Raw genomic sequence first — 121,896 nt, forward strand, 5'->3', positions numbered from 1 at the left:
ATGCCTGTAATCCCAGCACTTTGGGAGGTGGAGGTGAGACCATCGCTTGAGCTCAGGGGTTCAAGACTAGCCTGTGTAACATGGTGAAACCCCCGTCTCTACCATTTAAAAAAAAATTAGCTAGGTGTGGTGGTGTGCACCTGTACTTATAGCTACTCGGGAGGAAAAGGTGGGAGAATCGCTTGAGCCCAGGAGGTGGAGGTTGCAGTGAGCCAAGATCACACCACTGCACTCCAGCCTGGGTGATAGAGCAAGGCCCTGCCTCCAAAACAAAGTACTGATGCCCGGTTCTCATCCCCAGACATCTGATTAGTTGACATGAGTGCAACCTGTGCATTGTGTTGTTTAAAACACCGCACCCACCTGCCCCCAGGTGATTCTAATATGCAGTGAAGTTTGAAAACCACCAGATTAGAAACCAATACATACAGAATGATCGTGTGTGTGTGTGTGTGTGTGTGTGTGTGTGTAAATATGGAAAAAAGACTTGGGGAGAAAATCTCATATATATTGAATATACACACATACATATGTATATGTATATACATATACACATACTATATTTAATTTGTTTACTTGAAGGGGTTGAAAGTAGGAAAACAAGGGAATGAAATGGAAAAATAAGGCATAACATTAGGTAAAAAGGCAGAATATAAGTTAAAGCTCTAATAATTACTACAACTTTATCAAAGTTGCATATGCTTACGGGTAAGAACTGATTTGAAAACACTTTTCTGATTAAATGATAGGATTATGGACAAATTGGGTCTTGCATCTATAATGTTTTAATATTGTTTTGGTAGTGAAGAAAAATACAAAGATGTTTAAGTAGTGGGGGTCTGTGTGGTAGGTTTAAGTTGTGGGGTTTGTCTTCATGTGTTGGGTGATCAGGATACATAGTTTTGTTTCTTCAGCTCTGACTTTTAGAAATCTATTCATTGCATAGTAATACACCTGAATTTCAGTTTTTATTTTCCTGTTTTAAAAGTAAGTAACAAAGGCTAAAAAGGAATTTTATCTTTCACAAACTTGCACCCCAGATAATATTTAATATATTCTATAAACACATTAATCTTCCTTTTAAAAAACTTACGCTGGCTGGGCACGGTGGCTCACGCCTGTAATCCCAGCACTTTGGGAGGCAGAGGTGGGTGGATCACCTGAGGTCAGGAGTTCGAGACCAGCCTGGCCAACATAGTGAAACCCCATCTCTACTAAAAAAAGTAGCCAGGTGTGGTGGCGGGCCCCTGTAATCCCAGCTACTCAGGAGGCTGAGGCAGGAGAATCACTTCAACCTGGGAGGTGAAGGTTGCAGTGAGCCGAGATCTCGCCACTGCATTCCAGCCTGGCAACATGAGTGAGACTCCATCTCAAAAACAAAAACAAAAACAAACGAAAAAAAAACTTAAGCTACTTGTAAAGATAATGGTATTGTTGTCTAGTATATTTTTAAAATATGGAAGAATATGTACCAAAATATTGAGTGATTGTCATCTCTGGATGAAAATATTTGGGGGGATTTGTACTTTATTTTTTTATAGATGGCCTAATTTATTTTACAATGACTATGCATTACTTTTAAAATCAGAAAAGAGTGGTGGGGGAGCAAATGCTGGAAAGATTTTCATGTGAAATGGTATGTTTAGATAAACAGAAGATGATTTGAGGTAACATTAGTAATAAAATGCATTCAAATGTAGGAGGATTCTGGTGGTGGCTCTGGAGAGAACAGAATATTTCACCTTGTCTTGTAATAATAAAACCCTGAAAACAATATTTTTCCGTTTGACTTCTTACTGTTATCTGACTCATATACTGTGAGCCATGCTAACTGCATAGTCATTCCAATTTGGAATTTAAGGATATATCCAATGCCCAGTGATCATTTTTCTTAATCAGAAATTTTTCTTTATCTAAAAAGAGGCCAAAAAGAACTTTAACTTACTTGTCATCTCACGTGGCAGAAATAAAATTACTAAGAGAAGAAACCTTCCCATTTGCACGATGACACTGCGCTTCCATGCCATCTTCAATGAGTTAACGTCGGATCTACTCAGGGAAAAAGAGCACAGTTGGTTGTGTACTTTGGTCTACAATGAGTTTGTGAACCTTCCTTCTGTCTATTGCGCATTTAAAGTGAAGTCCCAGATGAATCATCACAACTATAACGGTACTACTTCTAGCTTTTAATTAAACAACCCTGTCTAAGTTCAAAGTACATTTAGTAGTAAGAAATTTTTTTTAAAAGCAACATGAAGAATACCCATAAGGAAATAGGCTGTGACAGATAGACCAGCGTTAGGGTGCCCCGGGGAAGACAAAACCAGTCTTCCCTAGAGAAACAAACAGAATGAAACTGTGTCATTCTCAGACAGTCCCTACTGAACAAAATAATTCATGTTCTGAAAGCTTCTCTTGGGTTGTTTTTGTAAAGTTTTTCTCTGATAATAGAGAGTTTTTGAGAATATTCCAAATCCCATAGATTCAAATGGTGTGTACTTAGAAAAGACTCAACTGAAACGTGGCTTCTAGTTTTAAACCATGTTAATCTTGGCTTTCTCCCACTATTCTCTCTCTCTCTCTCTCTCTCCCTCTTGACCCGTATGGACTAAAAATAATAAATAAAAAAGGGATCCTTTCTCCCTTCTCGCTTTTGCTTCAACTCTTCCTAAGATATTCTCCACTTCCATCTGGGAAAAAAACATATATTGATTACTTCCTTTCAAGAGTACTACTATAAATATAGTGGAACCACATATGGAAAAGTTTTTGTGCAACAGGGACTGTGCTAAGCACTTTACATACATTATTTCAGTCACAAGCCTCCAACAACCCTCTTGAAATAGTTTCTATAGATTTAAAAAGATTGTGTAATTTGCTCAAGATCCCATATATAGTAAATGTCAAGGTCAGAATTTGAACCCAGCGCTCCCAAGACCACCATGCTCTTAACTACACTACCACCACCCTACTCTTTTTTTTTTGGAGATGGAGCTTTGCTGTTGTTGTCCAGGCTGGAGTGCAATGGTTCAATGACCACTCTCCGAAACTTCCACCTCCCGGGTTCAAGCGATTCTCCTTCCTCAGCCTCTCAAGTAGCTGGGTTGATTACAGGCATGCAGCAGACGCCCGGCTAATTTTGTATTTTTAGTGGAGACAGGGTTTCTCCATGATGGTCAGGCTGGTCTCGAATTCCCGACCTCAGGTGATCTGCCCACCTCAAGCCTCCCAAAGTGCTGGGATTACAGGCATGAGCCACCACACCTGGCTTACTATACCCTACTCTTAACAACCCTCCTACCCAATCTACTGCCTAGATTAATATTCTTTTCCTTTAAGAAGTTGCTGTTAGGCTGGGCACGGTGGCTCATGCCTGTAATCCCAGTGTGATCTGGGAGGCTGAGGCAGGTGGATTACCTGAGGTCAGGCGTTTGAGACTATCCTGACCAACATGGTGAAACCCCATCTCTACTAGAAATACAAAATACAAAAATACATTCCTACTAAAAATACAAAAAAAAAAAAAAAAAAAAAAATTAGCCAGGCATAGTGGCGGATGCCTGTAATCCCAGCTACTCGGGGACTGAGGCAGGAGAATCACTTGAACCCAGGAGGCGGAGGTTGCGGTAAGCTGAGATCATGCCACTGCACTCCAGCCTGGGTGACAGAGCAAGACTCGGTCTCAATAAGGAAAAAAAAAAAGAAGAAGCTGCTGTTAATCCCTTCCACTCCCTGGCCACTTGGAGTTCTCTCCCCTTAACTTTCAAGAGCTGAAACACACCTATGACTTCTCTCGACCTGCTCTACTCCTCCGCTGTCCCAGGCATGTCCCGACAGGAATAAGTTTCATTCATCCCAGGCCCACCCTTTCTGGCAGACAAGCCTGCATCAATCTTTTTGTAAGATGCAATTACTACTAATATTGATTCTTTTGTAATTTTAAATATTTGCCAAGAAGATTTCTATCTATCACAGTGTTGTAACAGTGATGATTTCAGAATGTAGTCACTAGTAGTTTTCTCAAGCACGCTCCACTACAGGTACTCAATAAAAACTGCAAGTGCAGGCTTCTTGGCAGACCTCACCCCGCCCTATTAAGGGGGCGAATCTGTGTCTTCTCTTTCCCTCCACTCCACTGAGCCAGTGACTTTTTCAAAATGTATTTCCCTCATTTGGCTTGTTTTTAATCTGTATGACTGTCTACTTTCTATATAAGACAGTCTTACCACTTACCTCTTGAGCTCCGAGACGCTGACTTCCTTGGCCAACTGTTTCTCCACCTGAAAACCCTAAATGCTTTCCCTGTTACAATCCTTTATAATGCTTGAATTTGAACACTTTATGACAGTAGGGTCAAATAAATAAGATAACTTGGGTTCAAAGTCTGTTTCTCTTTATGGAGTCCTGAAGAAGACAGTAATTGGGAAAGACACCTTCTTAAGATCTGACTTTCTATATGTACCTAGGTTACTAGGTGGGGCCGGATATTACTAACAGGGATGTTTTATTCTAAGAAAGCCTGAACTTGCACAAAAATCTGAATATTGTCATATTCAAGTAAGATGACTGCGTTTTGATCATCTACTAGTCTGGGGATTGTGATGGGACAAATCCAAGGAGAAGTTTGACTTTCACAGCAGTGAAAACATTGGAAGATTCTACACAACTTAAATAATGCTGGAAAAGTCTTAGTTACCACTAGTAACTCAAACCCTACACATAAGCTATACCAAGCCAGGCATGGCAGGCAACAATTTTTTGTTTTTTGAGGCAGGGTTTCACCCTGTCACCCAGGCTGGAGTGCAATGGCACGATTGAGGCTGACTGCAACCTCTGCCTCCCAGCCTCCCAAGGAGCTAGGACTACTGGTGTGTGTCACCATGCCCAGCTAAACTTTGTTTATGTGTATATTTTTGGTAGAGATGAAATTTCACCATGTTTCCTAGGCTGGTTTTGAACTGGCCATAAGCAATCTACCCACCTTGACCTAGGGAACAGTTTCATCCCCTTGAGGCTCTCACCTAACTGGGGGATCCTTACACTACACGATGTTTGTGGTATTGTTAACAACGCAAATTTTATCTGCCAAGTACTATTGTTCCCATTTACACAAAAATATAACAGAAGAATACTTATAGTTATCCACAGATTTTTTTTTTTTTTGAGATGGAGTTTCGCTCTCGTTGCCCAGGCTGGAGTGCAATGGCGCAATCTTGGCTCACTGCAACCTCTGCTTCCTGAGTTCAAGCGATTCTCCTGCCTCAGCCTCCCAAGTAGCTGGGATTACAGGCATGCACCACCATGCCCAGCTAGTTATCCACACATTTTAACACACGGCTGAAGCACACCAGCGATCTGCCTCTTACTAGTTGTGTTACTTCGAAAAGTTATTTTACCTCCATGAGCCTCAGGGTCTTCATCAATACAATGAGAATAGTAATAGTAACCTCTCTACAGAGTCACTGTGAGGATTAAATGAAATGAAGCATGTGAAGCTGCCACACAGTAAGCTCTTAGTAAACAGTAGCTCTTATCACTATTATTATTAATATAGGCTGGGCAGGGCATCCTAAATCAACATAACCTCACTATAGCATTCCTCAAGCAAAAATCAGAGCTAAGAGCAGCTCCTGTTGGCTGGGATGCAAGTACCACCTAAGTAAGCTCTGAGTTTGCTTTTTTTTTTTGAGACGGAGTTTCGCTGCTTTTACCCAGGCTGGAGAGTGCAATGGCACAATCTCGGCTCACCACAACCTCCACCTCCTGGGTTCAAGCGATTCTCTTGCTTCAGCCTCCCTTGAAGCTGGGATAACAGGCATGCACCACCAGGCCCAGCTAATTTTGTATTTTTAGTAGAGAAGGGGTTTTACCATGTTGGTCAGGCTGGTCTTGAACTCCTGACCTCAGGTGATCCACCTGCCCCGGCCTCCCAAAGTGCTGGGATTACAGGCGTGAGCCACAGCGTCTAGCCCTTGAATTTGCTTCTCTAGGGATCCAATACTGTCATTTTAAAATTAATTTAGCAATAGAGTGGTGTCTTGGCTCTCGGTCCCTCCAAAGCAGACCCTGAGACAGAGCTTTGAGTGCAAGTAGTTTATATAAAGGTGATCTCGGCCAGGCAGTGGCTCACGCCTGTAATCTCATCACTTTGAGAGGCCAAGGTGGGGTGGGTAGATCATCTGAGACTAGGAGTTCGAGACCAGCCTGGCCAACATGGTGAAACCCTGTCTCTACTAAAAATACAAAATTTAGCCACACAGTAGTGGCGTGCACCTGTAATCCTAGCTACTCGGGAGGCTGAGGTGGGAGAATCCCTTGAGCCTGGGGGGCAGAGGTTGTGATGAGCCGAGATTGGGCCACTGCATTCCAGCCTTGGCGAGAGTGAGATCCTGTCTCAAAAAAAGAAAAAGAAAAAGGTGATCTCAGGAAGCATAGTAAGGAAGTAAGATAGGAAAGGGAGGAAACTAGTAAATAATGTGTTAATGAACAGGTTACTGCTGTGAGCAACTGTCCCCCTGGAGCCTTGGACAAAGTCTGTGGAACACACCTCAGAATCAACTCCTGATGGGGAAGGAAGCATCAGTATTTATCACCAACTTCTCTCTATCTCCTGCTGAGGGACACTCTCAAGGTGTTGACTCTCTGGCACTTTCAGCGTGCCCTGTGAGGGCAGAGTATACTCTCTCAAGCTGGCCAAGACGTCCATGCAAATGCTCAAGGAGTCACTGGCTATACAGGAACTCGTTGCAGGTAACTTCTAGGTAGGCCCAGGGGATGTGGGTAGAGCACTACCAGCAACTTCGACAACTGGATATTAGGAAATAATGGTTAATTTTTAGTAGTTGTGATAATGGTATTGCAGTTCTATATAGACTGTTCTAATTCTCAAGGGATGCCTGCTGAAATATTTATGGGTCAAGTATCGTGATCATTGCAACTACCTTTCAAATGATTCGGCAAGAAGAGCAAACGCACACACACAAAGCAAATATAGCAAATGATAACATTTATTCAATCTAAATAGGGGTCTATAGATCTTCACTGTACTATTGTTTTAACTTTTCTGTATGACATTTTTGTGACCAGAATGTTGGGGAAATGTATTTAGCAGATATTTGTTGAGTATCTACCATGTGCTAAGTATTCTAAGTATTGGGGATGCCAACTGCAGCCAAGCCAATATGGTGGCTTTGTCATGAATTAGGGAAAAGACGGCTTCTCTAGTCACTCTACTGCCGTCTGTGAAAAATTGTTATAATAACTCTACAAAGCTATGATGTCTGTAAGATGAATGGTGCTTCCAGCTCTCCAAAACATTAAATGGTGATACATAGATGAGTAAAACAAGCTCTGGGCTTTTGAAGGTCTTACATTGTAGAGTCGGACATTAATGAGGATCAGGAGCCATGCAGAGTGGCCTCAGGTGCTGAGAAGGTATTTCAGATAAGAAAAATAGTATCATAGTGCCCCTGCTGGAGAGTCAAAGAAGTCATGTGACCTGTGCAAGGTCATATAAATCCCTGGAACATTCCTCTTATTTCTAGGGAACATTCCTCTTTTCTAGGGAGAAATCATTTTTCTGTGAGTAGTTAAGCCCAGTAGTTAACCATTAAGCCTAAGTAGTTTGGCCGCTTGGAGTATTTACAGAGTCCAATACTCCAGCTTTCACAAGTGGCTTAGACCAAGAGAGAGACAGGAAAAGCAGCCTTGAGTCTGAACATTCCTGGGAATAAAGACCAATCTGGCAGGGTGCAGTGGCTCATGCCTGTAAACTCAATATTTTGAAAGCTGAGGTGGGTGGATTGCTCGAGTCCAGGAGTTTGAGATCAGCCTGGGCAACGTGATGAAACCTCATCTCTACAAAAAATGCAAAAAAAAACTACAAAAATTAGCCAGGCATAGTGCCGTGTAGTCCCAGCTACTTGGGAGGCTGAGGTGGGAAGATGGATTGAGTCCAGGAGGTTAAGGCTGCAGTGAGAGTGATCACACCACTGCGCTCCAGCCTGGGTGAAAGAGAGAGACCCTGTCTCAAAACAAACAAACAAAACACAATCTGCTTCCCATTCCCAAGGCCCAGGTACTTCTGGAAAGGTAACAGACAAGGGACTTCAGGAGCTGACACCATGACTTTCTGATTAAGGCAAGTATTAAAATCACCAGGGGAAGGCTTCAGGACCTTTCCTTCTTCAGTCCTGCTGAGTCTTAGGAATCTCATCTTTAACAAGCCTTCCACGGGACTCTGCACAGTGGTTTGTGAATCTCCTTTTGAGAACCATGGACTGTGGAACAAGTCATTGACCAGAGTGAAGAAGGCGAAAGGTCCTCTGCTAAGGAAAATTATCCAGCACGGTGCCAGTGCACAGTGGGCCCTCAGGAAGGAGGCAAGGCAGGGAGAGGTGGGCAGCATGCCCATTCTGAGTCAAATTCAAGGTGCAAGTTGAGTGCTCTGCCCTGGAAGAGGATGAGTGACAGGGCTGCCTTGTGGGGGGCTGGCTGCGTGAGTGCACTGGCCTCACAGTACTTTCTCTTGTATGGGAATGAAGAATAGAAGGGAGAAACAACCAGAATGTGGGAAAGGCCTGCAGGGCAGTGCACTGACCACTGAGCATGGCCATCCCACAGCTGGAGCTATGACCAACTTGGTGTGACAGAGACAGCAACTCAGGAAATGGCTAGAGGGTCCCAGGCCAGCAGGGTCATCTGGCCACGTCACTGGGAATGCCACTCTTTAAAGTGACAGAAAAACTAGGAATCTGGCCAGCACAGCCTAGCAATGATAGAGTGGTTCTTTAGCAACATGGGGACCCAGTGTGTTGCCTTTTCCATCCAGAACCCAACACAGCATTCACTAAACTGCTTAAAATGGGTCGTAGCTTCTTTTTCTTCTTCTTCTTCTTCTTCTTCTTTTTTTTTTTTTTTTTTTTTTTTTTGAGATAGAGTCTCACTCCATCACCCACGCTGGAGTGCAGTGATGCGATCTCGGCCCACTGCAACCTCTGCCTCCCACGTTTAAGTGATTCTCCTGCCTCAGTCTCCTGAGTAACTGGGATTACAAGCATGCACCACCATGCCCAGCTAATTTTTGTATTTTTGAGATGGGGTTTCTCTAGCCCAGGCTGGTCTTGAACTCTTGATCTCAAATGATCCTCCTGCCTCAGCCTCCCAAAGTGCTGGGATCACAAGCATGAGCCACCGCACCTCGTCTGGTCATAGCTTAAACAACAATCAGTGATTCTCCAACCTCTCATTCCCTTAGGATTCCTCCATCACCAGAAATCTTTGACCTTAAAGCAATACCTGAAAGGCTGAATAGGGTTGCCAGATTTAGCACATAAAAATACAGGGCACTCAGTTAAATTTGAATTTCAAGTAAATAACTAACAAATATCTTTTTAGTATAAGAATGTCCTACCTAGGTAACTACTATGTGCTAATTCAACACAAGCCCAATATTTTAATACTTGTATGTTAAAACATCATTGTTTCTCTGGAATTAAAATTTAACGAGGCATCACGTTTTTTATCTGGCAATCCTCCATCTGTCTTCTCCCTTTTTTAATACATGAGGAAATGAAGTTTAGGGAAGTAAAGAGACTTGTCCAAAGTAACACAGCTATTTAGTGGCAGAGCAGGGACTGGAATTCTTTCAAGACTCTTGGCTGCCACATGGCATCCTTTTCCAAGTGTCTAACTTAAGAGTTTTAAAATCTGGCTTCTTGAACCACTATGGATGAGCTTTATAGTGTCAGTGAAACCGCTGAAATTGTAGGCAAAACTCTGTGTGTGTGTGTGTGTGTGTGTGTGTGTGTGTGTGCGCGCGCGCGCGTATGTGTATTTTTCTGGGGAGATGGTCTCCCATCTTAGCCTGAGAGGACTAAGACATCATCCTATGCTCTGTAACCTACCTATATCAAAAACGAAAAAATCCTCTGAGCTATCCTATATTCTCCTTCCTTCTTTGCCCTCCATGAATTTTTCATTTGAAGGGAGAAGTAGGAGAACTAACTTTATTTTTTTTTTAATGTTTTAATTTTTTTGAGATGGAGTCTCACTCTGTCACCCAGGCTGGAGTGCAGTGGCGCAATCTCGGCTCACTGCAAACTCTGCCTCCTGAGTTCAAGCGATTCTCCTGCCTCAGCCTCCCGAGTAGCTAGAATTACAGGCACGCGCCACCACACCCAGCTAATTTTTGTATTTTTAGTAGAGACGGGATTTCCACCATGTTGGCCAGACTGGTCTCCAACTCCTGACTTCAGGTGATCCGCCAGCCTCGGCCTCCCAAAGTGCTGGGATTACAGGCGTGAGCCACTGTGCCCAGCCAGGAGAACTAACTTTAACCAGATACCTGTTATACACTTAGCCCTTTACATATGTTCTACCGTTCAATCCTCACATCCACCTATAAAGTGCCTATGATGATCACCATTTTACAAGTAAGGAGACGAAGGTGTAGCCGGCTCTCAGGGTTAAGATGACAAAACTAATAAAAGAGTAACCCAAGTGAGAATGCTCCCCAAACCGGTGCCCTTTCCTAAGCTTCCTGCCTCCAGATTGATAGCAAGCAGGAAACTGTTGGTGTTTAATTCCTCCGCTTCCTCCACCTATTGGGACTGACCCAGAGTTGACAGCCGAACACCAGTAGGATAATAGGTAGGAGGAGTTAGCAGTGATGTGACCTTTGCAATTGACCACTAGAGGTCCCTCTTCATACATAGTGATTTTGAAGTTAGACTGCTAGGGGTTAGAGAAAATACTTCCTTGGAGGAGGGCTCTGTCTGTTACAGACTTAACCGGTCTATTTCATACCAGGAAGTCCAGGAGTGGCTGCGTGACACAGCAGAAGCAATACAGAATAAAATAGCTACCACAGAAGGTGGGTAATGTCCTCCAGGATCAGTCTTGAAGACAGGGCTTTCAAGTGGGAACACAGCAGGGTTCTAAAGCTTCCTCCTTATCCAAAAGGAAAAACACACAGGACATTCCACCACCCATCGTCCTCAGGCAAACATCCAATTTCCTTTGGAGTATAGTCTGGCTCCAGGGACATATTTACTGGAAGCTGATGAAGCTTCCCCTTCACAGACCCTCATTTGGATAGGCCTCTTCTAAAGGCCCTGACCCTAGTCACTTTATATTTGTAATTTTGTATTTTTTTCCTTAAAGGAACTCCCTACCACCACCACCACCATCAAGTATAAAAACACCAGGCCCCGCAGGTCTTGGATCCAGCCCTATCTGGCTCTAGATTACAGGATTTCAGAGAAGAGGAAAGAGAATGGGGAGAGTTTTAAAGGGAAGCCCCCCTCGAAACTAATAAGAGAGGATTTCCTGTGGGATGAGGAAGAGTTCCATACATGGGCCAAAGAACCAGGTAGTCATTTGACCTCTAAAAAGGTATTGTTGGGGCACCAGACATGAAGGAGCCCCCTCTTCTTGCCTGCTTTCCTGAGCCAGCAGGAGTTTGCCAAATAGAAGCAGGGTGGTTCACTGACAGCTCTGTAGCATCCTGTTCACTGCTTTCTGAATAAACAAATGATCTTGCCAACAATTGTGTAGATTTCAAGGGGGGAAAACCACACTATAGTTCCAGAATTTTTTTTTTTTTTTTTTTTTGAGACAGTCTGCTCTGAAATGCAGTGGTACGATCTTGGCTTACTGCAGCCTCCACCTCCCAGGTTCAAGCGATTCTTGTGCCTCAGCCTCCCAAGTAGCTGGGATTACAGGCACATGTCACCATGCCCAGCTAATTTTTGTATTTTTAGTAAAGATGAGGTTTCACCATATTGCCCAGGCTGCTCTTGAACTCCTGGCGTCGCGTGATCCACCTGCCTTGACCTCTCAAAGTGCCAGGGTTACAGGTGTGAGCCACTGCACTCGGCCTAGTTTCAGATTTTCTATGAGTTGTGATGAGCTATGAACTTTACAAAGGAGTAAATAATCAAGTGAAAATAACAATTCTGTTTGAGAGATATGAATGGATTCTGGAATAAAAGCAAAAGCAATATCCACAACTTTAGAAGCAGATGCGTGGAAGGACTGGAAGGTTTTCCGCTTCTGAAAGAGGGCAGTGCTGGAAACCTGCAACCAGAAATCTTCTGGAACTGGCTGGCATCAACTGGTGAGAGCTGACTCTGTGTCTCTTCCCAGCTCTGCACTCAGTGACTTCAACTTGATAGCTTGAAATCAGCCACAATGGGAGTATTTACACCATTGAAATTGGCAACTGCTAAAAATCGGAGCTCTCCTTACTACTGGTGGTTGTTAGCCCTTTACCAGCACAGCATTGCCTGAACCTCACCCCCCGCCTCCCTCCCCACACACAGCACAGAACCTGCAAGCACTCCTCCTGCATATTTATGTGTGTGCATAAACACAAAAAGAATCACATATGTACACTTACCCTTTATAGCCAGCTTGGATCTCAGCAGAACTTCCTGCTCTGTCATGCTGACAGCCTCAGTGTTTTCCTGCTATTTACATCCTGATCTCAGACAGTGATCTCTCTCTTTTTTTCAATTCATAATTGTTCTTTCCCTTGTATCATGAGAACATCAGTGTTTCAGAGATTAAGTACCTGATTGTGAAACCTTTTGAGGCAATAATCGAGTCAGGCCAGCAGATTGCCTATATATCCCCAAGTGAGCAGAAAAGACGATAATATAAAAATTACACAGTCTCACCGGGCGCTGTGGCTCACGCCTGTAATCCCAGCACTTTGGGAGGCCGAGGCGGGTGGATCACGAGGTCAAGAGATCAAGACCATCCTGGTTAACATGGTGAAACCCCGTCTCTACTAAAAACACAAAAAATTAGCTGGGCATGGTGGCGCGTGCCTGTAATCCCAGCTACTCAGGAGGCTGAGGCAGGAGAATTGCCTGAACCCAGGAGGCGGAGGTTGCGGTGAGCCGAGATCGCGTCATTGCACTCCAGCCTGGGTAACAAGAATGAAACTCCGTCTCAAAAAAAAAAAAAAAAAAATTACACAGTCTCATCCAAATGGAAACCATGTTAAGATGCGGTCAGTGTTCTCTCAAGAAGCTCAAAGGCTTCCCTGAGTTGTTACCAACCTACACCTGTTCCTCTGCATATGGAGAAACTTGAGATGAGCATCTTTGTATCAGATGGACAGAAACAGATCCAAAAAATCATGTGACTTGCTAAGACCAGACCCAACACTAGATATCAATTCTCAGCCTGAAATCCTTGAGCTGCAAAATATGACATGAGAAACATCAGGGAGGGACTGACGTTTGGGTGCCTACTTCGGACTTTGGTCTTTTTTTTTTTTTTTTTTTTTAGATGGGGTCTCTCTGTCACCTAGGCTGGAGCGCAATGGCACAATCTCGGTTCACTGCAATCTCCACTTCCAGATTCAAGCAATTCTGATACAAGCCTCCTGAGTAGCTGGGATTACAGGTGCATATCAACACGCCCTGCCAAATTTTTTTTTTTCGAGATGGAGTCTTGCTCTGTCACCAGGCTGGAGTGCAGTGGTGCAATCTTGGCTCACTGCAACCTGCACCTCCTGGTTTTAAGCAATTCTCTTGCCTCAGCCTCCCTGACTACAGGCGTGCACCACCACACCCAGCTTATTTTTGTATTTTTGGTAGAGATGGGGTTTCACCAAGTTGGCCAGGCTGGTCTCAAACTCCGGACCTCAAGTGATCCTCCTGCCTCGGCCTCCCAAAGTGATGGGATTACAGGTGTGAGCCACTGTGCCCAGCCTATAAATGGTCTTTGAGGGAGACATTATTATCCCCAATTTCCAGGTGAAATAACTAAGGCCCAGGGAATTTCCATAATCTATTTAAGGATATACAGCTAGTAGGTAGTAGAACATCTTGTTAATAATTTAAATCAAATTTTTAAAAAATCAAATAGCATCACAGGGCTTGTTGGGAAAAACGATCCTTTGTCCTGTTTCTCTCTCCCTCTTCCTTCCCCTAAGTTTGCTCTCCAAAGCAATTATTGTAAGACTTTTAACTAGTTCTTCTGTTAGTCACCTTAACAGTGTTATCTTTCACCAATCAGCTTATTACTAGAATAAGGAATGCAGCAACTTTGTTTTGTTTATTTTATGGCTATATCATCAATGCCTAGAACAGTGTTTGGCACATCATAAATATTTGTTTTTGTTTTTTTTTTGAGACAGGGTTTCACCATGTTGGCCAGGATGGTCTCGATCTCTTGACCTTGTGATCCGCCCGCCTCGGCCTACCAAAGTGCTGGGATTACAGGCGTGAGCCATTGCGCCCAGCCCCATAAATATTTGTTTTTAAAGAAAACCCATCGGCCGGGCGCGGTGGCTCAAGCCTGTAATCCCAGCACTTTGGGAGGCCGAGGCGGGTGGATCACGAGGTCAAGAGATCGAGACCATCCTGGTCAACATGGTGAAACCCCGTCTCTACTAATACAAAAAACTAGCTGGGCATGGTGGCGCGTGCCTGTAATCCCAGCTACTCAGGAGGCTGAGGCAGGAGAATTGCCTGAACCCAGGAGGCGGAGGTTGCAGTGAGCCGAGATCGCGCCATTGCACTCCAGCATGGGTAACGAGCGAAACTCCGTCTCAAAAAAAAAAAAAAAAAAAAAAAAAAGAAAACCCATCATTTCTTTTTTTCTTTTCTTTTTTTTTTTTTTGAGACAGAGTCTTGCTCTGTTACCCAGGCTGGAATACAGTGGCACAATTTTGGCTTACTGCAACCTCCACCTTCTGGGTTAAGCTATTCTTATGCCTCAGCCTCCCAAGTAGCTTTTTGTATTTTTAGTAGAGATGTGGTTTTGCCATGTTGGCCATGTTGGCCAGGCTGGTGTCAAACCCCTGGCTCCAAGTGATCTGCCCACCTCAGCCTCCGAAAGTACTGGGTGAGGCTGGCTCGCACATTATAGGTGTGAGCTACCGTGTCTGGCCTGTATACCATCGCTTCTTGATTTATTAATTGACCTCCTGCTATGAAAGATGAGGATTTAGTACTGTAACATTTTCCTTTTACCTCCCCAACTGCTTTCCATTAAGGTTTTATCAGTATTTTAAATTCCTCAGCTACACCTTTGTAACTATAAGTAATGCATGTACATATTTATTTTCTGTTCCACAACTACAGATAATATCTTTGGACTTCAGTGTGGGAGTCTTGACTTCATTGCAGGGCTGTCTGTGTAACTTAAGTGTCCACGTCCTTCCACTCCATACTGAGCCTCTCACACTGACCATTTCTGGGCCAGTGAGTGCCCTTCTGCCTAATTTTGGGAAATACGGATTTTGAACTAGAAGCATTCTTGGGCCTGCATCTCCTAAAGGAGATTAGACTGAAGTTAGTGGAGTGAGTCCTAGCTAGTGTGTCAAATGAAAGTTAAAGTCAGTTCAGAAGCATTTGAAAAAATGTCCACAGTCCAGATTTTTTGCTAACAATTTCTTGTTCTCTAAGGTGAATTCCTGCCCTTTCCACAAGGCAGGGAATGTATTTTATAATAGGAATACTTTGGGTCTAAGAAATTGGTGGATACCCTCGGTACTTCACTGCTATAATTGGCTCAGAATACCTTAGAAATGCCCCTGTGGGTACCCTGAGGCAAGTGATTTTCTTGGCACGCTATGAAAAGGAGAGTGGGAGCTGGACACAGCCCTGGCGTAAGCCTGGGTATGGGTTTCACTAGATAAAGTCACTGACACCGCAGAGCAGAGGCAGTGAAAGGAAACAGTCACGGTCTTTGTTTTCCCAGGGCCTCTGGCTGGCATTGCACACACAACGCAAACACTGTCCACGTTGGTGCTTTACACAGATTTTTTTTTAAGGCTAGTCAAGTGAATCAATGGGGAGTAGAGAAGGAACAAAGAAATCTGTAACTGGTCGTGATCGATTTGTTGTAAACACCGCTGCACTTGCACCAGCCTATATAGATTTTTTCTGTTTGCGTCCATTCCCTGCCTACTTTCAGAATTCGTTTGTCTTTTATCTGCACTTCCTTATCCCTGGCCACTCCTACTCCTTGTTTTTAAAGTTACCTGCTGGTTCTGTGGATCTCAGTTAGACAGGGGCTTGATGTACAGGTCTTGTATCTGTCAGGCCTTTGGACTTAGGCAGCACCCGGGACAGATGACAGGAGAACTTAGAGCCAGGCCCCACAGCCTCTTGCTCATCCTGTTATCTGAAGAGGAACCAGAGGACTAGCCCCTGCCCCACTCCAGGGCCATCCCTATGGTTCAGTGGGAGCATACAGCGGTCTGCAAATTGCAACATACTCTGGACACAGTCTGTCAACACATCCTCGTTCTTACCCATTAACAGTGGAAACCTGGCAATGTTTGCCATAACTTTTGTCCTACACTTAGAGACAGTATGCCTCTACTAGAAGCATCATCTAGGAGGAACAAGTGGGGCAGCTCAGGCCACAACCAGACTAGATACTTGAACAAAGCCACATCATTAGTTAGGATTACATTCAGTTAGGCATAACAGAAAAATGGAGAAATGGCTTAAAGAAAGATGAAAATATATTTTCTCTCTTATACTTAAAAAGTCCAGAGATAGCCCAGGACTGGTGCGGCAACATTTGTCCCTACCATGGAAGGAAGAACACACTTACAGCCATGCCAGCTGAAGGGGGCCGGGGGGAACGCACCAGCTCTGTTGTAGATGTGTACCTGAGGACACCAGACTTTTAAGTCACAATCCAGCTTACTTAGGCTTTGTACCTATCTCTTTTATTTATTTATTTATTTATTTGTTTATTTTTTGAGAAGGAGTCTTGCTTGGTCGCCCAGGCTGGAGTGCAGTGGCATGATCTTGGCTTAGTGCAACCTCTGCCTCCTGGGTTCAAGCGAGTCTTCTGCCTCAGCCTCCCAAGTAGCTGGGACCAGGTGCATGCCACCAGGCTCGGCTAATTTTTGTTTGATTGTTTGTTTGTTTGTTTGTTTGTTTTTTAGTAGCGATGGGGTTTCACCATATTAGCCAGGCTGGTCTCGAACTCCTGATCTCATGATCTGCCCGCCTCAGCCTCCTACAGTGCTGAGATTACAGGTGTGAGCCACTAAGCTCAGTCTATTTTTAAAAAATTTTTAGTTTTTAAGAGACAGGATCTCACTCTGTCACCCAGGATGGAGTGCAGTGTGTGATCATAGCTAATTGCAGCCTTCAATTCCTGGGCTTAAGTGATCCTCCTGCCTCAGCCTCTCAAAGTGCTGGGATTACAGGCATGAGCCACCATGCCCAGTCCTTGTACTCATCACTTTACACCTAACATGGCTGGTCAAGTTCTGCCTACCAGATCACAGAACACTGAGGATGCAGGCTGTGCCAGATGGAGGGGTCTTTGAGAGCTCCAGTGACTAAGAGCTGTTGAATCGTGTGGCACCTGGTTCACAGAAGTATATGGATACTATGTGAGGCAGACTCTGAGAGAGCCCCAATGACCCTCACTTACTGATATTCATGCCCTAGAGGTAAACTCCTCCCCTTATGTGCTGGCTGGACCTAGTGACCCATTTCTGACAAATAGAATGGGGCAGAAGTGATGGGCTATCAGTTCTGAGATTAGGTTACAAAAAGACCGTGGTTTCTCTTGCTCTCTGGCTCTCTTGTTCTGGGAGAAGTCAACTGCCATGTTGTGAGGCCCACCTGGCAAGGAACTGACTTCTCCAGATATCAGTGAGGAATGACAGCAGATGAGCAGATGGAAAATGAGTAAGCTGGGAAATGGATCCTCCTCCCGTCAAGACTTGAAGTATTCATCAGCTTCAGCTGATGCCATGATCACAACCTCATGAGAGAGCCTGAGCCAGTCACCCAACTAATAACCTGCACCCAGATTCCAAACCCACAAAAACCATGAGATGATAAATGTTTGCTTTAAGCTGCTAAGTTTTGGGATAATCTGCTATGCAGCAATAATAACTAATACAGGTTTGTATCTTCTTAGAAAATTCTGCTGGTTTATTCTCATTCTCAACTTTTAAAATTTATTGCTCAATCAGTCCTGAAGCAATAGGTTTGGGTCATGCAGGAATGTGAATACAGAGCTGAGATAACTCACTTGAAAATAGAGAAACATCATAAAGGCAGGGCACGGTGGCTCACGCATGTAATCCCAGCACGTTGAGAGGCCGAGATGGGTGGATCATGAGGTCACGAGTTCAAGACCAGCCTGGCCAAGATGGTGAAACCCCGTCTCTACTAAAAACACAAAAATTAGCCAGGCGAGGTGGTAGGCACCTGTAATCCCAGCTACTTGGGAGGCTGAGGCAGGAGAATCTCTTGAACCGAGAGTTGGAGATAGCAGTAAGCCGAGATCGTGCCACTGCACTCCAGCCTGGGGACAGAGTGAGACTTTGTCTCAAAAAAAAAGAAAGAAAATAGAGAAACAACTTTACAAACATTTTGAGTGTCAACAAAGAAATACCATAAGTCACTTCCTTTATTGAAAAATCTGTGAGAGTGTCCTAATAACATGACTCCAAGGGGAAAAGCAGAATTTTGCACCCACTGCCTGTTTCCTCTCATGACATGCTGAAAAGTCATTTAGTGGTTGTGAACTGATCAGATTTGCAAACTTCAACTCTGGTTCAAGGTCAGGGCGCTTGTTGTCTGCTAATTGCTCTCAGTGAGTGAAGCAGTGTGTGATTAGCATCCAGGTGCAACCTTTTATTCTGAACTAGGAATGTCAGGGTTACTAACACCCTTCTTTGCTAAACATATGCCCAGGGTTCCATCAGTACAGACTCCAACATACATTTTACTCACACAATAATTGTTATAGATGAAAAATCTCTTCTCCCATAACATGAGTCTATAATGATAAATAGAATGAAGTGTTACTGCGTACCTTTCTCTCATATATGTGACGCACATATGTCAAAGGCTGATTTATGCTTAGCACATCAGCTGTTTCCTTCCTATGTGAAGGGAAGTATCTATTAGGATGAACACACGATAGTAATTGCTCCTTGTGATATTATGAACTATATGGTTGTCTCCTTTCCTGGCATACATCTCCTACAATCCTTGACTCTCCAAAGTGATGTATCTTCTTGTATGTTAATGAGATAACTGGTGGCTGGCAGCTCCTTGGTAGTTTCAGATTGGGAGCTGATCACCAGAAAGACCAAGGCAGGATTAGAGGTTTGGGACTTTTCAGTCCCACCTCGCAGCCTGCAGGGAGGAGATGGGGTTGAAAGTTAAGTTGATTACCAATGGCCAATGATCTAATCGAGCCTACCTAAGGAAGCTTCCCTAAAAACCCCAAAGGACAGGGTTTGGAGGGCTTCTGGATAGCCAAACACATGCAGGTTCCTAGAGGATGGTGCCCAGAAAGGGCATGGAAGCTTTGTACCCACTCCCCCAAACCTTCCCTATGCATCTCTTCATCTGGTGTTCATTGGTATCCTTGGTGATATCCTCTTTATAAATCAGTAAACTCAAGTGTGTCCCTGAATTCTGTGAACCACTCTAACACATTATTCTAACCCCAGGAGAAGACTGTGGAAATCCTGATTTATAGGCAGTTTGTCAGAAGCACAGATAAAACAATGTGGGGCTTACAGTTGGCATCTGAAATGGGGGGCTGGCTTAGGGACTGAGCCCTCAATCTATGGGATCTGATGCTGTCCCTCCAGATTTTCATAGAATTAGAGGACACCCAGCTGGTGTCTGCTGCAGAATTGATTGCCTGCTAATTAGCGGGGAAACCCTTCCCACATTTGGTCACAGAAGTCTTCTGTGTTGACTACTGAGTAAGAGTACAGCAAAACGGAGTTTGGTTTTATCCTGTATGTTCTCAGACTCTTTCACATTGTAGGTTGTTGAATTTTTGCAACAGCCTAGACTGTCACCAGATAAAGGACTTCTGTTTGCTTTCTCTTCAAGCATAAAATGTGTCATTAGCTTTGTAAATAGATTCATACTTTTTTAGTATTAGAGTGATTTGCAGCCTTGCTTTGCTAAAGAAATATAGATATCAATGATGTGGCTATAATTTTGGTCTTGTCTTTGCCTTTAGATATAAAATTTTCAATTTGAAAAATATTATTTAGTTCTTATTCTAGAAAAAAAAACATTGTTTTTCAGAGAGGTCCCTGTGTTTTGTTTGAAAATGACACTAAAAAAGCATGGGTGGCTTATGAACAAGTTCATAATAAACAGTACACTGAGCAGCAAGAGCGGTGGCTCGCACCTGTAATCCCAGCACTTTTGGAGGCGAGGCAGGCAGATCACTTGAGGCCTGGGGTTTGAGACCAGCCTGCCTAACATGGTGAAACCCCACCTCTATTACAAATGCAAAAATTAGCCACGTGTGATGGCACACACCTGTGATCCCAGCCACTCAGGAGGCTGAGGAAGGAGAATCATTTCCACCTGAGAGGTGGAGGTTGCAGTGAGCTGAAACCCCGCCACTACACTTCAGCCTAGGTGATAGAGTGAATGAGACTCCATCTCAAACAAACAAACAATATACTGAGGAGTAAAGATGAATAAATTGCTAGCCCAGTGTATCAGTCAGGGTTCCAGAGAAACAGGGCCAATAGGATCTCTCTCTCTCTCTCTCTATCTCTATACTATGAATGAAGAGACTTACAGGAATTGGTTCACATGATGAGGGAGGCCACGAAGTTCCAAGATCTGTCATTTGGAGATCCAAATTGGAGAACCAAGAAACTGGTAGTGTAATTCAGCCGGAATCCGAAGTCCTGAAAACCAGGGAGTTGATGGTGTAAGTCCTGGTCCAAGTCCAAAGACCTGAGAACCAGGAGTGCTGATGTCCAAGAAGAGGTGAGATGTATGTCCCAGCTCAAACACAGAATTTGTCCTCCCTCCACCTTTTTGTTCTATTCCGGCTCTCACTAGGTTAGATGATACCCACTGAATTGGTGAGGACAGGTCTTTACTCAGTCTACTGATTCAAATGCTAACCTCTTTCAGAAACACCTCACAGACACACCCAGAAATCCTGTTTTACCAGCTATCTGGGCATCTGTTAACCCAGTCAAGTTGATATGTAAAATTAACCATCACACACAGTAAAATTCAATTTTTGGACACTCATCATCCCTTTTACTACTATACTGTTATTTTTGGACTACTTATGTAAAATAACCATATTTTCAGAGGCTTATCCTAACACACACAGGGTCACACTATATTTTAACTAGAGTCCTTTTCACTATTTGCCTTTTTTTTTTTTGAGACACATTCTCACTCTGTATGTAGCCCAGACTGGAGTGCAATGGCATGATCTTGGCTCCCTGCAACTTCCGCCTTCCAGGTTCAAGCAATTCTCATGACTCAGCTCCTGAGTTGCTGGTATTACAGCACCATCACAGCTGGCTAATTTATGTATTTTTAGTAGAGGTAGAGTTTCACTATGTTGGTTAGGCTGATCTTGAACTTCTGGCCTCAAGTGATCTGGCCACTTAGGCCTCCCAAAGTGCTGAGATTATAGGTGTGAGCCACTGTGCCTGGCCAACTTTTGCCTTTTTGAGACAGAGTCTCACTCCATTGCCCAGACTAGAGTGCAGTGGCTTGATCATAGCTCAGTGCAGCCTGGAACTCTTGGGCTCAAGGGATTCTCCTACCTCAGCCTCCTGAGGAGGTAGAACAAGAGGCATGCACCACCATGTCCAGCTATTTTTTTTTTAAGAGATGGAGTCTTGCTGTGTTGCCCAGGCTAGTCTCAGACTCCTGGCCTCAAGGGATCCTCCTGCCTTGGCCTCCCAAAGTTTGGGATTACAGGTGTTAGCTACTGCACCTGGCCACTATTTAACTTGATAATGCTATTATGATTTGTGGTATTTATATTTCTATGTTCATGATTTTTTAAAAAACTTTAACGGATTTAACATAAAATGTACCCTTTTAAAGAGTACAATTCTGTGGTTTCTAGTATATTCACAGAATTGTGCAGACATCCTGACTAGTGTTAGAACATTTTCATCCCCACGAAAAGAAACTCCACATCCCTAAGCATTCTCTCCCTGTTCCCCAATCTGCCTTACAGTCCCTGGCAATTACTAACCTACTTTCTGTTTCTACGGATTTGCTTCTTCTGAACATTTTGTTTAAATGTAATCACACAATATGTGGTCTTTTCTATCTGACCTCTTTAACTTCACATGGTGATTTCAAAATTCATCCATATTGCAATATGTTTCTTCCTTCCTTTTCATGGCCTAACATTGTTCAGTGTATGGATATAACACAGTTTTGTTAATTTGTTTATCATGAATATTTGTATTGCTTCCAGTTTTGGCCATTTGGAATAATGCTGCTATGAACATTCCTGTACAAGTTTTTTTGTGGACATGTGTTTTCATTTCTCTTGGGTATGTATCTATGAGTGCAATTGCTGGGTCATGTAGTAACTCTATTTAACATTTTGAAGAACACCTAACTTGTTTTCCATAGTGACTGCACCATTAACAATTCCATCAGCAACGTACAAGGGTTACAGTTTTTCTGCATTTTCAACACTTGTTATTGTCTCTTTTCTATTTTAGCCATCCTTGTAAGTGTAAAGTGTCGTCTCATTGAGAGATTTTTTTTTTTTGGTACAGTTTTACTGAGATATAATTTACCTACATATTGAGATCTAATTCACCCATTTAAAGTATACAATGCAATGGTTTTTACTACATTCACAGTTGTGCAACATCACCACAATCAATTTTAGAACATGTTCGTCATCCACGAGAGAACCCTCATACCCTTTAGCAATCTCGTTAGGGTTTTCATTTGCATTTTCCTAATATGTCATAACATTGAATATCTTTTCATGTGCTTATTGGCCATTTATATATCTTCTTTGGAAAAACGTCCATTCAAATCTTTTGTCCATTTTTAGTTTTTTTTATTGTTGAGTAGTAAGGCTCTTTATGTATTTTAAATACAAGTCCCTTATCAGATATATGACTTGCAAATGTTTTCTCTCATTTTATGGGTGGTCTTTTCTTTTCACTTGCTTGATAGTGTCCTTTGAAACAGGCCTTGCTCTATCACCCAGGCTAGAGTGTAGTGGTGTGATTACGACTCACTGCAGCCTTGACCTCCTGGGTTCAAATGACCCTCCCACCTCTGATAGCCTACCCACCCCCCAACCCCGCAGCTGAGATCACAGATATGTGCCACCATGATCAACTAATTTTTAAATTTTTTTGGTTGAGATGGGGGTCCCCATTCAGTGGTCTTGGCACCCTTGCTGAAAATCAATTGACAAAAAAATAGTAGGGTTTATTTCTGAATACTCAATTCCATTTCATTGATCTATATGTCTAATTTTTTTTTTCTTTTCTTTTCTTTTCTTTTTTGTTTTGAGACGGAGTTTCATTCTTGTTACCCAGGCTGGAGTGCAATGGCGCGATCTCGGCTCACCGCAACCTCCGCCTCCTGGGTTCAGGCAATTCTCCTGCCTCAGCCTCCTGAGTAGCTGGGATTACAGGCACGCGCCACCATGCCCAGCTAATTTTTTGTATTTTTAGTAGAGACGGGGTTTCACCATGTTGACCAGGATGGTCTCGATCTCTTGACCTCGTGATCCATCCACCTCGGCCTCCCAAAGTGCTGGGATTACAGGCGTGAGCCACCACGCCTGGCCCTATATGTCTATTTTTATGCTATTAGCACACTCTCTTGATTACTGTAACTTTATACTAGGTTTTGAAATCAGGAAACATGACTCCTCCAACTTTGTTCTTCTTTTTCAAGATTGTTTTGGCTTTTCTGAGTCTCTTGCATTTCCACATGAGTATTAAGATTAGCATATCAATTTCTGCAAAAAAGATGCTGGTTTTTTTTTTTTTTTTTTGAGATGGAGTCTTGCTCTGTGGTGAGATCAGCCTAGGCAACATGTCAAGACCCCATCTCTAAAAAAAATACAAAAATTAGCTGAGTGTGGTGGCACATGCCTGTAGCTCCAGCTACACAGGAGGCTAAGGTCTGAATTATGCTTGGTGTGGAAAGATGCTACAGTCACCAGCCTCTACAGAATTTCCATTAGTTTGTCCAAAGCCACTGATATGGTTTTGCTGTGCCCCCACCCAAATCTCAACTTGAATTGTATCTCCCAAAATTCCCATGTGTTGTGGGAGGGACCCAGAGGGAGGTAATTGAATCATTGGGGCCAGTCTTTCCTGTGCTATTCTCATGATAGTGAATAAGTCTCACAGATCTGATGGGTTTATCAAGGTTTCCACTTCTGCATTCTCCTCATTTTCTCTTGCCACCACCATGTAAGAAGTACCTTTCAACTCCCACTGTAATTCTGAGGCTTCTCCAGCTATGTGGAACTGTAAGTCCAATTAAACCTCTTTTTCTTCCCAGTCTTGGGCATGTCTTTACCAGCAACTTGAAAAACAAATTAATACAGCCACCCTAAATAAATACACAATTTAAGGAAAAGCAGTGTGTGTTAACTCTTAAACACAGCTTCAGCACAAGACCTCCTTCCAACTACACTGCTGCATACTTGAACTGCCCTAGGCTTATTCCAAAGGTAGGCTCTTAATGATGGATCTCTATATCTTCTCATCACTGAGATCAACAGGTAAGAAAGACAAGGGTGAAAGTACATCTGCACTCTTATTCCTCCAACTCCAAATTGAGAGTAAGTGACACAAAGAATCAGGAATTGGTTATGGTGCCTAGTGGTGGCAGTGGTGGCAGAAATATCGTTTCTAGGGGCAACTTGAGTTTCTGCAATGGGGCAGTATTCAGTGATGTGGGGCCCCCATTCCAAGCTGTGGCATTTAGTGGTGCATCAGTAATGGTCTTCCTGGATGGGTTTATAAGGACTAGTAGCTCAAAAGTAGCTCATTAAAATATTAATGTAACCCATAGTTAATATAATACTTAAGGCCGGGCGCGGTGGCTCACGCCTGTAATCCCAGCACTTTGGGAGGCCGAGACAGGTGGATCACGAGGTCAAGAGATTGAGACCGTCCTGGTCAACATGGTGAAACCCCGTCTCTACTAATACAAAAAATTAGCTGGGCATGGTGGCGCCTGCCTGTAATCCCAGCTACTCAGGAGGCTGAGGCAGGAGAATTGCCTGAACCCAGGAGGCGGAGGTTGCGGTGAGCCGAGATCACGCCATTGCACTCCAGCCTGGGTAACGAGCGAAACTCCGCCTCAAAAAAAAAAAAAAAAAATATATATATATATATATATATATATAAAATACTTAATGGCAAAAGATTGAAATCTCCCTTAAAATCAGGAACAAGCCAAGAATGTTCACTTTCTATTCAACATCGTGCTGGATATTCCAGGCAAGTCAATTAGATAAGAAAAAAAGAAATGAAGTTATCCAAATAGGAAAGAAAGAAATAGGACTATCTCTTTTGTAGATGCCATGATTTACTCTTATATATAGAAAATCTTAAGGAATCCATTATAAACCAGTTAAAACTAATAAACAAGTTCAGCAAGGTTGCCAGATACAATAGCAACATGCAAAAATTTATTGTATTTGTATACAATAGCAAAGAACAATCCAAAAATGAAATTAAGAAAATAATTTCATTTATAATGGCTTTAAAAAGAATAAAATACTTAGGAATCAATTTAGCTAAAGAAGTGCAAGATTTGTACACTTAAAACTACAAAACAAAGACTATACTTTCAGGGATCATTTCTATAGTTTGTTACTAGAGAAGTTTCTCTGAATGTGTAGAGCACTGATGGATTAAAGACTTAAAACATAAAACCTAACACCATAAAAACCCTAGAAGAAAACCTAGGCAAAACCATTCAGGACATAGGCATAGGCAAGGACTTCATGACTAAAACACCAAAAGCATTGGCAACAAAAGCCAAAATAGACAAATGGGATCTAATTAAACTCCAGAGCTTCTGTACAGCAAAAGAAATAATCATTAGAGTGAACCAGCAACCAAGAGAATGGGAAAAAATTTTTGCAATCTACCCATCAGACAAAGGGCTAATATCCAGAATCTATAAAGAACTAAAACAGATTTACAAGAAAAACAAACAAACAAACCCATTCAAAAGTGGGCAAAGGACATGAACAGATATTAAAAGTAGTATTTGATGTGCATGTCTACAGATACTAGAAGTATCACATTAATCACATGACATTGATTCCTTTCAACAATCTTGCTTTGCTAATGCATAAATAATTTTGGACGGATCATTAAGAAACTTTCTCGTCTATGGCCATACCACCCTGAACGCGCCCGATCTCGTCTGATCTCGGAAGCTAAGCAGGGTCAGGCCTGGTTAGTACTTGGATGGAAGAAACTTTCTCATGCTGATTTATTAAAGCATTTTAATGATACTTAAAGAACATGAAGTGTGAGGCTGGGTGTGGTGGTTCACGCCTGTAATCCCAGCGCTTTGAGAGGTGAAGGTAAGAGGATCACTTGAGCCAAGGAGTTTGAGGTTGCAGTGGGCTATAATCACAGCACTACATTCCAGCCTGGGTGACAGGACAATACCTTGTCTCTCTTGTCTCTCTCTCAATTAAAAAAAAAAAAAAAGGAAGTGGATAGACTGCATGTAAACGCCGAGAACTAGATCACCTCAGTTTGCAACCCCCATTCAACTCTTTCCTCACCACTGCTAAGAAGGCACATGAAGCTTAGTCACCGTGCAGACTCCAAAAACTTTCTGGAACTTCATGCAAAGGTTAAGCCTTGGAACCAACTCTGAATTTCCTTGTGGTTTCACACTTGTCACATTTTCTTCTCACCTTGCCACCACCCACACAGACTCAGCCTCCTATATGCATCGCGCTTGGGTTGCTTCACTTCCTGGCTCCTGGGAAGCCACAGTTGCAGGAGCTATTGCTGGTGAAGCTGGTGACCCATTAAAAGCACACAAATAAGAACATAGGTGCAGGGGAGCCACAAGTGTACTCTCTGAATGTGTCAGGGTGAGAACATTATGTTTCTCGGCTCTCAATCATCCTCTGGTGAAGAGGCCTCTCTGGTCTTCAGTCTTCCAACAACTGTCTATAGAATATTTTTGCATGCTATTCATCTGTGCCTGAATGCAAGCATGCTTTTAGGACAGAGGAAATGTTATATGGGTCGGAATAATGTTTCGATGGGCTCAGGGTTTTTATCCCCAGTCGTCCTATCAACCTACTTTGTACTATCCACTGGTAGTGGTTCCAAATTCTGGTCTCCAAACTGGTGATGATATGGAAAGAATTTTTTTTATTATTTTTAATCTGTCATGAAATTTTAAAAATGAGAATAGTGTGGGAGAACAGATCTAAATTTCATTTGGTAAAAAAAGAAACCTTTTTTTTTTTAGGGGGGACAGGGTCTCACTCTGTTGCCCAGGCTAGAGTGCAGTGGCACAGTCATGGCTCACTGCACCCTCTACTTCCTGGGCTCAGGTGATCCTTCCACCTCAACCTCCCAGGAGGCTGGGACTGAAGTCATAGGCCACCATGCTGATGGGTTTTTGCCATGTTGCCCAGGCTGGTCTCGAGCTCCTGGGTTCAAGCAATGTGCCTGCTTCCCTTGGCCTTCTGAAGCACTGCGATTACAGGTGTGAGCCACCATGCCCAGCCAGAAGAACTCTTCTTTATCCTGAGACTATGTCCTTATATTATTAGTTTCAAAAATATCTCCCCTTTTGGGGCCAGATGCAGTGGTTTACACCTATAATCCTAGCACTTTGGGAGGCTGAGGCAGGTGGATCACTTGAGTCAGGAGTTCAAGACCAGCCTGGCTGACATGGTGAAACCCCATCTCTACTGAAAATACAAAAATTAGCTGGGCATGGTGGCATACACTACCCAGGAGGCTGAGGCACCAGAATTGCTTGAGCCTGGGGTGTGGAGGTTGCAGTGATCCAAGACTGCACCACTGCACTCCAGCCTGGGCGACAGGCTGGGATTACAGGTGCCACCGCGCCCGGCTGTCCTTGCCTTTTCAAAGGTAGAGTAAACATTTATAGCTGGGTCATCCCTGAAGGCATCAGCAAAGCAGGAACACCAGGGTGAGAGTGAGAGTGAGAGAAACACTCATCTTTAATTATGAAATCTGAATTTTGTAATTCCCAAATCTAGGAAGAGGCTATTTTAATGTTAGCATACAGGCAAGGTTTATATCATTTTGAAAAATCAAATTTAATTTTGAGTTTTCTTTTGGGACAGGGAGACCCTCACCTTTTTAGTACTTAAGACCTCTAAGGCTCTCCTTTTTTTTTTTTTTTTTTTTTTTTTTGACAGAGTCTTGCTCTGTCACCCAGGCTGGAGTGCAGTGGTGAGATTTCGGCTCATTGCACCTCCACCTCCCAGGCTTAAGTGATTGTCCTGCCTCAGCGTCCTAAGTAGCTGGGATTACAAGTGCCCACCACCACGCCTGACCAAGTTTTGTATTTTTAGTAGAGATGGAGTTTCTCCATGTTGGCCAGGCTGATCTTGCACTCTTGGCCTCAAGTGATCCACCTGCCTCAGCCTCCCAAAGTGCTGGGATTACAGGCATGAGCCACAGTGCCCAGCAAGGCTCTTCTTAATTTGGACTTAATTGTGTTTTCTTCACTTCTGTGTGCCAGCAGCCCTGTACGGGCATAAAGATCATGCTTAATCAAGGTCTGTAGAATGAACCCATAAATGGACAGAAGACCTTGCAGAGCAGAACCAAGTGCTGGGAAAGGGACAAAGACGGAATGGGGAGCAAGGTGTGTTGGAAAGCACCATTAGAGAACTTACCTGGATCACCTGCTTCAGATTTGCTGTAATTTCTACCAGTTCTGTCTTATCTTTGGTTACATCAGTTCATCCTCTTTTATGTGGCTTCATTGTTCTTTCCTTTCCTTGAGTGTTTCCCTTGAGCTAGTAATTTTTTCTTATGAAGGCCCTTTTGCAGACCCACTCTCCTGTCTGTGTCCCTCGTGCTTAGGGTTTCCTAGGGAGCTTTGGCTCTTCTTTTTTTGAGATGGAGTTTTGCTCTTTTGCCCAGGCTGGAGACTCCATCTCAAAACAAAAAACAAAACAATAAAAACAAAGGGTTAGCCAGGGCTGAGAACCATTAGCAACATGCAGTAGCGATCTCAGCTCACTGCAACCTCCGCCTTCAGGTTTCAAGCGATTCTCCTGCCTCAGCCTCCCAAGTAGCTGGGATTACAGAAACGCGCCACCACGCCCAGCTGATTTTTGTATTTATTTATTTAGTAGAGACAGGGTTTCACAATGTTGGCCAGAATGGTCACGAACTCCTGACCTTGTGATCCACTCACCTTGGCCTCCCAAAGTGCTGGGATTACAGGCGTGAGCCACCGTACCCGGCCCCCGGAGCTTTGGCTCTTATGTGGGCTTGCAGTATTTGGTAGCTGCTTTCTCCATCGCTGTAATTTTCCTTGTACCACTTTTTCACCCAGACCTATAACAGAGAGATAGCTGCAGATTGTTCCCGTGAATAGCATCCATCTCATCACCTTCTGGAGCTTCAGCTTGTACTCTTAAGATGGAATCCAGCTGACTGGGTGTAAATGTGCTTTGTTTGTGCCAGTTCAGTCTCAGCAAGTGTTTTCATCAAAATTAGAGGCTGAAATTGCTGGCTGCCAGGACATTCCTGGTAACTGAACATTTTTCTGGTTGGGGATGGGAGTCGTGCCCTAGGCCCTTTATGCAAGAGCGCACCACCCCAATTTTGTGCTGTTTTTACTGGAGTATGTCTTCAGATCTGCCACACCATACTACATCTGGGCAAGAGAGTATTTGGTCCTATTCAAATCTGTTGCTGGGATCTAGGGCCAGCCTTGGTCTAACCTGTAAAATATGTATAAGGTAGAACCCTGGTGAAACTAAGCTATATTGCCTTGTCTCAGCCCAGATTCACATCCAAAAGAAATCAAAGTCCAACTCCTACAAAAGCCTTGAAAAGTAAAGTATGTCAATCTTCACCATTCATTATTTACCTGAAGTGATCTTAAAAACATCTAGGAGAAAGTTGCTAGCTCATTATAGAGTACATCATCACTCTACTAAGGTTGCACACTTCTCAAGAGCTGCTTCCACCCTCATATAAGCTCATTATTACCCTCTTCCCTTTCAGGAGATGCTAATATTTTTTAAATTGAGGTGAAATTCACATAACATAAAATTAATCATTTTAAAGTGCACAATTGGCCAGGCACAGTGGCTCACGCCTATATAATCCCAGCACTTTGGGAGGCTGAGGTGGGCAGATCTCTTGAGCCCAGAAGTTCAAGAACAGCCATGGGCAACACAGCGAAAACCTATCTCTACAAAAAATACAAAAATTAGCCAAGCATGGTGGCACGTACCTGTAGTCCTAGCTACTTGGAAGGCTGAGGTGGGAGGACTGCTTGAGTTGGGGAGGTCAAGGATGCAGTGGCATTTAGTACATTCACAAGGTTGTACAATTATTGGCCCTATCTAGTTCCCTAATATTGTCATTAACCAAAAGGAAACCCTGTACCCATTAAGCAGCCATTCCCCCATTTCCTCCTGCACCCGTATATTTTATGTTATTTTAAACATATATTAAAAAAAAAAAACCAGAGACAGTCTCAGTATGTTGCCTGGGCCAGTCTGGAGCTCCTGAGCTCAAACAATCCTTTCACCTCAGCCTTCCAAAGTGCTGGGATCACAGGCGTGGGCCACCTCCCTTGGCCCCCTTCCAGTATTTTAAAGGCCCCCTGAGCTTCTCAAAAGAGTAGCCAAGGCCAGGTGCGACAGCTCATGCCTGTAATCGCAGCACTTTGGGAGGCTGAGGTGGGCAGATCACCTAAGGTCAGGGGTTCAAGACTAGCCTGGCCAACATGGTGAAACCCCATCTCTACTAAAAATACAAAAATTAGCTGGGTGTGCGGGTGCACTCCTGTAGTCCCAGCTACTTGGGAGGCTGAGGCAGGAGAATCGCTTGAACCTGGGAGGTGGAGGTTTCAGTGAGCCGAGATCGCGCCACTGCACTCCAGCCTGCATGATGGAGCGAGACTCCATCTCAAAACAAAAAACAAAACAAGAAAAACAAAAGGGTAGCCAGGGCTGAGAACCATTAGCATCATGCAATCTCATTTCCCCTGTGCCTCTCCTGACTTAGAATGCCACTGTTTATCCAAGTGACCAGGCAGCTAAATCAAAGATTCTCTTTAGAAATGTGGGGGCAAGTTCTGTTTTTTTTGCCCCAGTCATACAGGTACCATTGGCTTTGGCAACCCAATTCCTCCTCTTTCAGTATTTTTCTCTCTCATCTGCATTTCTCATGGGCCTTTGCTCTCCAAGAAGCCTGTTAAAGAAATCCTCTCTAAGGTAAGCATTCCCACTTTTTCTACCCATTCCTTAAGGGTCAGCTGATCTCAAGATTCCTTGATGTTTGCCTTTTAATTGAGGGAAAAGCCTTTCAGACTCAGAGAACCCCTCTCTAATGGTGCACTTAGACACTAAACAGATGGGGAGAGGAAGGAAATGTTTTAGGAATGAAGGAAACTTTTCCAGTTGCTCTTCACCTAAGAATGAGACATGTACAGAATAAAGGATGGGGTTTGAAGTTGGAAAATAGTGTGGTCCTGGGCACCAGTAATGTTATGTCTCAGAGCCTGTATTCTTACCTATAAAATTACAATAATACTGACCTGAAAGGATTGTATTTCCATAAGTTGCAGCCACAGGAACTGAGTCTGGTTGAATTTATTAAAAGGATATTTGTTGGTTCACAGAATTGCTAGGCGAGTTGGGAAATCAGGGGTTTTAAACAGATAGGAAGAATGCCACAAAGCAAGCAGCAGAACCTCAGAGACCGCTCTACTCTCACCAAGTACAGCTGCTGCAGCTCATCCTGCCAACACCACTGGCACTGGGGGTTGGGTGTTCTCTTTGCTCTGTTGCCCCAGAAGCTCTATATTGCTGCCATCTCCCCCACCACAGCTAGAAAGAATTATCCACAGCCTCTGCTTCTTTGTGTCACTAGCTCCCAATTCAAAGCCTGCCACAGATTTGTCTGCTTGGTTAAAACTAGACTATGTGTCTCATGTCCTATGAGAGCAAGCACCCAGCATTTTCAGCCTGCAGAGTAGAAGCGGGCCCTGCCTTCCACCATGACTCCTAAGCTGGAGGGTTCCCCAAATGAAGGGAGGGAGTTCAGACACTGGACATCCAAAAATAAGGACGAATTTTCCTTTTCCAATTGGGATCAGTGAGGCAAACTGTATGAAAAGCATAAACTCTACAGTGCCATGTCGGCAGTGGTTATCAACACTTTGTTCACACTGTCACGTATCGCACTGCACTTCCTCTTTCTCCTCCCTCTCTTCTGCAGTTATGTGCCCCGCAGCCCAGGACAGGGCATGCTCATAAATGCTGAGTGAATACAATATTCTGCTGCCTTTGCTTGTTTGATGAAGCAGGTTGGTGTTTATTGGTTTGTCCCCCTTGCCAAAGGCCCTGATTGCCATGTGGGGATCCATGTAGTTCATGGGAATCAGATTCCATTCCCAGTACCAGCAATAGGGTTCATATCCTAAACTAAGTTGATCAGCATATTCCATCTCCCTAGCCATAGCAACTGGTTCAGGAGAAGGCAGGTGACCTGTGCAGTTCCGATCTGAGTTACGCTTGGCAATTTTGCAAGGACAAGAGTGTCCTCTGTTTTCTTGCTGAACTATGAATGAGAACACATGTAGCACTGGGAGCTTCTGGCAGCCCTCTTGGAATCACCAGGGGAGTCAGACTTAGAATAAAGTGAATATTGTAGAAGGCAGGGCCACGGGACAAAAAGAAACCAGGTGTTTTGTGCCCGTTTAGCCACAGGATAAAGCTATGCCCAAATCCAGACTTCTCCTTTGGACTTCTCAGTTGTATGAGCCAATAAATTCCATTTATTATTTAAGCTAGAATGAGTCAGGTTTTCTGATTCGTACAACAGAAAGTATCTGATACCTGCTTTTCTCCTTCCCTGCCTCATGATAATAGAATTACTGTTTATTCAGTGCTGGCCATAGTGAGTCTTTTGGAAATACAGATCAAAATTACTATCATGCTCTGACAATTGGGAAACAGCATAATCTGTGCCCTAGAAACAGGCTTAACTAAAATTTAAGATAGAATAGGCCTACCTAACCTCAGCCAAATTTTAAAAGAAATTTCAGTAAACAACTTTTATTATTCTTTGGCTTAGAAAGATGAAGACATCAAGAAAGTAAGAGAAAACTCTGTTAAACAAACAAAATTAAACAAAACCAAAAACTCTACACCAGGCCAAGCACAGTGGCACATGCCTGTAATCCCATCACTTTGGGAGGCTGAGACAGGATTATGCGAGCCCTGGAGTTTGAGACTTTGGGAAACAAAGTGAGACCCCGTCTCTACAAAAAGTAAAAATAAATAGCCAGGCATGGTGATGCGTGCCTGTGGTCCCATCTACAAGGAAGGCAGAGGCAGGAGGATTGCTTGAGCTCAGGAGGTCGAAGTTACAGTGAGTTCTGTTCATGCCACTGTACTCCAGCCTGGGTGATAAGAGTGAGACTCTGGTAAAAATAAATACATAAATAAATAAAAAATAAAAAATTTTCGGCTGGGTGTGGTGGCTCACATCTGTAATCCCAGCACTTTGGGAGGCCAAGGTGGGCAGATCACAAGGTCGGGAGATTGAGACCATCCGGGCTAACAGGGTGAAAACCCATCCCTACTGAAAATACCAAAAATTAGCCAGGCAGGGTGGTACGTGCCTGTAGTCCCAGCTACTCAGGAGGCTGAGGCAGGAGAATCGCTTGAACCCAGGAGGCAGAGGTTGCAGTGACCTGAGATACCACCACTGTACTCCAGCCTGGGGGTCAGAGCGAGACACTGTCTCAAAAAAAAGAAAAAAAATTCTCCCTCTTCCTAAATAACAGCCTCCAACATTTAAACCAAAATAAACAACAAAACATAATGCAAGGAAAGCAAAATGTATTGTATCTATCCCCATAGAGGAAAATACTATGGAGTGACATCCTACCTGGCTGTCTTAAGGCATGTTCCTAAAAGCATAGCCTGAGACAAAGATGCTTACATAAGTGATTTATTGAAGGAGTGCCCTTGGGAGAAACCTGTAAGTAAGGGAAGCAGATCAGAAGAAGATGCTAAGCAAGAATGAAAAAAGAACTCTTACCTCAGCCTGATTCTGCAGAAAGCTCTATCTGGAGCACACATCGCTCCAAAGTTTGTCTCATACAGAGGCAAGGGGGCCTATATAGGAGTAGGATGACCCTGGAAAGAGGTGTGGTGCAGGCAGTGTGTGTAATTTCTTAGGCATTTCTGGACAAAGTAGCTCCTGCCAGCCAAGGGAAATCTTCCCAAGAAGATGCAGATATAAGTAAGCATCAGCTAGGAGATGGGTGCACGAGCCTGGTAGAGAGAATCCGGGCAGAAAACCAACAGCACCTGTAAGAATTAACGTGGCCAAAGGTTCTCTTGAAAATTCCCTTAATTTGCCCATTTTCAGACTTTATTTAAAAAATTCCCATTCAGAAAATCATTATTTTATTCTTATTATTATTTTGTTGCTTGTAACACATTAGCAAATTTATGAAAATTCTAATTGGATGCCATTTCATGTTTCCATCATTCTTGCCTTCCATGGACAGCTTCTTGTCAGTTCCTCTAATTCTCCTTTAAGTCTCTGGTTGTGTGGTGGCCCCGGCACGCAGATCACTCAAGTCCAGGAGTTCTAGACCAGCCTGGCCAATGTGGAGAAACCACGTCTCTACCAAAAAAATACAAAAATTAGCTGGGTGTGGTGGCATGTGCTTGTATTCCCAGCTGTTTGGGAAGCTAAGGTTGGAGAATTGCTTGAATCCGGGAGGCAGAGGTTGCAGTGAGCCGAGATCACACCACTGTACTTCAGCCTCAGTGACAGAGCAAGACTATGTCTCAAAAAAAAAAAGTTAGTGTGTCTCCATGGCCCTAATTGAAGAAACTAATTCTTCAATTTCTTCCTCTGCAGGTACTAACCACAGTACTGGTCACCAGCATATTGCATTTTATTTTGGTTAACGGTCAGTAAACTTTTAAAATCACTCACACATTCTTTCCGCAGTTTTTAACCAACATGTACATCTTTTTTTTTTTTTTTGAGACGGAGTTTTGCTCTTGTCGCCCAGGCTGGAATGAAATGGCATGATCTGGACTCACTGCAACCTCTGCCTCCTGGGTTCAAGTGATTCTCCTGCCTCAGCCTCCCAAGTAGCTGGGATTACAGGTGCCCACCACCACACCAGCTATTTTTTTTTTGTATTTTTAGTAGAGATGGGGCTTCACCATGTTGGCCAGGCTGGTGTTGAACACCTGACCTCAGGTGATCCACCTGCCTTGGCATCCCAAAGTGCTGGAATTACAGGCGTGAGCCACAGTGCCCGGCCCTACATCTGTTTTAAGTTTGGCTGCTACTTTCATTCTCTCACCGTTTCTCATTGTTAGTTAGATGTGTACACAATGTACATATAACCAGAGTGAGTTAAGTGCACTGAATCCCAGAGTGTGGTGGCAGGAACTTCGGACAGGTTTTGCATCTTTTCCTCAAGGAAAAGGTGTGGCTTTACAAGTGGAAGAACTTGGAAAAGGCCTGAAGGTAAAAAGGCTCCCTGTTCACAGAAGCAGAGTGGCAATGATGTGATTTAAAAAAATTTTTTTTAATTTGATACATGATCATTGTACATATTTATGGGATACATGTGATATTTTGATACATGCATATAATATATGATCAAACCAGGGCATTCCGGATAGCCATCACCTCAAACATTTAGCTAGAGGAGATTTGAAATGTTTCCAGCACCAGGAAATGACAAATAGTTGACCTGGATTTTTTAAAACAGGGCAGAAGTTTTTAGTAATGAACTATAGAAATGATCCCTGAAAGTATAGTCTTAGGGCAGAAGTTTTTAGATGACCAACCTGATTCAAGAACCATTTTCTTTACAAGATTCATAGGTAATTAAAGCACAGCATAGATTAGGAACTTGTAAATGAGGCAGGTGCTATTATCATTCCCATTTCAAAGATAAAGAGAGGAGTCATGAGGTCACAGCTGGCAAGCCACAGATCCAAGACTCAAACCTGGGGAGTGTGACTTCAGTGTGTGTGTGCTTAACTTCTGTAATAAAACTGTTTCTATATAGTGAGCTTAAAAAACAAAAAACAAAATCCTGCTTTTGGAACACACACATAAAAGCCATTATAATGAAGAGTCACGTCCCTCAGTGGCTCAAGCCTGTAATCCCAGCAAAAAAGGAAAGGAACACCTGTCACAAGGTTCAAGACTTCTCAGACACAATTGGAGGTATTCAGCTGCAGGTAAACACAAAGCCTGCCCTCCGCCCTCTTTTGCCCTTCTGGTGAGCAGTGACTGAGGTCCAGAGCTTTGGGTTTCACTTCTAACCACAGGCAACAGTGTACCTGCTAAGGAAGGAGGCTGCAGACCTGAAAGAGGCCTCAAAGGCACCATGGAAGACCTGAGGATTTCTGGGAGGGCACTGGCTCAAGTTACATTCTCATATTATTTCACTTCCCTCATGCTTGTTTTACATTTCAGCCTGCCTCACTAGAGGAGGCTGCAGGAATAAAGGGGCTGGAAGAGGTTTCAAAGGAAGGTGAACATGGTAGAAAAGGAAATATTTGATTAGAGGTTAACCTGTCCTCTGGGGCTTATTTGACTTGGATTACTGGAAAAGTGCAGAGTGTAATAGTTGAGCACTCCCGGGGGGTGGGAGGTGTCTCTGTACAGAGTTGTGGCTTTGTTTCTGATGAGTTGCAGCTGCTGTGCATAATGCAGTCTAGATCAAACGGGGCATGGAGGAGAGGAGCCGTTCACGGGACCAGAGTGATGGTGCTCGCTCCCATGGCAGAATACTAAATTCAACATCTTCACCTAAACCTGTGCTTTCTCCTGGCCCGTACCTCAGTAAATACCTGCAAGTTGCTCAGGCTGTAATTGAAATCAGCCTACAAACCTCTCTGTCTCCAGATCCTGTCCACTTTCCTTTCCAAAGGTCTTTCAGATCCATTTCCTTCTTTCCACCTCCACTGGCACTGCCCTCATTCAGAGTCTCATCATGTCTTTCTGGATTGCAGCTTCCTTCCAGGTCTCTCAGCCTTAAGTCTTAGGCCTCCCATTCAATTTTCCCTGTTACTGTCAGAGGGATTTTTCTAAACTAGCTGAAAACCCATCTGTGGTTCTCCATGGCCTTCCAGATCAAATAGCTCCCTGGAGACCGGCCTGTGAGGCTTTTCTGTCACTTCCGCACCTGTGAGCCCCTTCACACCAGTAATCCTGATCCTGCATGCAATTCCCAGAACACAAGGCATTTGCTCTCAAACCCTGCAAACCTTCTTTGCTTCCTCTCCTGCCTGGGATCCTTCCCTTCCTCCATGGTTTCTCTCCTTCTCCTTTCCTCCTCAAGTTCGGAGATTTCCCTTACCTGAACACCTCTGTTGTGGCATTCATCACAAACTGCACTGAATCTCTTGACTGGGCAGAAGAATGAATTGTTTCCCAGCACCTAGCTTTTACATAAAAGTTGCTCAATAAATACTTGATGAATGAATGAACTCTGTTGGTCAAATTAGGGTTCAGTCATAGTTCAGGGAAGGGGCCCTGAAATAGCTGGCTCTGAAAGAAGGAAATACCACATTATTGCGATTATGTTGTTAGATGGGTAGAATTTCGCACCCGATAAAGGGATAAAGTTCTGTGTTTCTTCAAGCTAAAGAAACTGAAGCCTACCAAGGCTGATTTAAAAGATCTCTTCTGTAGACTTGATGAAACGCTCTAATTGCCATCTTTGGCTGAACACTGAGGAGTTCAGGAATGCCAAGCAAGTGTTCCCAGAAATGTCAAACCTGCTGTTTTAAAATATGTCATTCCAAGGCCATAGTTAAATATACAACTTGCTCCGAGAGGTGTGAGAAGTGGGCCGGTGAGCTGTGAAATTAAATCTGCCTAATGAAGGCCGAGGCCAGCACAAACACGGACTTATTTGCAGTAAAACAACGTGGGGTGACGCCTAGAAATAGACAACATTAACACAAAGGGAGCCTACTGCGTAGCACATTTCCGCCAGACATAAAAGAGACACCTTCTTTCCAAGCAGCAACTCTAAAAAGGAACGCGCCGCCCGGTGAGGTGCGAGCCTTCCTCCCCGCGAGGCGTCCGGTGCAACCGCGCGGACAGCGGGGCTCCAGCCGAGGCGGGGCGGTTGCGGAGAGAAGGCGCCCAGGAGACTGGACTAAGGCTCTCACTGTCCGAACGCGGATTCTTTCGAACCTATTGATTTTTTTGAGCTCTTTGATTCTTTCGAACCTTTTGTTTCTCGGTTCTAAGCGTTAAAGCGCAGCTGAGAAAGGCAGCAACAAAGGTGAGAAGGGAACTAGCAGGAGTTCTGAGAGAAAAATGGGTGATAATTTAAGGGAGAAGCCACAAAGAAAAGACTGAGCGAGAAGAGTAGCGGAGCACACGTAGAAGAGGAAACAAGGAGGCAGAGAAGAGAAGAAAAACCTTGGCGAAGGAAGACGCTGACCAAACTCGTCCGGAACGGGAGGAGGGCAGGCCGGCCCAGAGGGAATCGGCTGCTTTAAGGGAAGCCCCGCCCCCTGGTGGTGACGCACCAGCAGGCCCGTCTGCGATTGGCTGCGGCCGGAGGGCGGGATAGGGTTGCTAGGCGCGGAGGGGATCCGGCGGGCCCCGGCCGCCCGGAGCGCGGAGCCGTGGGAGCGGAGCCGGGGTTAGCGGAGCTGCTGGAACATGGCGAGCGGCCGGGACGCGCGGCCAACCTGGCTGCTGGGGTGGCTCCCATTGCTCCTGTGCCTGCTGCTGCTGAAGAGCTCGGCCCGGGCGGCTCACATCAAGAAGGCGGAGGCGACCACAACGACGAACGCGGGCGCCGAGGCGGCCGAGGGCCAGTTCGACCGCTACTACCACGAAGAGGAGTTGGGCTCGGCGCTGAGGGAGGCGGCGGCCGCGGGCCCCCCCGGCCTGGCCCGCCTCTTCAGCATCGGCCGCTCGGTGGAGGGCCGGCAGCTGTGGGTGCTGCGCCTCACGGCCGGCCTGGGGTCGCTGATCCCTGAGGGCGACGCGGGGCCCGACGCTGCCGGGCCCGACGCTGCGGGGCCGCTCGTGCCCGGCCGGCCGCAGGTGAAGCTGGTGGGCAACATGCACGGCGACGAGACCGTGTCGCGCCAGGTGCTGATCTACCTGGCCCGCGAGCTGGCGGCCGGCTACCGCCGCGGGGACCCGCGCCTGGTCCGCCTGCTCAACACCACCGACGTGTACCTGCTGCCCAGCCTCAACCCGGATGGCTTCGAGCGCGCCCGCGAGGGCGACTGTGGCCTCGATGACGGCGGCCCGCCAGGGGCCAGCGGCCGCGACAACAGCCGCGGCCGCGACCTCAACCGCAGCTTTCCCGACCAGTTCAGCACCGGCGAGCCCCCTGCCCTGGATGACGTGCCCGAGGTGCGCGCCCTCATCGAGTGGATCCGCAGGAACAAGTGAGTGTTGCCCGCCCCTTTCCCCGTCCGTGTGAGCCCCCAAGGGCCGAGGCTGGCTCCGGCACTCAGTAGGCACTCAAACAATGCTGGCAGAAGGGGTGGCGGTGGCGAAGGTGAAGGGAGACACCCTGTGACGGGGACACAGCCAAGGCCGCCTAGCCTTCCGTCCCGCTAATCATCAAAGAATTGCCTCCTAGAGGCTATTTGTTTAAGGGATGCTGGAGGGGACACTTCTTTCTGACATTATGGTCCCTATTCTTACAGGGCCATAGGACAGGAGCGAGAAGAGATCTTAAGGATAACCTAGGTCAGCTCACACATTTTATAGATAAGCTGTCAATGTTGTTGTCTTCTATTAAAAGTGGCTAATGTTATAGGCACTGTGCTAAGTCTTTCTGTGACTGCAGTATCTTGGCCACAACCTGATGTCATAGACACCCTCAGTTTTGCATATCGGGAAATCGAGGGTCAGATTGGTTAACTGATTTACATAGGAGTGTGGCTGGGACTTAGAATTAGGCAATCGAGGGAGACTGGAGCCCAAAAATGGCAGATGATATTCCAGGATCTTCCTCTGGCCTATTTGACAGAAACTGGTTTTTCTCCAATTTTTACCTGTGACTCAGCTTAAGGAGATATGGACTTAGCTGGAGAACTTGCACAGATCTGTGAGCCGCTTCATTTTAGATTCTGAAGGGTTTCCGATGCCATTTATGCACCTTATTAGCCTGGGCAGAATGGCTTATTGTCATACTTTTAATATACACTTTGAGTGTCACTAAGCATTGCATGAGATTTGAAACCTTAAAAAGTAGAAGATGAGGACCTCAAGAATTTCGTGTAAAACAAGAGACTGTTATAAATACTTATATGTTTGTGTACCCAGTTAAACTTTACAGGAATTATTCCCACTGGCAAGATGTGTATGGGCTGCAGTAACATGGACCATCTCTGTGGAAGAGGTAGAGCTTGAGCTGTCTCCAGAGATGGGTAGGATTTTCAGCAAAAAGGAGGAGAGGCATAAAAGGGGAGGGAACTCACTCCAGAAGGCATAGTGTCTGAAGTGAGCAAGCATTGCTTCCCCTTTTCAAGCATCAGCTTTGCCACTATTTCCTCATTTTTGTGTCTTCATAAGGCTTTTGAAGCAATGGCTGATCATTCCATCTTGATTAAAAGAAGATTTCTGAGGGACAGCTAAGATAAAGAAGTTTCTCTGCAGGACTTGGAATCATTTCTTCTACAAGATTTCAGTCATATATAGAAGATCTAGAAAATTCGTGGGTGTTAGGACAGTTCTTGAGTCTTTTCATCTTCTTTTACTTTACTCCTCTTGATAAGGTCCTCTTGATAGACTTTCTGGAAGGATTTTGTTTTTCCTTGTAGATACGGTCATGTCATGACCTCTGAACATCTGCATAAAAAATATGACTTTGACACACACTTATTGACAGAAGCTGTGATGGCCAGGGCTTTTTGAGATGATATATCGAATGCACTGTTTGCATTGCTTAAATGTTTAAAATGCTCTGTCCTTGCACCTTCAAAATGCTTTGATCTTTGCAGGGATGTAAATTCTGTGCCTGGATTTTTCTTTTCAGTGTTAGTTCTGCTGTTACCAAATATGAAAATAAGCTTTCTCTTGGTGTAAGTCACCTTGAGTCTATACAGTCATTTTGGTCTGTGGCTGTGGACTACCCTAATCATAGCTGTTCTTCAAACATGTAACTCTAATTAATAAAAAGGGAAAGTAGGTGACTATATATGGTGAAGAGTATATCTGTCCTAACTCAGTCTTCAAGAATTCACTCAATGCATATTCTTTGCTATTAACCAATAGCACTGATGTGAATAAAATTAAAAACACAAGCACGCACAATTGGATATTGATGCCTAAATATGGCATCAGCTTTATGGATAGGATGATTTTAAAAACTCAAACATTAGTCTTATGGGAAAACTACCTTTTTCAGTGTATTTTGTGAGATAAACCATTTGAGTAATTTCTTGATATCCTATTCACCCAGCTATATTCGGATTAGATTTTTGTTGTTATTTGAATATGTAAAATTTTAAGACTTTATTTCCTGCTGCTTAGGAAAATTAAGTTTATTTTCCTTGTTTCACTTTATACTTCATCCAATGGATGTTGAGACAAATACTTAAGAAAATATCAAAAAAATTAACTCTATCATTCAAATAAAGATTTTATAGTTGACCCCTATATTTTTGGCCCACTATACTTCTTTAAGTGAATATACCTGCCTAGATTTTCATAGGAGATTAGCATATAAATGATTTTTGGATGTGTTTGTGAGAAGCATTATCATAGTGTTGAGAGTGGGTGCAGATTTTTTTGGGGGGGGGCTTAAGTATACATATCTATAATTTTTCTGAATCTTTGAAATTTAATTTGTCAAATATCAAGTTCTCTTAATTTTTTTAAAGTTATCTATCTACAGGGTTATCTGGATAGCATAATAGAGTCAATTTAGAGATCAACTGTTTAATATTTATAAACTCATTTGTAATATCTATGATATATTTACCAGCTTCTTTAAATCTTATGCAAGGAATGATATATGATTCTGAAGTCAAGTATGAGAAACAATTGAGCGAATTGATTTGAATGGACACCATAAAATACCTTCAATTAAGATTGGAGTTGGTTTGCAAACTTGATTTGACAGACTCAAAGCATAATCTTACAGCCATTGTAGTAGGTGTTACTCTCTCTTGAAATCTTCATTGTAAGAATGGCATTGGTACTTTCAACACTGTGTAATTAGAATAAGGAAAATTTAAGTGAATTTTATTACTCATGTAGATTACAAATGTTTCATTGTTCAAAAGTATTTGGTTAGGCCATTTTGACAATATTTCTGAGAAGTGTTGCAAGAAATGTTGAACAAAATGAAAAAGCATTTTGTAGAGAATCTTGGATTTTCAAGTTTTAATTAAAATATGTAATTAAAGTAGCATGCTTTACTTATTTAGAATATTCAGTTATCCATTTTATTTTACTAGAATATGAATACCCCAACAGCATTTGTTTGTTTGTTTTGTTCACAGATGTGTCTATCCCTGGTACCTAGAACGTCATGTAGCATATAGTTGATACTCAAGAAATATTTGTTGCCAAATGGACTACCTGAGCTGTCCCAGCCTTCTTACAACTTTCCCAAAGTCAGTCGGGGAGAAATACTTAAATTATGTTAGAGTTACAAACCAGAAAGTAAATTGTTAACACCTTAACTATAGGGGAGAGGTGGGTAGGGTGGAGTTAGAAAGTTAGAATATTTACTTAGTTCTTGTTTCTGTATCATTCTATTACCCAAGGACTGGCAGTGGAAGTGGGAAGTAGAATGACAGTTTGTAAGGCAGTGATTCCCTAAACAGGATGCTAGGTATCTCCAAAGAAATGAACATTTGTTGAACAGGGGTATAAAGCAGTCTTTATGGCAGATTATGTTTCATGTGTGTTATCTTAATTAATTTTCATAACAACCCTGGGAAACAGGTAGCATTAATCCCCATTTTACAAATGAGAGGAAAACGGAGGTTCAGTGAATTTAGAGGCAGTAACTTCTCCTGATTATATTAATGATGAGCAACAGATCTGGGAGACGGAATGTTCTTACTCATATTTGCTGTCTCCAAAGCCTGTGCCATTGCCACTACACCAAATGGCATTCTTCTCTGGTGTCTGGAAGGGTGCTAATTATAATTATATTAGTTTTTAGCTAGTTTCTTTTCATAGTCTATGCTAGTGTTTAATCACTGTCCTTACTGGCCAAGATCTACCTTCTGATGAACAGATTTTGTGTTACATGTAATTTTCATGGTTTGATCTTCTCTGGAATAGTACTACTGATCATGCTTAAAATAATCTTTAAAATTAGACATAATAGGTTTACTTTTCTTTCATGCATATAGAGAAATGTTATATATCAACCCCCTTTAGAATTTCTGTAGGTCGGTTAATTTCAACAACAGAAAGGCAGAAGCAAGAAAATCCAATTTAGAATGGAAGAGAAAAGTATTTAATCTCTACTGATAGTAATGGTTTAAGCTGTTATATAAGGGAAAGATGCTTAAATAGGACTTAAGCATTTTTTTGCCTTTAGCTTTTACCATAAAAGGAATTCTTCAGTATTTCTAGATAGATAAATTTGACCAAATTGCAAATTGGTTCACTTAAAAGTAGAAGCATTAAAAAAAAAAATGTTTCTTTTATAGGAGCAGCCTTGTCTCCATGTTAATTTATTTTTTAATGGCCCAATCAGAAACACTGGGCCTTGAAAGAGAGCTGCTTCTACAGTTATGCAATGGAGGGCTAGTCTTTGATACGGTATATTGTTTTTCTCTGTAAGCAGCTCACCGTATCAGTTTGTTTACTTTGTTTGTTTGTTTTTTCCTGAATCTCCTCAACTGTGGCTTCTCTCTTGAAAATGCGAATTTAGTATATTGCGAAACTGGAGTGAAAAACAAAATATCCTTTTTAAAATTAGACTCCCTATCTTAAAAATTCTCTTTGGACAATAAATGTAAAAAGGATAAAAGTTATTAACCTAACATATATACAATGGATATTTATATATACCAGCCATGTTTTCTATGAAATTTACATATTATGAAATACAAGTCGTAGGCTGAACTATATGAAATTGTCATTTTTCAGGTCAAAAAATGGGTGAGGGCCAGATACAGTGGCTCATGCCTGTAATCCCAGCACTTTGGGAGGCCTGGAAACATGGTGAGACCCCATCATTATCAAAAAAAAAAAAGGGGGGGAATATTGACACTCTCAAAGCTCATGTAGTTCAACCTAATACATGAATTTGGAATTCCCTAAATAAGACATTTCCTGAAATATTAATTTATACTGTGTTATTCAGCTATTTTTTCAACGAGGGAAAACTCTTTAAAGTTACTTTGGGTTAACCTGAATCATTAAAGCTGTTTGAAATCTTAAATTGAAATCTTAAATTGGTAATACTTTCTTTCTACTTTCTTTTTTTGTTGTTGTTAGTCTCCTTATAACAGATAACAGCTGATAGAGTTGTCTTCTAGGTCAAGAGAGATATAGGAGTTTATTTCTAAAAGATTTTGTGTAATTCATGGTGTTTGTGTCCTTTTTTGGTGATATGTGATTTGGTTGTATTTTCAAAGGTTTGTACTTTCTGGAAATCTGCATGGTGGCTCAGTGGTAGCAAGCTATCCTTTTGATGATTCTCCAGAACATAAGGCCACTGGATTCTATAGCAAAACCTCAGATGATGAAGTCTTTAAATACTTGGCAAAAGCTTATGCTTCAAACCACCCCATAATGAAAACTGGTGAGCCTCATTGTCCAGGAGATGAAGACGAGAGTTTCAAAGATGGAATCACAAATGGTGCACATTGGTATGATGTGGAAGGTATGCAAAGCATTGAATTTGCTACACTTTCCCGCTTGTTTATTGAGTTTTCTTATGTGTTTTCTGAGCAGAAAAGAAGAAACTTTGTAGAAATCTAATTTTTAAAAAATATTATTTCTTTTTACTTTGAAAATTTCAAACTACAGCAAAATTGAAGGACTACGTGAACACCTATCTGTCCTTCCTTTAAATTCACCACTGTTATCTTACCCCAGATACCTTGCCTCTCCTTCTTTCACTTTCTCTCTCTCTCTGCGTGCATGTGCATGCACACACACACATACACGCAGTCTTTTGCCAAACCATCCAAAAATAGGTTACAGATTTTACAACACTTTACCTATAAGTTCCTTAGCATGTATTTCTCAAGTACAGGGACATTTTCCTGTTCAACTATACTATTACCATAACTGAGAAATCAACAATAATTCAATACTGTCATACCACATGCTGTCTGTAACTCAGTTTCCCCCATTATGTCCAAAGTATCCTGGGTAGCCCCTTTTTCTCCAGATCTTGGATCCAATCAAGGTTCAAGCATTGCATTTGGCTCTTGTAAAGAGACCATGCTAATAGTCCTACGGAAAATCCCATAATCTAGATTGTCACTTTCTTCATGATAAAATTAAATCAGATTTCCCAGCAAGGCTATTATATAGATCATGTTGCACATAATATCAGGAGACACATAATGTCCAGCTGCAAGTGGCCAAGTTGGATAGCTTGGTTAATATGATGACCACTGCCAACAAGGTCTATCCATTTAAATTTTTAAAATACTTTTTTTCTTTTTTAGGAGAAAGGGTCTCACTCTTTTACCCAGGCTGCAGTGCAGTAGTACAATCATAGCTCACTGTAATCTCAAACTCCTGGGCTCAAGTGATACTCCTGCCTCAACCTTCTGAGTAGCTAGATCCTCCTGAGGTGCATGCCACCATGCTAGCTAATTTTTAAATTTTTTGTAGAGATGGGGTATTGCTGTGTTGCTGAGGCTGATCTCAAACTTTTGACCTCAAGTGATCCTCTTGCCTCAGCCTCCCAAAGTGCTGGGATTATAGGAATGAGCCACTTCACTCAGCCCAGATATCTCCATTTTACATAAAGGCACATTTTCCTTTTGTATTTTAATCTGTGACGTGATCATGGAATTGTGTGTGTGTGTGTATAAAACATAAATTTGCCAGTTTAACTGTTTAAACATTTTTAAGTATAGACCTCTCTGGCACTAATTTTTACAATGTTGTGCAACTATCACCACTATTTCTAAAACTTGTTCATCATCCCAAACAGAAACTCTATAAGCATTAGGTAATAATTCCCACTCCCTTCTCTATCCCTTACCCCCAGCCATTGATAACCTCTAATCTACTTTCTATCTCTGTGAATTTGCCCATTTTAGATATTTTATTTAACTGGAGTCATGCAATATTCTTCCTTTTGCATCTGGCTTATTTTTCTTAATGTTGTTAAGGGTGATCCATTTTGTAGCAGGTATCAGAACTTCATTCCTTTTTGTGGCTGAATAATATTCCTTGAATGTATATGTTAATAATACATTTTGTTTATCCATCTATTGATGATCACTGGGTTGTTTCCACCTCAGCTACTGGGAATAATGCTATAATGAACGTTGGCATTCAAGTATCTGTATGAGTCCTTAATTTCAATTCTTCTGGATATATAACCAGGAGTAGAATAGCTGGGTCAAATGGTAATTCTATATTTAGCTTTGATAGACTATTTTCCATCATGGATATACCATTTACATTCCTATCAGCAATATATAAGTGTTCCAATTTCTGATGAAATATTATTTTTTAAAGAATTTTTTTTTGAGACAGAGTTTCTCTCTTGTTGTCCAGGCTGGAGTACAGTGGCACTATCTTGGCTCACTGTAACCTCTGCCTCCTGGATTCAAACAATTCTCCTGCCTCAGCCTCCCGAGTAGCTGGGATTACAGGTGCCTGCTACCACACCCAGCTAATTTTATTGTATTTTTAGTAGAGATGGGTTTCATCATGTTGGCCAGGCTAGTCTCAAACTCCTGACCTAAGGTTATCCACCCGCCTCAGCCTCTCAGAGTGCTGGGATTACAAGTGTGAGCCACTGTGCCTGGCAAGAATTGTTAATGCAAGCTTGAATTGTTTACCTTTTTTCTTTAAATATTATGAAAACAGCTATTACTCTTTTGAAACTTTAGGCATACTTTGAATAATAACGTTTTTGTTTTTATGCACAGATGTAGATGTGGAGGGAACTTAGAAGGAACAAGTCAACCAATGTAAATGTCATCAGTGTAAATTTTTTGTTTTCTCAGAGTCTGCCCATGGTGAAATGCCTTAGGCCTTCCTTACCTTTTTATTGGCAGTCACATTATAAAGTGTCTTATGACATGTCTCTTAATGTGTATTTAAACCTTTGAATTACTGTTTTACTTTTTTTTTTTTAATTGCATTTTAGGTTTTGGGGTACATGTGAAAAACATGCAAGGTTGTTGCATAGGTGCATATGTGGCAGTGTGATTTGCTGCCTCCCTCCCCTTCACCTATATCCGGCATTTTCTCCCCATGCTATCCCTCCCCAACTCCCCACCCCCCCGCTGTCCTCCCTCCCCCCCAACAGACCCCCGTGTATAGTGCTCCCCTCCCTGTGTCCATGTGTTCTCCTTGTTCAACACCCGCCTATGAGTGAGAACATGTGGTGTTTGATTTTGTGTTCTTGTGTCAGTTTGCTGAGAATGATGTTTTCCAGGTTCATCCATGTCCCTACAAAGGACGTGAACTCCTCGTTTTTAATGGCTTCATAATATTCCATGGTGTATATGTGCCACATTTTTCCTGTCCAGTCTATCATTGATGGGCATTTGGGCTGGTTCCAGGTCTTTGCTATTGTAAACTGTGCTGCAATGAACATTCGTGTGCATGTGTCCTTATAGTAGAACGATTTATAATCCTTTGGATATATGCCCAGTAATGGGATTGCTGGGTCAAATGGAATTTCTATTTCTAGGACCTTGAGGAATCGCCACACTGTTTTCCACAGTGGTTGAACTAATTTACACTCCCACCAACAGTGTAAAAGTGTTCCTATTTCTCCACATCCTCTCCAGCATCTGTTTTCTCCAGACTTTTTAATGATCGCCATTCTAACTTGCGTGAGATGGTATCTCAATGTAGTTTTGATTTGCATTTCTCTAATGACCAGTGATGATGAGCATTTTTTCATATGTTTGTTGGCCTCATGTATGTTTTACTTTTTATATCAAGCCATGTTTACCCAAAATAGTTCACTAAGTTTGAGAACTTAATACTTTCGTTATGGGATCTTTGGGGTGTTGTTTTTCTGGCTGGAAACCTCCGTGTCTGGTGGTGCCTTTGCCCAAGTTCTTGTCCTGCATCCAGGAAGAATGAGGTATGTAGACAAGTAGAGGGTAAGCAAGATAACGAGGAGCTTTATTGAGTGTTAGAACAGCTCAGAGGAGACCCTCAGTGGGTATTTCCCTCTCTGTAGGCAGTTTGCCCCATCAAGTGTTCAGCTCTCAGCGCAAAGGAGGCCCTGGAGTGGGTGGCTCCTCTCTACAGTTAGGTCATCCTGATGAGTGTTCAGCTTTTAGCAGAGAGGGTAGCTCCTCTCTGCAGCTGGATGTTCCATCATCTCTCCATCCTCTGCCTTGCTCTGGCTGAGCCCAGGGCTTTTATGGACCTCAGAGGGGAGGAAGTGTATGCCAGTTGGTTCATGAGTGGCCACAGGCAGCCTGGAAAAAGGTACCACAAATCCCCATTCCAGTCTGTGGGACTTGCAGCCTAGCCTTCAGCCTTTATGGCCTCCCTGGCCTGAAGGTGGGGCCTTGCCAGGGACCTGTCCCTTTTACCCAGAAGCCGGTCTGCCTCCTCCGCCTTTCATGGTGCCCAGGCTACTTGTGCCAAGGGGCACCTATAGGCCATTGCTGAATCGCCCTCAGTCCCTAACCTTGGTTACATCCCCCATGCTTGTTAGTGCCCAGTTTGCCCGAGCATGTGCTCCACCCCCACCCCCACCCCCAGCGCTGTGACAGTGTGCTGGGTCAGCTCCAACCCCACTCTGAGATAGGAGCAGAGGCAGGAATGGGGAGAGTCCAGGCAGCAGGAGCAGGTACCTTCAAGCCTGCAAGGGTAAGGGAGACCTAGGAGGTTGGGGGGTACAGCTGCTGCCTTCTCCCAGCTCCTGCCGATTCTGTGGAGCATGCACCCCCAGCCACATCCCCTGGCAGCCTGGGGTGCGGGCTCCTGATCCTCGCTGTGCCTGGGCCAGTATCTGGGGCAGGGCTGACATTGCTCCAAGCTCCCCCATTGCCCTGGGGCTAAGGGGTGGCCCGGAGCGGATTGCAGGCCCTGGGCCTGGCCATCAGAAGTGTCAGGCTGGGAGGTCACCCCACACAGGGCGGAGACCAGGGACGTGGTCCCAAGTGGCCCACGCAGAGCCTCTGCCCGAGGCCCAGGAACCCAGCACCCTCGGTGGGGTGGGCGTAGTGGCTGCGCTGCTGGCCAGGTCCCCAAAGCTGGAGCCGCTCCTGCCTCCCACCCCGCCCCTGAAGCACGGCCCCAGCTCCACATAGGGGTCTCTATCTGCCTGACTACACTACTACCCTGCTGTGCTGCTCCGGGCCTGACCCCATTGCAGCAGTCCCCAGGGCAGCGGGCTGTGAGGGGTGATAGCAGAAGGGGATGGCTGTCCACCTCCTTCCTGCGCCCTCCGACCTGCTGCTGCTATCACTTTCTAGAGTTTTCTAATCCTCCTATAGTTTCTACCAGTGTTTCTTGTATATAAGAAGCATTCAAAAAGAGATTTGACATACTATTTAGAAGTCAAACCTTCTCCCCAAAACAATTAGAGATAATTTGAAAATCATTTAAAAAATGTTTATCGATAAGGGACTTACTTTAATGTATATTTTTTACATTTTATTTAGTATATTTAATAAAACCTGACTTTGTGAACTGGTGGTTTTATAATCTAGTCAAGTTGCTTCATTAATTTGAGATGATGTTACTTAAAATAATGGAGTAAATAATTAACTTTGCCTTTTTGGAAAAAGTTGTAAAAGGTTAGAAAGTAATTTCTAATTGACAATTAATTGAGGAAGGTAAATCTATCTCATACTACTTAAAAAATAAATATCCGGCCGGGCGCGGTGGCTCAAGCCTGTAATCCCAGCATTTTGGGAGGCCGAGGCGGGTGGATCACGAGGTCAAGAGATCGAGACCATCCTGGTCAACATGGTGAAACCCCGTCTCTACTAATACAAAAAAAAAATTAGCTGGGCATGGTGGCGCATGCCTGTAATCCCAGCTACTCAGGAGGCTGAGGCAGGAGAATTGCCTGAACCCAGGAGGCGGAGGTTGCGGTGAGCCAAGATCGCGCCATTGCACTCCAGCCTGGGTAACGAGCGAAACTCTGTCTCAAAAAATAAATAAATAAATAAATATCCTGCCTCTACCAAAAGTAGGTATACTTTGGTATTAATGCCAGAGATTATTTGGAAAGCTGGTTATCATCAGATTTTCCTGATTATTCAAACATCTGAAGAAGCTAAATTATGCTACTATTATTTTTTTTTATGAGCATCAACTTTTCTTTTGTTTTAGCTGAATGGTCAGGTATGTCCTATATTATTTATATAATAAATAGCTTATTTCTCTTCCTACCTCAGCAAATATTGAACAGTTTCCCCTTCAAGAGAAGCTGTGATGGTTTTAGTTTCAACAGGGTGAATTCATTGTGTTTAATGAGTAAGATGTTGTGAAACCTTGTGACTTGGCATGTATTCAAAAAACCCGGATGTCCTGGAGTTTTTTTTTTTTTTTTTTGAGACAGAGTCTTGTTCTGTTGCCCAGGCTGGAGTACAGTGGTGTGGTCTCAGCTCACTGCAACCTCCACCTCCTGAGTTCAAATGATTCTCATGCCTCAGCCTCCAAGTAGCTGGGATTGCAGCCGCTGCACTGGCTGATTTTTTGTGTTTTTAGTAGAGACAGGGTTTTGCCATGTTGGCCAGATTGAGCTTGAATTCCTGGCCTCAAGTGATCCGCCTGCCTCAGCTTCCCAAAGTGCTGGGATTATAGGCATGAGCCACATGTCCAGCTGAGTAATTTTACTGATGCTCTATGTGATATATTTAGGAATTCTAGCTTAAAGAAGTATAGACCTTTAGAGCTGAAAGTGAATGTATTGATTTAGTCCAACCCTTTTGTTTTAGAGAAAATCAAGGCCTGAGAGAGGAACTAACTTATGCAATATAATTTATTCATATAGCAAATATTTACTGAGTTCCTGCCATGCCACATACACTGTATTAGGTAATGGGTATATAGTGAGAGCAAAACAGAAACAACTCCTGCTCTCAAGAATCAGACAGTGTATTAGAAGTGTGCAGTGTGGGGTGATTTGGCCCCTAGTGCCTTTGCCTTCATTGCCAGGGCTGACCCAGCATATCTAGCTATAAGGGTAAGCCTTGTTTCTCTCAACATGTCTCTCAAACCTCAAAGATTCATTTAGGAAATGGCTATCCTAATAAGGCTGATGAATAGTCACATCCCCTTCTAAAGCCTTGTTTTTGTGAGTCCTACTCTGGACTTGTTCATGTAGCAGGACGCCTTTTTTTTTGAGACGGAGTTTCGCTCTTGTTGCCCAGGCTGGAGTGCAATGGCGCGATCTCAGCTCACTACAACCTCCACCTCCCGGGTTCAAGTGATTCTAGTGCCTCAACCTCCCAAGTAGCTGGAATTACAGGCATGCACCACCACGCCCAGCTATTTTTGTATTTTTAGTAGAGACAGGGTTTTACCATGTTGGTCAGGCTGGTCTTGAACTCCTGACCTCAGGTGATCCACCTGCCTCAGCCTCCCAAAGTGCTGGGATTACAGGCCTGAGCCACCTCACCCGGCTGCCTTTTTTTTTTTTTTTTAAATCACAGTGTGCTGATTTGTATGCCATTTGCCTACCATTCTTTCTTCACAGTTTTGAAGACATTATAAAAATCATATGATGTTTTAGTATGTTTATTCCAAAGCAGATTTAATAAAAACTGAACTGTAGTTTTAGGTAAACTTTTAAGCCATGTTGTATGCCCGTATCCCAGATACTTGGGAGGCCAAGGCAGGAGGATCTTGAGTTGCCCAAGCCCAGCCTGGGCAAAATAATGAGACCCTGTCTCCAAGAAAACAAACAAAAAAGAATTGCCTTCTTTCAACATATACAATTTAAGGAAGGGCAGGCAATTTATAATTGGAATTATTTGATCAAAGATCATGGTTTTTTTTTAACTTTTAAAAGTTTTCTTGGGCAGAACATTGTTATATTTCATTTTCTTGCAGATAGAAGAACAGTAGAGGGCAGTGCAGTAGAAGGCAGTGCAGTGTAGTGGCAGAAAGAGAGCTTTGGAATCCCATTGCCTTAGATTGGAATCACAACCTAAGCTGTGTGTGTGTGTCGTGTGGGTGAAAAAGAGAGAAATAATCTGGGACAAGTTAATGAATTTCTTTAAACCTCAATTCTCACATATATAAAATTAAGATAAATACTATCTACTCACAGGATTAGGAGCCTCAAGTGAGAATGTGTATAAAGCACCTTAGCCTAGCATTTGGTGCTATGACTACTTACCTCTACTAGAGTTTAAACCTCTTGAAGGTAGGGACTTTGTTTTATTCCATTTTCTATTTCTAGCACACAGATCCATGCTTGGTATATGGAAGATAAACAGTAGTCTTTTTTGAATAAATGAATTTTTGCCATCCAAAATTTAAATACATAGTTATTTAAAATCTTAGATCTTTAGGTAATCTTATAAAAATTTCTAAAAATACTCTTCCTAGTTTTGCTCCTACTCTGAGAAACTAAGCTTGCCTTACTGGTAGATTCTAGTTCAGTATTATTTGAACTTTTTTTCTTACTTGTAACCTATAATATAAAATACCTTTTAGTTGTTTATGTACATTTCATATATATATGTGTACATAAAAAAATTCATGAAACAATACTTTTACTATACATTCTGGTATTATTTCTTTTAGTTTGTTCTATATCATTCTTTTAAAAGTATGTCTGAACCCACTAATATATCTCACAACCCACTAATGGATGATGACCTACAGTTTGTAAAAACACTATTATTGGTCACCCTGTGGTAGAATTCATTTATTTTCAAATTCTAAGTAGGAACAAAACACCTTACAAGTTGTGCATAACTTATTATTTGGATGTTTCTTCCTGACTTGTTTTTTGTTTTTGTTTTTGTTTTTTTGAGACAGAGTCTTGCTCTGTCGCCAGGCGTCAGGCTGGAGTGCAGTGGCACGATCTTGACTCACTGCAACCTCCGCCTCCTGGGTTCAAGCAATTCTCCAGCCTCAGCCTCCCAAGTAGCTGGGACTACAGGCACACACCACCATGCCCAGCTAATTTTTGTATTTTAGTAGAGATAGGGTTTCACCATGTGGGCCAGGATGGTCTCGATCTCTTGACCTCTTGATCCACCTGCCTCAGCCTCCCAAAGTGCTGGGATTACAGGTGTGAGCCACCTCTCCCGACCTCCTCCTGACTTGTTTATATGTTTCAGTTATTTCCAGTGAGGACTGAGCCACAAATATTTATGTCAGATGTTCTATTTTTAGATTGCCTTCCCTGAAATACAAGTGAATGTTGAGTTAGGAAATCGATCAGAAATATAGTTGTCAGGCCTGTGTATTGCTCTTGTGAGTCTATGGAGTCTGATTAGTTAGGACAGCTGCCATAAAGCTTTATATTTGTCTTCTTAAGCCACTATAAATTTGAGGCTGAGCCCTTTCAAACTAGTAATTATGATTGTTTTCTTCTCTGGAAGAAGAAGAAACTGTTCTGTGGATTTATCAAACTTTCTTCCCTCTCCTTTTATACAATGGACACAGTTATGAAATGTGGCCAGAAAGCATATAATGTAACCAATTCAGTTTTTTTGTGTGAATATCACCTCCTTTTATCATGCAGACAACTATTCTTTCCCCAAAGTAGAGATCAGACTGAGCAGTAGCAATGTGTTTTAAATATCGAAGTATGTTTGGCTGGAAGTAGATTGCTGATGGAAAAGGAAGAGCATGAGGAAAATAATTACCCACATGTTTTCAACAACACTGTTGAAAGGTTAGATTGGGTCCAGAAATGGACCAGAAAGCTTATTTTCGAGGAGTATTTTCTGTATCATTAAATAGGGTATCATGAATTAACCCGTTTAACACCAGAAAATTGTAATCTAAAACAAAAAAAGAACCAAATGAACAGTGTATAACTGTAAAAATACAATATCTGATATTAAGAAATAGACAAATCCATACATACAGTAGGAAGTTTAAAATAGGCCTCTTTCAGTAATTGTTATATCATAAAAACAAAAATGTGAATAAGGATACAGTGATTTAAATAACATAAATAAATCAATCTGACTTAATGAACAATGTACAGAATACTGTCCTTACATCTAATTTTCCTGCAGAGTCTGTTTACTAATTTGAGGTGTAGATGACTAAGAAACCAGCTGTCACACTTAGTGAAGATGCATCTGGTTCTATTAGTGCTGTGTTACTTTAAGATTATATATTAAAAATCAAACAACAAACATACACAGCTTAAAATAGGCCCAGGAGCAGTAGAGCACACCTGTAATTCCAACACTTTGGGAGGCTGAAGTAGGAGCATTGCTTGAGGCCAGCCTGAGCAATGTGGCGAGACCTCATCTCTTAAAAAAATACAAAAATTAGTGGGTATGGTGGTACATGCCTGTAGTCCCAGCTACTTGGGAGGCTGAGGCAGGCGGATAGTTTGAGCCCAGGAATGTGAGGCTGCAGTGTTCTATGATTATGCCACAGCACTCCAGCATTTTTTTTTTTTTTTTGACAGGGTGAGACCCCATGTCCAAAAAAAAACAAAGCTTTTAACAAAGGTTCATAGATGAAGTCTAATTCTTCTTAGCATGGCAACAAAGATCCCACATTCTGACTCAAGCCTATAATTTTAGCCTTAGCTCTTACCTCTCCTCTGCCACCGGACTACTTGTCCTTCCCAAATGTGAACCTTCTTCACATGTTAGGTTATTCTCTGTCTGAAATGATTTTCACCAGCTTAGCTGTAATCTTTTCTGAAACCTCTCCTGAAATAACTGTCACTATCCTACCTTCGAGAGCTTATTGTTTATACAGTATCATCAGTATAATACTTACCCACTTATGTTGTTAATAGTTTTTTTTGTGTGTTTCCTCTTAGTGTGTGAATTCTTTGATGATAAGGACGGTGCAGTGTTATTCATTTTGGAGTTATCTTTGTGCAAAATGTCTTGGCAGGAAAGAGTCCTAGAGGAGGGAAAACTAGAGAGGTTTTTACAGTCATCTTTAATGAGGTCTCTTTGGAGATAAGGGCTTTATCTAGAGGGCATGTAGGAGAATGAAAAGGGAATATAAAATATATAAGAAAGTATGCAAGAAGAATTGCAGAATTGATCATCATTTAAATGGTAGAACAGAATGTCAAGGAGAGGATGTTAGAGATATGACTTTGAGGATTTTGAATCTGGATAAGAAAAAATGGGAGTGGAAAAAACTAATTGGATGGTGGGGGGGGAGAGAGAGAGAGAGAGAGAGAGAGAGAGAGAGAGAGAGAGAGAGAGAGTGTGTGTGTCTTCAGGTGAAAGAGTAGTGAAAACTGGAAATATTAATAGTACTTGATTTACTAGTCACAAGTACCCAATGGGAAGTTAGGAAATAGGTTTTAGAGCTAGGGAGAGAGGTCAAGATGAGAAAGAGATTTAGGAGTTCTGAGACATTTGGAAAGCATATGGCAGTGTACATGATTTTTAAAATTGAATTGATAGTGTTTCCTGGCATAATTTAATTGCGTGGAGCTAGAAGTTCAACCAGAACATATATATAAATGAACAGATGGGTGCTTTTTTTAACCTCCAAACGGTATGCATTTTGTACTGGGATGTTTTCCTTAAGGAATGCCAACAATTAAGATATTAATTCTCAGCCTGATCATATTTTAAAGGTACAGTTGATAATCAAATGTGCATTAGTAAAGTACTTTTGGTCTTACCTGATCTTGCACATTAAAGAGCTGGTTGATGCTTTTTCTTCCCTTTATTTTCTCTTTTAAAATCTGAGTGCTACCATATTTAAAAGGAAAGCAAAAAGGTAAAACAATACTTGAAACAATATTTGCTTGGAGTCATGAGTTGGCTTTGGTAAACTGAAACATAACCTAATATAAAGGCTGACCTTTAGGAGCAGTGCAGTTGTGTACTTTGTAACGTGTTAATAGGCCTACATGAAGGTTGAGAACCTACCACTGCTTTAGGATTTGGCCCCCCAGTCTTTAGATCTAATGTGTATAAATTGGATGTACTTTTTTCTTTTCCTGTTTTCCTGTTTAACTCAGGTGGTAGAGAATGGGAGAGTACAATTAAAAAAAAAAAGTTGAAAAAAAAATACAGTTCAAAGAGCTGTGTGGGAGACAGTGTTAACCAAGTTCAACAAAAATAAAAACAGATTAAGGACTGTGTAATTTAGTTTAATTCTGTAGAATCATATCATTAGCAAATATATATTCAGTGGGAGTGGTGAAGGAAATAGATTTTCAAAAGATAAGTTGCTCAGAATACAAAGACCAGGTTCAGTTACTTAAGATTTGATCAACATGAACTTGAATTTTAAAATTAGGAATTTAAGTAATTTTTTAAAGGACAACCTCTGATTGTCACATTCACTTGGCCCAGATTTTCCACCTAAAATTTTTTATGAACATTATGCTCATTAGCTTTTAAAAATATCTCAGAGAGTACAAAGTTATCACTTGATAACTCACTTATTGTCTGTAAAAAATTATTCAGAATATTCAAAGTTGTGAGAGAATTTCTCAATATCCTTTGAAGTAGTTTTAATAAAGTAATATCATTAAGCTCCAAATTGAAAGATAGGGTAGAAATTGTCTATTTTCTAAGACTTTAAAATGCTTTTCCTATTTAAAAAAACACATTATAGTTTTCCTGTAAACGATTAATAGGGTTCTTGTGTAGTGCAGCTTGGTACTTTATAGTTGGCCTGCAGAGGCAAGTGAAAAAACAAAGCAGAAAAACCCGCTGTGTTTAAGTCTTAACACTGAAGCATTGACTGTGTTTTTTTCTTTTGGCTTTCTGTTTGAGACAGAAGAATCTTTAAAAGAAGGATTAAATTTATTAGTCTCCCCTCCCCTTTAATACTAGATCTTTCTGTAGTGAAAACAGTGATAAGAGACTTGTTTCCTAATAAAGATAGATTGAGTATCTTAAAACATATGAAGATTAGTTGCATGACAAATCGATTCAAAGAGTTTAATGGAAATGAGTAGATCACTTGATCAGAAGATTTAGCTACCCATAACAGTTAGCATTGGTATTGATGAGAATTTGCAGTAGTACTAGACAGATTCCCAGTGGTTACACTTTGAGTCTTGTTCTTTGATACTGGTAAATGAATGGTAGGTTTCTTTCTTCCCTTCCTTTCTTCTTCTTCTTCTTCTTTTTTTTTTTTTTTTTGAGACAGAGTTTTGCCATGTTGCCCAGGATGGTTTCAAACTCCTGGGCTCAAGTGATCCACCTGCCTCAGCCTCCTGAGTGCCTGGGACTACAGGCATGCGCCACAAGGTCTGGCTAATTTTTATTTGTATTTTTTTGGCAGAGACAGGGTTTCACTATGTTGGCCAGGCTGGTCTCGAACTCCTGACCTCAAGTGATCCGCCCACCTCGGCCTCCCAAAGTGCTGGGATTATAGGCATGAGCCACTGTGCCCAGCCGGGAATGATAGGTTTCATTGTACATTGTATTCAGTTTTTTCAGAGCATAGAAAAGTGCATTAAAAGGTAGGTTTATAAGCAAATTGTATACCTTTTGACTTCTTGTCAATTCTCCTCTTTGAGTGGAAGAAATACTCTAAGTCAGTGATTTTCTTTTTTTTTTTTTTTTTTTTTTTGAGACGGAGTTTCGCTCTTGATACCCAGGCTGGAGTGCAATGGCGCGATCTCGGCTCACCACAACCTCCGCCTCCTGGGTTCAGGCAATTCTCCTGCCTCAGCCTCCTGAGTAGCTGGGATTACAGGCACGCGCCACCGTGCCCAGCTAATTTTTTGTATTAGTAGAGACGGGGTTTCACCATGTTGACCAGGATGGTCTCGATCTCTTGACCTCGTGATCCACCCGCCTCGGCCTCCCAAAGTGCTGGGATTACAGGCTTGAGCCACCGCGCCCGGCCTAAGTCAGTGATTTTCAAGCTGAGGCACATTTGGGGATAGTGGGGAGCATGGGAGGCAGAGGTTGCAGTGAGCCACAATCGGTCCAGCCTGGGCAACAGAGCCAGAACCTGCCTCAAAATAATCATAATAATAATAATATAAGCCATGACTGCACCACTGCACTCCAGCCTGGATAACAGAGCCAGACCCTGTCTCAAAATAAGAACAAGAATAATAAAGAAGAAGAAGGAACAGCTGCAGCAATAAAATAAAAAGTCTTGAAAGTGGCCATAGAAAAATGATGTGTGTATAAAGGGGAAGAAAAATTCAAATGATGAATTTCTCAGCAAAAGCCATTAGAGGCAGAAGGTAATGATACAAAATTATTAAAGCACTCTGAAAAACAAACAGCTAAAAAACAAACAGCAGAAACAACAAAATACCAAGCCACAATCCAGAGTTTTATATCCAATAAAAATGTCCTTCAAGAATGATGGCAAAATACACATTCTCAGAGATGGAAAACTAAGAGAATCCATTATAAGCAGACTTGCTTTAAAAGAAATGTGAAAGAAAGTTCTTCAGGTAGAAGAGAAATGATACCACAGAGAGACTTAGAACTTCTGGAATGAAGGAAAAGCAACATAAATGGTAAATATAATTAGCTATTTTTCTCCTCTTAAGTCCCTTAGAATGTGTATGATAGTTGAAAGTAAAAACTATAACATTGTTTAGTGGGGCTTTCAATACAGCATGTATATATAAGTCAAGTACAACATAAAAGGGGAGGATAAAGGGTATGGTATGTAGGTTTGTACATTCCTCTTGGAAGTAAAATATTAATTTCAGGTAGAACTGTGAAAAGTTAAGTATGTAAATTGCATTTACTAGAGCAACTAACCAGTACAGTTAAAAACACAATTCCATAGAAGGCAGGAAAGGGGAGGCAGTGGGATTACAATGAGAGGGGCAAACAGAAAAAATAATTAGAAAGTAGACCTGAATCCAAACATATCAATAATTATATTCAGTGTAAATGGTGCAAACACACCAACTAAAAGACAGGAATTGTAAACCTGAATTAAAAATAAGACCCAACTCTATGCCATCTATGCAACTACAAGTAACTCTATTTATTTAGTTAATTTTTATTTATTTATTTATTTATTTATTGAGATGGAGTCTTACTCTGTCACCCAGATTTTGGAGTGCAGTGGTGCGATCTCGGTTCACTGTAACCTCTGCTTCCGGGTTCCTAAGTGTTCTCCTGCTTCAGCCTCCCAAGTAGCTAGGACTGTAGGTGCCCACCACCACGCCCAGCTAATTTTTGTATTCTTATTAGAGACAGGGTTTCACCATGTTGGCCAGGCTGGTCTTGAACTCCTGACCTCAAATGATCCACCTGCGTTGGCCTCCCAAAGTGCTGGGATTACAGGCGTGAGCCACCACACGAGGCCAGAAACTCACTTTAAATATAATGGTATAGTAAGTTAAAAGAATGGAAAAAAAAATACACCATACACACACACACAAACCAAAAGAACAATGGAGTGGCTATATGACTATCAGGTAAAACAGACATCAGAGCAAGGAAAAATACCAGAGATAAAGAGGGACATTACATAATGATAAAAGGGTAGATTCACCAAGATGACATAATTCTAGATAATTAAGATAGCTATTAAATTTTACATATGCAAAAAACTTAGATTAGTTTACATTTACATGGCCCTGAAATTGTTATTTTTATGTGTTGTCTGTTTTGTTTCCTCACCAGGACTCTAAACTCTGGATGGAAATATATCTCTTGTTTATAATTCCCAATAATCTTAGTATAATGTCTTATACATATTGACCATTGCATTGCGACCAATGTAGTGGTAAAAATTGGAACAGATTTTTAATAAATATGTACAATGAATAGCATGTGTGTGTTTATGTGTATATGTACAAGTTAAAGTTACCACAGATGATTATAGGTCAGCAATGACTAAAGGTGACTAATATCACTAAATATGGCTTGGTAGGGATAGGAAAATCAGCATCTTACCTATTTCCTGCCAGACCCAAGGGAGTAAGAGGAAGCTAAAAGATTGCCTTGTCCTAGGAGACAAGGTTAAGACCTTGTTACTAGGCTTATGGTGATCATAAACCTGCATATATACTGAGAAGACAAAGTCTATTTGACATCCCCACATGGATATTCAGTGGGCATTTCAAACTTAATGCATTAAAAGCAAACATCTTAATTTCTCACTGCTCCAACCTCCTTTCATTCAACATATATTTATTGAAGATATACTATGTGCCAGGTACTGCTATAGTGCTTGGAATATCCATCAATGGGCATAACAAAGATCTCTGCCCTTGTGTTATAATCTGGCAGGGAGAAACAGGCAGTAGACAATAAACATAATAGGTAAATTGTTAAGTGTTGTAGAAAAAAGAACAAGGTACAAAAAGCACCGGTGCCAGTACCAGTACCAATAACAGTGCCAGTGCCAGCACCAGTGGTGGCTTCAGTGCTGGTACCAGCCTGACCACCACTCTCATATTTGGGCTCTCCGCTGGCCTTGGTGGAGCTGTTGCCAGCACCATCGGCAGCTCTGGTGCTTGTGGTTTCTCCTACAAGTGAGATTTCAGATATTGTTAATCCTGCCAGTCTTTCTCCTCAAGCCAGGGTGCATCCTCAGAATCCTACTCAACACAGCACTCTAGGCAGCCACTATCAATCAATTGAAGTTGACAGTCTGCATTAAATCCATTTGCCATTTCAAAAAAAAAAAAAGGGGGTAAAAGTAACTGGGAGTGCTCGTAGATGGGCTTGGGAATAGTGATGGAGGAATGTAAGTAGCAACTTCAAATGGGGAGGTCAGGATGACCTGATGTCAGAATGACCTAACTTCATTGTCATATTGAAATTAGAGCAAAGAGCCAGAGTTGAGGAAGTTAGTCAAGTAGTCCTTATTACTATCTGGGGGAAGAGCATTCCAGGCAAAGGGAACAAGTAGAGCAAAATCAGGAGGTACTTAGAATATCCAGTGAACAGCAAGGAGGCCATGTGTCTGGTGCAGAGCCAGTGATGGGGAGAGTGTAAGTTTAGGAAGGAAGGCTGGGTGATGGGGGTCAAATCATATAGGGCCTGGGGCCACTGAAAAGACTTTGAATTTTAGTCTGAGTGAAATACAGGGAGTCACTGAACTGTTTTGAACAGGGAAATAAACATCTGACTTGCATTTTAACAGAATTACTCTGGCATCTCTGTTGAGCAAAGAATATAGAAGGGAAAGGGCAGAAACAGGGGAACCTTTTAAGGGTGATTGCAGAAATACATGCAGAGAAATGACAGTGGCTTGTACAAGGCCACAGCAATGGAGATGAGGAGAAATCTTTGGATTCTGAATATATTTTGAAATTAGAGTTGGCATGGTTTTCTGACATTTTGGATGTAAAATGTGAATCCAAGGCTTTTTGCCTGAGCAACTACTTAATAGAAGGATGGAAGTGGCATTAACTTCAGTGGGAAAGACTGTGGGTGCAGCAGGTTTGGAGAAGATGAGTAGCTGAGTTTTGGATATGTTAAGTCTGTGATAACCAAGTAAAGATTTTGAATAGGCAGTTGGATGTACAAGTTTGGAGCCTGGGAAGAACTCCAGGCTAGAGATAGAAATTTGAGATCATGTTTAAAACCATGGGTCTGTATGAGTTTCATTATACCAAGGAAATAAGTAGTAAGAGAAGAGGACCAAGGGCAGAGCCTTAGGGATGCCACATCTGTTGCCTTTGTTCTCTTTCATCTTTTCAGTAAGTGGCACCACTAACTCCCTGATTTCTCAAGCCTAAAATCTAGAAGTCATCTTTGATTTCTTCCTTCTACAACCAGATCTGTCCTCTTTGTCTCCACTACTACCAACTAGTTCAAGTCACCATTATCTTCTAATTCATCTCCATGCTTCCCCTTTTGCCCCCCTGCAGTCATTTTGCATCCAGCAGTCAGAATGATCTTGACAGAAGGAAGGTAATTCCAACTGTATCACACTTCTGTGCAAAGCCTGCCAGTGTTCTGCACAGCAAACATTGTAAATGAATATTCTGACTCACAAATCAGTGTGAAATATTGTCAAACATGAAATGAGTGAAAAGGCAGCCTACAGAATGGAAAAAAATATTTTTGCCCTAATAAAATATTAACCCCCTAAAAAGGGTTAATATCTAGAATATACAAAGAACTCCTACAACTCAACAACAAAAAACAAATAATCTAATTTAAAAATGGGCAAAGGACTGAAATGGACATTTCTCTAAAGAAGAATGGCCAAAAAACATTGAAAAGATGCTCAACATCACAAATTATCACATACTCATGTTCATTACAGCATTATCCGCAATTACCAAGAGCTGGAAGCAACTAATTGTCAATTGACAGATGAATGGATAAAGAAAAGTTTATATATATAAAAAATGGAATATTATTCAGCCTTAAAAAAGAAGGAAATCCTGTCATGTGCTAAAACATAGAGGAAGCTTAAGGATATTACGCTAGGTGAAATAAGCCACAAAGAAAAAATACTGCATAATTCCACTTATATGAGGTATCTGAAGTAGTCAAACTCTTAGAAACAGAAAGTAGAAAGGTGATTGCCAGGAGCTGGGAAGAGAGGGAAAAGGGAAGTTGTTTAATGGTATGGAGATGAAAATGCTCTAGAGCTCTATTGCACAACAATGTGAATATAGTTAACACAATTGTACTGTACATGCAAGAATGGTTGCTATGGTGAATTTTGTATTGTGTTCTTTAGTGCCATAAAACAAAAACAAAATCCCTCCAGTGGTTCCTACCGCACTTGGAATAAAATCCCAAACTCCTTACCCTAGCTGCCAAAGCCCTTTATGATTGTTTTTCCAGAATCCATCAAACTCCTCTTGTGCTATTCTTCCCTTGTCTGTTATTGTCCAGCCACAGTAGCTTTCTTTCTATTCCTTACATTCACCAAACTTTTTCCTCTGCCTTTGGAATGTTCTTCCTGCTGACTTTTACCAGGCTGGCTGCATCTTGTTTTTCAGATCTTGACTTAACATACCTCCTCACAAAGCCTTTTATTTTTTTTGAGATGGAGTTTTGCTCTTGTTACGCAGGCTGGAGTGCAATGGTGTGATCTTGGCTTACCGCAACCTCCACCTCCTGGATTCAAACCATTCTCCTGCCTCTCAGACTCCCGAGTAGCTGGGATTACAGGTGTGGTGCTGGCTAATTTTTGTATTTTTAGTAGAGACGGGGTCCCAGGGTTTCACTATGTTTGTCAGGCTGGTCTCGAATTCCTGACCTCATGATCTGCCTGCCTCAGCCTCCCAAAGTGCTGGGATTACAGGCGTGAGCCACCACGCCCGGCCCTCACAAAGCCTTTTTATGACTACCTGGTTGCCACCAGTCACTAGCTATATCACATCACTCTACTTAAATTTTCTGCCTAGCACTTCTTACTCTCTGATATTTTTCTTATTTATCTTTATTTACTCTCTGCTTCCCCTATATAAGAATTTTGTAAGTTTTAAAAATTTTAGAATTTAAATTTTAAAAATTTAAATTCTCATAAAAGAATGTTATAAGAAAGCAGGGACCTTGTCTGTTTTGTTCATCACCATATCTCCAAGCACCTAGAATAGTGCCTGGCATATAGTAGGTGCTCAGTAAATATTTGCTAAATGAAAACTGAAATTCCTAGTTTTAAATGATTATTTCTTGAAAAGAACTGCTCTTCTCCCCAAGCTCCAGACCTGTCTTTTTGGATTCCTTCTTGGGTATTTCTATCTAAATATTCTGCAAATACCTCAAATTCAACATGCCCCTCTCCACTCAGTTACTCTTTCAGATCTTATTTTTTCTTTGTTAATGGCATCATTATTAGCCCAATTGATCAGGCCAGAGGTCTTCTTTGATTCCTTTCTTTCTCTCAATTCCCACCATCTATCAGATCCTGTCAGTATCCTATCTCACATCTTTCCCTTCTCTTCCACATAGTTGCCACCACATCATTTTAGGCCTAATTACTTTTTACTTGGATCATTGTAAGAAACCATCTAACTGGGCTTTTTGCTTCCAATCCCCCATGCCTTTCCAGACTGTACTATCTATCTTCTATTCATATTGCTACTTTTCTGTTCAAAACTAACAAATAAAATGTTATTTTTTTATGCCTTGGAAAGCCAAGGAAACCTTTATCCTCAGCCTCCTTTAGACCCCACTTACCTTTCCAGCCTCACCCTTCATGACACCCCTGCAGCTCTGTGCTCCTGCTCTAATACTGTGGCCTTATCAGTCTCACAGCTGGTGGTCAGCATACACCAGCAGCCTCCACCTTTACAAAGCCATTTCCCCTGCCTGCAGTGCTCCTGGACCCCTACATCCCTTTTGCTGACTCATAGTTTTAAGATCTAACTAAAAAACTGCCTCCCCCAAGAAGCCTTTATAGATCTTCCCTCAACTCCAAAATTGAAATTAGTGGCATAGACCCATAATATCTCTATTATTAATAACATTTTTTTCTTTTTTTTTCTGAGACAGGATCTTACTTTGTTACCCAGGCTTGAATGCAGTGGTGCAATCTTGGCTCACTGCGGCCTTGACCTCCTGGGCTCAAGCGATCCTCCCACTTCAACCTCCTGAGTAGCTATAACTACAGGCGTGTGCCACCATGCCTGGCTACTTTTTTGTGTATTTTTTGTAGAGATGGTTTTACCACATTGTCTAGGCTGGTCTCGAACTCCTGAGCTCAAGCAATCTGCCCACCTCAGCCTCCCAAAGTGCTAGGATTACAGGCGTAAGCCACCTCACCCAGCCTATTATTTTTTAAATTGTGGTAAAGTATACATAATATAAAATTTACCATTGTAACTGTTTTTAACTGTACAATTCCCTGGCATTAAGTACATTTACATTGTTGTACAGCATTCGCCACTGTCCTCTACTACCATATTTAATTATTTATGGATGTAGTTGTCCCCTCCTGTGATTGGAAACAAATGCTTGGCATTATTTATAAGTGCTCGAATTAACATGAGTGAATGAGAATATAATCACATCATCTCCTTTATGTATCCTGAGATTAGACGGCACATCACCAGCATCATTGTAATCCTGCTTGGGTAACTTTAGGGTTGTGTTCCGTTTTCTTCTTTGTACTTCTTATTCAAAATGGCATTGGTTAGAGTTCATAGAGTCCTGGATTTTTAAAGGTTCTTTGCCCAATTTCTTCTTTACTAGTTTTTGATGCTTTACACTTAACCTAGCTTTTTCGTCTTACCGATATCTATTCTATAAATATGCCAGTGAAATGGAGCATATTGTATTAGGTAAGGTGTGCTTATTTCAAGAACTACATGTGTTTCAAGGCACATAATGAAACTTCAGCAAAAATGAGGTTAAGAGTTTAGTCTCCAGTAATATTGCTGCAATTTTATTTCTGTCAGGTTTTGTTATTTTTGCTATATTGTTTGTTTTTCTTCAATGTTTATTTTTTATTTTATTATTATTATTATACTTTAAGTTCTGGGGTACATGTGTGGATCTTGCAGGATTGTTACATAGGTATACACATGCCATGGTGGTTTGCTGCCTCCATCCCCCCACCAACTATATTAGGTATTTCTCCTAATGTTCTCCCTCCCCAATCTCCCCACCTCCTGCTATCCCTCCCCAGCCCCCTTCTTCAATGTTTTATAAGCCCCTGTTCTTTGATGAACTCCTAATAAGCTGTGCTTTAAACTATGACATTGACCTTTCTCCAGAAACAGGTTTCAGAATTGTCTTTTTCATGTTCTCTCCCTGCCTTTTCTCTTATAATCAAATCAGCATATTTTGTTTTTGTTTTTGTTTTGGAGACAGTCTCAATCTATTGCCCAGGCTGGAGTGCAGTGGCACTATCTATGTTCATTGCAACCTCTGCCTCCCAGGTTCAAGTGATTCTCCTGCCTCAGTCTCCCGAGTAGCTGGGACTACAGGCACGTGCCACCACACCCAGCTAATTATTTGTAGTTTTAGTGGAGACAGGGTTTCACCATGTTGCCCAGGCTAGTCTCGAACTCCTGAGGTCAGGCAATCCGCCTGCCTCCGCCTCACAAAGTGCTGGGATTACAGGCAGGAGCCATTGCGCCCCACCCAAATTAGTATGTATTTTTAAACATCATAAATGCGAGAGTTGGAAGGTTCTTTTGTGATTATCTAACATATTCACTTTGCATATAAATAAATAAATACCCATGTTAATGCCAAGGGGTTCTCATCCAGTAAGTGGCAGAAGAATCTATGATGCAGGGATATCTGTTGGTGCTATCAATGAAAGGGAAATTATTCTCCCTCCTGATCTGAAGGATCCTGTGTCACATCATCTGAAATGCACTGGGGTTTGAGGAAAGATGACCCTCAAAATCCACATTTGTACTTTGCAAGAGCAAGGCGAGATCATAGAGAAGTTACACCCCCTCCTGTCTCCACTTTTTAGTCTTTATCCACTAAAAACAAGATGTGAGAAAATCAAGTGACAAGAATGATAGGGTAATAGGTTTTCAACAAAATTAGTGTGTGGGCTTATATAGGTATAAAAATGGTGAAGGTAGTAGACCATGGATGCTTATTGCCTTTTAAGTTCCATCTTTCATTTACACATTTTGAAAGAATTTTTTGTGTCTTATTTTCCCCTGATTTATGTAGCTGTGCCACCCTAAATACAGACTTTCTTTTTGCTCTTGCCACCTTCTTGATAAAGGGAAGTACAGTTAGAATTGTAGATACTTAGTAATGCTTCGACATGAATATCCTTCACAACTTTGACATGTGTACCCTTTATTATCATTCTGTTAGAAATCTTAACTTCTTTGTGCCCAACTTTTCATATCTGTAAAATGGATGAAATAGTAATACCTGCTTCATATAATTGCCATAAAGATTAAATGCTAATACACATAAAGCTCTTAGAACAACAGGTCTGGTATATAGTAAACACTCAAATGTAGAGCTATTATCATTATTGTTACTGGTATTAACTGATATAGTTATACTTTTCATAAATGCTCATCCTATCAATTAAATATATTTTTTCACTATATATTCTTTTTCAATGTATATTCCTTTTAACCTTCCTTCTTAGCCTCTGCTATAATTCAAATGCCTTCTCCAATTTCAAACAATTTAATGAAAATAAAATTTATATATGCAGAGATGGCTGATTTAATTTCTTCAGTCCTTTGGAACCTAGAATTCTTTTCCTTCTGAGAGTAAACTTATTTTTTTCCATGTTATAGGTGGTATGCAAGATTACAACTATGTATGGGCCAATTGTTTTGAGATCACATTAGAACTGTCTTGTTGCAAGTACCCACCTGCTTCACAGCTTCGACAGGAATGGGAGAACAATCGTGAGTCTTTGATCACATTGATTGAAAAGGTAAAAGTAGATGACTGGAAGGTTGGGGTATAGAAACAGGATTAAATAAGGGAGAAATTTGGATGCATGTGAATGATAATCTATACAGTATTAAATGTCCTTTATCTGCTTTTATTATTTAAGATTATAAATTATCTTTAAAGATTATTAGATTATAATCTATTAAAACATGTTCTAGCTCTGATTCCTCTGCCCCTTACCCCTAGCTCTCTGCTCCATATGGCTTCCTTTGCTTGTCTTGGGACACTTACATAGACTGAAATAATTAGCCAAATTTGTGTTGTTAAATTCTTACAATGTCATGTGATCATATTTGCTAGTGAGCCTTTACTACTATATGAACCATGGACATCAGTTTAATTTAATTAAACATCACGCAGACTAATAGAGCAATTGGATACACCAGCAATTATACCTTATTGAGAAAATTAGAAGTCTGGCTATGAGGAGAGGGAATTTCAAAAGCACCTTACTAGTGTAGAGTTCAGACACATATGACTTAAGTTTAAGGATTTAATACTTCTATCTGTATTTTATTTAAACTCAAGGGATTGAAAATGTTTTGGGGAGAGAGAAGAGTAACCTTATTTTTTAGAAATTCTAGTATCAGTGCAGAGAGAGGTTATGCCCTCTTGCCTTCCAAATTCATTGTCTCTGAGCTTGGATTCTTGTCTTCTTAGGTTCACATTGGAGTTATAGGATTTGTTAAAGATTCTTTAACAGGATCTGGTTTGGAGAATGCAACCATCTCAGTGGCTGGTATTAATCATAATATCACAACAGGCAGATTTGGTGATTTCCACCGATTACTTGTTCCTGGAACTTACAACCTTACAGTAGTTTTAACTGGGTAAGAATTTAAACTATGTAGATTCTTAGTTAAAATGTCAAGTCTCTGTTTTATATCTAAGACAGAAATATAGTCTAGTATATGTTATTTATTTTTTGTGGCTTTTATTTTTCTTTATTTTCTAATTTTTCTCCTTTTATAATAAGAAAATACTGTTGCGGAGTTTTTTGTCACATAATTTAATAGTACAATGGGGTGTGAAGCATAGTTGTAGCATTAGAGGAAGGACAATTTTTAAAACTTAAAAGATATTCAGCTATGTAAAGCATTACCTTAAAGCTAACTGAATACCAGAGTAGAAGAAACCCAGGGCTCTGTAAATGACATTTTGAAGAACTGTCTAATCAGCTTTCTAATATATTAAATGAGTGGTTTCCCACCTCCCCTGGAAAGCTTTCTGGAAGCTCGCTTTGATAAGGATTTAATTGATAACCTTTAATCTTGAACTTTCCTACTTGAAAAAGAAGTTGGAATGTCAGTTTGATAAGACACTGCAAATAATTGTATAATTTATCACTTCTTTGAGTACTGTAGCAGTGGTTACGTTGGGGTAACAATCTTTCAACATGCTCTTTCCTTTGAATGTAATTTTTTTTATGTATACATTCTAGAGTGTGGTATTTGAGAAGATTTGATGAGATAAATAGTTCTTCAATCTGGGGTTCTTTGTGAGATAATGTCTTAAAACTCTTAAAGTTGCACATCTCTAATTTGAATTTTGATAGATCACTAAGCGTAAGAGGATGGAAAGGCTACTGTGCTTTTATAATGTTAAAGCATTGTATGTCTTAACTATAAACCATTTACTTTTTCAAATTTTTTTTTCAGGTATATGCCATTGACTGTTACTAATATAGTGGTGAAAGAAGGACCAGCCACAGAGGTGGATTTTTCCCTTAGGCCATCTGTAACTTCAGTAATCCCTGACACAACTGAGGCTGTAGCAACTGCTAGCACAGTTGCTATACCTAATATTCCTTCTGGAACATCATCCTCCTACCAGCCAATTCAGCCAAAGGACTTTCACCACCACCATTTCCCTGATATGGAAATCTTCTTGAGAAGGTTTGCCAATGAATATCCTAACATTACTCGGCTTTATTCATTGGGAAAATCAGTAGAGTCAAGAGAACTTTATGTGATGGAGATATCTGATAATCCAGGTGTCCATGAACCAGGTAATTGGTATGGTCTTACACAAAATTTCAGTAGTGCCTCTCAAAGCGATGTTCAATATTGCCATGTTTCATCCAGAAAAGTCACCTATAGTATGTATAACTGGTATTAAGAAAACCTAACTAAAATTAGAAGAAAGAAAAAAAGAAAATGTAACCAGTCTTTTCCCAGAAAAGAAGGAAATCCTTTTCCTAACCCATATTAGGCATGATATTTAATACATGCATAGATTAGATTTATTCTGCTAATAGTGTTTTATTTATTTATATTATATGGCATATATATGCTTTGAGCCTGCTCAGACACATGTATTAATAAGGAAGCTGCTTTATAAGATGTTTCTGAAGGTTTTTTTCTGCCTCCTTGGCCAAAAATACATGTTTAAAAACATTTTTAGTCCAGGATTTATATATGTTGGGGAAAAAAAAAAAGAGTCCATGATGATTAAAAAGGAAAAAAGTCTTCCATGTAATTTGTTTTCAGGTGAACCAGAATTTAAATACATTGGAAATATGCATGGAAATGAAGTGGTTGGAAGAGAACTGCTGTTGAACCTCATCGAATACCTTTGTAAGAACTTTGGAACAGACCCTGAAGTCACAGATTTGGTTCGTAGCACTAGAATTCACCTTATGCCATCCATGAATCCTGATGGGTATGAAAAGTCCCAGGAAGGTAAAGAATAGCTATTAATGCTTAATCTTTTGATTACCATATAGCATGATTATTTTGATGTAGAAGAGAATTTGAACTGGTTCTTTTGGAATTTCTTCTTGTTTTTTTCCTTATAATTTATTATTGATTTTTATATCAATAATAATATCTTGCTCTTATATTCTTATGAGATGATCTGGTCCACTCAACAATTATGTGATCAAATTTATACTTTTAATGGAGTTTTCCACTTGGTAATGGCTCTTATTTACTAGAAATATAGAGTATAAGATTTTTACAAATTGTTTCATTTTAGCAATAGTTCTGTCAACAAAGAGTCAAACTCTGTAAAATGTTTGGAGAGATTTATTCTGAGCCAAATATGAGTGACCATGGCCCATGACACAACCCTCAGACCTTCAGGACATCTGCCCAGGGTGGCCAGAGTGCAGCTTGGTTTTATACATTTTAGGGAGACGTGAGACGTCAATCAGATACATTTAATATATACATTGTTTTGGTCCAGAAAGGGCTAGGGTTGAAAGAGTTATTATCAATTGAAAGGAATGTCTGGGTTAGGATAACAGGTTGTAGTTACTGAAGTTTTATCATGCAGATGAAGCCTCCAGGTAGCAGGCTTGAGAGAGAATAGATTGTAAATGTTTCTTATCAGACTTAAGGTCTGTGTTGGTATTAAATGCTGATTGGCTTTTCCTGATTTCCAGCAGGGAGGAGGTGTAATAAGACATGTCTGACCCCCACTTCCCTTCATGGCCTGAACCAGTCTTTCAGGTTAACTTTGGAGTGCCCTGGCCAAGAGGAGGGAATCTATTCAGATGGTTGGGCAGGGCCTTAGAATTTTGTTTTAGGTTTACAGTTCTTATTAAATCATTATTTTGGGAATCTTATTTCATAAATGAAAAATCAAACCAGATATCTCTCAAAGCCAGTGACTCTGTTTTGATTCTCAGGTCTACTCTCTGTGCATATTCCAGACTTGCTAATTTATTGACTTCCCATTTCTTTGCCTTCTCTGGGCAAGCCCATCTTTCCTGGGGTGTTATAGTATGGGCTAGGACAGTAGACTGATACATGCCACCTTATGCACAACACTAGGGGAGTGAGAATTCATCTTTTCTCAGCCCGTGATTTTTTCTAGGCAATGATATCTATCAGTAGAATAGGCACCACAGTATGATATGGAGCCTCATGACTTATTACTAGCACTGCCCTGACCATTGGGAGGATCAGTTGGTCATTAGTACCCAGAAGCGCTCTTAAACAATAGGCACAAGATCTTCCATATATATATATATATATATATATATATATATATATATATTTTTTTTTTTTTTTCCCAGGTTTTTCCCCCTAAGGTCCTCATTCTTTATCAGTGCCACAAATCCCTCCTACACACTCCCCAGACCTTTCTGAAAGGTGGAACTAATTACACTAGTGAGTCCTCCAGTTTTCTTCAATCTCTTGCAATTTTTCTCATTATAATGACAATAGTAAGGCTCCCACTCCCTATTAAAATGGAATATGCTCAGTTAAGCTTAAATTGAACTTTTTCCTCCATCAAGTTAAACTTCCAACTATGTTCTTGGCTAACTTTACCTTTTTGTGATCACTTTAATGTGAGCATATCACAATTTTCTTCTTTTCATTTGGTGTATTTCTTACAATGTCTTAGTGAGCTTTATATAAGTACAGAGAGAAGTATAGAGTTCCTGGCCAGGTGCAGTGGCTCATGCCTATAATCCCAGCACTTTGGTAGGCCAAGGTGGGTGGATCATTTGAGGTCAGGAGTTTAAGACCAGCCTGGCCAACATGGTGAAACTCTGTTTCTACTGAAAATACAAAAAATTAGCTGGATGTGGTAGCACACACCTGTAATTCCAGCTACTTGGGAGGCTGAGGCACAAGAATTGCTTGAACCTGGGAGGTGGAGGTTGCAGTGAGCCAAGATCATGCCATTGCACTCTAGCCTGGGCAACAGGGCAAGACTTCATCTCAAAAAAAAAAATATCGTAATGCCATACAGGTTCTTCTTGCCTATTGCACAGACAAAACAGTTCACTGAGACCATGGTATCACAGTAAAGAGACAGTTTAATTAACGCAAGGCCAGCCACACAGGAGAACTGGAGTTATCACTCAAGTCAGTCTCCCCAAAGGCTCAGAGGTTACAGTTTTTCCAAGACAGTTTGATGGGTAAGGGGCTAGAGAATGGGATGATTGGTTGGGGATGAAATAATAGGGATGTAGAAAACAGTCCTCATGTGCTGAGTCACCATCTGGTTGGGAGCCACAGGACCAGCTGAGTCACAAGTCGCTGGTCTGGGTGGTATCAGCTGGTTTTCAGAAATGCAAAAGTCTGAAAAACATCTCAAAAGGCCAATCTTAAGTTCTGCAATAGGGATGTTATCTACAGGAGCAATTGGGGGAGTCGCAAATCTTCTAACTTCTGAAACGATGGCTGATTATACTTTAATTATACATACATGTTAGCCAATTTCGGCCCTCTTAGTCCCAACCGTGTGGCCTTTCATTAGTTTTACAAAGGTAGTTTCATTTTGGGAAAGACTATTATCATTCTTGCTTTAAGATTAAACTGTAAGCTGAATTCTTCCCAAAGTTAGGCCATTCCTTGGCCTGTGCCCAGGAATGACCAAGGACAGCTTGGAGGTTAGAAGCAAGGTGGAGTCTGGGCATGGTGGCTCAATCCTATAATCCTAGCACTTTGGGAGGCCAAGGTGGACGGATCACCTGATGTCAGGAGTTCAAGACCAGCCTGGCCAACATGGTGAAACACCGTCTCTACTAAAAAATAGAAAAATTAGCCAGGCATGATGGCGGGTGCCTGTAATCCCAGCTACTTGGGAGGCTGAGACGGGGGAATCACTTGAACCTGGGAGACAGTGGTTGCAGTGAGCTGAGATTTTGTCACTTTACTCCAGCTGGGTGGCTGAGTGAGACTCTGTTTCAAAAAAAAAGAATCAAGGTAGAGTAAACTATGTCAGATTTCTCTTACTGTAATAATTTTGCAAAGACAGTTTCATAATCATAGGTGATTGATAATAGTGAAGCCTGATATGTTCACATTTGCCTTGAGTTAAAATATCTGAAGTAGTATGTGTTGGAGTAAAATATAAGTGAACGTGGCTTAAATTTGAATCCTTTATCATATCATACAGGAGATTCAATAAGTGTAATTGGCAGAAACAACAGCAACAACTTTGACCTGAACCGAAATTTCCCAGACCAGTTTGTTCAAATCACAGATCCTACCCAACCAGAAACTATTGCTGTAATGAGCTGGATGAAGTCCTATCCATTTGTACTTTCAGCAAACCTGCATGGAGGTATGGCAAATTTATATTCTACTAATTAGTTCTTATTAAGAGCATTTGAAAATCCTGGTGGAATTTTATCAGTTTGTAGTGTTATGCTTTCTTAAAATGAGTATCCTGTTACTGCTTTTATGGCAGACAACAGTAAAGGTCTTTTCTCATTACTTTTTCAGCCAGTGTCCTGGTTGTTTCTTTCCTCCTTCTTTTTCCCTTTTTTTTCCTCCTCTTGTCTTCTCCTTCTACCTCCATCTCTTCTCTCTACCCCTTTCTCCTCTCTTTTCTCACGTACTACTTCTCTCTCTCTCTTATCTCTTCTCCTCTTTCTTCTCTGTCTTTTCTTTTTTCTCCTCTCCTCTCCCTCTTCCCTGTCTCTCCCCTTACTCTGCTTCTTCCTTCTCCTCTCCTCTTTTTCTCATAGTTCTTCAGGCATTTCGTATTTATCCCTCACACTGGGAACTTGGTAACATGCTCTCTGTCATTCATAAAAGTTGATCCGAAGTTTAGTTCCGTTTCCTCTCTGAAGGTTCATAAACTCTTTTATGTAAATTTAGATTTTGATACTCTCTTACTGATATGTCTACTGATATCAAAATTTAGATTTTGATACTCTCTTTTACTTGGCATATGCTTAACTGCAGCAGAATGACCACATTCTCATGTAGTACCTGAGCTTATATACCTTCAAATAATTTAGCAGAGATGGATCAGTTGAATAGGATAAGAGGTCAAGATTAAAAGTCATCACAATGTCCAGCTAAGGTTGTGAATAAGAGTGAAGGTATCAGTACCCAAGAGAACCAAAATGTGTCCACACATAAACTCACTTGAACAACATGTTCATTTAATGTACAATGCTAATGTATATGAATGTTCAATGCACACGAATGTTCATTCAGGATTACTCACAATAACGAAAAAGCAGAAACAACACGAACAACATCATCTGATAAATGGATAAATAAAATGTGGTCTACCCTTACAATGAATATTATTTGGCACGAAAAGGAATCAAGTGCTGATACATGCTACGACATAGATTTTTGAAACCTTATGCTAAGCGACAACAGCCAGTCATAAGAGACCACATATTGTATGATTATTATTTCTTTTTTTCTTTATCAAGTTAATAATTATATTTTTATGAAATGTTCAGAATAAGCATATCCATAGAGACAGAAAGTAGATTAGTGATTGGATTGGGCTGGAGTGAATAGTGGTAAGAGGTGATGAGGGAGTGATGGGTTTTAGGGTTTCTTTTTGGAATTATGAAAATGTTCTATAATGAGATAGTGGTAGTGGTTGTACACCCCTGTGAATATAAACAACTTTAAATGGGTGAATTGTATGGTATTTGAATTATATCAATAAAGCTACTAAAAAAAAAAAAAGTGACAAATATTAGCACCAGGGACGGTGGGGAAGAAATTTAGTGTCAGCATTTATTGGAACATCCAGAAGTATCATAGTTGAGACTTCATGGCATTAGAGTAGCCTTCCATTTTAGAATGATAGTACATACTGATGGATATTTAGATTTATGAAGTTAATTGAGATTCTCCAAAAAATGCTTTGAAAGATTGCCAATAGTAGAAAAAAGTACTTCTACAGGTGGTAATCATATGTTGTTCTCAAAGAGCCAAATAAGAATTATGAAGTTATACCCTGGTTGGCAAAATAAATTTTTTGCTTTCTTTTTTTATATTTTATGTGTTTAATGCTATGTTTGGTAGAAGACACTTTTTATTTAGAGCTTTAATATTCTCAGAATAAATCACACATCGTGTTGGCTAAATCTGAAAAGTTAATAATAGTTACATTCCTTTGAAAATAAGTCACAGATGTACAGATGTGGTATCAAGACTGTGGCATGCTGAGAGGCGGGAATCTTCAGTCATGCAAACATCTTTGTTTCCATGACATATTTTCTTTTCTCATCTTAAAATCTTTATTTAAATGGAGTTTAAAATCTTGGCAAAGCAGTTTAAAGGAGAATTTCTTTGCTGTTGTACAGGAGTAAAAAACCTCATAGATTCTGCAGCTAGAGCTTGAGAATTAAGCTAACAAAAGGCAGATTAAAAGGAAAGAGCATACAAATTTTATTTGATATTAATATTTGTATGTGGCACAGGCAACAGGCAGTGGGGGAGTTCATAGGAAAGACATGAAACCCTCAAAAAGGCAGTAAGTGTTGAGGACTAAGTGCTCTTATAACAAAGGGTGATACCTTGTGGAAAAGTGACTACACAAAGAAAGGGGTTTAAACTTTTAGGGGTGGTAAATTGTAGGAAAGTGACTAGGAAATATATGGGGGAAACTACTGAAAGATGAGGGTTGTTTTACTAAGGTTTGTTTGTGTCAGCTCATCTTGGCATTGACTATCCCATCTCCGATGGTACCAAGAAGGTAACTTTCTCACAGGAAATTTATGCCCTAATTTTAGGCAGAAATGGGGAGGGTAGATAGCCTTTCCTGCATGTGCTGTTTCTCAGTTGCCTTCAGCTCTAAATAATTAATATGCTAAAGAGTCATATTCTGGGGCAGCACATTCTGATTCCCTTCACTGCCAACTTTATAATTTAGAAGGATCTTGAAAGATTGTAGGGGAAAACAATATTCTTTTTCATAAATTTTCAAAAATTTTGATACTAATTTTTTTATTGAGGTGAAGTTTACATAATTCCGTGGCATTTAGTGCATTCACTGTGTTTTGCAACTGCCCCCTCTATCTTGTTTCAAAACATTTTTATCTCCCCAAAAGGATACCCTACACTCATTTAACAGTGACTCCGCATTCCCTTCTTCCCTCAACTCCTAGTAACCACCAATCTTTGTTCTGTCTTTAGGGATTTACCTATTCTGGATATTTCACAGATATAGAATCATATAACATGTGACCTTTTGTGTCTGGCTTCTTTCATTTAGCATAGTTCTTCTAGGTTCATTCATGTTGTAGCATATATCAGTACTTCATTACTTTTTATGGCTGAATAATAGAACATTGTATATACGTGTGCATATATCAGTATCACATTTTCTTTATCCATTTACTTACAAATAGACATTTGGGTTGTTTCTACTTTTTGACTACAATGAAAAATGCTTCTGTGCCCATTGGCATTCAAATATCCATTTGAATTCCTGTTTTCCTTTCCCCATCCCCCCAACCCTTGTTTTGAAACCTAGTCTTACTCTGTCACCCAGGCTGGAGTGTAAGTGGTGTGATCATGGCTCACTGCAGCCTCAAACTCCTGAGCTCAGGCAGTCCTCCTGCGTCAGCCTCCCAAGTAGCTGGAACTGCAGGCATACACCATCACACCTGGCTTATTTTTAATTTTTTGTAGAGACAGGGTCTCCCAGTGTTGCCAAGGCTGATCTTGAACTCCTGGACTCAAGCAATCCACCCGCCTTGGCCTCCCACAAAGTGCTGAGATTATAGGCATGAGCCACCATACCCAGCCCCTGTATTCAGTTCTTTTGTTTATACACCTAGGAGTGGAATTGTCATATGATAATTCCATGTTAAGCTTTTTGAGGAATTGCCAAACTGTTTTCCACAGCAACTGGATTATTTTACATTCCCGCCAGCAATGTTTGAGATTCTAGTTTCTTCATATACTCGCCAAGTTATTATTTTCTATTTTTATTATTATAGCCATCCTAATGGTTGAGAAGTGGTTCCTCATTTTGGTTTTGGTGTGCATTTCCCCGATAACTAATGATGCTAAGCATCTTTTCATGAGCTTTTTGGCCATTTATATATCTTCTTTTTTTATTTTATTTTATTTTATTTTATTTTATTTTATTTTATTTTATTTTATTTTTTTATTGCATTTTAGGTTTTGGGGTACATGTGAAAAACATGCAAGGTTGTTGCATAGGTGCATACGTGGCAGTATGATTTGCTGCCTCCCTCCCCTTCACCTATATCTGGCATTTCTCCCCATGCTATCCCTCCCCAACTCCCCACCCCCCTGCTATCCCCCCTCCCCCCCAACAGACCCCCGTGTATAGTGCTCCCCTCCCTGTGTCCATGTGTTCTCCTTGTTCAACACCCGCCTATGAGTGAGAACATGTGGTGTTTGATTTTGTGTTCTTGTGTCAGTTTGCTGAGAATGATGTTTTCCAGGTTCATCCATGTCTCTACGAAGGATGTGAACTCCTCGTTTTTAATGGCTTCATAATATTCCATGGTGTATATGTGCCACATTTTTCCTGTCCAGTCTATCATCGATGGGCATTTGGGCTGGTTCCAGGTCTTTGCTATTGTAAACTGTGCTGCAATGAACATTCGTGTGCATGTGTCCTTATAGTAGAATGATTTATAATCCTTTGGATATATGCCCAGTAATGGGATTGCTGGGTCAAATGGAATTTCTATTTCTAGGTCCTTGAGGAATCGCCACACTGTTTTCCACAGTGGTTGAACTAATTTACACTCCCACCAACAGTGTAAAAGTGTTCCTGTTTCTCTACATCCTCTCCAGCATCTGTTTTCTCCAGATTTTTTAATGATCGCCATTCTAACTGGCGTGAGATGGTATCTCAATGTAGTTTTGATTTGCATTTCTCTAATGACCAGTGATGATGAGCATTTTTTCATATGTTTGTTGGCCTCATGTATGTCATGTTTTGTAAAGTATCTGTTCATATCCTTCGCCCATTTTTGAATGGGCTTGTTTGTTTTTTTCTTGTAAATCTTTTTTAGTTCATTGTAAATTCTGGATATCAGCCCTTTGTCAGACGGGTAGGCTGCAAAGATTTTTTCCCATTCTGTTGGTTGCCAATTCACTCTATTGACTGTTTCTTTTGCTGTGCAAAAGCTGTGGAGTTTGATTAGGTCCCATTTGTCTATTTTGGCTTTTGTTGCCAATGCTTTTGGTGTTTTGGTCTTAAAGTCCTTGCCTATGCCTATGTCCTGAATAGTTTTGCCTAGGTTTCCTTCTAGTGTTTTTATGGTGTTAGGTCTTATGTTTAAGTCTTTAATCCATCTGGAGTCAATTTTAGTGTAAGGTGTCAGGAAGGGGTTGAGTTTCTGCTTTCTGCATATGGCTAGCCAGTTTTCCCAACACCACTTATTGAACAGGGAATCCTTTCCCCATTGCTTGTTTTTGTCAGGTTTGTCAAAGATCGGGTGGTTGTAGATATGTTGTGTCGCCTCTGACGCCTCTGTTCTGTTCCATTGGTCTTTATCTCTGTTTTGGTACCAGTACCATGCTGTTTTGATTACTGTAGCCTTGTAGTAGAGTTTGATGTCTGGTAGTGTGATGCCTCCTGCTTTGTTCTTTTTGCTTAGAATTGACTTGGCTATGCGGGCTCTCTTTTGGTTCCATATGAAGTTTAAGGTGGTTTTTTCCAGTTCTGTGAGGAAGGTCATTGGTAGCTTGACACTCTTGACAGTTCTCTTGACACTCTGCCACCCCCGGCCTCGCGAGGAACCTTTGTTCTTCTGAAGGCGGCCTCAGACGCCTCCAGTCTCCCCGTCGTAGATCCGCGCGACGCTGGGGGCCCTTGTGTGGCGGCTCAAAAAAGCCGCAGCTGTGCGCTTTTAAAAAAAAAAAAAAAAAAAAAAAATTGAGAATGATGTGGGGGATAGTGTTGAATCTGTAAATTACTTTGGGCAGTATTGCCATTTTCACGATATTGATTCTTCCTAAGCATGAACATGGAATGTTTCTCCATCTGTTTGTGCCCTCTCTTATTTCGTTGAGCAGTGATTTGTAGTTCTCCTTGAAGAGGTCCTTTACGTTCCTTGTTAGTTGTATTCCTAGGTATTTTTTTCTCTTTGTAGCAATTGTGAATGGCAGTTCGTTCTTGATTTGGCTCTCTTTCAGTCTGTTATTGGTGTATAGGAATGCTTGTGATTTTTGCACATTGATTTTGTATCCTGAGACTTTGCTGAAGTTGCTTATCAGTTTCAGGAGATTTTGGGCTGAGGTGATAGGGTCTTCTAGATATACAATCATGTCATCTGCAAATAGAGACAATTTGACTTCCTCCTTTCCTAATTGAATACCCTTTATTTCTTTTTCTTGCCTGATTGCTCTGGCTAGAACTTCCAGTACTATATTGAATAGGAGTGGTGAGAGAGGGCATCCTTGTCTAGAGCCAGATTTCAAGGGGAATGCTTCCAGTTTTTGCCCATTCAGTATGATATTGGCTGTCGGTTTGTCATAAATAGCTTTTATTATTTTGAGATATGTTCCGTCGATACCTAGTTTATTGAGAGTTTTTAGCATAAAGGGCTGTTGAATTTTGTCGAAGGCCTTCTCCGCATCAATTGAGATAATCATGTGGTTTTTGTTTTTGGTTCTGTTTATGTGGTGAATTACATTTATAGACTTGCGTATATTGAACCAGCCTTGCATCCCCGGGATGAATCCTACTTGATCATGGTGGATAAGCTTTTTGATGTGCTGTTGTAATCAGCTTGCCAGTATTTTATTGAAGATTTTTGCATCTATGTTCATCATGGATATTGGCCTGTAGTTTTCTTTTCTTGTTGAGTCTCTGCCGGGTTTTGGTATTAGGATGATGTTGGTCTCATAAAATGATTTGGGAAGGATTCCCTCTTTTTGGATTATTTGGAATAGTTTCAGTAGGAATGGTACCAGTTCCTCTTTGTATGTCTGGTAGAATTCGGCTGTGAAACCATCTGGTCCTGGGCTTTTTTTGGGTGGTAGGCTCTTAATTGCTGCCTCGACTTCAGACCTTGTTATTGGTCTATTCAGGGTTTCAACTTCTTCCTGGTTTAGGCATGGGAGGAGGCTACTGTCCAGGAATTTATCCATTTCTTCCAGGTTTTCTAATTTATGTGCATAGAGTTGTTTGTAATAATCTCTGATGATGGTTTGAATTTCTGTGGCATCTGTGGTGATATCCCCTTTATCATTTTTTATTGCATCTATTTGGTTATTCTCTCTTTTCTTTTTTATTAATTTGGCTAGTGGTCTGTCTATTTTGTTGATCTTTTCAAAAAACCACCTCCTGGATTTATTGATTTTTTGTAGGGTTTTTCGTGTCTCTATCTCCTTCAATTCTGCTTTGATCTTAGTTATTTCTTGTCTTCTGCTAGGTTTTGAGTTTTTTTGATCTTGCTCTTCTAGCTCTTTCAATTTTGATGATAGGGTGTCAATTTTAGTTCTCTCCTTTCTTCTCATGTGGGCACTTATTGCTATATATTTTCCTCTAGAGACTGCTTTAAATGTGTCCCAGAGATTCTGGTATGTGGTGTCTTCATTCTCGTTGGTTTCGAAGAACATCTTTATTTCTGCCTTCATTTCAGTGTTTATCCAGTCAACATTCAGGAGAAAGTTGTTCAATTTCCATGAGGCTGTGCGGTTCTGGGTTGGCTTCTGAATTCTGAGTTCTAACTTGATTGCACTGTGGTCTGAGAGACTGTTTGTTATGGTTTCCGTTCTTTTGCATTTGCTGAGGAGTGATTTACTTCCAATTATGTGGTCAATTTTAGAGTAGGTGTGATGTGGTGCTGAGAAGAATGTATATTCTGTGGATTTGGGCTGGAGAGTTCTGTAAATGTCTATTAGGTTTGCTTGTTCCAGGTCTGAGTTCAAGTCCTGGATATCCTTATTAATTTTCTGTCTCGTTGATCTGTCTAATATTGACAATGGTGTGTTGAAGTCTCCCACTATTAATGTGTGGGAGTCTAAGTCTCTTTGCAAGTCTTTAAGAACTTGCCTTATGTATCTGGGTGCTCCTGTATTAGGTGCATATATATTTAGGATCGTTAGCTCTTCTTGTTGCATTGATCCTTTTACCATTACGTAATGTCCTTCTTTGTCTCTTTTAATCTTTGTTGCTTTAAAGTCTATTTTATCAGAGATGAGAATTGCAACTCCTGCTTTTTTTTGCTCTCCATTTGCTTGGTAAATCTTCCTCTTTCCCTTTATTTTGAGCCTTTGTGTATCCTTGCATGTGAGGTGGGTTTCCTGGATACAGCACACTGATGGGTTTTGGCTTTTTATCCAATTTGCCAGTCTGTGTCTTTTGATTGGGGCATTTAGTCCATTTACATTTACGGTTAATATTGTTATGTGTGAGTCTGCTCCTGTCATTTTGATGCTAGCTGGCTGTTTTGCCCATTGGTTGATGCAGATTCTTCATTGTGTTGCTGCTCTTTACCATTTCGTGCGTTTTTGGAGTGGCTGGTGCTGGTTGTTTTTTTCTATGTGTAGTGTCTCCTTCAGGAGCTCTTGTAAAGCTGGTCTGGTGGTGATGAAATCTGTGAGTACTTGCTTGTTCACAAAGGATTTTATTTTTCCTTCACTTATGAAGCTTAGTTTGGCTGGGTATGAAATTCTGGGTTGAAAGTTCTTTTCTTTAAGGATGTTGAATATCGGCCCCCACTCTCTTCTGGCCTGTAGGGTTTCTGCTGAGAGATCTGCTGTGAGTCTGATGGATTTCCCTTTGTGGGTAACCCGACCTTTCTCTCTGGCTGCCCTTAGTATTTTCTCCTTCATTTCAACCCTGGTGAATCTGATGACTATGTGCCTTGGGGTTGCTCTTCTAGAGGAATATCTTTGTGGTGTTCTCTGTATTTCCTGGACTTGAATATTGGCCTGCCTTGCTAGGTTGGGGAAGTTTTCCTGGATAATATCCTGAAGAGTATTTTCCAGCTTGGATGCATTCTCTTCGTCACATTCAGGTACACCTATCAAACGTAGATTAGGTCTTTTCACGTAGTCCCATATTTCTTGTTGACTCTGTTCATTCCTTTTTACCTTGTTTTCTCTAATCTTCCCTTCTCGTTTTATTTCATTGAGTTGATCTTCGACTTCTGATATCCTTTCTTCTGCTTGGTCAATTCTGCTGTTGAAACTTGTGCATGCTTCGCGAAGTTCTCGTGTTGTGTTTTTCAGCTCCATCAATTCACTCATATTCCTCTCTAAGTTGTCCATTCTCGTTAGCATTTCATCAAGTCTTTTTTCAAGGTTCTTAGTTTCTTTGCATTGGGTTAGAACATGTTCTTTTAGCTCACAGAAGTTTCTTATTATCCATTTTCTGAAAGCTGATTCTGTCATTTCATCACACTCATTCTCCGTCCAGTCTTGTTCCCATGCTGGTGAGGAGTTATGCTGCCTTGTAGGGGGAGAGGTGTTCTGGTTTTGGGTGTTTTCATCCTTTTTGCGCTGGTTTCTTCCCATCTTTGTGGATTTATCCACCTATTGACTTTGTAGTTGCTGTCTTTCTGATTTTGGTAATTTTAAGTTGCAGCAGCTGAACTCATAAACCCCCTTTTCTTCTCTCCAGGTGTTCTGGCCCAGGGGGTTAGCGCTTTATGCTTTTCAGCTGTGTTGCTACCGTTTTCCCTGCCCACAAGGTGGCAGTCTAGTCACACTCAGCCTGCAGAGGCTTCGCTGAGCTGTTTTGGGCTCCGCCCAGCTTCCGTGTGAGCTTCCCTGCATTCCTGTGGGTGTAGTTAGAACTGCTTCCGCTATGCTGGCCCGCCCCTGTAGTGACGGAGTCTCTGTAGTGGCGGGTTGTCTTGGTTACGGAAAATTGCCCCGGGAACTGCAGGGTGTTTCCCGATGGAGGACGCCCCTCCCCCACAGAGCTGGACCGTCCCGGGTTCAGCCGTGTTTCCAGAGGGGCCCTCTTTGCCCGTAATCTCTTGGCTTGCCTCCTTGCCACAGCTCCCCTTGCTGGCCCAGAGGGGACACAGTCTCGTTCACTTTGCTCAAGGAGCCGCTGCTCCCCGCCCCCGGTGCAGGCCGAGCGGCTGCTCTGGTCCAACCAGCGGCGCTGGGAACCCGTGGAGCTTCTCCGCCTGTGAATCTCCTGGTCTGTGGGCAGTTAAAATCCGCTGCCCTGTGTGCCGCTGCGTCAGCCGAAGCAGCGGCTCTGAGATTCGTGGCGCTCCCTTGCCCGGGGGTCTCCTGGCTTGGCTCCCTGCTTCAGCTCCCCTTGCTGGCTCAGAGGGAACTCTGTCTCTCTCGCTCTGCCTAAGAAGCCACTGCCCCCCACCCCAGGGCGTAGGCTGAGCGGCCACGCCACTCAAACCAGCGGTGCTGGTGACCCGTGGAGCTTCTCCTCCTGTGAATCTCCTGGTCTGTGGGCAGTAAAAATCCGTCTGGAAATGCAGCGTCCACTCACCCTCTGCGCCTTCTCTCGGAGCTGCAATCCCGACTTCCTCCTAAGCGGCCATCTTGGATCTCTCCATTTATATATCTTCTTTGGAGAAATACCTGTTCAAGTCCTTTGCCCAATTTTTAATTAGGTTTTGTCTTTGTTATTTAAGAATTTTAAAATATATTTTAGATATTGGACCCTTATCAGATAACTGGCTTGCAAAATATTTTCCCCCATTCTGTAGGTTATCTTTTCTCTTTCTTAATTATGTTCTTCATGAGTAGAAGTTTTTTATTTTGATGCAGTCCAATTTATCTGTTTTTTTCTTTTGTTGCTAGTTCTTTTTGTATTGATGCTAATTATTTTTTTGAGGTAGACTGTTTGGTAGAAGTACTATAAATCTTTTATGCCTTTTTTGGTTTTAGAAAATTAGCCATTTGAAAGATATTTTCTCTATTCACTTTGATTTTCTATTGAAGAAATTAGTATATTTTTCATTTCTATTGAGGAAATTCTGCTTGGCAAATTTTATTGTTTTCCCTTCTCTGGCAGTATTCTGAAAAGCTTACTTTATGTTAATGATGCATCTTGAAACAGACAACATGATACATTTTCCTCTTTTCCCTTACAGGTTCTTTGGTGGTTAACTACCCTTTTGATGATGATGAACGAGGAGTTGCCACATATAGTAAATCACCAGATGATGCTGTGTTTCAACAAATAGCACTTTCTTATTCCAAGGTAGGCTTGTGTTTGAATATAAGATGCCATAAAATTAATTCTTTCATCAAAAAATATGTTTTAAAGTTCTGCAACACTCAGGTCAAGTGCTTCCTTAGTTAAGAAAGCATGACTTTTTCAGCTGTTTCCAAAAAACAGCTTTTTCTCCTGTTTCTTACCTCAATTTTGAATATACTACACATCTTTCTCCATTGGCTTTTTACCTGTGGTTTTAGCACAGTACCTGAAACATAGCATGTCAGTTTATTTCATTTGACAAATAAGTTATAAGCCGAGTAAAGTAGGCCAAGACAGGGGCTTAATGAATTATATCTCTGGGGCCAAGAAGTCTTGTCCACCACCTGTTTTTGTATAAAATTCTATTGACACACAGCTACAGCTATATTTTTATATATTGTGTATGTCTGCTTTCTCCTTCAACATTTGAAAGTAAGTCAGTATAATTTACTATATTAACAAACTAAAGAAGAAAAATCCTATAATCATCTTAATAGATGCAAAGGGCTGAGTTGAGTAGTTGCAAAAAGACTTTTGAATCTAAAAAGTCTAAAATATTTGCTGTCTGGTTCTTTACAGGAAAAAAATGCCAAACTTTAGTCTAAGATCCTATAGTTACATATAACAAGGAAAAGCATGCAGAAAATTTCTGTATTTTCCAAACTTCCTATAATGAACATGGATTACCCTTACAATCAGGAATGTTAAAATGTATGTGTGTGAAAATTTAATTTAAAAATCGTTCTTAGGGCTGGGCATGGTGGCTCACGCCTGGAATCCCAGCATTTTAATAGGGCAAGGCGGGAGGATTGCTTGAGCTCAGGAGTTTGAAACCAGCTTGGGCAACACAGCAAGAGCTTGCCTCTACTAAAAATAAAAAAAATTAGCCAGTCATGGTGACATACATTTGTTATCCCAGCTACTTAGAAGGCTGAGGTGGGGGAATCGCATGATCCCAGGAGATTGAGGTTGAAGTGAGCTTGATCACGACACTGTACTTCAGCCTGGGTGACAAAGCTGAGACCCTGTCTCAAAAAAATAAAAATCGTTCTTAGAAAACATGTTAAATGTTGAGGTGTGTAAACTAGGCTTGTTAGTTTCAGTTTTTGGTGTTACAACTGAATTAGTATTATTGTTGGTTATATTGGTACTATTATTGGTTATAGGTAACGAGTAGTATTACTGTAACTCTGTGCTCTCTAGTCGCAGCCCTAAATCATTCTACTTTTCCCACTCCCTCATTCTCTACAAATGAATCTTGTGAGATTGTTCAGAGTTTCTACTAGAGGAGTACAGCTGTTCATTTCACTTTAGAGAATTATTGCCTTCTGTTTGGATTAGGTTTTTTTTTGAAGTACATATGTGGAGTAATAAGAGGAGAATGGATAATGTCCCAATCAGCAAAATAAAAATTAAATGGTCAGATTTTGTATATATTCCCATCACGTTCTATGCTCATTCTCATGATTTCTGCTTTTTGCCTCCATTATAGCTTCCAGTTCCTTATCTTCTCTTTGTTTTCTTAGACCATTAACCCTTTTGATTTGATTTACCTTTCTATGTAGCCTAGGCCCATGGACATACATTTTCAGTGATTCTCCTAAGGATCTTATATACCGTTTTGACATATCTGCTTTGCCCTCCAATCCTCAGTAATTACCATTATCTCTTTTCTCCATTCCAATATTACAAGTACAGCCCAGAGTAGTCACACAGTCATGGCAATTTGCTATAATCCATATGTATGTTCTCCAACTTCAGCTGAACCCTCAGTCCTACATGACAGTATTTCCTGTTTAGCTACTTGACTCCCTGGCTCATCTCCCACTGTGGTGATTCAGAGTCTTTGTCCTCTATCTGAGTCTCCTATTCCAGCTCTATCCCTCTTATTCATAGTAGATCACTTTGCATTGAACTAAAGTAGAACTTTGAGTAATCTGATGTGAGTTCACTAAGATTCTGTCTTTTCAATTGTTATTCATATGTGTCTTAACAATATTCTCCATTTCTTGATCCCACTGCCTTCTGCCTCCTGGAATATTGTGTCTTCATATCTTATTTTGTAAATGGGGAAGGTGATAATTAAACTCCTCAGTCTTCACTCACAGCCTCCTTTTTCTTGGTTAATTAGCAGCTCCTCTAAAAATAATGTCTTCTGCTAACTTTAATAAGCCCCCATGAAACTACCATTCCAAGTTTCTTTATATTTACTCTTCAAAACTTCTGAAAAGTAAATAGTCTTAGGAGACTTCTGAGCAGCCAAAGACAATGATGACTATGTGATAACCAACCTCCCAGAATTTTTCTTTAAACAATATAAAACAACTTTATAACTACCAAATTTTATACAAAACCACACTGTTGGCATCACAGAAGATCCGGAAACTGCAAAACAACTGTAAATTAAAAAAAAAAAAAATCAAGAAATTTCAGGATGCTCTATCATGCACCTACCCCACTTTCACCCCACCACAAGGCTTCATGGTGAGGTAAAGCAGACCGAGAAAACTTACAGAGAAGACAGAAGTGGGTACCAGTGAAGGGCAGCTGTGAAGGTGATTTGGAATGACCACCATACATAACATATGCACTAAATCTGAAAATACTAAAGGAGTAACTGGGCAGATGAGAGCTCTGGAATACAGAGAAGAGATTTCAAAATGCACACAACTTAAAGGATCCAGTGAGATTTAATGGGATAAGCACAATTTAAAAGGAGAGGATGGTTACAGGGAGATCTTCCAAACTCATAGCTTCTGGAGGAGGAAAGAAAAGGCAAAAAAAGAAATGAAGGCCGGGCGCGGTGGCTCAAGCCTCTAATCCCAGCACTTTGGGAGGCCGAGGCGGGTGGATCACAAGGTCAGGAGATCGAGGCCATCCTGGTCAACATGGTGAAACCTCGTCTCTACTAAAAATACAAAAAATTAGCTGGGCATGGTGGCGCGTGCCTGTAATCCCAGCTACTCAGGAGGCTGAGGTAGGAGAATTGCCTGAACCCAGGAGGCGGAGGTTGCAGTGAGCCGAGATCGCGCCATTGCACTCCAGCCTGGGTGACAAGAGCAAAACTCCGTCTGAAAAAAAAAAGAAATGAAGAAGTGCTCCTTGGTAATTTGATGGTGAATGAGAAAAAGAAAAAGTGGAGGAAAATGTAAGGTTTTTACAAGACAGAAAATAACTTTAAAATCAGAAGACTCCCAGCTCCACCCTTACCACCAAGACAAATAAATAAAACAATCACACTGAGGTACCTGGATTTTACTAGACTGACAGAAAAGCATACCATTAAACTAGAAATAATATTAAATGCCCAATATCATAAAAATGAACAAGAGGAAAATAAAGTCCATGGAAAACTATTGCAGAAAATTAGGAAATGAAATTTCACATATAGAAACTAAGGAAACCCTACCATTAGCAAAAAATATGAAGCAGAAGAAAACTGTTCAGTTGCCACTCTAAACAGATTAAGTATACCCAAACATACATTGAGAATATGAGAAACTACCTCATCTCAGATAGTCAAAAAATAAAAACAGAAGCCAGGAAACAAAACCCAGGGAGAAATAAAGTTTATAGGACTCAGGAGAAAAATGGAAGAAAAAGATAAAATTATCTCTGAAATGAAGAATAAATGACAAAAGTTAGGGAACTCATACATCCAATTCCAAACTTACTATAAAGCTACAGTAATTAAGACAGTGTGGTACTGGCATAAGGACAGACACATAGATCAATGAAATAGAACTGAGAGCCCAGGAAAAGATTCTTAGTTGATGGTCAGTTTATTTATTTATTTTTTTAGACAAAAATGCCAAGGCAATTCAATAGGCAAAGATTAGATTTTTTAAATAAATGGTGCTGTGACAATTGGATATTTGTATGCAAAAGAATAAACTAGATACTTTCCTCATACCACACCCCAAAATTAGCTCAAAATAGGTCATAAACCTAAATATAAAAACTAAAACTATAAAACTCAAAAAAAGGAATAAATCTTTGTGACCTTGGTTCTCCTCTAGATAGGACATCAAAAGCATAAGTGACAAAAAAAGGTTGATACATTTGGTATCATCAAGATTAAAAACTTATTTACTGCAAAGAAAACTATTCGTTGTTTTTTAGTTCTGCTGTAACAAAATTCCACAAACTGAGTGGTGTAAGACAACAGAAATTTATTGTCTCACAGTTCTGGAGGCCAGAAGTCCAAAATCACAGTGTTGCCAGGGCCATGCTCCCTCTGAAACTGTGGAAGAATCCTTCCTTGTTTCTCCCTAGTTTCTGGTGCTTTGCTGGCAACTTCTGGCATTCCTTCACTTCTAGCTGCATCACTCCAACCCTTCATCATCACATGGCATTCTCCCTGTATCTTTGTATCCCGGTTTCCCCTTTGTATGAGGACACCGTCATATTGGAATAGGACCCGAGCTAATCACCTCATTTTAACTTGATTACCTCTTTAAGGAACTTATTTTCAAATAACATCACATTCTGAGGTACTGAGGGTTAGGACTTCAATATATTTTTGGAGGACACAACTCAATCCATAACAGATAACATCAACGAAGTAAAAAGACAACCCACAGAAGCTGGGTGTGGTGGTACCTACCTGTAGTCCCAGCTACTTGGGAGGCTGAGGCTGAAGAATTGCTTAAGCCCAGGAGGTAGATACTATCATGAACTATGATCATGCCACTGCACTCCAGCTTGGGCAACAGAAAGAGACCTCAGCCCCCGAAAAAATAAATAAATAAAAAGATGACCCACAGAGTAAGAGAAAATTTTTGTAAATCATATATCTGATAAACATCTTAGATCTAGAATATATAAATAAATCTTACAGCTAAATAATAAAAAGACAAACATCCAAGTGAAAAATGGGCAGAGGATCTGAATGGACATTTCTCTAAAGAAAATGAAATGGTCAGCAAGCACATGAAAAGATGCTCAATATTAGTAGGCAGCAGAGAAATGTAAATCAATACCACTGTAAGATACCTCTTTTTACCCACTAGGATGGCTGTAATTTAAAAAGTGGAAAATATGCATAGGCAAAGATGTGGAGAAATTGCAACCTTTGTACGTACATTGCTGGTGGGATGTAAAATGGTATAACTGCCTTGGAAAACAGTCTGGTAGTGCCTCAAAACAGTAAACATAGAATTATAATATGAACCAGCATTCCACTGCTAGGTATATACCCTAGTACAAGAGAAATGGAAATGTGTTCACACAAAAACTTGTACATGAATATTTGTAGTAGTAGTATTCATAATAGCCCCAAATGGAAACAACCCAAATGTCTATCAACTGATGAATGGGTAAACAATCTGATAAGTAGACATAAAAAAAAAAAAAATCATACAGTGGAATATTATTCAGCCATAAAAAGTAATAAAGTACTGATACATGGTACAACTTGAATGAGCCTTGAAAACATGCTAAGTGAAATAAGTCACAAGAGACTACCTATTGTATGATTCAATTTGTATGTAATGTTCAGAATACCAATAGAGACACAGAGAAAGTAGATTGGTGATTGCCTACAGTTTGCAGTGGGGGTGGGGAGTGGAGATTGGGGATAAATGGAGGATGCCAATAGGTGTAGAGTTTCTCTTTGGCGTGATGAAATGTCCTAAAATTTATTGTGGTGGGTGGTTATACAACTCTGTGAATACTAAAAACCATTGATTTGTACACTTTAAATGGAATTTGAGTGTCATCCTAGTCAGTTGTGTGGAATGTAAATTATATCTCAATAAAGTGGATTTTGAAAACCTAAAGAAGACTGAGGGGTGGTGCATCCATTCTCTATTCACATATAAGTTAAAAAAAAAAAATCAGTATATAAAAGTTATATGGCCGGGCGTGGTGGCTCATGCCTGTAATCCTAGCACTTTGGGAGGCCGAGGTGGGTAGATCACTTGAGGTCAGGAATTCGAAACCAGCCTGTCCAACATGGCGAAACCCCGTCTCTACTAAAAATATAAAATTAGCGGGGCATGGTGGTGCATGCCTGTAATCCCAGCTACTCGGGAGGCTGAGGCAGGAGAATCGCTTGAACCTGGGAGGCAGAGGTTGTAGCAAGCCAAGATCGTGCCACTGCACTCCAGCCTGGGCAACGAGAGCAAAACTCCATCTCAAAAAAAAAAAAAAAAGTTATATAGCCAGACCCAGTGTGATGGCTCACACCTGTAATCCCAACACTTTGGGAGGCTGAGGTGGGCAGATTGCTTGAGCCACAGAAGTTCAAGACCAGCCTGGGCAACATGGTGAAACCTCATCTCTACAAAAAATGCAAAAATTAGCCAGGTGTGGAGGTGCATGCCTGTAGTCCCAGCTACTCAGGAGGCTGAGGTGGAAGGATCACCTGAGCATGGGGAGATTGAGGCTGCAGTGAGCTGTGCTTCTACCACTGCACTCTTGTCTGGGTGACAAAACAAGACCCAGATTCAAAACCAAAACAAAACAAAAGCAAAAGAACATGCATATAATTATTACCATAATCTAAAATTATAGTTTTTTATTTGATAAGAGAGTGATGGGATGATAAGCCTATAATTGGCATATTAAGTTTCTAAAGGGGGATTGTTTATTTTATTTTATTTTTATTAAGACACAGTCTTGCTTTGTCACCCAGGCTGCAGTTCAGTGGTGCAATTGTGGCTTACTGCAGCCTTGACTTCCTTGACAGGGTCAAGCTATTTTCCCATCTCAGCCTCCCCAGGAGCTGGGACTACAGACATTTACCACTATGCTTGACTTTTTTAATTTTTTTTTTTTTTTCATAGAGACAAGGTCTCATTGTGTTGCCCAGGCTGGTCTTGAACTTCTGAGCTCAAGCAGTTCTCCCACCTTGGCCTCCCAAAGTGTTGGGATTATAGGCATGAGCTTACCTGTCCTTGTTCATGTATTTTAAAGTTAAATGGTTAATTCTTCGTGGTAGAAAAGTGGGAAATTATTATTTTTCTCTTCATACTTTCAGTACTATTTTTCTGTTTCAAAAAGAGATAAATGAAGTTTTGACCATCTTTCAAAGCTCAGTTTCTTCTAGGAAACTCCCGCTGCTACTCTAATCAGATGTAATCTTTCTTTCCTCTTTCAATGGCATTTATTTGTGCCTCCATGGCAGTTTTCTTGCCCTTCATTGAGTGATCAGTTGCATGCCTCCTGTATGCTAGATGCTGAGGACACAGACACACAAAACTGTTTCAAGGAATAGTGTATTGTCTTTAGGGAAGAAAAAGATGCAACTAGTTGTAATAGGATAAGGTAATTGTACAGAGGGCAGTCAGAGCACAGAAGGGCCATCTTATTCCCACCAGAAGTTGGGAAAAGCTGCTTACTCTCATTGTATGTGTACTATCTTTTTTGGACTTTAAACTCCTTGAAAGTGTGAAGCAAAAGTATGAATATGAGCAGAAGTTTTTTTTTTTAGAGAGGAATTCGGCTGGGTTTTATATTACTTGTAACTGCAAGTAATAAATGAAGTCGTCAATATTTTGTTTCTTTCTTTCTTTTTTTTTTTTTTTTAAGACAGGGTTTCACCATGTTGGTCAGGCTGGTCTTGAACTCCCGACCTCAGATGATCTGCCCGCCTTGGCCTCCAAAGTGCTTGAATTACAGGCGGGAGCCACCACACCCTGCCAAAGTTGTCAATATTTTCTTACAGAGCACATTTAAGTTTGATTTTTAAAAATAGAGAAGTTCACATAGTGAAAAATCAAAATGGCATAAAAAGCTATACACTGAAAAGTCTCACTGCTCATATCCCCACCCCACTCCCACCTCCACCCCTCACACACCCTGTTGGAAGCTACTTTTATCATTTTCCTGTATCTTCCCAGAATTTTTTGATGGAGATACAAACAAATATAAGTAAAGATTGTTTTTGTTTTTCCAGGAAAATTCCCAGATGTTTCAAGGTAGACCTTGCAAGAATATGTACCCTAATGAATATTTTCCTCATGGAATAACAAATGGAGCTAATTGGTATAATGTCCCAGGTAAAGATCCTTTTATATCAAGGCCTTAGAAACTTGATGGCCTTCCTGCTTTCCTAGATGGTACTATTAGTTACTGATCTTTTAATTTTGAGAAATAATCATTATTTTTAAAACATTGTTTAAATAGTTTGAAATATTTAAATAATCTTTTCAACTACTTTTATGTTTGATGTACATTGAGGTTTGCGTAAGAATAATGCGCTAAATCTTATTAAAGTGTTACATTTTGCTTCTGGCTATTACTGTGCTAATAGGAAGAGTGTAAGCTATATTTGAACAATTAAACATGAAGGTATAGCTATTTGTAATAGCTAGAAGTAAAATGTAACACTTTAATCACTAAAACTTCATTAAAGTGTTACATTTTACTTCTGGCTATTACAAAGAATCTTACATGTGCTAATAGGAAGAGTGTAAGCTATATTTAAACAAGTAAATATGAAAGTATAGGTGTTTTGCTTGTATCACAACCATCAAAGTGCCCTCACATGAACACATTACTGTTTTTCAGTCAATGCTAATAAGAGATGAATTTGGCTTTTTACTAGGAATATTGCTTACCTTTTGAAATCTGAGCTGTTTAGAACTTCAGAGTGATTAATTTTAATTTTTATCCCTTAGGAGGTATGCAGGACTGGAACTATTTACAAACAAATTGCTTTGAAGTGACTATTGAACTAGGTTGTGTGAAATACCCATTTGAGAAAGAGCTGCCAAATTTTTGGGAACAGAATCGAAGATCTCTAATCCAGTTTATGAAACAGGTGACTATTCGGGAGTGAAGTATGAAATTTCTCCTTAGGGTGAAAAGATTTTTGTGTGTACACATGGTTTTTGTGCAGTGATTTTAGAATATACTCTTTAAAATTTCAATTTGTTTTAGTATATGTAACCAATTTGTATATTCCAAGGGGTTTAGTATATTTATCTAGAAAATTCATGGATGGAAATGAATATATTTGTATGCATGAGGAAAAGTTGAAGAAAATAATTAAACAAGTTAGTGATGTTTCGCTCTTAGAGGTTAGTGGTCACTTTTTACTCTGTGTTTATAAAAGACCAACATAAATTGGATACACACCTAATAATTTACCAAGTGTTAGAAAGATAGGCTGTGGAGTAAGTGTTTTTATTCTTTTTCTTATTGCCAGTGATTTACCGTGAAATGATTAATTTCCTTTTGTTTGGATATGTATGGTGGCTAATAGGGAAAGAGTACAAGAAATGTGCTAATGTTAAATAGCATAATCAGACTAATACTTTGTGCCAGTATATTTCTGGTTTTTTCTTTTTCCTGCGTGGTGTGACATAAAGGCTATGAGTTTGTTTGCTATATTTATAGACATTTTATTCTGAAAAAATTTAAATACACAAAAAAGTTATGACTAGCCAATAATTATTCTATACTTAGATTTATAATTTTTAACATTTTGTTGTATTTGCTTTATTTTAATGTAAATTTTATTTATATACACACATATTTTTGACTGAACTATTTTAATATAAATTGCAGGCATGGTATTTTACCCCTAAATACTTCAGCATCTATCTCCTAAAAATAAGGATATTCTCCTACATACTATCTGTAAATGCTACTATCCTACCCAAGAAAATTAACAGTAATTCTCTAATATTATTTAATACTTAGTTTATATTTAAATTTCCATACTTGTCCCCCAAATGCAATTTTATAGCTATATTTTTTTATATACCTGTATTTTATGACCAGGATCTAGTCATGTTTCATGCATTGCATTTGATTATTATATCTCTTTACTATTCTTTGATCTAGAAGAGTCCTTCCATTTTTAAAAAATTGCCATTTCCTTTTGAAGAGGTTGGGCCTGTTTTCTTGTAGAATGTCATATTCTGAAAAATCAGAATATGCTAAACTTTATAAACAGTATTACTTATATTCTTCATGATAAAGAGAAACAAAGCCTATGAAAAATTAGCCGTCAGAAATATATTAATGAACATTTACATTTAGCTCTGAACTCCTAAATTCCTGTTGGTTCCATTTATTTGTGTTAACAATCTGTTATTTTGAATATGACCTCACAAGATAATTAGATGATGTTTACTATTGAAATCTGGTGTCCTTGTACTTAATCCAGGTTCATCAGGGTGTCAAAGGATTTGTTCTAGATGCCACAGATGGCAGGGGTATATTAAATGCCACCATTAGTGTTGCTGAAATTAATCACCCAGTGACTACTTACAAAACTGGAGATTACTGGCGTCTCTTGGTTCCAGGAACTTATAAAATCACAGCATCTGCTCGTGGGTAAGTGACTAAATGCTTTGAAATTGAGTGCTTGGGGGACAGACAAACATGGCTCCAATCTAGAAGGTTATTACCAGAATGTCCTAGAGAGCCTGTTAAGCAACTTTGAATGTATTGCTGGGAAGTTTAGGGCTTGTTATACCTTTGACTCTGCTTTAGTGGCAGATAGAGTACATGAAAAAAATAAAAAGATTCCTGGGAGAAATATTCTAGTTATTGCTTATTTACTCATTGCGACATGCTTCCAACCTGGACATTAAACAGGACACTTTAGAATACACATCAAATGCTGGTCCTTGTGGCCTTAGGGTTTTTTTATTTAAAAGGAGAGTTAGGCCAAAGTAATTCTATAAAGTCAGTTCCAATTTGTGGTAGAATTTCTTGGAAATGTTTTCAAGACAGTTTTTCCTTTAAAAGAGTAACAAAAGTATTAGTTGATGAAGCACAAAGAACATAGAAAATGCATAGAAAGAACGGTTCTCATTCCCTTTATTTGCTAAATAAAGGCAAGCCCAAAGCAATGAAATCTATTTGACATGCTAGTAACTTTTTTGTTGTTGTTGTTGAGACGGAGCCTCTCCCTGTTCCCCAGGTTGGAGTGCAGTAACACTCTCAGCTCACTGTAACCTCCACCTCCTGGGTTCAAGGGATGCTTGTGTCTCAGCCTCCCAAGTAGTTGAGATTGCAGGCATGTGCCACCATGCCTGGCTAATTTTTGTGTTTTTAGTAGATACAAGGTTTCTCTTGTAATTTTCTTTATCTTTTGATAAGTATAGATGTTACCACAGGATATTTTCCCTTCTTCCTACTAGCTAACTTATTGTTGAAGAGTTAGTTTGAATACCCATTGAAATAAGGGTAAATATATGAACACATTTTAGTTGTTGCCTTTGTTTTTTAATGGTTTCCATATATCTAGTGGTCCATAAATGGATAGGTTAAGACCTCACACTAATGAGTAATGAGGTCTTTCTGTGATTCTTCCATTTTGGAAGAGTATTAACTAAATCAGCAGGGGATCTGAGAAACAGGGTGAGAAGGATGTGTTTGGCAAGAATGTCCTAACTTAGCACCTCTCCAACTTTTCCACCCATATACCCTGATAGAGTACAAGTGAATTCAAGTTTCAGGAGACATGGGAGTGTCCACTACAAACATTATCTTTCTTTTGAAGTCATATATTTAATCTTAAAAACCCAGGCCGGGCATGGTGGCTCACGCCTGTAATCCCAGCACTTTGGGAGGTGGAGGCGGGTGCATCACTTGATGTCAGAAGTTTGAGACCAGCCTGGCCAACATGGTGAAACCTCGTCTCTACTAAAAATATAAAAATTAGCCAGTTGTGGTGGTGGGCACCTGTAATCTCAGCTACTCAGGAGGCTGAGGCAAGAGAATTACTTGAACCCAGGAGGCAGAGGTTTCAGTGAACTGAGATGGTGCCACTGTTCTCCAGCCTGGGTGACAGAGTGGACTCTGTCTTAAAATATATATAAATGAAAAAAATCCATTTACATGTTGTAGTATACCCATGTCTGTTCTTTATTAATGTATTAAAAATAATAAATTACTCAACGTTAAAATTTTGTCTCTTTAGGAAGATGCATCACATTTATCTCAAGGATTCACACATTCTCTGCACACCTGTTTTCCCAGGGTTTGGGTACTCTAGCTGCAGGAGTGTGGTTCTGATCTGTCTCCTTTATCATAGGTATAATCCAGTTACCAAGAATGTGACTGTCAAGAGTGAAGGTGCTATTCAGGTCAACTTCACACTTGTTCGATCCTCAACAGATTCAAACAATGAATCAAAGAAGAGAAAGGGGGCTAGCACCAGCACCGATGATGCCAGCGATCCAACTACTAAAGAGTTTGAAACTTTAATTAAAGACCTTTCAGCTGAAAATGGTTTGGAAACCCTCATGTTACGCTCTTCCTCAAATCTGGCGCTTTATCGATACCATTCCTACAAAGATTTATCAGAGTTTCTGAGAGGACTTGTAATGAACTATCCACATATTACAAATCTTACCAGGTAAGTGTCACTTTCTACTGTCTTTTTTCTTTTAAAGAGAGTAAAATCAGCATTTGCCATGTTGAATAGTTGTTGTAATTTATGTAGAAATATTTGAGAACTGAATGATAGAGAGTTGGAGTTTACTTATTTTGCAACAGGTGTTTGCTTAGAGATCTTTTTAATAGTGAATCTTGGGAACTTTCAGGAGAATTACTTGTTAGATTAGAAGTTGATAGTCTATGCCTCCGGGAAATGTAAAATTACTCTTCCTAATAATTATTTTGACTGATTGCAAAACGCTTTTCATCACTTAGCTACAGATATATTAATATGTTCTGACTAAATATTATTTAGTTTATTTTGCTTGGGGCAAGGGAGGAATTTAGAACTATAAGCTCACCTATTAGAAATTATGTGTAACTTTTTTTTTTTTTTAATTAGAAAGTGAAACCTAGTTGCTGTCCTACTTCTAGTCTCTATTCACAGTCTCTTACTTGAAGTTTTAGGAACATGTATGATCAAAGGTCGCAGGGAAAATATGCAGTCCTGACTTATGTAAAACTGATAGCTGAGATAGCCTTTACCTTCACTTTCTGATGGTTGTTCTGCCTTACTTTCACTGTTTCATTTTAGATCTTGTTACAGTTACTCCAAAATTATTACTGTGATGTGTTGATTCCTATGATTTGCCTATAGTAGGTAAAGTCTTTACATTTTGCCTTGAGCTTATAGTTTTCTGCTTCAAATCTCATGAACATTATTTTTACTTTGTCTTTCTTCAGTGGTCCTTTTAATTTCATCAGAAAACTCAGTTTCTCAAATTCTGATTTATAATGTTCATAGGTGCAGAGTGCTACTTACTTTCTTTGGCAATACCAATTACCTTTTTCCTTAACTGATTCTTGAATATTTTTGGCTATTCAGCTTTTAATATCATACAATCTTAGTTCCATAGAGTTCATATATTTTTTTATTTTAAAATAAAACCAGGCTGGGCACAGTGGCCCACACCTGTAATTCCAGCACTTTGGGAGGCCCAAGTGGGAGGATCGCTTGAGGCCAGGAGTTCCAGTTTACAGTGAGCTATGATCACGCCACTGTACTCCAGCCTAGGTGACTAAGATCCTATCTCTAAAACAAACAAACATTGGACATTATTTTGCTGTTTACTTAGTTGGTTTAATTTTTTTAACCTTTGAATTTAAGACACACTTTTTAGTTAAATATTTTCTCAATATGCCACACATGCCAGTGGTGGAGCACAAGGTTTTAGGTGGTACACCAACAGGCACTAAGTACCATTTAACAGCATCATGAGAAAGCAATAACTTTTCTATTAATTTGTCTCAATTTAATATGATCATATTTTTTCTGTCCAGTTCTTGTAAATCTCCCTTTATGCTAAAGAAAGCAGACCTAAGCTTAAAACTCTTGAGCAAGGAGAGTATTTGACCATTGTTTAATTTTCATTGAATCATTATTTTTTTCCCTACTCATAAATTATTTTTACTGTGAAACTGGTGTTGCATTTATAGTAAAGTACAAAGTGACTTATTTACATAAATTAATTTAGATTTAAAAAGGGAGGGCCAGGGTGGTGGCTCATGCCTATAATCCCCACACTTTGGGAGGCTGAGGTGGATCACTTGAGAGCAGAAGTACTTGAAACCAGCCTCAGCAATATAGCAAGACCCTGTCTCTACAAAATTTTTTTTTAAAATTAGCCAGGTGGCTGGGTGCGGTGGCTCACGCCTGTAATCCCAGCATTTTGGGAGGCCGAGGCGGGCGGATCACGAGGTCAAGAGATCAAGACCATCCTGGCCAACACAGTGAAACCCCGTCTCTACTAAAAATACAAAAAAATTAGCCAGGTGTGGTGGCACATACCTATGGTCTCAGCTACTCGGGAGGCTGAGGTGGAAGAATTGCTTGAACCCAGGAGGTGGAGGTTGTAGTAAGCCGAGATTGTGCCACTGCACTGCAGCCTGGTGACAGGGCAAGACTCCGTCTCAAAAAAAAAAAAAAATCAGCCAGGCATGGTAGTGCAAACTTGTAGTACCACCTGCTTGGGAGACTGAGCCTTGGAATTTGAGGCTGCAGTGAGCTATGAGCAAGCCATTGCATTCCAGCTTGGGTGACATAGTGAGTGAGACCCTGTCTCTTAAAAATATAGTAATAATATAAATAAATAAGGGAGGTTCTCTATGTTCATACATACTTAAATATTTCTTTAATAAAAATTTAATTTGTGAGTTGGTACAAAAGATATATATTAACTAAATAGTAGTATAGATTATAGAAGATAGGGCAAATATTATGATGATCGTATGAGAACGACTGCATTTGGGAGGATGCTAAACTAAATCATCTTTTCTAAATCTGATAATATTTTCTATTTGATGTTCTTTGGTCAAGGAAAACTAATTTTCTTAAGATTTTCTGATACAGTGATTCACTCTTTAAAAACTTCTTGTGTTTTATTTTCATTTCTATTTTTAAAGTCCATAAGTCAGCATTAACATAGTATTTGATTACTTGCTGATTTTTGTTTCTTGTTTTTGAAAGTTTGGGACAGAGCGCTGAATATCGTCACATTTGGTCCCTTGAAATCTCCAATAAGCCCAATGTATCTGAGCCTGAAGAACCAAAGATTCGTTTTGTTGCTGGTATCCATGGAAATGCTCCAGTTGGAACTGAACTGCTTTTGGCTCTGGCAGAATTTCTCTGCCTGAACTACAAAAAGAACCCAGCTGTTACCCAAGTAAGAGAATAGACAGGGTTGAAACGCTTTAAAAGGAAAAAGCTCAACATTAATATCATGCCACCATTTTTAAAGTTTTCAATTTCTTGCTAGATTTTGTCAAGTTACTTGTAGTACATTTTGAACTTTACTCTTCAAAAAGGAACCATCTTTGTAGTATATACTCTTTGTTAATAGTGTCTTTCTATTATATTTCCTTGTATATCTTAAGAGGCATACAGGAAAGAATACTAAAAATTTACATTCAATTTCCTACTCCTTTGTTTAATAGCCATGCTACCCTTTCAGTCTTTATTCACCATTCTTTACTTTTTGTTTTGTTTTGTTTTGGAGACGGAGTCTTGCTCTATCACCCAGGTTTGAGTGCAGTGGCACGATCACTACAACTTCTGCCTCCTGGGATCAGCTCACTACAGCCTCCACCTCCTGGGTTCAAGTGGTTCTCCCACCTCAGCCTCCTGAATAGCTGGGACTACAAGTGCCCACCACCACACCCGGCTAATTTTTTAATATTTGTAGTAGAGACGGGGTTTTGCCATGTTGGCCATGCTGGTCTCAAACTCCTGACCTCTTGTAATCCACCTGCCTTGGCCTCTCAAAGTGCTGGGATTACATGCGTGGGCCATGGTGCCTGGCCAGTTCTTGGGCCATGGCACCCGGCTAGTTCTTTACATTCTAAGTTGAGGGACTTCCATTCTAAATTACTTATAATTAGGACACTATATTGAAAAATCTAGTGAAAGACTAGTTTTTCAATATAGTTTTCCTTTTCATGAAATACTTAAAAAATTATTGGATGTCTTGGCTGCTAAGAGATTTTAGAAAAAACAATATGGTATTGTCTACTTTAGCCATCCGTAACTACAGAAAGAACATTGACTAGGATGTGATGGCTCATGCTTGTAATCACAGCAATTCACAGGACTGAAGAGGGAGGACCACTTGAGGCCAGGTGTTTGAGACCAGCCTGAGTGATATCCTATCTCTACAAAAATTTAAAAAATTAGCTGTGCCTTGTGGTGCATACCTGTAATCCTAGCTACTTGGGAGGCTAAAGTGGAAGGATCACTTGAGCCTAGTAGGTCAAGGTTGCAGTGAGCTGTGATTGCACCACTGCATTCCAGGCTGGGTGACAGTGAGACCTTATCTCAAAAACAAAACAAAACAAAACTTTGACCCAGATGCTTGGTCATATATGATTAAGCATCCTAGGTTGCCTCAGAGAAGGGAAGGAAAGAGTGCAGCCTTCTAAAACACTCACTAATTGGCTCTGTCCATAGTGGACTTAGGAAAGGGAAAAAGAACTGGTATTTATTGAACACATACTATGTGCCAGGTAGTATACCACGTACTTTATATACCTCATTGTATCCTCCACCCTGTGATACTGATTATCTCCATTTTATAAATGTAGAAACTGAGGCAGTCGCACAGCTAGAAACTGGTAAAACTAGAATTTAAACCCAGTTGTGTCTACTCCGAAGCCCAGAGCAGCTCTGCCTTGCCAAAACAATTTTGGAAAGAATTGATGTCATGATTCGGATCAGAAGGGACCTGTGTAACTAAGTGACATGAACTTAAATCACACTGATCAAAAATTATTTTTATCACCTTCCTTTGTGGGACAGATGCTCTGTGTTGGAAACTTATTCAACTCTGTCATTAGAGCACAAAAGCAATCATATAAATGAATAGGCATGGTTATGTGTCAATAAAACTTTATATGTAATAGCAGGTAGCAACTGGATTTGGCCTGCAGTTAGTGGTTTCTGATCCCTTTTCTAAGTCGCTGGGAGGTCTCTGGGAGCATTAGCTGTTTAGTAGTTTTTTGCTTATTTTTAATTTGAAGCAAAAGGAAATTTTATTTTTAATTCATTTATTTTAGTTCTTCCTTTTAAATTAACTGTGTGTAGAATAAACAGTAGACTTTCCATTTGCGGCATGGGAGGGTACCTGTTGATTCTACATACGGCTAGTAACTAATTAATTTCTGGTTCTGCTTTAGTTGGTTGACAGGACTAGGATTGTGATTGTCCCTTCACTAAATCCAGACGGGCGAGAGAGAGCACAAGAAAAAGACTGTACTTCAAAAATAGGACAAACAAATGCTCATGGCAAAGATTTGGATACAGACTTCACAAGTAAGACTAATTTTTAGGTCATTAAAGTACTTTGGAGATAATTTTCTGTTTGTTAGAAGATTGGTTGATCCTATTTTGTCAGTGAGCAATGGAGTAAATTGGTTGATCCTATGTCAGTGAGTAATGGAGTGCTTTCTTGTCTGGGTTTTGAATGTAAGGTATAAATGAATACAGACATGCAGAAAACTTTTTAAATTTTTCTCCTTTATTATTTGCAAATATAATTAAAGTTTTTCATAGAAATTCAATCAGTAATACTGGGATGTTTCTTCACTAGTTGTGAAGAGATGTGTATTCTCTCTCCTCTCCCATTTATGTGTATACACACATGTATTGATTTAGAGGGCCCTGTTTCTTATTTACTTAAATGAGATCACCAACTGTATGGATTATTCTGTAACCTTTTTCATTGAATATATATCATTGACACCTTTCAATTTCAGTACTTACAGATCTCTAACCTGACACTCCTTTTTTTTTTTTTTTTTTTTTTGAGACAGAGTCTCACTCTGTTGCCCAGGCTGGAATGCAGTGTCACAATCTTGGCTCACCTCCACCTCTTGGGTTCAAGCGATTCTCCTGCCTCAGCCTCCTGAGTTGCTGGGATTACAGGCACCCACCACCATGCCTGACTAATTTTTGTGTTTTTAATAGAGATGGAGTTTCACCATGTTGGCCAGGCTGGTCTTAAACTCCTGATCTCAGCTGATCCACCCACCTCAGTCTTCCAAAGTGCTGGGATTACAGGCATGAGCCACTGTGTCAGGCCCAACATTCTTTTTTAGTGGCATCTATAATGCCATTAATCTATGACAGTACTCTAATTTATTCATCCATTTTCTACTGATAGATATTTACTTTATTTCTGATTTTTTGCTTTTGTAAGCAATGCTGCAGAGAATACCCTGCTTTCTGAAACTCTCATTTTCTTCCAGTGATAGTGTATTTGTCTATTTTCACACTGCTGATAAAGACATACCTGAGACTGGGAAGAAAACAAGTTTTAATTTGACTTACAGCTCTACATGGCTGGGGAGGTTTCACAATCATGGCAGAAGGCAAAATGCACTTCTTACATGGCAGCAGCAAGGGAGAATGAGAAGGAAGTAAAAGCAGAAACCCCTGATAAACCCATCAGATCTCATGAGTCTTATTCACTATCACGAGAGTAATATGGGAAAGACTGGCCCCCATGATTCAATTACCTCCCATTGGGTCCCTCCCACAAGTGGAAATTCCGGGAGATACATTTCAAGTTGAGATTTGGGTGGGGACACAGCCAAACCATAGCATTCTGCCACTGGCCCCTCCCAAATCTCATGTCCTCACATTTCAAAACCAATTATGCCTTCCTAACAGTCCCCCAAAGTCTTAATTCACTTCAGTATTAACTCAAAAGTCCACAGTCCAACATCTCATCTAATACAAGTCCCTTCTGTCTATGAGCCTGTAAAATCGAAAGCAAGTTAGTTACTTCCTAGGTAAAATGGAGGTACAGGCATTGGGTAAATACAGCCATTCCAAATGGGAGAAATTGACCAAAACAAAGGGGCTACAGGCCCCATGCAAGTTCGAAATCCAGCAGGGTAGTCAAATCTTAAAGTTTCAAAATTTCTTCCTTTGGACTCCATGTCTCACATCTGGATCATGCTGATACAAGAAGTAGGTTTCCATGGTCTTGGGCAGCTCTGCCCTGTGGCTTTACAGGGCACAGGCTTTCTCCCAGCTGCTTTCACAGGCTGGCGTTGAGTGTCTGTGGCTTTTCCAGGGGCACAGTGCAAGCTGTCGGTGGATCTACCACTCTGGGGTCTGGAGGACAGTGGCCCTCTTCTCACAGTTTCACTAGGTGATACCCCAGTAGGGACTCTGTTTGGGGGCTCTGATCCCGCATTTCCCTTCCGTACTACCCTAGCAGAGCTTCTCCATGAGGGTCCCAGCCCTGCAGCAAACTTTTGCCTGGGTATCCAGGCATTTCAATACATCTGAAATCTAGGTGGAGGTTCCCTAATGTCTATTCTTGACTTCTGTGCACCCACAGTCTCAACACCACATGGAAGCTGCCAGGTCTTGGGGTTTCCACCTGCTGAAGCAACAGCCCCAAGCTGTACCTTGGCCCCCTTTTAGTCCCAGCTGGAGCGTCTGGGATGCAGGGCATCAAGTCCCTAGACTGCCCACAGCACGGGGACTCTGAGCTCAACCCATGAAACCAGTCTTTCCTCCTGGGCCTCCAGGTCTTTGATAGTAGGGGCTGCCCAAAAGGTCTCTGACATAGCCTGGAGAACTTTTCCCCATGGTCTTGGAGATTAACATTAGGCTCCTTGCTACTGAGGCGAATTTCTGCAGCTGGCTTGAGTATCTCTCCAGAAAATGGATTTTCGTTTTCTATTGTATAGTCAGGCTGCAGATTTTCCAAACCTTTATGCTCTGCTTCCCTTATAAAACTGAATGCCTTTAACAGCAACCAAGTCACATCTTGAATGCTTTGCTGCTTAGAAATTTCTTCCACCAGGTACCCTCATCATCTCTCTCAAGTTCAAAGTTCCAAAAATCTCTAGGGCAGGGGCAAAATACTTCCAGTTTCTTTGCTAAAACATAACAAGAGTCCCCTTGGCTCCAGTTCCCAACAAGTTCATTGTCTCCATCTGAAACCACCTCAGCCTGGACCTTATTGGTCATATCACTATCAGCATTTTTGTCAAAGCCATTCAACAAAAGTTCCAAACTTTCCAACATTTTCCTGTCTTCTTCTGAGCCCAACAAACTGTTCCAGCCTCTGCCTGTTGCCCAACTCCAAAGTTGCTTCCACATTTTCGGGTATCTATTCAGCAATGCCCCACTCTATTGGTACCAAATTACAGTATTAGTCTGTTTTCACACTGCTGATAAAGACATATCCAAGACTGGGAAGAAAGGAGGTTTAATTGGACTTAAAGTTCCACATAGCTGGGGAGGTTTCACAATCAAAGCAGAGGATGAAAGGCACTTCTCCCATGGCAGTGGCAAGAGAGAATGAGAAGGAAGCAAAAGTGAAAACCCCCGATAAACCCATCAGGTCTTGTGAGACTTACTATCACAAGAATAGCATGGGAAAGACTCGTCCCCGTGATTCTGTTACCCCCCACTGGGTCCATCTCACAACACATGGGAATTCTGGGAGATACAACTCAAGTTGAGATTGAATTGTTGATACAATTCAAGTTGAGATTGATATATAAATTACCTATCAGGTAGGTTATTTATATATTCCCTAAATTCTTTTGTAAAGCAGGATATGTGCATCCTTTTTGGTTTTTCCAGTAAGATTTTTCTTTAACTTGCTTAGCGTCATTAGTATATACACATCCAGAAGTACATAATAAAACTCAGACTAACCTACCTTCTGCAATGTATCTTTCTTGCTTGAGATAGTAGATTATGGAAAAATAAAATATTTATCTATAAACTTTTAAAGTTACCATTTTGATTGTATTCAAGTAGAGAATATTTTCTTAGATACTCATATTGATTTAAAATTTGATATTTTATATTTGACTTTTCGCTTTTTTAGATAATGCCTCCCAACCTGAGACTAAAGCCATCATTGAAAATTTGATTCAAAAACAGGACTTTAGTCTTTCTGTTGCCTTAGACGGTGGTTCTGTGCTGGTCACATACCCTTATGACAAGCCAGTACAGACAGGTATGTAGAAGGTCATGTCATATATATACTATTTAAGCTTAGGTAGCAAATTCCAATTAAGTAATGTCCCTTCCACATTTTTGTAAATGGTGAGCATTTGAGCACACTCTGTGAGCAAATTACCAACCAAAGAAGATGGTACGTACATCAGCAATTCAGTTACTTGGAGAAGAGAGCTCAGATCTAATGGCAGCCCAGCTTTATTGAGTCTAGCTATCTTGTTCCATCTATTCCATTTAGTTCACAAGCATGGGGACCCTAGGCTCAATAATTATTGAGCAATTAGTATGTCTGTAAATATTGATAATATAAAAATGAGAAAAAAAAATAAAATAAATAAAAATAAAAATAAAAATGAGAATGACACGGTTTCTGCCTTATGAAACTCCTATGTAACCAAATACTAACAGTACAGATTTGGCTTCCACTGCTTTAAACTTTGACTAAGTGGTTGCACCTTATGGTGAATTAAACAGTTGCTTGTTTAATCTCTGTGGGGTTGCAGTATAGTTTGGGTGGTTTTCAGTGCACCTTACAAAGAATATTATTATTAGGCTATGGTGTCCCAAAATACAGTAAGACATACCAAAACAAGTTAGTATTTTAGTGTGACAGTCTGTTATATAAACTCACCATTAGTACCTTTTAAAGTAAGGAGGATATGTGTCTTCTTAGAGTGATTATCTTGGGCTAAACAAAACCCTTTAGGGTTAATTATAATAACAGTATACTTAAGTGGAATGCAAAATTTATTAGGAGAAAAAGATGACTTGTATCCATGAAGGTTAACTTGGGGAAAAAAATTGTTTGGATTTCTCCATTGACTTCTAAATTTTTCTTTCTTTAGTAGAAAATAAAGAGACTCTGAAGCATTTGGCATCTCTTTATGCAAATAATCATCCATCCATGCACATGGGTCAACCCAGTTGTCCAAATAAATCAGGTAGGTGTTTTCCATACTTTTTGTTATTGCTGTTGTTATTGTTGCTTTTGTGGGGAAGGGAGTTCACCTCATGGTCTTCTTGATTCCACATCTCTCAATGCTTTTATAGATGAGAATATTCCAGGAGGAGTAATGCGTGGAGCAGAATGGCATAGTCACCTGGGCAGCATGAAGGTATGCTTTCTAGAACATGCTGGGCGTGATGTCTTGTGGCTATAAGCCCAGTGCTTTGGGAAGCCAAGGGAGGCAGATTATCTGAAGTTGGGAGTTCAAGACCAGCCTAGCCAACATGGTAAAACCTCGTTTCTACTAAAAAATACAAAAATTAGCTGGGCGTGGTGGCAGACACCTGTAATCTCAGCTACTTGGGAAGCTGAGGCAGGAGAATTGCTTGAACCCAGGAGGCGCAGGTTGCAGTGAGCCAAGCCGAGGTCACACTACTGCACCCCAGCCTGGGCAAGAGAGTGATACTCCGTCTCAAAAACAAAAAACAAAAAACAAATGGAGTTTATGAATACCAGCCATTGAGTGCAAGAATAGATGACTTTTCTGATATTGTAAAGTGAATGGCATCTGCCTCATGGCTTTCTTGACATGTTTAGCCCTTACCTGACAGTACTTTTTTTGGTCATTTTAACCATTTTTAATTGTACAGTTTAGTGATATTAAATTTTGTACCCCCCAAACCATATCTATTTCCTAAACTTTATTTGCCCCAGACAGAAACTCTATACTCACTAAGCAGTAACTCCCCATTCCCCTCTCCCATGGCTCCTGGAACCTCGGTCTACTTTCTGTCTCTGTGAATTTGTCTATTCTAGATATTTCACATAAGTAGAATCATGCCATATTTATCCTTTCACTTAGCGTAATGTTTTTAGGATTCATCCATTTTGGAGCATGTATCATTAATTCATTCCTTTTTATGGCTGAATAATACCCTATGTTTATACCACATTTTGTTAATTCATGTGTTGGTGGACACTTGGATTTCTACCTTTGGGCTATTGCAAATGATGCTGCCATGAACATTAATATTGCAAGTATCATTGATGTTACAAGTATTTATTACTTCTTTGGGGTGGATACCTAGGCCTGGTTATATTGTAATTCTTTTTCACTTTTTGAGGAACTACCAAACTTTTCCACAGCAGCTACATCACTTTATATTCCTTTCCAGCAATGTTTGAGGGTTCTAATTTTTCCATATCCTCTCCTCACCAACGCTTATTTTCTGTTTTTTGTTTTTTTGTTTTTTTGAAACAGAGTCTCAATTTGTCGCTCAGGCTGGAGTGCAATGGCTATGGCTCCTTTGCAGTTTATTGCAGCCTCAACTTCCGAGGCCCAAGCGATCACCTCACCTCAGCCTCCTGAGTAGCCCAAGACCACTGGCATGCACTACCATGCTGGACTAATTATTTTTAAGTCTTTGTAGAGACGGGGTCTCCCTCTGTTGCCTAGGCTGGAGTTCTTTACATATTAATGTAAAAGGCCGGGCGTGGTGGCTCACACCTGTAATTTCAGCACTTTGGGAGGCCGAGGTGGGCAGATCACCTGAGGCCAGGAGTTAGAGATCAGCCTGGCCAACATGGTGAAACCCCATCTCTACTAAAAATACAAAAAAATTAGTTGGGTGTGGTAGCGGACACCTGTAATCCCAGTTACTTGGGAGGCTGAGGCAGGAGAATCACTTGAACTTGGGAGGCAGAGGTTTTCAGTGAGCTGAGATCACACCATTGCACTCCAGTCTGGGTAACAGAGTGAGACCTGTCTAAAAAAAGAGTTTAATGGATCTAGCTGTCATATTTCAGTCATTGATACAGTTTATTTTGGTGTGGTATGAAGTAGGAGTTCAACTTCGTTTGTTTGTGTGTAGAAATTCAGTTGTCCCAGCACTATTTGTTGAAAGACTATTCTTTCCCCATTGAATGGTTTTGGTACCTTTGTCAAAAATGAGTTTACCTTAGATGTGTGGGTTTATTTCTGGACTCTCAATTCTATCCATTTGTCTATATGTTTGCCTTTATGCCATTATCACTGTTTTGATTAATGTAGGTTTGTTGTAGTAAGTTGTAAAATTGGAACATGTAAGTCCTCCAGCTTTATTGTTTTTAAAGATGGTTTTGGCTATTCAAGGCCCTTTGTCATTCCATTTGCATTTGAGCACTGGCTTTTCTTTTTCTGAGAAAAGCGATGTTGGAATTTTGTTAGGGGTTGTGTTGAAACTGTAGGTCACTTACGGTAGTATTGACATCTCTACAGTATTGTCCTCCTTTCCATTTATTTAGGTCTTCTATAATTTCTGACAGCATTGTCCATCCACTTCAAATGAAGTAGGAGTTGTTAGCAGATGGGTGGTTGGCTGATCATTTTATTCACATGTGCAACTAGAAAATTGACTTCATTCCCATTTCTGCCTGTTTTCACTCCTGTATTTCCTAAGAACTTACTACTGGGAGGCACTTTGCTGTATTAGTGATAAATAAAATATATTATCTGGCCTATTGTACTAATTAACTGTGTTACATAATTGATTTGATCTAGAAGAGAGCAACTCTCAACAAGCCATGAGAAATTAAAGACACAAAAGATTATATCGGCCGGGCGCGGTGGCTCACGCCTGTAATCCCAGCACTTTGGGAGGCCGAGGCAGGTGGATCACGAGGTCATGAGATCGAGACCATCCTGGTCAACATGGTGAAACCCCGTCTCTACTAAAAATACAAAAAATTAGCTGGGCACGGTGGCGCGTGCCTGTAATCCCAGCTACTCAGGAGGCTGAGGCTGGAGAATTGCCTGAACCCAGGAGGCGGAGGTTGCGGTGAGCCAAGATCGCGCCATTGCACTCCAGCCTGGGTAACAAGAGCAAAACTCCGTCTCAAAAAAAAAAAAAAAGATTATATCTAGTCAGAGACACAACCTTTTCTCTGTAGAGGAGATAGCATTTAGGGTGCAGAGATGCTGAAGCAGAACATTCCAGAAAGAAGAAGCAGTACCTAGCTACAGTCTAGTTTACTTAGAATATGGGGTGTAATGCAGAGCTGCAGGTTAAGAATGGAAAGAGTGCTTGTTGTTTTGAATGTTTTGTTTTAAAAATGGGAAGCTATGAAGTTTTGAGCAGGAATAACAATATTGGCATGATCTGAGCTATGCTATGGGAAAACTAATCTCTAAATAATTAGTTACGATAGTTTGGAGGAAGGAGAGACTGGTACAGGGAGACTGGTTCGGAATTGTCTAGACAAAAAGTAATGAGGGCCTAGATTATGCTAGTGGCAAGGAGAGTAGAGTCAAAGATGACATTTTAGAGATTCCACAGAGGTAGAATTAACAAGAGTCAGCAAAGTATGGATGATAGTGAGATAGAGAAGTCAAAGACAAGAGGTTTCATGGCTATGTGAGAAAATGAGTTAATGCCATTAACTGAGAAAAAATAAGAGATTTTGGGAAAAGGTGGTAAGTTGGGTTTTTAAACCTGTCTGCACAGGCAGTTCCTGTGCCTTGAAAAATGCTGTATTTGCAGGGAGTGGATATTATTACCAGCAGGGGTCCAGGTTGAGGGTATCAGAAGACTAATGATCATTCTCTCCAGAGTTCCAAGAACAACTGTGACGTTTCTGGGTTTAGAGAGAAGCTGACCCTCTTCTGCATGTACTCATTCATTCGTTTCTTCAGCAAACCCGAATAAACCCCATCTACCTGGCACTACCGGGCACTGTGGGAAGCACTGAAGATAGGAAAGTGAATTCAACATAGCCCCTGTCGTCAAGGGTGCTCATAGAGTTTGTGACTGATTATAATACAGAGAGGTTTATTTATATTTGTCATAAAATGCTTTACAGATTCTTTGTTTACATCACCTAGGTTTTCTTTTTATTTCATTTATTCCGTTTGTTGTATTACAGAGCCTCATTCTTTCTTTTACTTATTAATTTTCCCACATTTGATTTTGAACTTTTTATTCTAGGATTATAGCGTCACCTATGGCCATTGTCCAGAAATCACAGTATACACAAGCTGCTGCTACTTTCCTAGTGCTGCACAGCTTCCTTCCTTGTGGGCAGAAAATAAGAGATCTCTTCTTAGTATGTTAGTGGAGGTGAGTCTTTTCCTTTTAACTAGGGGCAAACTCCCAGGAATATGTTCAGTGAAAACCTTTATCAAAACATTGTCTTTTACCAAAAATTTATATTATTTATTTTAAATTTATATAGAAAGAAGAGTTTTGGTCATTTTATGTTTCCTAAATAGATGCCATTTATTCACATATCTGGAATCTGCTATAATTTAGGTAATTTGACCTTGCAAGATGCTGCAGGTTCTTTAATTTGAATAGTAGAGAGTCCCTGGAGTCAGTATACCATGGTGGGAAGGAAATCATTCAAGGCATTAGAAGATTGAGTTCTAATGCTTTAGGCTGTGACATGTCAGAGTTCTTTTTTATATCCAGCTCTGTGACCCTGAACATTGAATCAATGGCAAACAAGGTCAGAGTCAGTGGGAAGGGAAGAGAATAAGCAGGCCGCACAGAGTTTGTGTTTGTTTGTGTGTGGTTTTTGTTTGGTTTTGTTTGTTTGTTTGTTTGGTTGGTTGGTTGGTTGGTTGGTTTGGTCATGCCTCAGGCTATGCCTTTAGAATGTCTGACATTATAACAACGTAGATTTATATTTTAAACATTTTTATCAGGTTCATAAGGGAGTTCATGGATTTGTTAAAGATAAGACTGGAAAGCCAATCTCTAAAGCAGTCATTGTACTTAATGAAGGAATAAAGGTACACACAAAAGAAGGAGGTTATTTCCATGTACTCTTAGCGCCAGGTGTCCATAATATCAATGCCATCGCTGATGGGTACCAGCAACAACATTCACAGGTAAGAAACTCAAATTGAGTACTATCATGTAAATTTTTTATTCTTAATAATACTTCTATTTTGAAACTCTTGTTAGAAATCGAGGGGAATAAAAAAATTAAAAGTGAGACTGCCTATTGATTATTATATCTTGTTATCCTTATACCCCTTGTCAACAAAAAGGGAAAATTTTCTAGCATTTTGTATACTTTAGATGGCAATGCATCATCTCCTTAGTTTGCTATATGGGCCCTAAGAATGTAACAGGGATACAGTACACCTTAAGCAGATTTTGTCATGATTCTTACACTTTCCCCTTCTAGGTCTTTGTGCATCATGATGCAGCTAGTTCTGTGGTGATAGTCTTTGACACAGATAACCGGATATTTGGTTTGCCAAGGGAGCTTGTGGTAACTGTATCAGGTAAAGACATCTTGATTTTTAGTAGTAAAAGTTAAAAACAATCTTGACATTTCAGTCTGAGAGTGGATCACCTCCATAATCCTGAAACTAATCACTTGTCTTCTAATGTCTTCTTATCTAAATGTGATTTTCCTGGACCTCTGTTCTCCCACATGTTCTCATGGCTTGCCCCTCTCTTCAGGTCTATACTCAAATGTCACCTCCACAGAGAGGCCTTCCCTAATCACCCTAGCTACCCCTGTCACTCTCTCTACCCTGCTTTTTTCCATTATAGCACTTGTCACTAGCTAACATTATATCATATATTTGTTTATTTATTTGTCTAAATTCAATGTCTCCCACTAAAACATAAGTTCTGAGAGAGTGAGAAATCTACCCGCATCGTCAGAGCCCAGAACGATGGTTAGCACACAGTGGAACTTAATGAAGAGTTGTTGAATGAATGAATGATTTGCTTTATATTAAAGTCATAAGTTCCTAGGACTTTGACTTATATTAGTTCTGATTTTTCAAGATCAGAAAAGAGGAAAGAGGAAATGTTTGTTTTCACTGGAGCTCATTCATGTCATTGCTTGGATTACTGAAAGGTTAGGAAGAAAAAATATGGGTTAAAATGAATACTCTGCTATACTGTATCTATTTGATACAAAGAGCCTTAGTTTATTTCTAAGTGCAACTTAGGTGAGGCAGAAGTTTTATTATAGGGTGCCTGTGAGAGAGCCCCTTAGTAGAGAGAAAGTAGTATATTGGAAACATGGCCCAGTTGTAGATCCTGTGTGATGTGTTTAAAGAGTTCTTAGCTTGTCTCAGATAAATGTGTGAATAACTTACTGGTTAAAAACATAGGAGCTAGAATTCAGCCATGGTTTAGCTCTGGCTCTGCCACCCATTAGCTATTATGAACTTAATTTTTATTATTTTATTATTTTTAGTTTCTAACACTTTTATTTTGGTAATCTTATATACAAATTTAAAATAAATGAAGAGATTTAGATGAAATGAAAATTTACTTGGAAAGTATAATAGAAGTCATAAAAATCAGGTTGCAGAACAGTAGACACAGTATAATTTCATTATGGTAAAAGAAAAAAATACATGTACATGTGTAAAGAAAGATCTGGGGCCAGGCATGATGGCTCCTACTTGTAATCCCAGCACTTTGGGAGGCCGAAGTAGGTGGATCACTTGAGGTCAAGAGTTCTAGACTAGCCTGGGCAACATGGCGAAACCCTATCTCTACCAAAAATTGAAAAAATTAGTCAGTTGTGGTGTACACCTGTGGTACTACTCAAGAGGCTAAGGTGGGAGGATCACACACACACAAAACATCTGGTAATTAAAAATGATCTCTGGGTAATGGAAATGTAAACATAGGAGGTTTTTTGGTTTTGGCTTTTGTTAGTTTTGCTTATCTGTATTTTTAAATTTTTTTTTTATTTAAAATTTAGATCTGTATTTTTTAATTTTTAAATAGACTAAATATAATATAGTATATTGTACATATACTACTTCTATAATAATAAAAGGTTGTTCTTAAGTGCATGAAATAGAAATAAAATAAATGAGGGGTATTTTGTTAAAAGTTCCATTGTAAGCAGCTGCTTGTTCATATCCTTAAAGTATAATATCACCCACATGATGGTTTTTCTTTGTCAGGTGCTACTATGTCGGCATTGATCCTAACAGCTTGCATTATTTGGTGCATCTGCTCAATCAAGTCTAATAGACACAAGGATGGCTTTCATCGGCTCAGGCAGCATCATGATGAGTATGAAGATGAAATTCGTATGATGTCAACTGGCTCCAAGAAGTCCCTCCTAAGCCATGAGTTCCAGGATGAAACAGACACTGAAGAGGAAACATTATATTCTAGCAAACACTGAAAAACACATTTTGCATATCTCCTAGCATAAGTACCAAGGAAAATTAGAGTTCCTCTTGGGCGAACACTCCATTAAGAAGAGAGACTCTCTTGCTTCCTCAAAGAGCTTTGGGAAGTTAAATTGCTAAATTTGTATTCTCTGTGAATTTCACTGGCAGTTTTGAACTTCCCTTCCTTAAAGTACTCTTAACCTTAAAAAACAAAATCTGATTTCTATTTATGCAGCAGAGATGGAACAGCCACTTTGTTTTTCTTTTTAATTTAAGATGAGCTATTTGGAGCTTATGTAATAATGGCATAAAGCCAACTAGGGGATGTTGTATTTTGCACATCAGGTGTTTACTAGTGGCTTTAGTATTTTTCTTTGTTTTAAATGGCCAAAAGAATCCAGAAATATTAAGGCAGGGACAGCAGTCAGAATCGACATAAAGCTTTAAAAACTCAAGGTTTTTTCAACCTACTGAGGAGTACTTTTCTCTAGTTGTTAAATAGCTGGAGTTTCTCTTATTCAGGTTTGATGGAGGTTGAATTGATTTTTAAACACATATAACAGTAAGAAATGAATAAATGGGCTTCTCCATTTAGCTTTCTACCTGTTCCAAGGCTAGATCGGAACTGGTAGACTATGCTGTAAGCAGGATTTCACTACCTCTCTTTTAAGGTTTAGCAAACTTCTGGATAGCCCATTTTAAGGGAGAGCTTACTGACTTTGTTTTGAAAGATCTAAATGTCCACTTCAGTGAAGCTGAGAGATAGATCTAGCAAAAGCTAAAACTCATGTTGCCTATCTTTTAACTTGGTAAAAACCCACAGGTGCTGCTGCTTTTATCTGTGAAGCACTAGCTTATTCTAGAAATGCCTGATTCTTTAATATTTCCTAAATTGGAACCTTTTTCTAGGTTGCACATATGGTTTTCAGATGACCCAGCCATCTACAAGATCTGAAAATATGTGGAAGAGACCTACTTGCACATTTTTAACCTGTATTTGAACACAAAATATCTATATTTCATGCTCCAGCCCAAGCCTATACCCTGTAATAGCATACTATTATTGAAATTGCTTGGCCGGTCTTGTTCACGTAGGCCTCTGGGAGTAATTTGGTTCTTTGTCCTAATGTTTCATTTGACAGTCTCTTTTTGATCAACCAATATTGCTAAAAGTTCAGTCAAAAGCTTTTAAGTATAGCTCCCTCCATTGAAAAAAAATGTAAACTACAACTGCTGAGTGATAAAACACTGTGGTGTGAAAGTGTCATCTTCACTGCCAATCAGGCAAAGACCTGAAAGATTTGCATTTTATTGTGTCTGTCTTATCATGCAATGGAAATGATGCTTTTTTGTAAGTATGCATCTTACCAATGATCTAATGGTTTAATACCTTTGAATGTTTTAATGACCAAGTTGCTGCTGAACTTATACTAAATCAGGGGATCAAAAAACTTGCTCTCATCTTCTCAAATTGTATTCTATATCCATTCATCTATCAGTTATCCCAAAGCCTTCATGTGGAGTGGTTTACTACCTACCTAGGTCATTCAATCAGGTTTTGTGAGGAATGCATTCAAAGTGGCTTTATAAAAAAAGATCTTGTTTAGCAAGAATAATGAGGTCATGATATTTGTTAATAAGTATCTGTGATAAATCAGTGGTTCAAGGTTAAGCCATTCTGGTATTAGCAACTGTAAATTCTGCCACCTCATACATGGAACAGAGCTTGTGGGATGCTAATAGTTAATGAATATACATGATTAATTTCTTCTAATAATCTCTGTGTTTTCTTTAAGGATGGTGGCATATTGCTCTTTTTCAGCTTTATTTTTTAAAGTACAGTCAGGAAACCAACAAGGGGCCTAAAAGTGGCTGGCCCTGCTTGGGACATTACAGCAAATGAAGCAAAGTTAATGTGACAGGCTTTGCTTTGTTATCATTGGTCTTCACTAGAGGATCCCTTTTACATTTACTTCTTTCTTGGATCAAATATGTCTTTAACTGTACATCTCAGTGGCTCGAGGCCATGCCTTTTAAGCATGTGTAAAAATTTTTAAAGAAACTAACATACGAATAGTTATTTTAGTAAAATTTCCTGAAAGAAAAACCAAATTCTGTGATAAATCTTGATCTTCAATGAACTTTTAAATAACGCAGTTAGCTGGAAAACAAGACTTTCCCAGCTTCTGTTACCTAGAAGCGTGAATGTATAGGATCCCTGACTACTAAGACTATATTCTCAGCCCTGCCCTGTCTTTTATTTGTGGGTCTAATCTAATATTAGAACATATTAACTGCTTACGGCATTCACTGAAGCCATATAGAATGGGGAATGCATTTCTTCAGTTTCTCTGAGAGACTTTTCATTTACTTGGAGTTATGGAGGCAAGTAAGTATCACAGTATTAAGAACTTTGCCCAAATCTAAGTTGTGCCTTTCTTTACTCATAAGGCATGGGTTTTGTCCTGGTGATCAGTTTGTAAGCCTTCTTCCTTCCCTCCTCCTTAATAAAAGCAAAGTGATTGAGTAGGTAATGTTCAAAGTGTCTACCTGTGTACATGTACTTGTATTGATTATGTAGTTCAGTAAGATGTGCCCAAGTCATTTCAGAAAGAAAAACCCTTTGGTTTTGATGCATTTTGCTGAACATTTGGGTAGTGAGTGGGACCCTATCCAGTTGAGGAATGCTTGCAATGCTCATTGAAGGGATTTGCTTTGGGACTTTGTCATCTTGGAGAAAGGAAACATATTGTATATTTGGCCCAGTGTGATTGATTGCTTAATCTTTGGTAACTTTTCCTTGAATGAGATTTGCTGAATTAATGACTATTGAATTTAAAACTAATTATGAGTTGACAAATAAATAAAAGGTAGTGTTTATGTCTGAGCTTATTGTGTTTCTGAGCTAACACCAGGTTACTCAGTAACCGTGACCTGCTCCTCCATTTCCATTTATGCTCAACATTAAAAATAGTTTTATCTTGTTGTTGCCAGAAATGCACTTGTGCCAGGTTTTGTCCCTGCTTTATGAAAAGCTTCTTGTAGTGAATGCTGTAATAGTGCCCTACGTTATGGTTTTCTTGTGGAATTGTTTTAACAGTGACAACCCAGCATTTCCCCTATATTTTTGCTTTATTGTTATTGCTAGAAATTCCACTATAATTGATGTTCAGTGATTTTCCATAGCAACTTTTTAAATAACTCTTTAGGTTTCTGAGTTGTTTTAACTAAAATTTTGGAGGGACGATTGGAATCTTTGGTTAATGTCAACTGAACTTGGATTTCTAGTTCATGAAGAAATCTCTCCCAATACCCATTTATCCTATTTTTAGCAATAATTCATTAATTATTCCACTTGATTTTCAGAATATTGTCCTGGTTGATTTTGATTTGAGAGAATACATTATGAAATTTGAAAGTAGGTTACCATTTTGAGGCAGTTGGATATAAATTATATAAATATATATGTATGATTATGATTTTTATAAATGGGCGTAACATGAGTATACTACCTTCTTTGCGGCCATGCTACAGATTTTCTGGAGGTATGACGTAATGGTATTTTTTTATGCTCAGATTAAATATCAGCTTTTCGCCTCTCCAATTTTTCTAAGTGATACTCCCAGTTCTAGAGCAATCTACAGCTGTTTATATGAAGTGCCCAACACCCATTCATCTCAAGTGCTTCAGTCTTTGGTTTATGTCATGCACTGTGCCTTCAAAATGAAATTTTTAAAAGGGACTTTAAATGAAGTTGCATAGTAGTTTTTAAAAGTCAATGTGTAATTTATGTGAAATCTAACTGTAATGAGGTCCTTTCTGTTTTTTATATGTAAACGGATCTACTAATCCTGTATAAAAGTTATTTTATGATGTTTGTCTTTCTTCGTGTTTTGTCTCATAATCTTTTTTTCAGATGCAATAAGCCAGAAAAAGTTATAGGTCCAGTTTGAAAGTTATTTAGTTTTTCTACCTACATTAGGGAAAAATAGGAAAAAAAAGTTTTCTACCTATACTAGGGGAAAAATGTGTACCAGAATACAGGGTATCACCTATGGAATGTTTCTGTATTTATAAATTGACTCAAAAGAAGGCTTCGTTTCTGAAATCATATTATATAGTAGCCACAGTTTTCTGTTTGTAGCTCAGCTAGATTGTTATATATGTTCAATCATTTCACAGTAACAACACAAAACTGGTCATTGAAAGATTTTATGTACCCATTTTAAACTTGTTCATTAAAAATTTGGTCCTTTTTCCAGGTGAGGCCCAGTTAGAATAATGTGTCCTGGCACTTTTAGGCACAGTGAAGATGAATTCAGTATCCCATTTTCATTCAGCAACAATGTGTTACTGCTACCCTAATAGGAACTGGGAAAGCAAAGTTATATAAAAAACAGACTCTGCTGACAAAGAACTCATAATCCAAACCAGAGAAACAGAAATGGAAATAAGTTATACTTCAATAGTGATTGGTTCATCTAAAAGTCTCTGCTGTAAAGGAAATAAAGCATAGAGGTTTGAGCATGGACTTTAGAGTTGGACCAATCTGTGATTGATTCTTGGCTCTGCTACTTGCTTCCGATGTAACCTTGTACAAGTTTCTTGACATTCTCTGAGCCTCAGTTTCTCTACTGGTTAAAGAATAATCCTTGATAGGATTGCAGTGGAAAGTTAAACAAAATAATGTTATCAAAGGGCCCAACATAATATCTGGCTTGGAATTGAATGCCCATGATAACCAGCATCATTTTCCTTCATATGCTGTCTTCTTACTCCTTTGAAAGAAAGTTACTTTATCAAATGTATAAACAAAGGTCTGTTTATAGATGATCTTTTTAATTTAGAAGAAATTCTGAGACACAAATTCCAAAAAAAAAAAGAAAGAAAAATTTGTTATGTGGTTCAATCGATTGTCTAAAGCATGGCAGTAAAGTTTTATGCCAAAGTGCTTCATATTTGTTTTTAAATGAAATTAATTTGTATTTATGCTTTGTTAGTGAAAACAGCCTTACTTAACTGCTACAGGAAGTGTGAATAGTGATAATGGTTCTTTTTCTCTCAATGTTTGAAATATTTTCCTGAATTTTCTTAGTTTTCTTATACCTGAATCAAGAACCCTTTTGGTTTGTTTCATAAACAGTAATCTAGTTATTATGTTTCAGATTTCTAATAGCTGATTGTTCTCAACAAAGTAAATATGACTGTCAATGCTAATAGTACTCAATTATGATTAAGTGCCATTGTGTCAGTCTTCATGTCTTACTCTCACTTAGAATGCCAACTGATTCTATGCTATTTATTGCAGACCTCAGATAAATGCACCATTAATTATTACCCACAACTTAAAAGCAATAAAATCAGTAGATAAAGCCCAATTTTAACTTTATTTATAAATTTATTTTATTTATTTGTTTTTGAGACAGAGTCTTACTCTGTCTCCCAGGCTGGAAGTACAATGGCATGATCTCAGCTCACCACAGCCTCTGTCTCCCAGGTTCAAGCAATTCTCCTGCCTCAGCCTCCCAAGTAGCTGGGATTACAGGCGCTCGCCATCACACCTGGCTAATTTTCGTATTTTTAGTAGAGACAGTGTTTTGCCATGTTGGCCAGGCTGGTCTGGAACCCCTGTCCTCAAGTGATCCTCCCACCTTGGCCTCCCAAATTGTTGGGAGCACAGGCGTGAGCCACGGCACCTGGCCCCCAATTTTAACTTTAATATCACAATTTTCACCTACATTAGTAGAATATTAAAAGCAAACATGCTATTTCTTTGGCCTTTTGGTTGAGGTCAAATAATTCTCTTCCCTAATTACTGTGTGTAAACAAATGTAGACAAGGTGAGCAAGAATGAGACAGTTTGGCCTATACGGGGTAGTAAGGTGTTGAAGTTTAGAGGACAACCTGGAAGACTGAAATAAAAAAGGATGAGAATTACTTGATAAGATTGAAGGTATGGTAATTAGAAGTGGAAGTATATTGAGATGGATATCTCAAATTCAGCAAAGATAATTTATTGAGTCAATTAGAAGCAATATGAAGAGGCAGTGATAAAGTCAAACTGTAGGTGGAAAATCAGCAAGTAGAGAAACAAGATGGAACATGGAGGAAATAGAGTACAGATTAAATAGAAATTGCTATGATAACATGGATTATATTCTGTGATTGCCATTGAGATTGAGCCTAAGTAAGGGAGTAATAGGGAAAGTCTAGATTGCTAATTTCAAATATTTGAGGTTATTCTAGTATTTATGATTATTTCTTACGTACATAAGGTTCCTAGCAGAGTTTTTCAAGACTAAACAGGCTTTTGATCTAGCGTCAAAAGCATTGATCCTAAAGAGAGGGAATAGAAGAGAAAGGGACTGGGAAAGCTATAGTAATGACTAAAATGCAGGACTGCTAGATTTTAAAAAATAATAATTTTAGATTTACGGAAAAGTTGCAGAGATAATACAGAGTTGACTCCTGGGTTTTTATTTGGAAGATGTGAGTTTTGGGAGGGCAAAAGAGGAAGGATTATACAGTTTTCTATTTAGCAGAATGTGAATGGAACACATTGGAAAGAGGGCCTGGGCATAGGAAATAGGATGTCTAGAACCTAGGCAGCTATGCACACAGCTTGGGTGGTCCAGGTGTCAAGCTATGTGGCTCTGCTTCGAGGTGACCAAGTTCAACTGGAATCTCTAGTGGAAGGTGGTCGCTCCTAGAGGTGGAAAAGACCTCACAATTTTTCACAAGTGAAAAAAGCACAGAAAAAGTTTTATACAGGTTTCAGATGTTTATATTATTAAACACTATAAAATAGAATTATTGTTTCCAAATAAAAGATACATCTGAGACTATCACAAGGATCTTTAAAATAATAGCAGAACTTCTGGAAATGAAAGTACAGAAACTAAAATGGATAGTTGGAATGGCAGATTGGGCACAGAGAAGTAATTAACTAGATGACAGATCTGTAGAAATTCTTACGTAGCACAGAGACAAAAAGGTAGAAATAGAAAGGAGAGGGTTAAAATGTGGATTTAACATATGACTAATACTATATGTTTGATAACCAGTTTTAGAGGAGAGAAAAAGCATGGAGCATAGGAAACTAAGAGACAATGACAGAATTTTCCCCAAACTGATTAAAAAAAAAAAAAAGATAGCAACCCGTATATTAAAGAAAGTCAATCCAAACAAGATAAAGTAACATCCACACTTAGATGAGTGAAATCGCAGATGAACAAAGACAAAGAGAAAAGAGATTAGCAATTAGACTCACTCTCAACAATGGAAACCAAAGTACATTGAAATCATACTTTTAAAATGCTAGGGAAAACATTAAATAATTTCCAACTAGAATTCTGTATTGAACATACCTTTCAAGAATGAAAGCAAACTTCCAGGTTGTTTAAAACATTAGTGGTAGTCTAGCTACCTGTCTCCTGATATTTCATTGCAAAATAATGCAAGCACAAGAAGGAAAAAGCATACAGAAACCACTCTCTCAGCATAATTTGAAATCAGAGAGTTTTGAAACTTCAAACTGAGTAAGATGAGGAAAACCAGCAAATCTCAACATGGATTCTCACAGGCCCACCCCAGCAGCATCCCACAGGCTCTGTGGAATGAAGTCAGATGGAGATAAACTGCAGGGAAGACAGGAGAGAGACACCAGAAAAAGGAAGTAATGTTCTAATCTTGGTCTAAAACTATTGCCAGAAAGACTAGGTCCACCTAACTCAATCTAAAAAACATGTCAAAGCAGATCTGAGCACAAGCCAGAGGAAAGGGGCTTCAGAGTGAGCACAATCTAAAGGGAGCAGGTGTGACTTAATGAGGAAGTTTTTGAAACACATAGTTTCAAAAGAAAAGAAGAGCTTCTAGTGAAGGGAAAAAATGAAAAATGGAGAAGCACCCTTTGACAATCAGGTGATGAAAATAAAAGAAGCAAAAGACAATTAGGTGATGAAAAGAAAAGGAGGAAAATTTAGAGTCCTGCTAGTCAAATGAGAACTGCAAAATCAGAGCACTTACAACTCCTCCCTCAACATGCCAACAAAAATACCTACTAAAGTATTTAATACCTGAGCTTTGCTCTAATATCAGAATAGATCTCAGTCATGAAACATGAAAATATAAATAGTATATATGAATGAATATTGATAAGAAATGAATTTGTCATTATTAGCAGATGATGTGATCATATATGTGGAAAATACAAAATAATCTACAGATAAATTAGAAATAATAAAATTTAGTTCCACTTCCAGCTATGGATGGATTGGCTTGAAACGGAAAGACCTTCTCATCAAGAGCAATCAGAAACGCTGCATTTTATTAAAAAAAAAAAACTGAAGGATTGGATGAACTACTAAGGGGAAGAAGGATTTATAGGATCAAGATCCTGGAACAAAAAGAGCTGAGAGGTGAACATGATGGTAAAACTTTCACCTCCAGGCATTTGTCAATTCGTAGGTGACAGAAGAGAGGCCAGGAAAGAGGCAGAGAACC

At 40.2% G+C, this 121,896-nt stretch overlaps 2 protein-coding genes and 2 pseudogenes across 4 annotated transcripts in view; 2 read left to right on the forward strand and 2 right to left on the reverse strand.

The window, feature by feature from the left end:
• The window catches only part of TMIGD1 (transmembrane and immunoglobulin domain containing 1), an 18,680-nt gene extending 14,367 nt beyond the window's left edge, over positions 1 to 4,313 (reverse strand). Inside the window, exons 1-2 of the mRNA XM_064367660.1 lie at positions 4,234 to 4,313; positions 1,946 to 2,049 (exon numbers count right to left, since the gene is read on the reverse strand). Of these exons, the coding sequence (XP_064223730.1) occupies positions 1,946 to 2,027 (82 nt within the window). The 5' untranslated portion in view covers positions 2,028 to 2,049; positions 4,234 to 4,313. The remainder of the gene's footprint in view (positions 1 to 1,945; positions 2,050 to 4,233) is intronic.
• A 21,279-nt stretch (positions 4,314 to 25,592) lies between these two features.
• LOC135270998 (small nucleolar RNA U3) lies at positions 25,593 to 25,665 on the forward strand (annotated as a pseudogene).
• A 10,064-nt stretch (positions 25,666 to 35,729) lies between these two features.
• On the reverse strand, positions 35,730 to 35,830 carry LOC135270999 (small nucleolar RNA U3; annotated as a pseudogene).
• A 2,817-nt stretch (positions 35,831 to 38,647) lies between these two features.
• On the forward strand, positions 38,648 to 117,267 carry CPD (carboxypeptidase D). 3 transcript variants are annotated; one of them, XM_064367661.1, is made up of 21 exons: positions 38,648 to 39,444; positions 44,614 to 44,861; positions 67,422 to 67,564; positions 68,245 to 68,414; positions 69,243 to 69,592; positions 70,074 to 70,265; positions 73,441 to 73,608; positions 84,314 to 84,423; positions 92,321 to 92,423; positions 93,045 to 93,187; positions 94,541 to 94,710; positions 96,419 to 96,742; positions 99,290 to 99,485; positions 101,491 to 101,626; positions 105,174 to 105,305; positions 106,153 to 106,248; positions 106,358 to 106,422; positions 110,216 to 110,347; positions 110,935 to 111,120; positions 111,423 to 111,522; positions 113,179 to 117,267. In XM_064367661.1, exons 1-21 carry the CDS (start codon positions 38,702 to 38,704, stop codon positions 113,403 to 113,405), a joined length of 4,134 nt encoding a protein of 1,377 aa, XP_064223731.1. In that variant the 5' UTR covers positions 38,648 to 38,701; the 3' UTR covers positions 113,406 to 117,267. The 3 variants fall into 3 exon arrangements, with proteins under 3 accessions (XP_064223731.1, XP_064223732.1, XP_064223734.1); XM_064367662.1 differs by lacking the exon at positions 38,648 to 39,444 and adding an exon at positions 42,569 to 42,627; XM_064367664.1 differs by lacking the exon at positions 38,648 to 39,444 and adding an exon at positions 42,569 to 42,627 and having other exon boundaries at positions 106,156 to 106,248.
• Positions 117,268 to 121,896: the final 4,629 nt, after the last annotated feature.

The sequence above is a fragment of the Aotus nancymaae genome, unplaced genomic scaffold (genome assembly GCF_030222135.1).
Source record: "Aotus nancymaae isolate 86718 unplaced genomic scaffold, 86718_ANA_hifiasm-v0.15.2.pri h1tg000072l, whole genome shotgun sequence".
Taxonomy (NCBI): domain Eukaryota; kingdom Metazoa; phylum Chordata; class Mammalia; order Primates; family Aotidae; genus Aotus; species Aotus nancymaae.

Excerpts from the sequence above, each read along its gene's own strand:
- CPD (XM_064367661.1), top strand. The coding sequence starts at position 38,702 with ATGGCGAGCGGCCGGGACGCGCGGCCAACCTGGCTGCTGGGGTGGCTC. Across the intron at positions 67,565-68,244 it reads TGATCACATTGATTGAAAAG|GTTCACATTGGAGTTATAGG; the intron begins GTAAAAGTAGAT and ends TTGTCTTCTTAG. Across the intron at positions 105,306-106,152 it reads TGACAAGCCAGTACAGACAG|TAGAAAATAAAGAGACTCTG; the intron begins GTATGTAGAAGG and ends TTCTTTCTTTAG.